The following is a 144,179-nucleotide window of genomic DNA, read 5'->3' as shown; positions in this document are numbered from 1 at the left end:
TCGCGCGCGTTGACGATAATTAATACAAACGTATTCGCGCATCGATTGTGTACCAGCTTGCATCGAGTCGTATCGGTCCGGCTGCATGCGAGACGAGAAAAATCTAATGACTTTATTCAACGTCACCGGGCCTGTAATTACCCGCAGACTGCTACGCGGGAGGAACCGGCAACCCTCTGGCGATTAGCAGCCCCTCGGTGATTAGCCTAAATAGGGTATAGTGTTTAGGGAGAGTCTACGCGGACCCAATGCTAATCGACGCCGGTACTTACATATGAACACAAATAGCTGCGTGTGCGGAGGAGACGCGTGGCGTTTCTTGAGAAAAATTTTTGCGGAAAGTAAGATGGATTATGATACGTTATTTCTCAACTTTTCTGTAAAATATGTATTTTTTGAAAATAATAATATTAGAAAAATGTATAAAATTGTTAATAATTAACATTAATATAAAAATTAATAATTTAACTTATACAAGTCGAACATTTTAAAGTTCTCCTATTAAATCGGAGCCTTTATAAGACTATATGTATAGTTTAGTTATAATATTCATTCGCATAAACTAAAAGAAAATCTGAGAAAATCTAAGATCAGTGTATATCATTTTCCTCAAAGCACTATTAAATTTGTCCAATTAAAATTATTACAATTTAATCTCCAAAAAATTCCATATATATAATTAAATTTATGTAAATTTAGAATAAAATTTATGCAATTTTCAAGTTATTGGCAAATCATATTCTTATCATTTTCAAGTCATCGAAATCCGAGCGCCGGTTATCAAACAATTTGTCAACGCGCCGAGGTCGACGTAGCAGGATCTGGAGAAAAAAAAGAAGAGAAGGACGGGGAGCAAGAAGAGATCGGAGCATTCTCTCTGGCCGTCTTGATATCCGCTCCGAAATTCCGTTCACGTGCAAGATGGCGGCTGTAGCTTACCCCCGGCATCTCTCGTTTCACTCTCTCGACCCGTTCACCGTCGCCCGCAGCCACCCTCTCGCTTTCGTCTCGCCCTTGCCCTTTAACTGCCGCGCCGCCGCCGACGACGACGACGACGACAGCGGTGGCGATGTCGCCCGAGGGTTGCGTCGACGTCGGTTTAGGCGTCCCAACAGTTTGACGACATGCCCATTACATTGCTCGTTGCACCCCGCTACCGTCACGTTCGGCACGACGATGTCGCCCTCGCGAAGTGGCGAGCGCATGTGAGGGCGCGAGGCCCGTTTCCCCTCTCACTCCGTTTCTCTCTCGTTCTTGCTCCGGAATCCTCATCCTCTCCTCGAGCAGGGTGGAACGACGGTAGAGCTCTATTTGCCCGTCTTTGTAAAATAAACGCTCGCGGATACGTCCCTGAATACTAATTTCGCACCGCAGATGCTGCCGAGCCTCCCCCTCTGAGCCACCCCGCGCTTTTCTCCTCTCCAGCCGATTATCGAAGCTGAGACCGCGAATACTCGACTCGATTTTCACCGAAGGAAACTTCTGTTCGTTGGGCGCGTTCTTCCTCGCGAAATGATGGAAACAAGAGAAGTCAAAGACATAGAGATCGAAAGTAAATCAGCAAGTGCGTATTGGAATTTTACTTGGTGATTTATATAAAATGATTCAGTTTTTTATATGTAATACTTCTTTCCGATTTTGCTACAAGTTGTTTCGATTTTTAGTTGTCATTTAGAAGAATAACATATATTGATATATTATATTTTTACAGCGTTAGTTGTATATGTTATGAATACAAGAATATGCAATAAAAAAATAAAATTTGAATTTGAAATATTTTTTATAATCCCATTTTTTTTTATTCCACGACATTAAAAAAAAGATAAAAAGCGAAGTAGCTTATTTCTACAAATAAAAGATTTTAGGATGTAACAATTATAAAAGAAGATAAATGCAGTGAAACTACATTTAAGGATGTATTGGACGGACCGTCTGTCTCAAAAGTTAATCCAAAGTATCAAAAAATTAAAGTTGGGCAGAATACGAATTCTAATTGATCATAAATTTTTTAAAAATCACGAAATCATACTTTAAAGTATTCTTTAATATAAATAGATCTTAATTTCCAAGAAAATGTTGCCACGTTTTATCATCAATATTGCGTCAAACCGATAATCACAGTTATTTTTTAATAATAATTTCAAAACGAGCAAGTAAATCGTTTTAAAACTTTGTGGGAACATTTTTACATGTATGAAGAATATAATATTACAAAATGAAATTTTTATCATTGTTTTTTTATAGTTTGTGAATAATTTATTACCTGTCCCTTGAACGTTTACATAAGATCCCATGTTAAAATCGCAAAATTAAAAAATTAATAACTTCAAATTAATAACTTTTAAAGGAGCAAGTAAAAAAATTTGAAATAATTCATGACGATTTAGAATGTTATTAAGAATGTTAAATTAAAAATTCACGGCGATCTCATTGATTGTAATATATCTCCAATACGTCCTTAACTAAACACATAAAATGCATTTACGTTGTTCCTAAAAAAATAAAAACACAATTAGCTTAAAATTGCTATATAATCACCAAGTGACTCGGGATTTATCGATTTTACTGATAATTGTGAATTATTTCATCCAGAAATTGCAGGTGTCAATTAAATTCTCGTCTGGAGATCTCGTCGGAGATCTCTATATCGAGAACGCAGCGAGCAAGAAGCGGCTAAACGAAGATCTCGCGTCGGTTGTCGTCGAGGCGGGTGTCGTGTTTGCTCAAAACTTTAGGTCATCGCTTTGCCGGAGAGACCGATATATATGTATTCTAAGAGCCCGACAAATAGTACTCGAGTGAACCACGAAAGGAGGCTGCTCTCTCGTATCGAGAGATCGCGGCCGCCGTCTCGAGAGGACACCAAAAAACGTACGCGCAAACTTCTCTCCCCCCCCCCTCTTCACTCAGTTATTTCTCTCCCTCTTTCTCTCTCTCTCTCTCTCTCTCTCCTCCAATTTGTTCTCTTTTTCTCCTCTGGATCATCATCGTTTCACGACGAAGGTCGGGCTCTCGTTCACTCTCTCGTCTTTCCTTTTCTCGAGGTGACGTCGTGAAAAGTGGAGGCAGAGATTAGAGGCATCTCTCGTGCGCATTTCCGCCAAAGAGGGATCAACATTGATGGAACTAACAGTCATAAGGATCTTTAGAAAGATCTCGCACGGATCAAAACTAATCCACGCCCAAAAGAATTACAAGAAATAAAGCGAGATAAAAATGTCGAGCCCCTGCTACGCTACAAATTGTATAAACCGAATTTCGCGTTTTCTGTCATAATAGCCCATTCAGAGATTTCGAAAAATGCATGAATGGCGATGAACATGTTAACATTGGAGCAGCCAAAGAATGCCTATAGAGAAGAATGTTTCCTGTTAGATGTAAAAAAGAAAGTAATTGTAGAGATGTAAATTATTATTACAAGATTTCTAATATTATAAATATTAAATGTTATAATTACTATAAAATTTATATGCTCGAAATTAAGATTAAGATTCTCGCAATGTAATGAAAAATTAAAAGTAATTAAATTGAGTTAATTTTTGTCAAGACTATAATTATAGTTTGATTCATAGGATTATGGGATTATCTGCATATTATAATATCAATTATACACATGATATATATACATTTTTTATTTATATATTATATTTATATATTATTAATTTTATATATTATATTTTATTTATATATTATAATATATTTTAATATAATATTATAATATATTAATATTAATATTATAATATATTTTATATTATAAATATATTAATAAATAATATCGTGATACTATGATATACAGATAATTCCTTGAGCCAAAAATTGTAATTGTAATCTTGAAAAAAAATTAATTCAATTTAATCGCTCTCAATTTTTCACTACATCGCAAGATAATCTTACAAATTCGAGTCAAGAACAAGGCGTTCGATGTTTGTATTCGCACAGTTCGTGGATGGAGAGGATGCTGCGAATAATCGAAACGAGACTCGCTGCCATCTCGTCGTCAGCCGCGATCCAACGCCGATTCGCGATCTCTCTCCGGTTGTACAATGCGATAATAATCGCTCGCGCGCGCGCGCGCGCACGATGATGCCACGCGATGAACAGGTATGCGTTCGCGTTGTGCTTAGTTAGTTAAATAAACACCGAATGCCGGATGACTCTCATGACCCACAGTGAAGCCTTTGTGCGCGGCCAGTCTGCTCTCCCTAGTGGCTACGAAGCGCCAGAAACACTTTAGCGCCTGCCGATCATTGTTCTTCGCGCTGCCCGATGTAGAGATTTGTAGATAAAGATCGAGGGAAGATATCGCAAGCGATCGATCGACGTTGCACGGGCCGAAAGGGACGGTCAGAGAAGGAATTTTGGAAGACATGGGTCTAAGGCTCATTTTAACTTTGCGCCCATCCACATATATATACATATTAATTAAAAAAATACTAATAAATATATTTTGTTATGGAAAAAAAGTAAAAAAATATAATTTAATTGTAGTAAAAAACATCTACGACTGAAAAGAATCTATATGTATATAATATTAAATTAAATTTTATATGATTCATTTTATATATATTTTTACAAAAGTTGAGATATAAATGAACTGCACAATAACTTCCTCCTATAGAAATTATTATTATTTTAAGTAATATATAAGTATTGTATAATATTTAAGTAATATATATAAATATATAAGTTAAAAATAAGCTTGAAAACATAATAAATAATTATTTTACAGTTAATAACAATTATTATTATAGCAAACAGCGACGATATTAAAACCCATTGTAATTTCTTCTAAAAATAAGATGCGCCCAGCATATCCATAATGGGTTTGTTTAAACAACAAGAATTCTATTCTGATTTTTTTTTTTTTGGTACCGCTTTGGTGCCTTTTTCGCGCGTTCTTTTTGTAACGTTCTCGAGCCGGCCTTATATCGATGTCAGATCGAGAACCGCTACAATAGGACGAGAAGAAAATTCCAACTAATTCGAACGAGATAGAACCTACTCGACCGGGTAATTTTGCGCGATGAGTCGGGAGGTTTTAACTTCAGTTTCGAAACGGTACTCCAGCCGCCTCTGCCTGTTTCTTCGAGACGAGTTGTTCCCGACTGCTCCGAAATGCCGCGCGTCCCGAAGCTTTCTAAACGTCGTAAACACCACTCGAGGTGGTTTTCCAGATTCCATAGACCCTCTCTCGAAGATGACTCCACTCGAAATGTTCGGCTAACAACGAATTAATCGATAAATCCGTATCACTGGTCTATAAATCTATTTACTTAAGTGTCAATAATTATGCAATATATATATATATATATATATATATATATATATATATATATATACTTCAAATTGTCGAAAACACCTTGTCGTTGCTATTTAATTTAAATTTGCAATAAAAATAAAATTTTTAAAGAAGTCTAACAAATTAAATTTATATGTGATGATAAATAAAAAATATATTTATAAAAGTGAATTATCTTCTTATTAAAACAAATTAATTTTTATTTAATGGCAATCCTTTTTTAATAATATTTAATTTTCTAAGGATAATTTAGAGTATTTTAAGCACTACCTTTAACACTACCTTTCTTAGCTTTCTTTGCCGACTTTTAATAACATAAAGAAAACAAAAAAGATTGCAAGAAGAATTATAAATGTTACTCGCAAGCTAGACGTTTACTCTATGTACTTAAATATATTTTGAGAGCTGCAAAATTCTTGTCAGCCTTGTATCATAACGTAGCTATATGATAAAGAAGAAACATGATGCGAACACATATATACATATGCTTAGGTCATCCGAGAAGTACGATGAGACGCCACGTTTGCAGACAGGTACGCTCTACTACAGTATGGACACAATGTGAGCCCACAGACCAGGGGCATCTCATTGTCCATTGTGGCGGCTAAGCTGTCTTAGTCACAATAGCACGTGGTAATTCAATTAGTCCTTTTAGTCCGAACAGTATTTTTCCGCGCAGGGAGTTATCGGTAATCTCGTCGTCGCTCTATCGCGCATGATAGAGGAGAAGTGCGGAGATACAAAATTTCCACGCAAAAATTCAATCGCGACAAAACGTTCTTTCATCTGCGTAATATTCGCGCAATCCGTTTATTTCGATATTCATCCTTACGATCATTTCTCTCGCAAGCGTATCTATTCTTGATAACCGCCTCCTCAAGTACTTATCATTCGGGATATTATTCATCTTCGATTATTCGTCTCGAGAAGCTTTGTTTCTTTTTTCTTGATTAGAAAATATCCCGTTTTTCAACTTTTGTCTTTAATAAATATCTTATATAATTTTTATCTTTAATAATATAATAAAAATAAAACATAATAAAATATAATAATAAAATAAAATATATCTTACATAATTTTTTAAGACGAATAAATTTCATAATTCTGTTCGACTATTCGGACTATTCTCCTCGAGATAATGTCTGATTTTGATATTCTCTGTCCCTCGATTATCCGTCTGCTCTCAATATATCGAAACAATATATCACTTGGACATTTGTCCTTAACAATCCACTTCCTCCGAGTGATATACCGCTTCGATATATTCTCTTGACTGTTCGAATGTTACGCTTCATCGATATTCATCCTCGATTATGTGCTTCTCTCGATTTAGATTGCTTTAGATTCGTCGTATTCTGAATTTGCTACGTCGCGATAAATGCGATATTTAAAGACGTGCAATGTTCGTTGAAATTATTGAAGGCATAGTGGCCACAAAACGAAAACGCTGTCGCTCGCCATATTCGGGATTTTTTCATAAAAATGCGCGGCATCGTCGAGAATCATACGTCGAACGTTGTGCTGTCGATAATTCCCATCCGTTCGATAATAAAGGCAGTTAAGACCACGGAGAGCACGTGCGCATTAAATTATTAGCCTTTATGCATGAAGAATGATGCGTTCGATTATAATGGCGACTGCACTCTCAGGTATTTGTCATTCCGTTTCTTCTGACTGCGTTAAAAAAAAAAAGAATCGCGACTCTACATCCATACACACGCGCGCGCGCGCGCGCGCACACACACACACACACACACACACACACACACACACATATATATATATATAATTCCATGTACATACACACATATGTGAATAGAAAAAAAGAGAGAGATGTACGTGTGTGTGTATGTGTGTGTTGTGACATATCGAGGAGAACGAGCACCGCCTGTAAATCCACTGTTCGTTGAATGCAGCCATACGTCGTCGCGGTTTTAATCAACGCCGTTGCAAATCCCCTCGGCGTCGGCTCTTTCATTCCTCTTTTTTGGTCGTCGTCCATCGAGAGATCTCCTCTCTCTCTTTTTTTTTTTTTTTAATTTCATTAGCGAACAGCAGTCGGATTACGCGGACCCGGCAGAATCCCTCTTTGGGATTACGAAAGCTCGGAAAAACTGCAGAAAATGTGGAAAATAGCGCGGGGGCGTCGCGACGGTCCAAAATGCGTCGCGCTCGCCGGACGCGACACCATTTTTTTCATATCTGTAAACAAGTCGAAAGACGCGAGACAGATCAGTCGATGAAAGTAACAAAATTCACCGTGAAAAGACGCGGGAACAACCAAGTTCTTTAGAGAGAGAGATTTAAAAAAATTGATTAAATTATTTATACCTTGTATCTAAAATTTTTTTTGTATAAATTTATAAATTTTATTACCTATTATTAATATGGAACTTAAATTTGATGATGTATGGCAAATGAAATATGTAATTAAATTTCATCATTTTTGAAAACAGAACATTTAAATTAAGACAAAAATCAAAGAAATTAAATACATATATAATTATAATTTAGCAAAAAATTGTAAGAAAAAAATATTTGTTACCGACAAGATAAATATAATTTTGTTTCTTAATCGGAATTTTTAAAAAATTTTAGATATTTTTAAAAAATCTATCTTGTAAAAATTTAATTAAATATTTCTTATTTAGCTCGATAGATAAAATTCTGGATTTAACCGCATTTAACAGTATATATAATAGAACTAAAGAACTATACGTAGGTGCGATTTAGAAAAAAGAAAGTCAAAGTACGCAGGGTTGTGCAAAAGCTCCGCTTACAATGGGCGCTTTTTGCGAGAACGGCACCTCGCGCTTGTAGGATTACAGTGATTACGCTTGCTGTAAAGAAGCAAGAAGAGAAGGGCATACAGCAAACTCACTCTGAAAATTAGCACGTTTTCCCAAGCGCGCTCCTGCTCTAAATAACAGCACGCTCTCGCCATTAGTCGCAAATAGAAGACATGACTTTAATAGCACTCGCGTGCTAACCTTTTCTATGAAAGCTCATGCTCGATTTTAAGCTATAAAAAGAGCAGGTTGCGTATCGTGAATTATCAAATTGTTTTTTTTTTTATATTTTACATAATTATAGTCTATGCGAAGAAAGTCTAGAATAAGAACGTTACAAAACGAAATCAAGATCAAAATAATTATTGCAAATTTATTTTTCGATGGCGGCTTAATTCTTTTTATTGAAATATACAATATATAATAAATAAATAATATAAATAAAAAAATATATAAAATGTATATATTAGGTTAATTATATGTTTCGTTTCTTTTACCGCGTGAATAAAATTCTTTTCCATGCTTCAGCTTCAACGTTATTTCTGTATATTCATTATTGATTATTTTTTTACATCTTTGTATAATGTATAATTATCCAATTATCATTCATTACAGTCTACGTTATAATTCTAGCATGAAATTCTGATTTCGTAATCTCTGGATACGCAAAATCACATAGACGCATTTTGTATCGAGTCCCAAGACTTTGATTAGTCGCGCATCCGGATGTATCTCTCGCGATCGCAAACGCACCGGCTCGGGCTTTATCAGAGACGCGAAGACGGGGGAGATAAGGCCATCGTATAGAGAGAGAGAGAGCGCGAGGCGAAACGGCGCATCTCGCGATTTCCCGGACTTTTTTCCGCTTCCCACTCGCGACAGAGAGACGTAAATATGGCGGGCGAGGTTTCATCCCCCGGTGCGCGCCAGCGGCAGCGGCAGCCCCGCCCAGCCTGGTATTCCACCCCCCTCGGCAAAAATAAAGGAACAAACGCCGCGGCATACAATCGTCGAAACATTTTTGACGCTCGCTCTCGCGCGCGCAGGATCGACAGGGAGGTAAAAGAGAACAGCGCGGACGATGGCGATAGATGCTGCGGGACGGAGGAATAAAGCGCGGAGACGAGGAGAGACGGAAGGGGGGGGTGGAGGAGAAAAAGCGAAGAAAAGAGGAGAAATAGGGAGGAGAGGATGATCGAGAAAAAGAGGGACGAGAGAAGAAAGAGAGAGAAGGAGAGACGCGAGCTTGGGATCGGAGGAAGTCGACGAGAGCAGGCGACGGTGCTGCTGGGTAGAAGGGGGCGGACGGGGGTGAGAGGGAGGGAGCTGGATGTTCGAACGAACGCAATTTGCATGATTTTGCATGTTTTAGCGCGCCCCGGCGCTGCGCCCATCGGGTTTCAGCTGTCTGCCTACGTTTTCTGCTTGCTTTTCTGGCTACGGCATGGCCGGCACGCGGGTGCTAGAATCGGAAAGCGGGGGGTGCTGGGGGAGGGCAACGAAGAGGAGCGGAACGAGGGGGGAAAGAGGGAGGGAGAGAGAGAGGTTGCCGATGGAGGTAGCAGCGTCGACTCGACGCGAAAGGAAATTATTTTGCTTGGTTTTTCTCGACGCGCGAAGACGCTCGTTGACAGAGAAAGGGTGGGAGAGAGAGAAAGCTGTCGGATTATTAACGGGCAGCTCCTTCCCCGGCGATGCAAAACAAAATAAAATATTTTCAACTCGTTGAATAAAAAAAAGATAAATAACCGAGAGGCATACGCGTACTCTTTAGCGCCGATATCTCGTCGCAACACCCGCGATCAATGCGAATCAATATCGCAATCAATATCGCGACGCGATCCTATTGTAACGCGGCTGCGTCTTTACGCATGCATATGACAATCACCGAGGAACTGTAAGAGAGAGAGAGAGAGAGAGGGATGCTCGAATGTGTGAATGACATTTTAACCGCGCCTTTTATCAGTCAACGAGCTGCGGTGCGAAACGTACGGAATATGCACATATGGTGTGTCCCGACATCGCCGGCGGCGCCGATCGAAAAAGGACGAGTCACCACCCCCGCTGCGGTGTACGACCCGGTATCATTCCTCGCCGCACTCGGTAAGGCCCGTTCCGGCTCTCTCTCACCGGCAACAATGGGCCAATAGCGAGCCGATAATGAGCGACCATTGTCACATCCCTGAACCCACACACGCGGATCGCGCACGACCGCGATCGGACAAGGAGAGCGCGGGAGGAGGCGGGGGGAGGGGGGGGAAGGACGGAGAGCGCTGGGCAAAGGGGACGGTGGTGTTGGTGGCGGCGGAATGTCATTACAGGTAATCGCGCAAATCACGATCCGCAAGCGCGATCCGTCCTATTCCGCGATCCAGAAAATCGACCCTCGGTCCTTCCCGGTCGCCGCCCCGACTCCTTCCGGTCTCTTCTCCTCTCGGTCTCGTTTTCGCTGCTCTCTTCGTCCCTCCTAAAGAATTGGCCGCGCGATCCAGCACCCCGCCCCGATAAGCTGTATCTCGATTAACGATTCGATCGTGCTCAAGACCGTGAACAATCAATTATTGTAAATCTATTTACGCACGTTATCTTTGATCTTGATCATATTAACGTTTAAAAAAATCGAATAGAACCCCGTAGTAGTCTTAAATAAGTTTTGTATTGATTATATTTTAATATTATATTATAATTAATTATGCATTTTGCAACAGGTTATACAAGTGAACTTTCGAAAATGGAATTTTTTTGCAAAAGTTTAATTAAAAGCGCATTTCTTGCAGTTCTTACGAAATCACAATGTTAAATAATTTGACAATTAATAGAATATTGACAATATCTATTGTTAAAACTAAGCAGTATATTTGACGTAGTTTCACTTGTCTGGCTTTATTATATTTAAACAAGTAAAAACCTCCTTAGCTATTGTACTTTAAGGAACTAGCTTTTAGTAGTTTTGATTCTTTCGAATTTCCTTTTTTTTCCTTTTTCGACAAACAAATTATTATTTTACACAAAACCGATTTATGAAATATTTAAGGTAGATTTAGATTTCGAAGAAATGAAAGAGCAGATTAGGTTAAATCAGATATGAATAGGTCTGGTACTAGAAATATTATCCTAGATTTTAGCGCAAAACAAATATCTTGACGTTTATCCCAAATTTCTTTTATTTGCACAGGAAACCTTTGGCGAGGAATCTTTAGCAAAATAACAGATTAAAATAATAATAACAATAGATTAAGAAGAGCATTTTCGCAGGAAAACTTTTTTTAGCTCCGTCTGAAAAAAACTTATTATTATATTCTATTGTTATATTCTATTGTATAAACAGAAATAAATACAACAGTTATTTTACTCTTTATATTTTATGTTTTATGCATTACTTAACATTATTATCTTTAAGGGCGTACGTTCAGTTTTTTATTAGAAGAAGTAATGAGTTTGGAAAACAATAATGTTATTATTTTAGGGGATTATTTATGGGGTTATTTAGGAGGTTATTTTTGGAAAATAATAATGTTGTTATTTTAGGGGAGCTATCTTTTTCACATTTTGATATATAATAAAATATGTTTAATACTTTCTTTTTTCGGATTTCATCTCTCTTTCTTTCAGTGAACAGATTACCATTAGGTGCTTACATTTTTCAATTGTTCGAGATTATTTCCTAAAGTTTGGCGCCATAAAAATATTTATGTTACACTTTCCAATATTTTGACACATTATCAAGATCGCATGTTTAAAATTTGTACGATTTGCGTAGCGAAGGAGAACCTGTTCTATTTTTAATACAATTTAAAGATATGTATATCATCGAAAAGAGACATTCACTTGAATTTAAATTACAAGAATTATTCGAGTCCATTTTTCCTTTTTTGACGTCATAATCCAAAGTGACAAAAGTACAATGTATCTCTCGATATTTCAATCTATTTTGATAATAGGATCGACATTTTGCGACGGAAGATTTTCGCAATACTCTGATTCAAGTAGAAGGCGGATCTTCCGGGTTATATCGTAGATCGTTAGTGAAATCGCTCTCGCGATTGAGATACATTCATCGTTCGCGATTAGTCGGTGCGTTGTTAGACAGCAAATAACGAGCATGCAGCCAATCATTAGATCTCTTATACCGTGCCGCAGGCGAATGGTGAACGCTCATTCCGAAAGGTCATGGAAAATTGAATGACCGCGAGCAAGAATTATAAGCGAAATCGCTGATTAATGCAACTGAAATATGATTCAAAGCGCGGATAAAAATTAAAAAATTAATAAAAATAAAGGGAAATGTCTCACGTATTTCATTTTAAAATAAAATAACATGAAATAAATTATATTATACGTACAATATTGTGCGTATAATATAAATACTTGTAATATATTTTTGATTAAGGATGTTTTGTATGTACAATCCTAGTAAAAAGTAGCTAAAAATCAATATTGACGAATATATTCACTTTTGATGTATTTTGAGTCTGAGAAATTGTGGAATATTACAATTTGATCTTAGCTACCATTTTTTAATATTTATTGCGTTTTTATTGAAATATTCCGAATTTTGTGTTTAATCAAAATGATTAACTTTTGGCAGAGAATTTGGCCTTGTGACAGATACATGGCTAACTTTATTGAAGTATATTTAATATTTTTTTAATCAGTTAGCACTTGTATAATATTATTTGACCAAATATTTCCTCTGTATCTAAACTTTTGCAAATTTTAAACAAATTCTGAATATTATTTCCATGTGTCTTTGTCATTTGAATCGACGTGATTATACGTTTCCCATAAGAACACATGTTAATTCGGTGCAAATTAAAATCCTTACAACTTGTGAATCGATTTAAAAATTGTACTGAAGATTCTGAAACATATGTAAGGACATTCTGTACGATTTTCATTAAATTCTCAATATTTTGAAAATAGGTACAAAACATCCTTAATAATTTAACGAATAATTATACATAAGTCTCTTTCATATGAGACGCTTAGAAAGACAAAAGGAAATTACTCTCGTGTTTTCCTGCGTCCCCTGATTTGACGACTTCGCTCGCCTCTGTGATCATTATCGGAGACGTATATGTCCGAGAAAGGGTTAATGACGAGCGCGCGAGGAAGGTGGCCGTGATCCTGTACCCGCGGCACTCCCTGCCTCCCTTTTTGCTCGCACACCACGACTCGCCTCATCGTATCTCCGCGCTCCGAAACAGAGGATGACTTGCGTCCACGAGGAGCGGCGAAATAGAGGTGTCTGAGATGAGAGGGCGGCGCGCCGCGTTTATTTATCCTGCCCGCTCTCCGAGAGCTGCGCTCCTCCTCCCTCCGTCCATCTTCCTTGATCTTCTCCTCCTCGTCCTCCCTCTCTTCACGTCTTCCTTGCCTTTTTTTTCTTTCGCCACTGACATCCTCTCGCTCGAGCTCGCTTCATCTCTACTGTTTCTCTTTCTCTCTCTCTCTCTCTTCTCTCGCTCTTCTGTCTTCTTCCCTCGTCCTTTCCTGGTGTCTCTCGTGTCTTGACAGAAAACTCCTGAAGTATAAATCCCTCGCTTTTCCAGCACGTAGATAGTAGATACACTCGCTCCTCTCTCTCTCTCTCTCTCTCTCCTTCTCCTCGACCACCCTCTCGTTTATATCACACGGACGCGCGCGCGGTCATTTTTCACCCTCTCCAATTTCATCCTCTTGCGAGCGTTGTTCCTTCCTTATCTGTCCGTTCTCTCGCTCTCTCGTTTCTCGCAGAGTTTCGATACGTCTACCCTCTTCCTTGCCTGCCTGCCACATTCGTCTCACTCGACGCGGCGAGTTTCTTTCTTCCGCGGCAGGCTTTTTGATCGGCCGCTATCGTGAGAGTGCGGATGCCTTCATCGCCGAGCTTCTTTTCTTCTCGCATCTCCCGATCGAGCTTTCGACCTTGCGACTCGCCTGTCGAGTCGCGGCCTATAATCACCGACCGATGCCGCCGTCACCGTAAAACCCATGGCCCGCTGCGCGGCTTCCGATCACCGCCAATAGTAACGGCAGCGATAGCGATGACACTGGCATTCTCGCAGACGATATTTTAATGTTTAAAGCCGTGTGTTCGATGCCAAGAATGTAAAATTGTAATTATCAATTATGTTTATTAATATTGCTACAGGAACAAAGTAAATATCGTCGTTTACGGATGCTTTGTACCTATTTTCAAAATATTAAGAATTTAATGAAAATTGTACAGAAAATTATACAGAATCCTTACATATGTTTAGAATCTTTAGTACAACTTTTAAATCGATTCACTAAAGCGTTTACAAGTTATAAGGATTTTAATTTGCACCGAATTAACATGTGTTCTTATGGGAAACGTATAATCACGTCGATTCAAATGACAAAAATACATGGAAATAATTCAGAATTTGTTTAAAATTTGCACTAAAGAGGATATTCGTTAATATTGATTTTCAGCTTTTTTACAGATTTTTACTTTTTGCTGGATTTGTACATACAAAAATTTTCATTAAATTCTCAATATTTTGGAAATAGGTACGAAACATCTTTAAGTCATATTATAATTATTCTTATTAATCTTCTTAAGGATATTTTGTACCTATTTCCAAAATATTGAGAATTTAATGAAAATTGTACAGAATGTTCTTACGTATATTTAGAATCTTCAGTACAATTTTTAAATCGATTCACTAAAGCGTTCACAACTTATAAGGACTTTATTTTGTACCGAATTAACATGTGTTCTTATGGGAAACGTATAACCACGTCGATTCAAATGACAAAAACACATGGAAATAATATTCAGAAATTGTTTAAAATTTGCAAAAGTTTAGATACAAAGAAAATATTTGGTCCAATAATATTATACAAGTACTAACTGGTTAAAAAGATATTAAATTCAATAAAGTTAGCCATGTATCTGTCACAAGGCCAAATTCTCTGCCAAAAGTTTTGATTAAACACAAAATTCGGAATATTTCAGTAAAAACGCAATAAATATTAAAAAATACATTTTTGCACTGTAGCTAAAATCAAATTGTGTCCACACAATTTCTCATACTCAAAATACATCAAAAGTGGATATATTCGTGAATATTGATTTTCAGCTACTTTTTGCTGGGATTGTACACACAAAACATCCTTAATCGCGTACAATAATTATATTGAAATAATCAAAGAAGATAAATGAAGTTCTTGCAAGTTCTTTATCAACAATTTTTAGTTAGATACAAATAAATTTTTTTAAATTTAATATCTATTACTTCGAAATTGCGGCTATTAATTATGGCGAGATGACTATCTGAATGTACGGTATCTTCTTTGCAACACGACTCGAGATGAAGTCGAGCTTCGAACACGTACGACACTTGATATCCTCGACAACCGGCCGATGAAAAATCAAGATGCGAGGGAGTTCCGAGGGAGATTCAAGCGTCTCGACTTTCGTATCTCAACGTGATAAAGATACTTGGACGTCCGGAGTATAAACTGACTTTGTAAGGATGTCTATCTAAGATCCTTTCCAAGTCAGGAAAGCTTTCAAGAACATGTTTTATTATCGTCCTTAATAACGAATAGAAATTTTAAAGATGAAAAAGCACAAACTTTTGTTCGCGCATCCTTAAAGTCTCCAATAAAATATATTTTTATATCATAATATCGATAATTTAACAACATTTAATTTATTGATAAATTCGCTGTGATAAATTGTCTCCTTTAATTCAGATAAGGAAAAATGTTGCTTCTGAAAAAATTAATCGCGCGCAACGAGAAATAACTATAATTCACTTTCGATTCATACCTATTCGCAGCCTATTCGATAGATAAGGTCGCCAGAAAGACTGCGTGTTGCGCGAACATCTCTCTCGTTCTCTCTTTTGAATCGGGACGAAAAATTGACGCGATGCGCCAACTGTGGTCCGGTTGCTTTTAATTAAAACATTCCCTGGTTGCGGTACCGCGGAGAAGCTTTGGGAAAAATGAGCGAAGAGAATATAGCGGGGGGTAGAACGGTTTAGGGAAGAGAGCAGGGTGGAGATCGCCAACCAATTATCTGCTCCGATATGATCTTCCGCGTCTTTGCTCTCTCGTTCGAGTCGGATGGGCGACGACTGGTTAAGCTCCCGCGGGGGCCCCCGGGGGAAATAAAGCTCGCCCGGGTTTCCTCTCGTTATTATACACACGCACCCGCCGCGGAACTGCGGCTATCTCTACGATCTTCGGTCCTTTGAGGACCGGCCCGCCCTTCGCGTAATACCTAAGGAAACCGGTGCGGCTTTGCTAAATTAATTCCACGAGCTTGGCAACGCGCGCTCTCCTTGGACTCTCGAGAGCTGCTCGCAATCGCGAAGTACGAGTAAATACGTTTCGTAGCCTGCGAGAGATAAGAAAGGATCGATGTATTGGTGTGGTTAATGATGATTTTTCTCGAAATAATTTTTTGCGCGAAGAGAGGGTTACTCGTAAAATATAACAGATTTTATAAATTGTAAGGAAAAATGTCTCAGAGTGTATCTTTTATTAAAATGAAATTTTCAAAAAAAAATTCTGAACCCTTGTTTCGGTTAAATGGATATTATTCAAATCTATTATATTTTTTATTGTAACTTTGAAATGCGGAGAAAGAAAATTTAAGCTGTAATTAAACAGTTTTCACAATGTTAAAATATTACAGAAATGTGTAATCATGTTTATAGAACAGACTTTTTCACAATTGTAACATTTCAATATTCTTACAATAAATAATTATAATTTTTTATTCTCTTTTTAAATCTAATATCAAGATTAATTATTTTTAAATCCAATACCTCGTATTTAATGTGTCAAAAATAATTGTAACCTTCTCAATTCAAAAAGGAAATCATTCCTCGACGGGATTTTCGCAAAATAATTAGCTCTTCGCATTATTAACAATTGTGCGAACTTATGATTCGCGACTTCGATAATTTCAATAAAAGTAATCGAGGCTCTACTTATACAAAATTACAATTAGTTATAAAGGGCTTGTAGAGCAAGAAAATAAGTATATTACAAAAGTTTAATTATGTCAAGATGTACATCAAAATTTCGGTATTATTGTAATGTCACCGTCGACATAGACTTATTTTGATGTACATCTTGACATAATTAAACTTTTGTAATATACTTATTTTCTTGCTCTACAAGCCCTTTATAACTAATTGTAATTCGATAATTTCATTCTTTCGAAGCGGGCGTAGTCGATCACGTTTATATATCGGGTGACAGCGGGGTCAGGGACGCGCTTGTGCGTGGTTATATCCAGAAACGCGCCTGCCTATCGGGGGAAAAGGGGGACAGCGTAAAGACTCGTGAAAGCTTCCGGAGAGACAAATTGGCGTGAAAACGCATTTCGGGGGCAGAAACGTTGGCGCGGAATTTACGGGAGGGAGGATTGCCGAGAAAGGGGGGTCTCTTCCCCCGCGCCGACGTTCGGTAATGTCAAACATTTAGGTCGAACTCCGGGGTGTTCGGCTAAATACATTCACTCGTCCTGGTCCTATCATTCCGCGCGACCGCTCGCGAAGAATAGCGTGATAATGAGAGGGACATAATATATTTTATAGGGCACCTCTATATACACGGCAACGATCGACGATTCTGGCCTTGGTGACGCGAACTACTTCTTTTTCTCCCTTTCCCTCGTTTTCCTCGGTTGCGGAAATGCAAAGTAGGTTCGGTCCTATTGCGATTGGAACATAATTCTCTAAGTGGACGCAGTTATACGATTATTATCAGTTTTTACATTTGCATTGGATTTTTCTTCGAATATTGTAGCCGAATGTATATGTTTAATTTTGAGAATTGCAGGGTTGGTTTTGTCTCGTTTAATTAAGTGCTTCCGTTAATGCTGTATCGATGAGTTAAGCTTTTCTTAAAATTTCCAATCCCTCGGTTAAGTTTTGTTTCTTGCTTATAATGCCAAGCTATAGGATTTATGCTCTTGCAATTTCTATCTTTCAAGGAAATCTCAAGAAAGCATCTCCCGAAGCGCGCGATTACCCTCCATAATTTCCTCAATAATATCGCGCGCTATATTGATTCTCGCAATTTCTATCTAATTTGGCAGCAACCTCGAAACTGCAACTCGACGTGATTATTTCTTATCGTTCTTAGAATCAGAATGCATCTATAATCCGCGCTGCTTTTTATCATTAATTTTTAAAATCACATTTCTTATAACAAAGCGTTTTCAAAAATAAATCTTTTGACAGATTCGGAGGCTAAGTGCACGATCAAAATTATATTTGCTCGTATTAAAAATCAATTGTATTTAATTAACTAATTTTTAATTTAATTTAAAAATTAAAATACATTAATTTATTTAAATTTGTCTACGCTCTCAACGATGCTACCAAAAACATCTATCATTTTATTTCCTTGAAGCGGTTAATTATATCCACAGATATACTTCAATTACTCGAATGAATATCGCGCCCGAATCATATTTCTTTTCGGAGCGTTTCAATTACTCGAATCGAGGTATCAACTTATTCGGCGAGCAGCGTATCTTTTATTCGGCAGGTAGACAGATATGGACCAAGTCGAGCCGAGTCGAGCCGAATCGTATCGAGTCGCGTCAAGTTGCGAGGTACGAGCTGCGATGTCGGGTACGCCAGCAGCTCGGGGCATTCGTCCGGGTCGGGTCCGACTACCTCTCGCAGCAGCCATTAGTCGCACCCTGCAAATTGAGTGGCGCCTGCTAGATACGCGCCTGATTCCATTAAAGACATCAAACGGGCAAAAATTACATCAGCAGCCACCCTCCATTCTAGCGCCGCTGTATTAACCTGCCTGCCATGCAGGCGTCCCCGGCGTACATGCACCCACACACATGCACGCGTACGCGCGCACACCGACGCACGTTTGTCCTCTGTCCTCACCCTCGTGGCACTCGCTAGCTTGCACCAGTTCTCTCTCCTCTCTCTCTCGTTCTCTCTCATCTCGCGAAACTAGCGCGAAGCGCGCTTAACGCACCGGAGGTGGCAATTTTTACCCTTTTTCCATGGGGTATTGCTCGGTGACTGTGCAAGCGCAAGCGGTGATGAAAAATCTTGCCAACAACGGCCGATCGCCTCTGAAGTAGCGCGGGGCTAGCGTTAAAACCTTTTGCGGTATAGCGATCGCGGTGATTGAGACCGCCGTCGAGTCACGCGCTTTTAGACTTTGTTGAATACCGATATGCATTTTGCAAGTTATGCATCGATTGCAATGAAAGATTAAGGATGTTTTGTATCTATTTTCAAAATATTGAGAATTTAATGAAAATTCTACAGAATGTCCTTACATATGTTTAGAATCTTCAGTACAATTTTTAAATCGATTCACTAAAGTCGTTCACAAGTTGTAAGGATTTTAATTTGCACCGAATTAACATGTGTTCTTATGAGAAACGTATAATCACGTCGATTTAAATGACAAAGACACATGGAAATAATATTCAGAATTTGTTTCAAATTTACAAAAGTTTAGATACAGAGGAAACATTTGATCAAATAATATTATACAAGTACTGACTGGTTAAAAAGATATTAAATATAATTTAATGAAGTTACACAGAGAAAAATGTATACTGTATTGAAGTAAATATTATTTATTTTAAGTATATCATAAGTTTGTATATCCGCAAATATATTATAAGTTTACCACAAGCATTAAATTTAATTGAATATATTCTGAATTTTAGTAAGTGCAGTATTTTAGTCAAGAATATTAAATTAAAACAAAAATTTTATTTGCTTGCTACAAGAGTTGACGTAAAGAAAGTTTAATTTTTCTTTGATACAACTTTACAATATTCTTGAAGGAAAAATAAATTCTTCTTTTAAATACATGATAACTAGATTTTCTACTATTTGTGATGAGTATATTTTAAGATTTTTATCAAGAATATATTCTTTGTTGAAGAAAACTATTACTTAAAAAAAGAAAAGTAAACTGAGTAATCGCTTTCCTTGACAGTAGAATGATATTTTTCTCTGTGTAGCCATGTATCTGTCACAAGGCGAAATTCTCTGCCAAAAGTTAATCATTTGGATTAATAAAATTCGGAATATTTCAACAGTAAAAATGCAATAAATATTAAAAAATGGTAGCTAAGATCAAATTGTAATATTCCACACAATTTTTCTTACTCAAAATACACCAAAAGTGGATATATTCGTCAATATTGATTTTCAGCTACTTTTTGCTGGAATTGTACATACAAAACATCCTTAAACAATAAAATTTGAATAAAATTATTCGAATAATAATTAGCACATCACTCGACATATGTGAATATCTAGCGTTAGATGTAGTCATTTAATTCTATTTTTTTAAATTTAGTATATTTAATTAACTCGATTTTTAAAGTGCTTTCGTTTAATTTAGAAAAATGTAAAGATATATGACACACAAGATCTCTCAGATATTCTCTCAGATATATTAAACGGTAGATGTAAAAATGCATTGTAATCAACGATTTCACTTTCTGCATAGTAAAAGGGATAAACGGAAGATCTCTCTTATATAAATCGTCAATGCATTATGGCGAGCCGATGAAACCACTCGTCATATTAACGAGCGACTCAATATTTCAGTCTGGCGCTGCGGTAATTAAAAAATCTTTTTTACGAATAATAAGGCAATCATGGTTAGGGAGGCAGAATTAACAGAGAGATAGACGTAAGCTCTTTCGTTAATTTTTATCAGAGTAACCCTACCGAGACACATGTATTTTAACTGTTCAATGTCTGATCAAAACTCACGCAATATGCCGAATGCAAGTCCAATTTATGATGCTACAATTGATTAACAGAGAAAGAGAGAGAGAGAAAAGAAAAAAAATAGAATAATTTGGAATATTCACAAAAAATTTAAATTTATATAAAATATTAAAATTTAAAATAATAATAAAAATCCTTAATATACTTCGATAAAAAGTATCGAGAAGTTATAAGCAATTTTAAATTTATAAGTAATAGTAAATTCAAAAAATTTTATCATGTACTATCGCTTTTAAAGAAAATGAAGGGAATGAGATAATCATATAAAATAATGAAATTTAATAATTGACAATAAAAACAACTTTTATACGTGAAGTTATAAATATATACCTTTTTCTATACGAAATGTGATATTTTGGGAAAATTATTAAATGTATAATCTATGTAAGACCTAGGAAACCCACAAAGAAAATCACTAGTCGATAGGTTTGCAGCGGTACGCATTTATGCAACCGCATACTGTGGACGAACGTTTTTTTTTTTTTTTCAACGAAATTTTTTCTACACGGAACAACCGGGCCGTCGCGCCGCTGCGCGGAGAAAGAGCCTGCCAAATCTAATTCCCGCCTCGCTTTATTTGATCATATTTTACATCGGCTTTTGACGCCGCCCTCGAAAGGCACGCTTTTAAAATACATTACACGTTGCATCGCGCGTTGGCGCGCTCCGCTACACGATAAATACGCTCTACGTTTGAGCAATCATTCTCGCGGCTCTCCCATTAGTCGCGCCCTAACGATATTATCACCGTGCGCCCCTTGCAGCATGCCGCGTACAACGTGAAAATCTTAGGGGTGAATTAGCAACTGATTGGCCATCGATGCAACGATTATGGGACAATGACATCGGAATTTCGGCTCGACTTTATATATTCCATCTTGCAAAATCAAATAAATGTTAGATAATTGCGGAAATATTTAATTGAATACGTCAGCAAGTCTGTCAGTAAAAAAATGATTTTAAAATTTGTCATCTTTGCGAAAAAGAAATTAATAATATTATACTAATAATAAAATTTTGAAGACAATTGATAATAGAAACGCATTACAATTGCAAATGTTAATGCGAGAAAAGGCACAAGAATAAAAGTTGAAACAACTTTTGCTTTTTAATATCTACGATAAGAAGTGAAATTTCGCAAGATTTAGAATTGGTCAACATAATGTTGCCTCTTTCTCTTTGTTTTACCTAGGTATACATTAGAATATTTACGTAATATTAAAACATTATAGAAAAAGTCAATATGTTTTTTCAATTGAGTACATAGTGATAAATAGCTGTGTACTTTGTTCTCTTGCGAAGAATGAGAGAGCTAGAGAGATATTTAAATTACAAAGTTTTTAAACTCTCAATACTTTTCAACTTAATTTTAAATTAAATTTTTGACAGTCTTGACACTTTTGTGGCAAAACTTAAATTTTTGTTTATAATTAGAGTGTTTCATAACAGCTAGAGTGATAATGACATTTAGTTTCTATCCAACGAAGAGAAATTATAAATGAAGTGCATATACGCGTTCCCTTTTGATTACAAAAAAAAATTAAAAAAATTCTGATTTTAGAATTAACAATAATTAATCAATTAATATTAATTTTAATTGTTTACTAAATATAATAATTACAACACTTCGGCATTCTGTTTCGTTGGATACCAACCGGTCTCACCAAACTCTCTCTATTTCCCGAATCTTTTCGCGGCATCCCAGCACGACCTAACGCTCGTCGAGAAGTTGCATTTTGTGGCGCGAGGCGAGGTGAAAATAATATTTTATTCATACGCCGTCGAGAGAGAGAGACGCGACTTTCCTTGCTTCCTGGCGCCTCGAGCGAAATAATACCTAGGGACCGACCGACCAACCGGTCGTTGCACAACGTCGAGGAACGAGAGGGGGTGGTCGATGGGGGGTTGCGACGCGGCCTCTTCTATCCCGTGTTTCCCTTTTCTTCCGGAGAACGAGTGTACGCGTGTGTGTGCGTAGGTATACGTGTTGCGTAAACGCGCCCGGGAGAAAGCCCGCGGGATGCCAGAGGACCGCATGCGAGAGGAAAGGAGACAGAGCGAGAGATATGTATAAGCGCAGGAACAACGGGCTGCAAAATGCTCCCGTCGCTTTGTACACATTTGCATACCGCGTTCCCCACAGTATGTGCGTGGCGACGTGCGAGAGAAATCCAAAGCCCCCCACGTTCCTTCCTTCCTTCCTTCCTCCCTTCCTCCCTTCCATCCTCGGGCGTGCACCGTTCGCGATGCGCCGCTTTTCGGCCGAACCTCGCTTAAGTTTGCGCGCGAGCCGAATAAGTTACCCTTATTCAAGAGACGCGCTCGCCGAGCGACTGGAGTTAAAAATAGGAAATATTATATACCTTGATTTATATCGTTATGTGTATAAGATGCTAATCAAATGTTGGAGAAAGAGATAAATTCGTCTTGGAATTCCTTGATGCTGATTTTTTTGTTAATTTCAATTACTTATCAGAAATACGCATTTTGTAATTCGCAATGTGCATCTCGCAAGGGATTCTGGATACAAGAAAAGTGTAAAATTAAATGCGTCTTTTCTTAGCAAGTACAAAGGGAATTTTTAAGTTCGCCAAGAGTTTCGTCTGCCTCTTTAGTAAAGACGGTATTCTCCGCAAGCACGAAGGTTTGAAAAGACTTGGAAAGTATCCTCCTTTTTTTCGGAAACATTTATGAAAACTTCTTTTCACTATTAATCATTGTATACAAAAAGGGAAAAAATTGATTAAAAAAACAGAATTTTATAGATTGAGAATTTTAGAAAATAAAAGCGTTCTATACTAATTGAAAGATAAGAATTACAAGATGCATCAAACGAGTTAAAGTCTAACATTATGCAATTTAACAGCCTCTCTTAATGCACATGAGAACGAAAAAGCAATGAAAAATAGTGTGATTAAGATCTATGTTAAGTAGGGCTGGCTGTTCCGCTTTATAATAACCGTTTACAAGCAGAAGAACAACGGTCCATAAAATGTTCCCGGGCGTTTTGTACATATTTGCATACCGCGCTCCGCTGTGCGTGACGACATGTGAAATTCGACCTCGTTCTACTTTCAGCATCGGGTCCATTTAAGCCGCACGGTTAAATGTACCAATATAATCTTTCGAATAATTGCTAAAAACTCGAGGTTTTGAGAAAAATCTACATAATTCGGAAAGAAGTAAGAAACTTGTGCGTACACTGAGAAAAAAAATCTAGTTGCATTAATTAGAATTCTGGTAGATTCAACCAATATGTTGGAAAATGGACGAACCAGAATTCTTGTAGGAATTACCAGATGAATCTGATTAATTTCTTCCTGTTAAATTTACCAAATTTCTTGTTAATAATACTTAATTCACCAGCACCAAGTCGTTTAAGATTTTTTCCATTCAATCTCAAAAGTCTGTTTAATATTCTGAATGCCAACACGATTATTGCATAAATTCATTCCAGATTATCGAATAAATTATTTTAATTTCAGTTTGTTAGAAATTAAACTGATAAACAGTGATGCGAGAAGAGGATGCAGCTCAAACACACACAATCAGAGAGCTAGCGTCCTCTTTCTGGCACTACTGCTCGTAAGAGAAAAAAAATATACTTTGGATTTAATGTTAATACTAGTTCTTTATATACATTTCATAGCAAATATTGAATACGAGTTAAGTTAAGAGAGTAAGCAAAGAAATTAATGTAACAAGAAATTTTATAGATCCAACCAGAAAATACTAACCAAATCCTTATAGTAAAATCTATTAAACGTTCTAATTATAAAAAATCAAGTCTTATCATGATAACTAGAAATTCTTGTTTGATTTAATCAAAAATTGTCTTCAATCATATACGTCTTGTTGTACAATCAAACGATTTTTCTCAGTGTATGCAGCTCTTTATAATTTTTAAATATATCATAACTCTCACTCTGCAAGAAATAATTAAAATAAAAACAACAACGAGCATTTATACATATTTTGTGAAATATGACCTCTTAATTCGCGCAATCGACAGGTAAGTTTTTACGCTGTAGTAGTAATTTAAGGATACTTTAATTTCATTTAATTCCTCTTAATTCATATCAATTTCTGCAGAAAATTGCAGTTATTTAACTCAATCTTTACAGTTGCGTCAACCAATCGCGATCCGGATTACAGCTTGCCGCGTCGTTAACGCGATCCATGTGGATTCTTGCGCGAAATAAGTAAATTAAATCGTTTCGGACCGATGACGCGGCCACGCGCAACTCTGATGGCGAATGGAGAGGCCGAGGGGAGAGAGGAGAGACGTTGCTCTGCAACGTCGACGTCTTCCGGTTCCGAGAGAGGAACTCGCTAACGAGCGGGGAGGAGACAGCTTAGAGAGACGCTCCGCAGGAACGAAAACGACGGCGGACAGGAGCGGAAACAATTAAATGCTCCTGCCCGAGTGGTCGCATTGTTCCGCTCGTAGCGGGGTCCGCGATTCGTGGCTCTCCTTCATCCCTCCCCCTCGTATCGAGTCGATTCGCGCTCGCACGAAATACACTGTGTTGACTCCCGGGGCCCGCTTTATTGGACCGATGCGCAGCTTTGCGAGGGTGCCGCCCGCCTCGTTGCACGCGCGAGACTAATTTGTCCGCTGCGTCGCGTGAGAGCTTGATTCGAGAGCTCCAGGTGAATAAGTATACCCTTTGACTACTCTTGATATAGATAGCGGAATATCCTACATTTCTAATATAAAATTCTCTAATTGCTACTCTCAAATTTTCAGCAGTTAAGTTTCTCCTTTTTTATGAGAAATAAATTTATAATTACTCGCCTCGCGTTGAAATTTAAATGATAAGACACGATAATGGAATTGTATGTATACGTGAACTTTGCGCTTGATCGTGATTAAAATAAAAGATAAATTAATCACTCACCAATCCGATGCAGAACAATAGAGTACATGTATATATCATAATATATCAATATATATAATATTGATTTGTAAAACAGAAAAGTATTCAAATTTTTGAACAATGTTTGAAATAATTAATATTTTAAAATATAATTATTACACTATTATGCAATAATTATTATGCATTTTTTTCGTTTTTTTTCTTTAAATAAACATTAAATAAAAAAGATTACGTAATTTCTGTAAAAATCCTTTTCCGACACATAAACTCTTATAAAATATCACAAATAAGAACACTTAAATAATTTATTTAAATAATGTAAATAATTATAAAACTCAAACATTGTTAAAATATTTTATGTTATTAATTATATTTTTTCCATAAAAAATTAATTTCATTATACACATACATAATTTATGTATTTTAGAGCTTGATTCGAGAGCTCGAGGTGAATAAGTATACCCTTTGATTACTTGATACAGGTAGCGGAATATCCTACATTTCTAATATAAGATTCTCTAATTGCTACTCTCAAATTTTCAGCAGTTAAGTTTCTCCTTTTTTATGAGAAATAAATTTATAATTACTCGCCTCGCGTTGAATTTTAAATGATAAGACACGATAATGGAATTGTATATATACGTGAACTTTGCGCTTGATCGTGATTCTTGCTCGAGATTAAAATAAAAGATAAATTAATCACTCACCAATCAGATACGGAACAATGGAGTATACGTATATATCAATATATATAATATATCAATATATATATAATATTGATTTGTAAAACAGAAATATATTCAAATTTTTGAACAATGTTTGAAATAATTAATATTTTAAAATATAATTATTACACTATTATGCAATAATTGTTATGCATTTTTTTTTCTTTAAATAAACATTAAATAAAAAAGATTATGTAATTTCCGAAAAAATCCTTTTCCGATAAACTCTTATAAAATGTCATAAATAAGAACACTTAATAATTTATTTAAATAATTATTAAAATAATTATTTAAATAATGTAAATAATTATAAAACTCAAACATTGTTAAAATATTTTATGTTATTAATTATATTTTTTTCCATAAGAAATTAATTCCATTATACACATACATAATTTATGTATTTTAGAGCTTGATTCGAGAGCTCGAGGTGAATAAGTATACCCTTTGACTACTTGATACAGGTAGCGGAATAATCTACATTTCTAATATAAGATTCTCTAATTGCTACTCTTAAATTTTCAGCAGTTAAGTTTCTCCTTTTTTATGAGAAATAAATTTATAATTACTTGCCTCGCGTTGAATTTTAAATGATAAGACACGATAATGGAATTGTATGTACACGTGAACTTTGCGCTTGATCGTGATTCTTGCTCGAGATTAAAATAAAAGATAAATTAATCACTCACCAATCCGATGCGGAACAATGGAGTACACGTATATATCAATATATATAATATATCACTATATATATAATATTGATTTGTAAAACAGAAATGTATTCAAATTTTTGAACAATGTTTGAAATAATTAATATTTTAAAATATAATTATTACACTATTATGCAATAATTGTTATGTATTTTTGTTCATTTTTTTTCTTTAAATAAACATTAAATAAAAAAGATTATGTAATTTCCGAAAAAATCTTTTTCCAACATAAACTTATAAAATATCATAAATAAGAACTCTTAAATAATTTATTTAAATAATGTAAATAATTATAAAACTCAAACATTGTTAAAGTATTTTATGTTATTAATTATATTTTTTCCATAAGAAATTAATTTCATTATACACATACATAATTTATGTATTTTAAATAAATTATAGGATATTTTTTTATGTATTACACAATGAAAAATATAAAAATGACGAGTAATTACCGCGCAGATTAGCGAGCAATTAATTTTACAAGTAAGAAATAATGAATAAATAAGTCATTGCTTACCCTGTATTTGCTCCGCCTGATACCTCCGAGGATCCTCTCTCGTTCATCCTTTGCTGCTCCTTCATAGCACTTACTCGCGAAAACACGGTTAATCACATTCGGGCACGCACTAATCAACAAAATAGGACGATCGCGCGACACTTTGCACGGCACTCCCGCACACGCGACCGATACTTTATTACATTTCGATGGGAGAACCACGATATGATATACTCGAAATTGTGCGTAGCCGGATTCACGCGCCATTCACCGCAGCAGTGCTAAACATACACAAATAGTATACGTGTTTTATAACATAAATATACGTATACAATACATATTTGAATAAAAAATTGGTCACAAATTTTTTATATTGTTGAATTTATGCGCGATATAAATATTAAAATAAAGGATTAATAAAGATTATATTTGTTAAAATAATATAAAAATTCATTTTTTATCTACAAAATTTTGATAATATGAAAAACACGCCAAAATAAATCGATGATACCCTCTCTCTTTCTCTCTCTTTCTCTCATTCTTTTTCTCTCTTTAATTCCGCGCAATGATAATTAAGAGGTGATTAAAATTACCCGAAAGTATATAATCAAAATTCAGTATTACACGCACGATACATTTCGAATATGTACATGAAGTCGTACAAAATATACATCACGATATTATTACTTTCTCGATCTGAAAATGTGTGCGTAAATTATATTTAAAACGAAAATAAAAAAATTTTCACAACACGATACAAGATATATTCGTATTCGAGCATTAAGGAAATAATTATTGAAGCAAAACAATAATTTATAATCGTCATCCTATATCGCTTTGATTCCCGAATAAATCGTGCGCGAGATACCTGCTGCGATAAATAGTTATTCTTTCGACACTTGTAAATAGTGAACTATTAATTGTAATAATCGTAAAGGGAATGATTGTAAAAGGAATTGCGTTTAGAAAGATAATCTGACGACGTACGGATTCATACTACATCACTCTTCGAGTCGCGCCACGCGAATGACAACAAAGGCGATCGCGTCGTACAATAATAATACACGCTATACGTCACACAACACGAAGGCCAAACATCGAATAAGAGTCGTTTTTATTGCTGCTACGAAATATTTAACTCATGTAAGATAAATTCATGCGAAATATTATTTGAATTTCAATCTCTCTTTCTAATTGATATAAATAATCTAATTGATATAAATATAATATATGATTAATGTATCAATACTTTTTTTCTTTATTAAACTCGCGCGATCCTGTGTGATTTATTTGTATTATTAACATAAGCTCTCCGGATCCGACAATAATTAGCAAAATTACATTTCAATCGTTGGAAAAAATTCGAAATGCGATGAGATGCTCGAATCTAATTATGATAAGGAAACAATTGTCACCTAAAAAACAATTTGCTATAAAATAATTTATATAATTCCTATTTTCTATTATAATTCTTATTTATAAGATTATGTGAATTATCTATTTTGAAAATTATTATATTAAAATTATTATATTAAAATAATTGACTTATGAGTCATCGATCGCGATAATTAATTAGGCTCTAATTATCCATTAACAAATAATTATTTCGAAAGATATACATATTATATTTTAATAATAATGTTATTAGAAATAATTATAAGATATTATAATTATTAGAAATAATTATAAAATATTATAATTATTAGAAATAATTAATAATAATGTTATTAAACAAATAATTGCTCTCTATTCGTATTATTTATCTGGCTTTTTCGGAAAATAAAAATATTTCTTGATAATAATGGAAATAAGCATAACGATCATGTATGTCGCTATCCCACGCAAGACTTAATAGAGCAGATTTTTATCTAGATTTCGAAGGGTAATCGCGGACCTTGACGAATGACGTTAGATCGCATCGGGGATCAAGATTTCGAGTATTACAAACGCCACGTGCTGTTACGCTCGAGAAATTGTACGTATTCATCTCACGTGTGCTTGCGTAGGTAATTTATCCGTATGTGAATAAATAATTTATATGAAGAACGCGAGTAAACAAACATGTAACTATTCATTGGCATTATAATCTCTTCGTTAAATAAAAAAGATTGAAAAATTAATTAAGACATTATATATTATAGATATTCTTATTGTATAAAATTTCAAAAATTAAAAAGAAACTCTTACTCTTAGAAACTCTTAGAAACTTGGGAATGAAACAATGAATCAAAATATACCGATTTGATTTCCTTTTCGGCGACGACGAAACTGAGAGTCAGACTCTCCCATGAATTCTCGAGTTTGTTCTTATAATTGACGTAACTGAGTGTATACACACTTGCATGACGGGTTATAATTCATAAGATAAAAATCGATATTTATGATAATAAAATTACATGAATTATATGAAAAAAAAATTGATAACAGTAATACAAATAAATATATATCTGTTTCAGAAGAGAAAGAGACAGGCATCGAGAAGAGCCAGTATAAAATTTTTCTGAGTAGTTTTAGCGCTACTGGTTATAAATTTCGTTAAAAAAATGTAACCAACGTACTTTTTCCATTTTACACAACTTCCACTTGAAACATTTTTGTTAGAAGATACTTGTAGAAAAAATAATCTGTCATCCAACCTAATCTTAACGCAGTTCTCTCTGCCTCTTTACGTGCTTCAGTCTTATACGTACTATTTGCAATATAGAATATCAGAGCTTTCGGATTATGTCGCACTTAGGGCCTCAATATGTCTCAATCCGCCAGTGCATACACGATCGAGCGGTCCTTATATCTGGCAGACTATGCGCAACTGGTGATCCGCTGGTCTATTCTGCGCCATGAGACATGGCTTCGTGTAGTATCAGTAATACATCTCGATCCGCGTAATGCGGATCGACGTGTGTCGATGGTTCTCAATTTTTGTTTCCTGGCGATGCGATATCTCTCGCGACAAATCACATCTCGAACGTTCAACTATAATATATAAATATTATATTTATTTTTTATATTATATATTTAAAAATTATATATTGCTTTTGAAATATCACATTTAATTCTACGAATGTAAACAAAACTTTCCAAGAAGCTTACATAAGATTTCTTGTCGCGATTGATTTTTCTGCATTTGAGGAAAAAAGGATCGCGGCGCATTCTTTGAGAATCACTGATAATATACACGAATCCGCGTGAAAAGGAAGACCCTGTCTGCCTGCGACGAGCGTCGGTTTGCGTCGCGGCGACCGCCGAATCGGAGGATATCTCGAGGCTGAATAGAGGCCGCGGGGCGGATCAACGTCCTCGGAGAATTCGTCGAGTCGATAGCGGCTGTCGCGCCGACGGATTTTCCCGTTCCCGATCCCCTTGATCTCTTAATAAAAAGTCGCGATACGGTCCCTCTCCCGATGTGGGACGGCGGGGGATGATTAGACGACTACGTCGGTCGGTTTTAGGCGGGGTGAGATTGCACCGATATAGCTTCGCGCGGGAAAAAGAATGCGGAAACTATCCGTATCGCGTTTAAAGAGAGGTACAACAAGTTATAGTAAAAATTTTTCGTATAAAAAAATATATAAATATATAATAAAAAAATATATAATTAAATAAATATATAATTTTTCCTCAAATAATTATTTGATATATTATTTTTTATTAAAAATCCCCGATATAATAATTTTCAACATATTTTGTGGGAAGCGAGAATTAAGGTTACTTAGGTTAATTTAACGCGTACAATATGTATATGAATAAATACTCGATAAAATCTATACATCTCTCGTTCTCCTTATTCAGGATTTTCTAACGAAAATATTCTTTTCATATCTCCTTGTTATAATTCAACGTCTCTAAAAATTCGTTAAACGAATCGTTACTAAGAATTATCATTTTTAAAAACGACGAACTTCCCACCGCATCGAGTTCAAGGAAACTCCCGTTTCCCGAGCGAGAAAATATTTTAAACGTCAAACGTACCGTTAAAGAGATGCAGAGCATTTCTCCTGGACTCCGGTTACTCTCGTATCGTCGAGGTATCGATGTATACCAGCCGCTTTTATCCATCGAAGCAAGAGGAGCCGCTTTCAACGCCGTCTTCGTAATAGCTTAATAACCCGCTTTTCTGCGACGCGGTGCTGCAAACGCGGCAAAAAAGAACTAGAACGAGCGCTAGGGGAAAGAAGAAGAGAGAGAGAAAGAGAGAGAGAGAGAGAGAAAAGGGAGGGAGATTCGAAAGAGGAATTCCTCTTCGGAGTCGATCGCAGTCCGGGCTCTGTTTGCCGGGTATTTGTCGGACGCGGGTTATCCGAGCGCGGCATCTCTCTTTTTCTCGATGCTGTCGGCATCGATATCGACCGCGGAATGTAACACGCGGCCTCGAAACAACATGGCCGGCGGGTGGATCTCCATAACGAGCGCGGTGACTTGCACATCCGACCCAGAACGCATTAGCCGTATTTGCATTTAATTGCCGGTTGTTTGTTTGACGTCCGCGCAACCGGCGGAATTAGGAACAGTCCGCCGGAGAAGGGGGGGGGGAGCGAGGGGGAGGGAGAGGGCCGGGGGTGGATCCTGCAGGGCGCATCCTGCGTTCTGTGATCTGTGCGAACCGTCCACGTTCTTCTTCCCGCGTTATCCGCGTATTCCGGATTTCAATGATCTAACTTTTGCGTGCGTAAAGAAATTATCGTTGATATGATATACAGTCGATAGTATACAAGCTTTTAAATATAAATACATGTGTGCGTACAACAATGCGATGACAAGATTATTAGTTCCGAGATACAAAGATGTAATTGCCAAGTAAAATTGAATATTTAGATAAATATCTAGAAAACGTGATATCTTACTATATTTGTAATAATAATTATACTTATGAAAAATAAATTATATAACATAAACTTTGAATTATAAATAATAATATAAAATTGCTAATTTATATTTAACAAAAAGTCGTAAAAAGAAAATTAGAGAAGATGTAAAAAAAAGACTTAGAAAATCGAGAGAAATATCTTACATATATATTCTTTATAATTTAATTATTCCTCCGTTTCAATAATAAATAAATTGTGACAAATAATTCATAGTTAGCGCAGAATGCATTTATGATCGTACTATAAATGCCTTACAATTAGTATAATAATTATACTTATGAAAAATAAATATATATAACATAAACTTTGAATTATAAATAATAATATAAAATTGCTAATTTATATTTAACAAAAAAGTCGTAAAAAGAAAATTAGAGAAAATGTAAAAAAAAAGATTTAGAAAATCGAGAGAGATATCTTACATATATATTCTTTATAATTTAATTATTCCTCCGTTTGAATAATAAATAAATTGTGACAAATAATTCATAGTTAGCGCAGAATGCATTTATGACGGTACGATAAATGCCCTGGTATTATTTCGGGGCATCTAAAAGTCGAGTTGAAGGATAATAGAAAACGATGCAACTATTATTAGTCGCGTTTTCCGCGTTATCAGAGCCGATAGTCTTTGCCGCTTTCCCCGAGGTACCCGGGGATCGCTTACGATTACGGGGACGCACGTAGCTTGTCGGACGTATAACGGTGGATCGGGTATATAGAATCCTAACTGAATCTCTTCTCTCGGAGGATCTCTTCCGCGCCTCGCTCCCCTTCCCACCTCGACCTACACTCGGCGAATGCTTCTCCTTCTCTCCTTCCGGCGCGCCTCTCTTTTCTACTAAGGAGGACTATCTTCGGCTCCCTTTCTCTTCGTTCCCCTCTTCTTGTCTGTCTCCTCGGTCCGTCTCCCACTTCCGGCGGCCCCACCCGTCGTCCCTTCGGGCAACCAATCCCGAGTAAAGTTTGTTACACAACTCGGCGAACTTTCGAAAATGGTCTGCCTCCGCCAAGTAAGCTGTTCTTGGCTCCCTCGTTAGCTAGACTTTCCTCTTTGGCACGATGCTCTCTCCGCCACCAGAGAAACCGCGGCGGATGCGACGCGCGCTTCACAGTTCTCTCCATCTCCCTCTCTCTTTCTCTATGTCACGCAGTTCCTAGCAAAATAGCATCTTCGACTTCGCCTTCATCTTCGTCTTTAGTGTCGAGTTCCGTGTGTTCGTTCCAGATGACGAAAAATTTCTGCGCCACCGATGAACGGCAGTTCAGACTGGCTTATTGAAAGCCGACCAACAGTGTATCTCCCATCACTGAAAAAAAAAAAACATGGAATGTAAAATTAAAATATTTAAAAAATGAGAAATATTTATACAAAAATAAAAATTATCAATTTTATCCCGACGCTAAATTTTTCTTTTCATTCTATTTCAATTTCGCAAAGAGATTAAATATAATCTCTCAAATATAATATTTTGTGTAAAATTATAAGACGTTTTGTTTATAAAATCGTGTATTCGAAAGGGTATATGATCAAATTGGTGCAATCGGAATAACTCTCAGGATAGTAGCCACATCGCGACGCAAGAGTAGTCGCTAAAGTCTCCAGCTATTTTATCGAGATCGCCCCGGCTCACTTAACCAGTTCCTCGAGTAACGCATTCATTAACGCAAATATCCGTCGGATGCATTAAGTTGCACGTAGTTGTCGTAATGTGCTCGTCGTATCGCGGAAATTGCGCGTCGACGCAAATGTAAATTGCTCGTCCTTCGTTCACGTGCGCCGAGTGCGCGCCTCTCAAGCTTATCACTTCTCACTGATTAGCTCTCTCGTCTGTCACCGATTCCTCATCATTTTTTAACAATTAAAAACAAAATATGCAGCCACTTAATATATACTTAATATATACTTAATAAGTCTTCTAATATTTTTCAAGATGCATTTCTTTATCTCCTTGTCTATTTTTTACTTTATGTAATATATCAATGCTTTGCTTCATTTAATCTGAAAAATAATTATTTATTAATAAATATTATCTTTTTTTTCTAATATAGAATATTGAAATAATGAAGGAAAAATTGTATACATATTTTGAAAGTTTATTTAACAAATAGATTAAGCTATAGTTAGATTAGAAAGTATTTGAGAAAAAAAATTGCGCTTACGTAACCGAAGTTATTTTGCCGCTTATAATCTCCAAAATATCATTGTCACCATCCATTGAAATAAAAATTTAAATAAGTTGACTTGCAAGATATTTGACATGACTAAAAAAGGCATAATTATTATAGATATATGTGGACATTATCTGTGAATACTAACTTTGCATTTTAAACAAAATATGTACATAAATGTTGGACAAATTTTTGTTTCCCACGAATATAAAATATAAAATTATGAAATGTATAGAGAACTTTGTCATAGATATATTTTCTAAATAATATTGTTATAGATTATTTCATAAATAATTGTAAAATATTTTATTTAATTTGATAATGTTATTTCCCATTATGTACACGTTACTGCGCATTCGCTATCTAATCGAGTTATAGAAATTATTCTTATGTTTTTATACGACAAAAGTGAAATCTGTCATAATAATAATAATATATGCATTTTGTAAGCTAGTTAATTATTATTTAAATAGAAAACTTTTAAATAATAACATATGGAAACGATATGAAAAGCGATGACATCGCGATTCCAAGCATTCCCGAAATAAGGACTATCAGTCCTTTATCTACGCCGAGAGGTATTAAAATTATTTTTCTAAATATTATATAAAATTTCTGCATTTTGCACTTTATCTTTCTTTAGAAATTGTGTGCGAAATTAGAAACGTTTGTATGAAATGTATGCGAAAGTAAATACATTTAAAATTATCATATATGTATGTTATATATTGTCGAACTCTATTGAATATATATAACCTGTACTGTTTTATCCACAATGTAATAATACTTATTTTCAAAATTCAATATCTCATGAAACAATTTCTATATCGTAATAATCACATTATATCTAAAAAACTTATTTATTTAATTTATAATATAATGAAAGATTACGATAATCTTATATAATCATCTTACTCAACATTTCGTGAAATAAATATATAACACTTTTCTTTATAATTTAGAAAACTAAAAAATTTTTTAAATTATTAACTAATGTTATACATAAAATTCAAAATTTAAATCGACTTTAAAAATTTTGATATTCTTTAGAGTATTATTTCGATTGAATTTTACGATATCAAATGATAATTAACACTTACCGAATGTTACAGATCAAACAATAACTACATCGGAAGATCGAGCATCCAACTCCAGTAGTTCCAGCGATAGTTCGCTGTCCGACCTGAAAAGGCGTCTTGAAGATTTGCCGTCGCCAAACGAATTCAGTCTTCTGGCCGATCGCATGGCCGCTCTCGGTCGACGAATTGGTCGCAAACGCGAGCTCTTTCTACGTTTGCACGGAGTGGCAAATCGAATCGAGGAGAACGACGAGTGGGAGGAGGGGGAACAAAGGGCAGAACCTTGGAAAACTTCCTCGGGAGCGTCCAGATCGAAAGACGCCCGAGCTCGAAGAAGGGCGCGAGTTCGCCTGGAAAGTTCACCCCGTCGCGACGATAAAGAGATGGTGATTTCGCAAGCTGGCGACCCTATCAGTCCTTCCGAAATCACCGACGATGACAAATCAAATCTCGCCGAATCTTCTGTGAATCGATCGGCGCGAGATGGCGATTGTTTGCGGCTGCCCGCGATTGCCTTCGAAGGACCTCGAAGACAATCCCGAACCTCCTCCTTGTCCGAACCACCTTCCACTCGTTATTCCTATCACAATAATGGCGCGATATCAACCTTCCATAGCTATCGAGGCTTTACGCCTCGCGAGAGCGCGTCAAAATCGACCGATCTTCCATCGGTTTCGCCGTTTTCCCTCAACAGCATTCGACCGAAAAAGTTTGGAGGATATCGCCCATCTTCCGGCGTGGTTTTGAAAAATCTGAGCTCCGGCAGCGAATCGGAATCCGTGAATGAAGCGAATCGCGGACTCTCATCTTCCCGAAAAATCGATAATTCGATCGTGACGTTGGAATTATCCTCGCCCGAGTCCAAGGTCGCTGCTATTAAGGGACCCCTTAAAAAGATGCCGATCATGTCCGCGAGGAATGATATTACCGGGTCGATACTTCCAAATCTTTTGCCCTCGTCACGATCGCTCGGCGACGACAATCTCGATCGCCAGATCTCTCAAGATACTTTGCGAAGTTGCGTCATTGGACAAATAAACCGTGATGACGTTGTGTTTAACGAACGAGCAGAACGCGATGAAATTGTAACGAAAACTTGCAACGAAATCGAACCAAAACATAAAGATACGCAGGACGAAAGAAAAGAGATGCCACAAAATATATTGACTTTCTCCGCGAGAAGTTTCCCGTCAGAGTCAGCGGAACTTGTAACAAACATTTGCAACGAACGGATTCACGATGATCCTATAATGAAGACCTATAACGAATTTAAACAGATCGAGTCGGACTTGGAGGATAAACGCGATCAGAAAGAAGAGACGGAAAGTTATCGATGTATCGCGTCGAAAATACATCGCGATGGCATTGAAGATCAATTTATCTTCGATTGTCCGATGAATCGGTCAAAGTTTCAGATAAACTCTTCAGGAAACGTTGACAGAGATGTTCTCGATACTTCAGGATTGAATCGATTAACGAATCTCCGTACACAGGAAGTCGTCGAGACACCACACTTAGCCGAAAAGATTCAAAGCGACACTTTCGAAGAGGCTTTATCGTCTCGAGCTTCAGGAGCATTCGAGAGCGAAGGTCACAGTCGGTCATCTTGTACGGGAAAAATATATTTGCAAAAAGAAGCGCTCTCGAGTAGAGGCTCCCCAAATAATGACGTCGATACCTCGGATAATTGCGACCAAGAAATCATAACAAAAGTCCCCGCACTCGCGTTAAATTCGCAAGATATTTCGTACTCGACGTCAGCAGGCAGCCAAGAATATTCCGCAACGCGACCTCTCGATCCCCACGCGTTGATCAGAGCTTTATCCGACGTATCTTTAAAGAGAAAAAGACAGGGGGAGAATGATACGATCGATGCCTTGATCAGGACTTCGGATTTTCCCGCGAAAGGCGAAACGTGGCGCGTACCAAGATCCTCGCCTAGAAAATCGCTATCGCGCGTCCCTTCCAGGATACCCATCAGAATTGATAATAAGACTACATCGACCTCCAGTGCCAATAAACTTTCGGAATATTATAAATATCCAGAGAATTATGAAGAAGTCAAATTTATCCATGACAATGGTGTTCGGAGCGAGGTAAACGAAAGCGTCGTCGGTCGACGATCAAACATGGACCCATCGCCCTGTCAAGTTCGCGAACAGGATTCTTCGCTGAAATCGAGAAAGATGGATGACGAAGATATCGAGATTAAATCAGGCACGTTTGCATCATATCAAGCCAACAATCATGAGTTTATAATGTCCTCGAATCCTCAAAGCACTCCGTTTGGCGATTATGTTTACGATAGAACGCGTTTCCTGGAGGCTAGATCCGGCGGGAAAATTTACTCGCCTGTGCTCTTTAATAAAGCGGCTTATTCCGGCGATCGCGATTACGCAAAGATCGATGATGATGTGCGATCCAGATCAGATCGCAGCGTGTCTCGGAAGAGCGCGGATACCGTGGACGTCACAAGCGCCACTGAATCGCCATTTAAGTTTAAAAACAAGAGGAGTGAATCGTTCAGGAATGCAGAGGAGAATGTCACTTGGAGAACGGAGGACGACTGCGCGTCTATTAACGATGAAGAAAATGCCGAAGACGTGAAAGACAAAGATTACTATAACGCGAATGCCGAAAAGTCCAAGGAATTATACTCGCGGACGAAAGAGCACTTGAAATTAGCGATGGAGAGAACGTGCGATCCATCCTTCCCGTTTACAATTCAACACCTTCAGTTGAATCCGTCATCAGAAATGGAGACAAGCGCTAGAAAGCAACAAGCTGGCGATGATCTTGAATTAACCGGCGATCAGTTGAACCTTGATTCGAATCTGAAACTCAGGAAAGTCGCGCAATCTGAAAATTTGACGTTTCAGATACGAAAGAAGCAGGAGCCGTCTAGGATGTCTTTGTCGGCATTTAACTTGAACTGCGAGTTGAAGAGGAACAAGAAGAGCCAAGAACGTTTCCCCTTTACGATTTCCGAAGCATCGGCAGCGCTTTCAAGCAAACATCAAGATACGAGTGATTATCCGTTGCCCGATAAGAATCTTGATTGCACGGAAGAAACGAACGATCAGTTGAAGGAGAAGATCGTGGAGTCATTGCATCAGTTGCAAATGCATCCCAGTATAACGAGACTGGCTACTTCGGGTCTGGAAGATACTATGGAGGATATCCTATGCTGCGTTGCGCAGGAACAAAAGGAGGCTGAATCGTCCTCGAAATCCCGATTGAAGGCGTTCGTGCGAATATTTTCTTCGAAACTGAGAAAAGCCTCAAAGCAATCAAATGATAATAAAACTTTGGAACCGGCCAAGGTCATTTACGAAAATCGCGCTTGTCAAGTGGATTCCAAAGCGACCAGCTGTTCAGGTGACTCATTAACGGGGGAAGCTCATGGAAACCTTGATCAATCTTGGAGCAATCGTAGGATTGATTGTCGTGTTGCGAGGTCCTCGTCCACCCTTGTTCCCTCCGGAAATGCCCTGAAAAAGACAGAGAACCTTCAAGCTATCACTCGGAAACATCCTTATAGGCGATACGATCGGGATAATGTGTGGATTCAAGATATTAAGGATCTTTCTTCCGATACTAAGAATGATAATGACACATCGCAAAAGAAAAATGAAACAGACAACTCGAAGGAAAATTCTTCGCAAGATCCATATTCGATTTTTCTCGCAAAGAACTTTCAATCCGATAAATTATCGGAGTCAAAAGTCGATCATAGTTATTTTCCGAAACAGCAAGACGATGTATTGATTTCCGATTACGTAGCACCGTCAGATGAGCAAGGTAAACAGAGTATCGACCAAAAGATTCCCTCAATTGCCATACCTGAAGATACAGAAGACCCGATCGGTTGTCTCTGCTGGAGACTTTGTCGTATAATCGCACCATCCAAGTATCGCTCGTCAATAAGGGAGCAAGTTCCGTCTTCGAAAACGAAGAGATCCGGTTTCCTGCTGTGGAAAAGAAAGAAATGAATTTTTGCAATTTTGTAGAAATAATCAAAGGTATCGACAACTGATATTTCCACTCAGGTGTGTATTCTCCAGTTCTAGTGCTTTTGAGAAAGACACCAGATGGCAACGATACTCGCGGCTTCGTTGTCGACCGAGAGGAAGTATCGGCTATCGATATTTGAAAGTATTCACATTCGACAATCTCGCTACGATTTTCACATGCAGTAATATTTAATATTTTTTTTTTTAAATTTTGTGTACATATAGCATTAGTCGGAATTAAAATATAATACTTAGATCTTATAACGCATTTTATATAGCACTTTACGTATAATTTTAAATAGTTTTAATTTAAAATAATTTTAAATAGTTTTAATTTAAAATAATTTTAATTTAAAATAATTTTAAATAGTTTTAATTTAAAATAATTTAAAATAATTTTAATTTAAAATAATTTTAAAATAGTTAACAAAAGTATTATTTCAACTTTGAAATCCACTCATTACATGTGCGACTGATAAAAAGGAAAAATAGTCGATCAATATTCCAAATGAATAAACAGAAAGCGCACAAGAAATGTATGAATGTAAAAATCGAAAAATATTTAGGATATCAAATATTGAGGATTGATAATCGGAGAGAGCTTCGGTAACACATAATCGAAGCGTATCATCGATTCATGTGTTTTCTTTATTTATTCGCCGTTCGTACATATTTCACTTGTTCTCAATAATATTGTTGCTGCACGCTTACTTCTGTACGTCATATTCATACACGAGGAGTAAGTCTTTGCCAAAGATGCGCAGTTATCGCAGTTTATCGCCTTAATAAAACGTTTCTTCGCTACGCATTAACTTATTATTATTATCGTTATCATTATAGAAAAAATAAGTCTTTAAATAATCACATAATAGTCGTTCGAGAGCCTTTCGTGAGAGGAAGAGGAATCGAGGAGCGGGGAAGGGGAAAGGATAAAAGGACCTGGACGCGTGACATTCATGCATGTACACGTATGTACACGTGCATCAACACATATACGTTGCGCGTGTGTATGCGTGCGTGAGTATATATGGGATGTACAACGCATGTACGACGAAGGAACGCAGAGAGGAACGAGACACGGATCTGGGAGACGGGAAAGGGAGAATAGAAGGAGGCTGTCGCTTGAGAAGTAACGCTGTGTTGGCCCTATACGGTATTTGCTTCATCAGCTCCCTCGAAACAACGATGCCGCGTGCGCTAAGCCTAGAAAAAGATCTATCTACCGAGAAGACCAGTCGTTTTCGCGTTTTAGAAACTACACACGAGGAACGCGATTATTCCGCTATCGAGGAGGGCTTTAATCGATCCGACCAAGGATAGGGGCGGGGGGAGGGGGAGGGGGAAGGGCGGTTTGACGGCCGCCGCCGCGTAAGAGCGTAAAGTAAGAAAATCGACGCTAAAGGCAATGCGTTTCCGCGATTCACCTCGAGCGCTGCCATCCATCTTTCCTTCTTTTCCTCTCTCCGTCTGTCTTTCTTTCTCTTTTCTTCTTCCTTCAGCCATTACCGAGAAAGGAAGAGAAGCTTCGCCCGCCAGCACACGCTTCGCATACAATCGCGCACCTCCACGTACACGTGTGACCGCATGCGTGCTACGTACATTGACACGATACGCATGCGTGTCCGGCATCAATCATACATCGTAACGCTCGCTCTCGCCTTTTCGCCTTCTCCGCATCTTGCTTTTTTTAACGAGTAACTTGTATAGTACGATTCGATGCTCATTCAAGTGCGTCAAGTAAATGAACTTTAGATAAAAATAAATAAGTTCGCAAAAGCACGAGAGCTTTTTACATTGGAATTTCAATATGAAAACATTTTTCTATCACTTGATCACTTTATTGAGAAACGAAAAAAATGCAATCTGAAAAAAAGAAAATTGCTCTATTCCTCTAAAACGATGGAATAGAAAGGCCATAGTACTTTCGATAACAAAAAAAGAAACAAATGTGATGGGAAAGATTGCAAGAATAATCTGTGACGCGATACGTACACTTGCATACTGACAATCTTTTTCGCAGACATTCGAGAGTTGCGCGAATTATCTTTATCACGTCTGATAAAGCATAAGGAGGAACGCGATGCGTTCAAGCGACTTATGTGCGGAGCGATTATTATTTATAACCGGTTATCCTAATCGCGTCTCAAAGGTCGTTGTTTGTCAAGACGCGATAACGAACGCAGACGAATTACGCTTTCAACGAGATTGTACGATTTGGCAACGATGAGCAATCATTAATATATGCGATAAGCGGACGAATCTTCGTCTTTCGATCTCGAGGCGCTCGAGGAGCGATACGGTGATCTCTTGTTCTTTCCGCTTGCTTGTTCGCGAGATTCGCAAGGAACGTTCGCTCAGTCCTCTTTCGTTCGCTCCACGTCCACATCATCGTCATCGTCGTCGAGGCTCGCACTGCCAGGACGGGGCTTCTTGTCGGAGAAACGACGTCACAATGGGGGCGGAATGGAGAACTCTCTCCGCACGTAGAACAGAATGTAAGGCTTACATTTAGCGACAGCATCGGTAGTCGCCGGACGTACGGAGCTGTCGTTGAAATGGAACCACTGACCGTCATGCACAGCAAAGGCAGTGTAATGTCCAGTACCGGCACTGTAACACAAGTTTTAATATCAAATTCTCCGCGTCACATTTTTATCAAACTCTTTTCCTTAAAGCTATGGAAATTTTTATGACACATGTATCTAAAGATTAAAATATCTATAATATAACATACAATTGCGTGATGTAATGATTGGTGAAATAGCGCAATGTAAACTTAAATATACACTTGAAGGATTTCTCGATTTTCTTTAAAAATTAAAAATGCGCTCACAAATATCAATACAATTAGCAATTATTGAGAAACGCTGGAGATATTATTTCCAAGTGTAGATTATAAACGTAACGAACAATGCAGTATTATCTTATCAAATATCGGTATCGCACAATAGTTGCTACTGAGAAAAATTCCCATACATGTTCTCCTCGTAAAATAATTTATTTTAATTAAGAGCATGTATTTAAGGGAGAGCATACCCAGAACCATGGTGCACGATAACGGCAGCCAAGTCGTAGAGATGACTATTCTGAGCGCCCAATCTCGTCCCGGTCATGCCGCGCACTGTGAACGCAGACATATCGAGAGACTCCATCGGGAAATCCACCTGCGTGTCCACCTTCGAGCGATAGGAATTGCACCACCTAAATCTTTTAATGTGAAGGCACAACACCTGGAAAGAGCGAGCGTAAATAACATGAGCATCGATCGCTGTTCGTCCTATGTTCGGATGTGTATTTCTCTATTCAAAGTTCGCTTTTGAGGTCACCCTTGTTCGTGCAAACTATATCGACCGAGACACGCATGTCTACGAATGCATTGCCGTGCAGTAAAATTAGAACAATATCAAAAAATCGATACATCAGAGAAAATGGTAGAAGAATATAAGGTGTAAAAATATAAAATATATAAATTGAATATAAAAAAAATTTTAGCTCGAATAAATACATAATTTCTAAATCTTGATTCTAAATTTCTAAAAAGAAAATTTGAAATGACACTTTCTCATGAAATTCTATTCTTACTGAATGGCACAATAATTCTCCCTCAAAAACACGAGAGTGATACTCACGTTAGGCAGCCTGTGTATCCAGAACCTCTTGGTAGACCTCTGCTTGCCCATGCAATTGTCGCAGAAGTAGAGCTCGCTGTCGGCCAACTCCTCCACCTTGAAGAATTTTGTCAAACTGTAAGTCAGACTGCATACTTCCTCCTGCTCCTTCGTCCTACTCCTCTGTAGCCTGTCCGGTATGTCCAGCGAGAGGTCCTGGAAGGGCTCGTGCGTCTTCGAGTCCGTACGACAGTTCATACAGTGAACCTGCGCGAGGAAACGCGATCCATAATTCGTCCGCGCTTCTCCCAAGAAGAAAACGAAGAAGAACGTGACTTTGACAAGCGACATCGGTTTCTCGAGAGCGCAGAAATTCCCTCCTGCCAAATAGGCTGCAAGGACGGCACGTTTCGCGCGCAATCGAGGCTCTCTGTCTAGGGTCGAGCTGAGTCAACTTACCACGCTGAGAAGAGTGCCTCCAAACACAGCAGTGACGATGCTTTGTTTGCCGCGCAATCCCAAAGGCTCGTGTCCCAGCCTCGGCAGCAGCTGCAACAGTTCGGTATGGAGTCGGTCGAGCATGTAGGTGAGAAATTCGTGGGCGTCCTGCTGCTGGTAGCCCCGAAATCTCGGCACGACCTTCCAAATGGCCAGAAACAGGCACTCGGGCGATATGGCCTGGCCATTGGAGCCACCCAGGCTCAATCCGAGCAGCACTTTTCGGAGTTCCTCGGCAAGTAAGGCGTCGCTCATGGACATCTCCTTGGCACGACCCGGCGTAACGATTCGACCGCGATGCGTGGGTGGTCCCGTGGACTCGTCGAACGCGATGCCCTCGAGACACGGCATCTGCGTGAGGTACTCGCAGAAGTGGCTAATGTTGTTGAAGGACTGCAGCACCACGTTCATGAAACAGGTGTTACCGAGATTTCTCAGCCCGACGACCTTCTTCTCTTTGGTACTCTTGGAGCTACGGCGTTTGGCTGGCCGATTGTCCGCACTGCTGGCGTCCAGCGAGTGTAGCCTCTTGCGCGCCGTCCTCGGCCGCAGGTTTCTCACGACCACTTCCGCTTTCCACAGGGCGTCCGGATCGTTGTCATGATCGCCCCCGTTGTCGCGCGTCCGCGAGGACGGCGGTGTCGCGGGTGGCGACGTGCTCCAGCTCTCGTCATTTTCTTTATGCTCGTCTTTGCGGAAGGTGACGCGACGTATCTTCTCGATCTGCCCGCTCGTGGTGTCGTTCACCACGTACTCGTCGCAGGTGTAACTACAAGAAACGAGGTACAATGTAGCATTTCCGGTAAGAATCGATATAACATCGGCGAGCTCTTTCAATAATACACGGTGTACGAAATTTAAAAAAAAAGACATCATCTACGCTTCAGTAACAATGAATAGATTTATTCGTTGACATGATATGAAAGCACGCACAGAAAAAAAGGACATTCTTGTCTTGAAAATATATTTAGTTTTAACATGGAAATCTTGAAATGAGATTATATCGCGTTAATTTAAGGAAAATATAATTGCTTGAATAACTGCTTACTTAAATAAAGCCATTTTATATAGTTCAATCGAGAATAATATATCCTCATGATTTAAAATTTATTTTCTTGAATGGAAAAGAAACAATGTTGGATGGAAAATAATATTTTTAAATCAAAGATTATAATTTTCTTAAAGTAGAATTAAATAATTATATATTCTTGAGGTGACAATTATAATATTAAAATAAAACGATAATATTGTTGAAATTTAAAATAATTGAATTCTTCTAAGAAGATTATAAATTATTGCGTATACAGGGTGTATCTTAAAAAGCTCCCACTAAGCAAATAGCGTTATTCTTGATTAAAAACCGAGTCGAAAAGTCCTGAATCATTTTTTTCATAATGCTTAATAAAGCAGTAATTAATGAGTAAAGTCGCGCCAATAAAAAGAACAAACTTCCTCGTTATCAACATATGAAGATTTAGATAAGCAAAAAAATAAACTGTTTTGTGTTAATTTTTAAACAATTCATCTTTTCAGAAATCTTTTTAATACTTAAATCTGATTAATTATTTAATGAATCTTGGAAAAAAGAATGGTTCAGGACTTTTCGACTCTGTTTTTAATCAGAAATAACGCTATTTGCCTAGTGGGAACTTTTTAAGATACACCCAGTGTACGAAACAATGAACACGTTAGTTTAAGTATTTAAGATTTGACACTTATTTTTTTTTCTGTGCGACGATACACTGATGTGAGGCATATTTTCGCGTGTCTCGTTTCGAGAATTTAGCTCGCCGAAATTATACCGGCTTATACACAAAGTATACGGGGGAGAGGAAGGGGGAAGGGATGTACGCGCAGACAGTAGCACACGCGAGGGCGGTGAAAGCGAAGGGGGAGAAGGAGGAGGGAGGGCGCACTCACCAGAATACTGCCAGGCTCTCACAGTCTATGCACACGCAGTGTTGAGTATTAGTCTCGTAGTGTTGCAACGCATGGCCCGCCACGTATCGGCCGCAATGCACGGTCCCGCAGTGCAGACAGAGCCAGGGACTCTTCTCGGTGCCGCACACTGTGCACGATAATAACACGATACGTTAATGACAATAGTAACGGAATAAGCTCGACGAACTGTGTTATTAGCAATAAAAGTATCGACAAGTATCGCGTTCGAGAAAGAAACTTATCAAGCTTTAATTTAAAAATGTTTCAAGATGTATATAAATATAGATGTAAATATTATTAAAAATATAAGAAAAATATATAAATATAATTTAAAAAATATTGTATATAAATATAATTTTAATTATAAATATAGTAATAAATATAGTTAAATATAATTAAATATAATATAATATAAATATATAATTAAATATAATATAATATAAATATAATTAAAAATATAATAAAAATATGTAAATATAATTTAAAAAATATAGTAATAAATATACTATATAAATATAATTTTAATGTAAAAGAGAGAAAAGAGTATATATATTATATACTGTGAGATGATATACATATATGTATATTCTTATTCATTCGCTACCAAATAAATTCACATATTTTGTTCATATATCTAAAAAAAAAGTATAGTTGTTTCTTTCCTGGATGATAAAAGAACGTGGCCTTTTAAAAAGATTATTGATAAGAATATAAATGGAAATATATATACAGATTCGATTAATTTACAATAATTTATTCGATATTAATATGTTTATGTGCACTGGCAATGACATTCCACGCAAGATTAAAAAAAAAACATGCAGGAAAAATATTAATATCAATTATGGTCATATTCGATTCTTGTCATCAGTCACATCAATTTGTATTCATATCGCACATCTTTAACATTAAATACAGTTATATTATATTTTTATTCCTTCATACAATTCGATTCTTTGCAGAATCTATCGCAATAGACAGCTTTAATATTAAGTGGGCTGTGCAATAATGATGCATATGCGGATGATACCGACTTCCAATGCACGATATATTTTTTTTCTCAGAGTGATTTTCGACAATCTGGCACGAACCAATCGACAACCATCCAGTCGCAGGGTATAATATATCTGGCGGTTGCGAAATTACGAGTCGGCCCCGCCGCGTTTCGGCTCGTCTCAGCTTACGTAATTCTCGAGAGAGCGCGTAAAAGAGGGGTGCGGTGGCGAGTGGGGGTTCGACACACCCCCTTCGCAGTCGATCGATCGCGAAATGTCTCGGAATTCCATCGGGCTTCGGATTCCCGGCGATTCTTTTTTTCTTTTTTCTTTTTCTTTTTTTTCGACCACTCGAAATCCTCTCACAGAAAACATGGTGTTAATCAAGGCGCCAAAAGCGACAGGGGACGAGAAACTTTGAATTATTGAATTTTACACAAGCTTGATGAAAGAGATTCGAGTGCGAGAATTGAAAATAAATAATTTCAAGATTTAAAGATAAGCTTGTCCATTCCTTTCGATAAACATTCCGTAAGAAAAGAATTTGCATTAGAGTTGAATAAAAAAACGATATAAATAATTAACGAAAATATAAATAATTAATGATATAATTATCACATGTACAATAAAATGATTAACGAGAGGAATACATCCATAGCTACATAGCTTGAATCAACTGATGGGAAAGAGTAAATTCGTCATCGGTTTACAAATATGCAAAGCATATACAGACGAATTCACGAATTCGTGTCGAAAACTATATAATAGGCACGTGATATCTCTCTCTCTCTCTCCCTCTCTCTCCTCCTTTCTCTCTCTCTCTCTCTCTCTCTCTCTCTCTCTCTCTCTCTCCCCTATTCTTCTCAAGGCGACCGATTATCCAGCATTCGCGAACAACGGCGTAATCTTATACGGCATGGAGACCGAGAGAAGGGGGACATTTCTAGATGAAGGTTAAAAAACGCGAACACGTGAAAAGTGAAACGGCCAAAAGTCCGTGCACGGAAATCCGATCTCGTCGAAGGTCGTTCCTATCTGAGACGTCGTGTTCGTTTTCGGCGTGCCGATGTAAGGAAGCCTTAAAACACACCTAGTGCTCTATCGGCATGTTTTAATCAGTGACTCGTTGCCATGAGAATCTCCTGGCAAAAAGTAGGAAAGAATGTCTGAGAGTTTTTAGTTCACGTAAATTTTTCTTAGAGATTGGTAGAAAAAAAGGTTCTTTTTTTCATCGCTATATATTTATTTGTCAATATAAAAACATAATAAAAACGATAAATAGCGTCTTTATAAAACAGTTTTATACTTTTCGACAAATTAGTAAACTTATAAAATTTTCATTATTCAAACGTTCACTTTTAAAATATGCTGTTACAAAAAAATGTATAATAACTTAAAATCATTCTCTTAGGATTATATCAAAAACGAAAAGCGGATTCTTATAAGTTAATAGTGCATTGACGAAGCTGTTTAATATGACAAACTTACATTAATGCAGTAAATTATATAGCTAAGCATAGATGCAAACATTTCTATCAAATCTTTAATATTCATTGTGCAACATTAATGATGTAATCCAACATATATTGATATATGTTAATTTTAAATTTTCTTTATATCTAAACTGTCTTTATTATCTTGTAAATTATAAAAATAAAAAAAAAATATATATATATATATATATTTTTTTAAATATATTTTTTATATATTTTTTTTTAATATTTATATATATATATAATATACATAAGAGAGAGAGAGAGAGAAGAGTAAATAAAATGTAAACAAAATAAAAATAAAATAAAACTGCAGTTCGCTGAGTAAAATCAATTAATCGAGCAATATATGAATTAATAAATATCGAAATGTATAATATCAAAATTTAACATTACATGTGAGAATAAACTAAGAAAAAAAGTTTGTTTAGCACTATTAACATTGTTTACTATTTTAAGATACATGAAATATACTAACGCGAGTTGGAAACAACTTTGAATATTTAATTTTCTTTCGCAAGATAATGCATATACGTCACAAGGAATCGGTCGAAAAATACATAAATTTTCACAGCCAATCGTATACATGACGTTCGTACAACGGCATTTGTTCATTCATTCAATGTCCGCCTGCTCAATGAAACGGTCTAGTAGATTCTCGAGTACGCGGATGTTCCTCGTGGATCGTCAGAATAACAGTTATTACGATGATAATGTTTGTCGCAATATAACGACATCGAATACAAGAGGGAAGTGATTAAATAATGTCTTATTACTTATTTAGCTTTAAATTGACATTATTTCTTCACATTATTTTCGAAAGTTGCGAACAAATATATTAAAAATATTATATATTAAAAAAAATACAATAAAAGTACATGTGGTATATTTTCCTGAAGTATTTTTTTAAAAAAATGATAAATTCGATAAAAAATCTTTCTTTAAAGAAAAATTCAATCTGAGATATACTGTATGCATACGTAAAAACATTCTATTGAACGATCGAAGTTAAATAAAAATTTTTCATTCCTCCTATATGTATATTTTCAAAAAACTTAAATTTATTAAATTTAAAATTCATATTAAATTAAAATTTCTAAATTTTTTTTCAATAACATAACAAAAAACAAAAAATACATAACAAAAAATTTTTCGCGATAAACTCTTTCGAGAATCATTTATAACTTTATGAATATATACGAGGAAAGGTAAGGTCTCTGTAAGGAAAGAGCCGAAGATGGAAATATGATATACGCCGAGGAGAGACGACATACGTGTCGCAAACACATATTCTGCGTCTTTTTTTGTTCTCAAATCACCGATGACGATCTTCAAGAGAGACGCTGATTAAGTTTCAAGCTTATGTATTTTCAGGAATGTTACATCAGCGCGCGAAATTAAAGGAACGTGCATCGGCGATGATGAACCAGGAAAACGAGAATTGCAGGAGAATATGTTTTAATAGTCGCGAAATACCGTTAAAGTATAAGCAGGAGGAAATATTCATGCGTGCTCGAAGGAACGAGTATATCAAGCAAATTTTTTCCTCGTCTTGTTTCTTCGACTCGCTCGATTCTGCCTACATCAACGATGTCATCACCGCTATCACCCGAAATCGACGATATTATCTCGTCGACGATCAGAAAAGTGGTGTCGCGAGTGATGATTAAGAGAGTGAAAAGGAGAAAACTTTGCTGATGATGGCATGATAATTTAGAGTCAGGTATCGATACCCCAATTTATTGTCAAAAATTGCCCATTCAAATTCTAGTTGCTTCTGTAAATGTTTAAAGAGGAAATTAAGTAAAATTTTCAAAAATTTTATGAAGCAATTTTACGAAGAGGCAATTATATAATGCTAGTATGCAATTAATATCCTTATGACTGAATTATTTTTCCTTATTTTTATTTTAAGGATGTTTTGTAGCTATTTTCAAAATATTGAGAATTTAATGAAAATTGTAAAGAATGTCCTTACATATGTTTAGAATCTTCAGTATAATTTTTAAATCGATTCACTAAAGCGTTCACAAGGATTTTAATTTGCACCGAATTAACATGTGTTCTTATGGGAAATGTATAACCACGTCGATTCAAATGACAAAAACACGTGGAAATAATATTCAGAGTTTGTTTAAAATTTGCGAAAGTTTAGATACAGAGGAAATATTTGATCAAATAATATTATATAACTATACTGACTGGTTAAAAAGATATTAAATATAATTTAATGAAGTTACACAAAGAAAAATGTATACTGTATTGAAGTAAATATTATTTATTTTAAGTATATCATAAGTTTGTATATCCGCAAATATATTATAAGTTTACCACAAGCATTAAATTTAATTGAATATATTCTGAATTTTAGTAAGTGCAGTATTTTAGTCAAGAATATTAAATTAAAAATTAAATTAAAAAACAAAAATTTGATTTGCTTGCTACAAGAGTTGACGTAAAGAAAGTTTAATTTTTCTTTGATACAACTTTACAATATTCTTGAAGAGAAAATAAATTCTTCTTTGAAATACATGATAACTAGATTTTCTAATATTTGTGATGAATATATTTTAAGATTGTTATCAAGAATATATTCTTTGTTGAAGAAAACTATTACTTAAAAAAAGAAAAGTAAACTGAGTAATCGCTTTCCTTGACAGTAGAATGATATTTTTCTCTGTGTAGCCATGTATCTGTCACAAGGCGAAATTCTCTGCCAAAAGTTAATCATTTCGATTAATAAAATTCGGAATGTTTCAACAGTAAAAATGCAATAAATATTAAAAAATGCTCAAGATCAAATTGTAATATTCCACACAATTTCTCATACTCAAAATATACCAAAAGTGGATATATTCGTCAATATTGATTTTCAGCTACTTTTTGCTGGGATTGTACATACAAAACATCCTTAAGATAATTTTAAGTAAAATGATATAAATCTTTAAATATTCCCTTATACATTAAATGCATAAGTTATTAAAAATTATCGTGGCTGAAATAAACCATGACATTTCCCTCTGAAGATTTTATAGCTGCGTGAGAGAGAGTACAAGTCACAATTTCATGTATACAAAATCTTATCGCATATTTCTTTCCGCGTCATGCAAAAATGTTATCTCGAAAGAATTATTAATATTTTTTAACACACCTACGCGTACCATCCGATAGGCTAGAAGGCTTATCAACGCCAATATATCCGTCATAAAAAAGACAAGCTGTCAATGTCAAAGAGGTGTTCGATATCACGAGCAAAGTATCCGCGCTAGGAGAACGGTATCGAAGTAATAAGCGTCCCCGCTCTCTCGCAACGAGCTATCGGATTAGCAACGGCGCGATTATCGATTTTGCAATGCCGTAGTCGAAGGCATGCAGCCAGCACTAGCAACAGCAGCCGGCGCAGCAACAGCAGCGGAGCGCAGGAAAAGCGGCGGCGGAAGAGGGGCGGCGGCGCGGACGCGAGGGTCCTTTTATAGTGCGTAAGGGGCGATACTTTTCTCTCTCTCTCTCTCCATTTCTATCTCTCTCTCTCTCTCGCTCTCTCACTCGCGCTCAGCCGGCGCGGGGAGCGCACACCTCCGCGACGCGATTTCGCCGAGGTATTTAAATCGATCCGCCGCCGGATACGTCGCGATTCGCCGAGCATGAACCGCTCTCTCGCCCGGCTTCTCGCGACGCTAATCAACGCTAATCGTGACGCGATGTCCTCGTTGACGTGTCTTCTCGAGATGAGATACGATGAGGAAATTTCTCAAAAGCTCTCGATGCTTTTTGCTCATCGAAATTCATAATCTTTGACGTTACAACGAATAAATGTTTGCTATTAAGCGATATTAGTGAATTTATATAATTGGAAATGAAGATAAATATTGCATCGTCAAAAAATATAAATCACGATACGATATCGAAAGTTTTGTATACTGAGGAAAAAATTATCTTGAAATAAAAAAATTTTAGTTAACTCAAGAAAGCTACTTAAGCTATTTGCTACTTTGCTTAAGTTAAGTATTTATTTATATATGTTTATAAATATATATATGCTTAAGAAAATATAATTTTTAATTAAGTATTTTTATATTTTAATTTTACAAAATATTTATTAAGACATTTTTTATTTCCAAAAATTTTACATTTTTTAATTTAAAAAAATAATATATTTAATTTAATAAATTATGGTATATATTTTACGAAAATAGTATTTAAATATAAAAAATATATAAATGAAAATAATGTACTTAATATAGCATACATATTTAATTAAAATTAAATGCTTTTGCTTAAATGAAATAAACAATTCCTTCCATTTAGAGCAAAAGTTTCAAGAAAACAAATTTATTTGATTCAAAAAAATTTTTTCCTCAGTGTAGGGATGAATAGAAATCACACATGAAAGATGGAAATCTGAAATATTACGCGAATCATTTTTACGATAAAATTGTGAGAATAGAAATTAAAAATAATAACACACACATTTCTGATAATTATTAATAAAAATTAAAATTTGTATCATTATTCTTTGAATAATTTCACAGATGTAGGTGCAACTTCAAGGAATTTGCAAATCCCTACATTAAAGGTGAAATAAAAAGAACTTGATTTTGGAATCAATACTTTTTTTATATCTACGTGTCGATGGCCATCCTTGGCAGATGGCCATGGCAACAGATCGCCGAAAGCATTACAGATACAGCGACTATCGCCGATAGCATCGTGTTGAGTAATCAAATATTCGCGAAGAGGAAAGTACACGTTCGTCCATCCATCCATCCATCCGTCCGTCCGTCCATCCATCCATTCGTCGGGATACTGAGTCATTGCCAGTGACGTATCCCTCTCCTCTATTATTTGTATTATATATATGTGTTATTTATTGTGTCTATCAGATATTAAATATCTCTAAAGTTTTGATAAATCTCCACAATATACTAGTTCCTCGTATCAGGATTTAAAATATCAACAATGAACAGCTATTCTTCATTCATCTGATAAACATAATAATAGACGAGCATCTTCCTTCCTTCAAAGTTACTGATGTAGGAAAAAATCGGTATGAATAAGAGAACGTGAGACTATTGTTGATGCATGTAACCGGACATTTGGGAGTTCATTTCTCCTCTCTCGCTTTCTCTCTATTTTTCCATTAACTAATAGATAACTGTTCCCATTTAAGATAAAACTTGATTGGTATTTGTTACGCATCGTCGATTTATCATGGTTACATTAATCGAAGTTGCAGCATTTTTTTATTGAACAATGATAAAATACTCGCATATTAGTTCTTTAATTTTTGTCTATTTCAATATAATGCTGTTCCTTTTATTATGATAATTTACGAAAAAAAGGAATAATCGTATTTGCAATTTATACCTATCTACGAATAAATCGAAAAGACTTTTTTTATATCGTTCGAGAAATATCGAAGCTCACACGAAGCTCGACGGAAATATACCACAGATTTTTGATACAACGTTTAATCCTTACTGTTTCACATTTGCATTGCGCTGCAATTTTTCGGTGTGTGCAATTTGCACACTGAAAAATATTTCAAAAGCTGATTTAAACGTAATTAAAAATGGTACGGTTAATTGTCAAAATGCTAAAAGTTGGACGTTAACCAGAAAACTTGCTCTGATGTCATCGGACTCTGCAGAGTCGTTTCTCGATCTACGTTTCTCTTCGTTGCCCACGCCCGAAATTGATGGCAGCCTGTTTCTTTTGCGCCGACTGTTACGCTTCCTACCGATTCCCCCTCCCTGCCATTTCGCGGCGAGAAGAAAGACGATGGCACCACGACTCGTAACGAGCGACTGGCTTGAGAATTGCAACCGTGGTACGAAAGCCGGTCGCGAATTAAATAGCCAGTTATGTATTACTTGTCCATTTCTGGTCCTATTTCCGTTGAAAAAGTTGTAATAATCGACTCGACGAGATCGATCGCGCGTAATAAATGAGAAAGATTCGATCGAAACTGATTACGTTTGCTTTAGACTGATTATCTTAATACGGAAAAGTATATAAGATTATATAAATTTTTTTATGATTATATTTTGTATTTTTTTTTATGGTCGAGAAATAAGCTAGTATTTTTATTATTTCTTTACTTGAGCTTTGATTAATCAGAGATACAGTCATCATTTTTTCTGATTTAAAAAATAAGCAAATAATTCGTCCTTAGCAACTGTAATCAATCAAATTTCTTGTCTGCGTCTAATTAGACGGGAGATCTGAGGTAGAAAAAAATGAAAAAAAAAAAAGGAAAGAGAGGGAAAAATAATATTTCACTCTAAGAGCAGACATCGCAAACGATGCCAGGTATCGACTTACATAAGATATCGACGGTATCACGAAGGCAAGAGGCGCGAATCATCGAACGGAATTAGCTTACTCGGATGGAGTCGTTGGCGTACTTTGCTTTCGATCACGCCGATCTATGGGGGTTTCAGGACAAAGAGGGGAGTAGGCGCAGGGGATAGGAGGTAGGAGAGCGGTAAATGCGTAAGGGAAGAAAAAACACGTACGTTTCGGATAAATATAGTCCCGAGGTCGCGTAAAGAGAAAGGAAGGAGCTCCGACGCGAGAGAGAAGCGCGGAGAGGATTGCACCAGGATTCGGGGAATAACGAGCCCTCCTCTGTCTCTCTTTGTCTCTCTTTTTCTCTCTCGTCGGTCGTGGCCATCACCGTGGATTTCACGGCCTCCGAGGGCGGCTTGCTCTTCTCGAACGATCGCCGTCGTCCGTCTGCTCTCCTTTCTCCCCCACCCCTCTTCCAGTCTCCGTCGAGTCGTGCATTGTCTCGTAAAAGCCGTCACTTTAACGCGGACTCGCGCGGTCAGCGATAACACTTATCCGCTGCTCCGAGTTCTGTAATCTAGAAACTGACTGACTGCCTGCGATGATAACGCGAGTTATTGTGTTTTCGGCTCCGCTGAATCATTGTTTCGCAATGTCGTCTAATGCTAATGACACTTTGACGCACTGAAAAGAAATCTGGTTGCATTCATTAGAATTCTGATAGATTCGACCAGTATGTCTGTTGGAAAATGGACGAATCAGAATTCTTGTAGGAATTATCAGATGAATCTGATTAATTTCTTCCTGTGAAATTTACCAAATTTTCTGGTCAATAATACTAAACTCACCAGCACCAAGTCGTCTAAAATTGTTTCCATCTAATCGCAAAAATCTGTTTAATATTCTGAATTCCAACACGATTATTGGATAAATTTAATTCAGATTATTGAATAAATTATTTTAAATTCAGTTTGTTAGAAATCAAACTGACAGTGCACTGAGAAAAAAATCTGGTTACATTAATTAGAATTTTGGATTCAACCAGTACGTCTGTTGGAAAATGGACGAACCAGAATTCTTGTAGGAATTACCAGATGAATCTGATTAATTTCTTTCTGTAAAATTTACCAAATTTTCTGGTTAATAATACTAAACTCACCAGCACCAAGTCGTCTAAAATTTTTTCCATTTAATCGCAAAAATCTATTTAATATTCTGAATTCCAACACGATTATTGGATAAATTTAATTCAGATTATTGAATAAATTATTTTAAATGCAGTTTGTTAGAAATTAAACTGATAAACAGTGCACTGAGAAAAAAATCTGGTTGCATTAATTAGAATTTTGGATTCAACCAGTATGTCTATTGGAAAATGGACGAACCAGAATTCTTGTAGGAATTACCAGATGAATCTGATTAATTTCTTTTTGTAAAATTTACCAAATTTTCTGGTTAATAATACTAAACTCGCCAATACCAAGTCGTCTAAAATTTTGTCCATCTAATCTCAAAAGTCTGTTTAATATTTTGAATTCCAGCAAAGAAGTTAATGCAACAAGAAATTGTATTGATTCAACCAGAAAATACTAATCAAATCCTTATAATAAAATCTATTAAATGTTCTAGTTATAAAAAATCGAGTCTTATCATGAAAACTAGAAATTCTTGTTTGATTTAACCAAAATGCCTTCAATCATATACGTCTTGGTACAATCCAACGATTTTTCTCAGTGCGACTCCCTGTTTTTCCGCTAAACAATATTTGAAAAAATCCACTAGAGAGATAGAGAGAGGGAGGTCGATTGAAACTCGATTAATTTTAATCTTATTTATTTTAGTCTTATCATGATAACTAGAAATTCTTGTTTGATTTAACCAAAATGCTTTCAATCATATACAATCCAACAATTTTTCTCAGCGCAACTCCCTGTTTTTCCGCTAAACAATACTTGAAAAAATCCACTGGAGAGATATAGAGAGGGGGTCGATTAAAACTCGATTCATTTTAATCTTATTTATTTTAGTCTTATCATGAAAACTAGAAATTCTTGTTTGATTTAACCAAAATGCCTTCAATCATATACAATCCAACGATTTTTCTCAGCGCAACTCCCTGTTTTTCCGCTAAACAATACTTGAAAAAATCCACTGGAGAGATATAGAGAGGGGATCGATTGAAACTCGATTAATTTTAATCAATGTTTATGGCAACGGACCCCGTGTCTCTATAGTATCCCCCTGTAATGACCGTTGCCCGTGTATCTTTAAATCGATAACTCGCAGCGAGCACGACCAATGTCACTGTCTGACTCGAAGGACGAGAATCCTATATCCGTCACCGGCAGCCCCTTCTTTTCTCCAGACCGCAAAATCGACATCGATGTTTCGATCGGTCCAAGCTCTTTCCCTATTTTACGATATATTTTCGTATTTCCGATCTTCTCGGCGTCGCGAAATTCAGACGAGGAACCGTCTCGCGGGAGGAAGAGAAGAGAGGATCGCAAGAGTCGTCTCGAAGAGGATTGAAGACGACGGAGCGTCAGTTCGCCGGCGAATTCTAATGACAATGTATTTTAGGGCCAGCTGATTAGTGCTGTCTGGTATTGATTTTCCAATGACGGCCGCGCGTCGCATACTGAGAACTCCCAGCAGGACAACGACGACGATGCACACGCGCACACCACCATCACCATCACTACCGTCACCACCACCACCATCACCGCTGCCACCTCCACCACCTCTACCACCGCCAACCACGCCGCCGTCGCGCTCTCGCGCGCGGAACGAGCCATGGGACCGCGAACATGCTGTACGAGACAGGCGCACACACATACACACACACACACACACACACACACATATATATATATATATGTATACGAACGTACACCTACGAGATGACGTTATATCACTTGCACGCTCGCTCGCATCTCACGCGTGCACATCGCTCGGAAAGAGAGCGAGGGAGAAAGAGAGCGTACGCGTGACGGTGTGCGTGTGAACGCGCGCACACACACGCTCACGCGTAGCCGCGCGATGAGTTCGATCCGCGATACCGTCGGTCGTTCGTTGCGTCAGACGGAGAATAGCGGACGATAGCGGCGTCGAGAAAATATGCATGCGACCTGTCTGCGCTTTTCCCGAGGGAAACAGCGCCGAGATTCGCACCATCTCGTCTCGACTACGACGGCTCAAGGCCGTGAGAGGAACGGCCGGGGCCTGGGTCACGAGAGAGAGAGAGAGAAGAGGAGAGAGAGGAGAAAGAAAGAGAGAGAGAGAGAAGAGGAGAGAGAGGAGAAAGAAAGAGAGAGAGAGAGAGATGGAACGTAGGCGAGGAGCGGAGCACGAGAGACGGCGTGCGAGAGAAAGAGACGGGGGGGAGGGAGGGAGGGAGGGAGGGAGGGGGAGAGAGAGAGAGAGCTGCGGGCGTGTACATGTGTGAGCGTTCCGTGTAATCGCGAAAGGAAGAGAGGAGAGTAAAGCGGAGCAAGAGACAGAGCCGAGCGAAAGAAAGGAGAGGAGAGGAGAGGAGAGGAGAGGAGAGGAGAGGAGAGGAGAGGAGAGGAGAGAGGAGAGACGAGCCGGCTCCCTGCACCTATCTATCTACCTATCTATCCATCCGTCTCTTTCTCCATCGCGCAAACATTTTTTTTTCTTCTGCCCATCTCGCTCGAGCTGGCTTAGAATCGGTAAAAGGCTCTCTTTCTCTCTCTCCTTGGGCTTTGTACGAGTCCCTACCTGCGCAGACGAACGGCAAATCCTTGGCGGCACAGCTCGATCCCTCGACATTGTCATCACCAAATTGCACGCCTTGAGCGAGGTGCGGGCACTCCATGTTTCCTCCAGGCACGTTTTTCCACGAGGCCCTCGTGGCCGCCTCGCCGTTTTCGTCGTCGTCGTCGTCGTCGTACGAGTGTTCACGAGGCGGTTCGTCTTTCTCTTTTTCCACGGGGCGCTGGACAAAGATCGCTCAGGCGGGGAAGGGCGGAGGGAGGGGGACGGGGGGAGAGGAGATGGAGGAGGGAGGCGGGGTGTAAGGTAGGCAGATAGGTAGACGTTTCGGGTAAAGGGTGAGAGGGATCGGAGCAGTGCCAACGGGGTAGATCCAGGGAGACGGATACGTAGAGGAGGCGGGGTACACACTACGGTGCCCCGTGATATCCGTCACATAGCGCGATGGTAGCGAGGACACTGTTACGTCGCCTTTAATCAAAAGAAAAAAAGAAATGAAAACGGGCGAAACACAAACCGGAGGAGAGAGAGAGAGAGACGGAGATAGCGCGCGAGCGTCGTTCCCGTTGCGCGGTTTACGACGTACTGACGAGAGGCGCGACGTAAGAGAGAGAGCGAGCGAGCCAACGGGCCGACGAATAAACACGAAGGGAACGGCGGTGCCGCCGACTGGGCCCGACTGCCGACCGAGCGCGACCGAGCTGCGTCGAGCTCGGGTCTGCGGTGGCCGGCCCACCTCCAAAGGCAGAGACCACTAATAGTCGACTGACTCTCGCTGGTCGTGTACGAGCCCTCGTCCCTGTCCCCCGAGCCGCCGCTCGCTGTCCTCCTCTCTTTCTCTCTCACGTCGCGCCCTTTCTTCCGCTAGCACCCTCTCGCTTCCTCCGACGAGGTTGCGCTAGGTCGCTCCTAGCCTTGGAGCGCGCTAGGTCGCGCGCAGCCTCGCGACCATCAGGGCCGACCCTCGTCGAGGACGCGAGCTATCGGGTTTGCGCAGAGCGAATTTATCGAGCGAATTTACATTGGTAGGACGCCGCTGATTCGCGTGAAGGAGTATGACGAAAGGCGTCTAGTTTGATGACGCTCTCCGTTGGACGGAGATACATGCATTCGACGAGCGATAAATCTGTAGAGAGAGCGGTCTCTCTATCTCGATGTCGCATCGTATCCCTTCTTTCCGCTCGTAGAGAGGGTGGCATTGTCGGATAATCGGAGCCTCGGGAGAGAGAGAGAGACGCACGCTCGGGTACCGAGAAACACTCGAGCTGCACCTGGTTGATGCGGGGCGTCAGGGATGTAGCTCTTCTATGTCTTTCCTCGGTACGTCATCGCGCTCGACGTTGTAAGAAACATCGCGAGCCGGCAGGACCAGTTCTCTGAAACGGCAACGTAATCCTCCGGCGACGATACCAAAGGCTAGGACGGTCGCAAAGCATTAAGCCGGAGCTGCAAAATGGCAAAAAGAACGAAACACGATTTCGATCAATTGACGCGATGCAACCAACGATGGTTCTGATGATCGCGCACATGTGCGACAAATGATACGTCTGTGTGTGACGCGAATCTATGAAATGTAGTCTTGTATGCCGATGATTACGCCTCGCATAGCGATCGAACGATTAAGGACGATTAGTTTTTGTCGGAAACGTAATACTTTGGTTTAACGATTGTCGCAAGTTTCCAGCGCGATTAAAATGGCGGACTGAGCGCACGCGCATCGCCGACTCTCAGCTGTTCCTCCTTTTTTTACATTCCTTTTTTGTATTTGTAAATCGTATCATTTCCAACTTTCTTTTCGATATTTCGCATCGAAATTATACAGATAAATTGAAAAAATTTTAAATTTCTACAATCAAAACTATATCCAGATGAATGAACATCTTTTAATGACTTGAAAAAAAAACAGTGTTATAGTTACTAATTATTAAAATTAGGAATTATTAATGATTAAGGTTCATAAAAGACTTTATGTTGTGGAAAAGATAAGTAGTACAATAGTGAGTGTTGGTTTGCAATTTTATTTAAAAAATGCAGGACCAACCATTTTGTTTATAGCGTAAGGTGAAAGGGAGTGAACTTTAAGTCCGTCTGCTGAATTGTGGAACAGGCTGCGTTAGTTGGAGTCCAGTGATGTTGTTGAACTCTAACATCTTCAACATTTCCTTGGTCTCGGGATCGACTTCAATAATGTCGTGCTCCAAAGCAGAGACCTCGGGAACATAGTTGTCTCTGCGTTCCCTCTCTTCCTCCTGAAGCTTGATGGAGATACCACGTACCTGACTGTGTCTAAGCCTCTTCATCAGGTGAGTGACAAATCTAATGGCATAATAAAAATATATAGTACTTACTTATATTATTATTATTGAAAATTTGTTTAGTCTTTTAAAAAGAAGCGTTTATAAAATAATCAATGAAACTGTGACAGCTGTATTATCATATTATATAAAATATATCGATGCTACTATTGCGCTATTTATAACAGTTATTATACTATTATTATTGAGAATCCTAAGATTGCTTAATGGAGAACATATAAAATTATAGGAATAAGAATTAAAGGAATTAATTTATGTGAAAATATGGTAATTATTCTACCTATTATGCTAAATATTAAAATGATAAATAATTATCCTATTTTCTTTATTAAAGCTATTATACAAATTCGGTTATTGGCTACTTGATGAAATAATATAAGTTTCTGTGAAATGGAATCATCATGTACTTACCCGGCAATTTTATTGCGCAAAGATTTGCTGGGAATGATAGCAATTTCCTCGCATATCCTCTTATTCGTGTGAAAGTCCAAAGTAAGACGTGGATAATATTTCTCGATAATGAGCTTCGCGGCCTTTTTGACCGTCTTCGTTCTGACACGACTCTATAAATTATGAAAAAAACAACATGAATTAATTATATGATGCACAATCGCACGGTTTATGCACTATTGTTGTGAATCGCTCGAGCGAAATTCTAACATAACCTAAATTTACAATCGCGAGCCCTCGTATTGTTACAACAGTTCTCAATCGATTAATATTTGCATTTTCGGCTCAAGTAAATAATACATGAAACGAGCGTGTGTTAATTTTTAGCGAGCTTTCGCGGATTGTCGCAACGTTTACGGATTAATATTAGAATATATTGCATTATCATACGCACCATGTTGGCTTGTGTATCGGAAGGAACACGAAACGCGAAATGAAAGAAAGTCACTAACCTAGATTCTCGATGCTGTCGCCGACAAGCGGACAAGTCGCGAACTAATCTAGAGACTTGCGAGAAGAATAAAGTTGCATCCGATTGGATGTTACTAGTGATCGAAACATCTGACCAATCAAGACAAAGAAATCTTTGTCTCTTTTGTCTCGATTGGTCAAATGCTTTGTGGCTCTAAAATTACTTTCCGAAACATCTACTCTAAAGAAAATTTTGTACTCGATGACTGTTCCGAAACCTTCAGATCGTTCCTGATTGGTTCCGAGTCGGTCGTCGAGCAAAATTTCCTTGGAGAAGACGTTTTGAAATGTACCTCGGATAATCAAAGTAAGTAAGAATAATAACAGAAAGATATCAATGCGCAAAAAAAAGAACCTACATGCTCATGAAGTATAATTAAATCTTCTATAATAAATAATTAATTGAGCATGTTAAGATAATCTTATTATCTACTTTGTATTTGTGTTAAAATATTACTTTGTTTCCCTTTTCTCGAAGATATTTTATTTATATCTAGTGTTGGAAAATTTGTAAATTATATATATTATGCGATTAATTTATTATCTTTTCTTCTCGATGTATATTTTTGATATTTAAAGAAAATATCTCTAGAAAAAAAATATCAGAATATTATAATGTGAAGTTAAACGAATAAGGACTCGTTCCAATATTTCAAAGCAGTATTACCACTATTAAGTAGATTTAGTAGATTTTCGTCGCAATTAATTGTGGATACGCGACGGGTGGATCGCTTCGTATTTTTCGGGATTGTGTTGTAAAAATTAATCTCTCGCGTGAAAAATCATCGTCATAAAATAAGGTATTAATCTGTGTAATACAAATGTTATTATATTTCAATACGACGATTTTGATATATCGATCATTTGCCTGTAAAATTCCATCTCGTGACTTATATATTTTACGCCATCTTTTTCTCGTCAAAGTATAACGGAAGTGAAATGTAGTGCACTAGATATGCTATATATATTTAACTCCATCAAGCCTTAATTACATTTTATCATTCTTATTAATAAACCAAGCTCTTTGAATCGCCATTAATTATTTTATATATTATTCTAACAAGCAATACAAGAATAAAGGCAAATTTTTAAAATCATTCTTTTTTATTTTTATATATATATAAAGCATAATGATGTCTCAAATCACAATATATATCTTTTTAACTCTCCCTCGTGTTGCTTCTGTCAAGTAATGATATATAATTACGCTTGTTAGCATAAAATTCTCAATATTTTACATAGAGCTAAATCTGTCGGTATACCTTTTTTTTACAATATTACCAACAATAGGTCGAGAATACTAACGCGGACGATAATATTTCGATACAGTGCATAAAGCGTAGGTGGATATATTAATGACAGACGGGAAACATAGATCGCAGCAGCGTTTCGGTAGCGGCTGGCGGGCGACGGAGTGGGGGGGAGATGCGTGCGCAGGCCAAGGTAAAGACGGCGGAGCGCGCGCGACGTCAGTGCGAGGAGGACCGTCGACGTGTGGGGTGCGCGTGAGTGCGAGCGAGAGTGATCGTGCGGGTAGAGCGGGGAGATCGGGACGAGGGCGAGCGTGCGCAGAGTCGCGGCGTGGTAGAGGAAAGGCGGTGAGTTTGTTTATCGCCTTGGTGAACGGTGAGAACAGTCAGTGTGCGATGCTACGCTCGGTGCGCTACACCCAGTGGTAGCGGGACGCGCGCGCGATCGGGTTCGCTATCGGGTAGGAAATTCGGGTCGCGTCTCTCTCTCTTCTCATCTACTTCCTCCTCTCTTTTTCTCTTCTCCGTTTTTTCGGATAATAAGCGCGAGTGCGAACTATATCGTTTTTCTTTTTGTCCGTCCTCTCGTCATCGGTAGCCTGATCGGTCCCTTCGTCAAGAGGCTTTCCAAGTCGATCGTGTGTCGCCGGAAGAGAAACATGTCACAGTGCAAACAGATAGAAGCCTCTTCCGTGATACGTCGTGCTTCGATCTGGTGACATTGCCGTGTCCTCTCGAGAGCTTGCGACGCATAACCTCTCCTTCCCCTGCGAGTCTGTCATCGACTGCGGAAGAACGGGCGTCTGTTACATCGGGTAAGTCTTGTATCTTGTGCATAGTCATCCCATGTTCGTGGAATCACCGGACGTGACATTAGTCGTTGTCCGATAATTCCTCTTTTAACTCTGTTTCTCGGAGCATTGAGCGTTTCATATGTCTAACATTATCGACGTATATTTAATATGCATCAGAAACAGCCACGCGTTCGATCAAGGACACTTTGGATATACCTTACGCAATTGGAGAGTTATATTTAAATTACACTTAAACTTTTTTGAATGTTTATATATTATTTTTTTCTTACACTTTTTTGAATATTTAAATAATCGTTTTTTAAATACGAGAAACGATAGATATATGTAAAGGAAAAAAGGAAATGTTTCTCGTTACTTCCGGTTTGTGATCGGGATATTATCTTAATCGCGACGTGTCACAATATCTGTCGACGTATCGTTGCTTCGTGTCTTCGTTTTCGTCAGCTGACACTCGACGCGTACTCCAACTACTCTGTCAAGACTTTCACCTCTACGCGCGCGCGCACGTGTTCGTCCTTCGCGATTTCTTGCCGCAGGAATCGTGCATATAGGACTCGAGGCAAATAAACGTTTTTAATCGGCGATCGCGTGTGTTCGTTCGAAATTTCTCTGCTCCGAAAGGTCATGAATAATGTACGTCTCTCATCTCTTTTGCTTTCGTTGAAAAGTCCAAGTCGACCTTGATCACGCTTTTAAGAATACGATGGTGAAATTCTGGCTCGCATTAATGCGGAGTTAATCACTCTTTCATTTTGGCGTAGCATCTCTTGTGAAATATATTTTTATTATTCTGTCATATATTTATTATCCTGTCATCATTTTTTATATAGAATTGCTTTTATTACAAAGAATAAATATTTTTAACTGCCATCTTTACATATATTACTTCAAAATTTCTCCTTCGTTTTAATATAATGTTGATTTCGATTAGTCAAACATTTTTTTGAAAACAATTAGAATAAAAAAAGAAAGTATATACATTTCGTAAACGTCATGTGGTATTTCTAACATTTGTTTAAAATTAGACGATACTTTACGTGATATAAATAAACTAATTTTTCTTTTAGTTTTCGCATATTTAGGGTTATATAAATGAAGGAATTATTTATATTATACTCGCGCTTCGCGATAGATTTCCTCGCGTGCGATAACATGTACATAATTATGTACATAAATTAAGATTCGACCGCGATGAACGTAACCTAATACACCATATATTATAAATTGAAACTGTAACAAATATTATATATACAAGATTATGCGCCTTGTAGCTATCTTGAACGTATTTTGACTATGGGATTTGATAAATTTACTAATTGATAAATTATCGCAAATAAAAATAATTAATGAACGTCGGCAATTTTTAGACGATATAATGATGGATTTTGCGCGTTCGTGGTGAGAAAAAACGCAAAAAAGGTTTTATTTACAAAGATTTCAATAATCTTTTTTCATCTTTTATAATAAATGCACGAAATGCAAGTACATCAATCCGTCAGTGAAGCAGCGAGAAAGCCACACCGCTGAAAAATCGTCATCGATGCCGTATGCATGAAACGTCGCGCACGAGAAATATCGCGCGTAGCGCGAGTTGAGTCACTGTCTCTCCACGCGACGTGTCGCGAAATATGCGGGCATTAGAGGAGTCGGCGAGCGAGCGCCCTTCTTTTCTCGGGTCTCTTAAGCCCGTTTTATACGATTCGCTGCAGAATTCACCGCGAATTTCTACTGAAACTTCATTCAAAAGATATTTTTATAAAAAAAAATTCCCTCTTTCTTTTTTTCTCTTCCATTGTTTGCGATTATATAAGCCATCAACAGGTGCAATAATACAATTATGTAAAATCTGTTCTCAATCTATTTTAAGGATGTTTTGATATGTATAATTCCAGCAAAGCTGAAAATCAATATTGACAAATATATCCACTTTTGTATTTTGAGCAAGAAATTGTGTGGAATATTATAATTTGATCTTGGCTACAGTGCAGAGATATATTTTTTAATATTTATTGCGTTTTTACTGAAATATTCCGAATTTTGTTAATCGAAATGATTAACTTTTGGCAGAGAATTTCCCCTTGTGACAGATACATGGCTAACTTTATTGAATTATATTTAATATCTTTTTAATCAGTTAGTACTTGTATAATATTATTTGACCAAATATTTCCTCTGTATCTAAACTTTTGCAATTTTTAAACAAATTCTGAATATTATTTTCATGTGTCTTTGTCATTTGAATCGACATGATTATGTTTCCCATAAGAACACATGTTAATTCGGTGCAAATTAAAATTCTTATAACTTGTGAACACTTTAGTGAATCGATTTAAAAATTGTACTGAAGATTCTAAACATATGTAAGGACATTCTGTACAATTTTCATTAAATTCTCAATATTTTGAAAATAGGTACAAAATATCCTTAAGAACATTAATAAGAATAATTATAATATGACTTAAGGATGTTTCGTACCTATTTCCAAAATATTGAGAATTTAATGAAAATTTTTGTATGTACAAATCCAGCAAAAAGTAGCTGAAAATCAATATTGACGAATATTCTCTTTGGTGCAAATTTTAAACAAATTCTGAATTATTTCCATGTGTTTTTGTCATTTGAATCGACGTGTTTCCCATAAGAACACATATCAATTCGACGCAAATTAAAATTCTTATAACTTGTGAACGCTTTAGTGAATCGATTTAAAAATTGTACTGAAGATTCTAAACATATGTAAGAACATTCTGTACAATTTTCATTAAATTCTCAATATTTTGAAAATAGGTACAAAATATCTTTAAGAAGATTAATAAGAATAATTATAATATGACTTAAGGTTAAGATGTTTCGTACCTATTTCCAAAATATTGAGAATTTAATGAAAATTTTTGTATGTACAAATCCAGCAAAAAGTAGCTGAAAATCAATATTGACGAATATCCTCTTTGGTGCAAATTTTAAACAAATTCTGAATTATTTCCATGTGTTTTTGTCATTTGAATCGACGTGTTTCCCATAAGAACACATGTCAATTCGGCGCAAATTAAAATTCTTATAACTTGTGAATGCTTTAGTGAATTGATTTAAAAATTGTACTAAAGATTCTAAACTATTCTATGTAAGGACATTCTGTACAATTTTCAATTCTCAATATTTTAAAAATATATACAAAACATCCTTAAAGATAAAATTTCTGAAAATAAAGATCTGATTTTTCTCTTGCGACTTTGAATCTGGAGAAATATAATTATTTCGAAAATTTTTCCGTCGCGCAAATACGGTTGCAAATTATTGCTCGTGTGAAAGAGGGTTTTCTATCTCGGTCGGCGGCGTCGTAAAGCCAGTCGCACGAATGAATTTGCAGCTCCGCTTTAATTCCGTCTTCTTAATTCGCGTGCGCGCGCCACGTACAACACGAACCGCGTTAACGTAACATCCCCGTCGTAACGCCGCTCGTAATACTGCGTAATTACGGCGCACGACAGAGTACACTCTCGCGCGATCCAACTCCTTCGTGATGTACACTCCGTTCCTTCCATCTTGACGCAACCGGGTCGCCACCACTCCCTCTCTTTTCTCTCATCTTTTTTTCACGGGGTTTTTTCACCGTACCCGGACGACTGTAACTTCAGTGGAAAATTGCGCGTGAGTGTCGAGAACAGTGAACACTCTTTTGCGTCTAATGTATCAAATAACCGCGAACAAAAATTTGCTCCGCGTTTTAATATTAAAAAAAATAGAATCTTAAAGTAGGGTTTTATTGAACGTGACTGAAATTTCCGTAACCGGAGGAAAATTCATTGTGAATATGAATTGTTGTTAAAAGCAAAAAATTATTAAAAATAAATGTGTATGTCTTAAATTCCTGGTTTTAAAAATAATGTTTTTTATATTATTTTTTGTTTAATTTTTACACGAAATGATTTTATCTTTAATATAGAAAATTTTAACAATTTAAAATTAGAGAGAATAGGTATTATCTTCTTGAAACATAACCAGTCACGCAAAATGATAACTCGCTACCAACCAATTTTCCAGCGCGATTGATTGTTCCAATTATTATTCAATATCGTTGCTTTAGATTGCGTGCAAAAATTGCGTTTCTGCGCCATAATTACATTGCTGTTTAGGCGAGCCATTAATTTATCTCTCTAGTGCGCGATATATATAAGTACCTGTTCGTTTCATCTGTGATTATAAACCAGAATCGGCACAAAGCATAGGCACATAGCGATCGATATACAATGCAATATTATAAGTGATAATCCGTGATAATCCTTTGAATCAATAGGACAATCCCTCGAACTATATCTGTTTGTAGCATATTTTTTTTAAAAACAGTGTGTGCGATTTATCTCAATTTTTTATATCTGATATGTGTAGAAATGCACACATGAAATAAATAAAATGTACAAAAAATTCCGTGACATATATAAAATATAAAATTTGAGGTAAACCGTATATATGACACTTTTATTTTTGAATAAATCGTATATTATAGATTTATGAAACATATATATGATATATCGATGCAAGTCAGCGTGGAAACATTAATTTATTATCATTAATTTATATAACTCGAATATGTTATTAAGATTTGTGATAGTGGTATAATTTATAATTTATCCCACAAAGGCTATTCTCATTTCTCATTAAACATTACATTAAAATATTTCTTCCTGCATTTAAAAATTTTTTTTATTCTACTTTTTATTATAAGCTAAGGAAATTTTTGTGTGTTTAATTTCAGCATAAGATTTAAATCCAACTACATTTAGCTCTAGTCAAGAAAAATATGATATCTTATTTTTAACATTGTATAAAAAGATTTTATTACAATTTAAAAATAATAAAATAAAGTATAAATAAAATATAAAATATATTATATTTATATTCATAAAATATACATATATAGTATAAAAAATAAAATGCGTATATAAATACAGAACGCGAATATCAACGTTGCATATATTATCATTTTACCGAGCAACTCAGAACACGCAATGTTAAAAATTGACATGTTTCTATGTAAAAATCGTTACACATGAAATAACACGAAAAAAAGAATCTGCTTTTTACGTCAGTCTATAATTACGTAATAATACACATTATATGCTAGGCCTTGTTCACATAGAACATGAACTCTCTTACATATTGCTAAAAGTTGCCAACTGGCAGAGATTTTATTTAATCGATATATGATATATTTACATAATCTGGAGAATATGGAGAATATCTATATAAAGTATACATAAAAATATATAATTTATAAAAAAAGTGTCTTTATACATGTTTATTATATTGTAAATATGCTGATTTATTCGAATTTTGATTACATTTTTAGAACGATGAATAAATTTTCTCTCATCTACATATGATCATTAATTTAATACATTGTATTAATTTTACATAAATTTTGAAAACATTTAAAACCGATATCTAATTCATATTTTACATTTATATTTTATATGCACACTGAGACTCTCAGTTGAAACTGTGAATGAATTTCAAGAGAAAAATATAGAGTTCAGTATCAGGCGAAGTAGTAAAATTTATTGCTGAAAGTGGAATATGAGTACGTACCTTTATGTCACATGCTATGACGGTTAGTTGCAATTAATTGTCTTATGCATGCACGATGCATTTCGCCACCTGTTTTCGAAAGCGTTTTTCAAAAAAAAAAAGCGGATACAAATTCATCTCGGACGAAATTCATTTTTACGCGGAAACGCGTATGTGAATGCACTCGTAATAGTTTTTGCATTTTTTTCCCTGAGTTCACCCTCAATTTTCCATGATTGGGCCCCATCCCATACGCGGTTATGCATATCGTTTGCGGCGAAATATTTATTCTGAAGTGCGCATTTTTGAGGGAATAAAAAATGCATCGCGAAAATACTGATATGCATGGATGATCTTAAACTATAAAATAATTATAAAATTTTTCTACACGATATAGAAAGTACGATATTATTATGTATAAAAAAGGCTGATTTCAACAAAGACAAACAAAAAAACCTCTATTAAGCTAGCAGGACCAAATTAGCAAAATCAAATCAAACCTATCAGATTATTTAGTACCTATTTTGTACTAATTTGTACCACTAATAATAATTTTGTACTCTGTGCAGTTTCAAAAAAAACCGTGACACTGCCACCTTAATATTAAGTCAGCAGGGCCACAATAAAAAAAAATTAAAAAATAAAATTAAGTACCGAATTATAACAGGCTGAATTTGTACTAATTTGTACCACTAATAATAATTTTGTATCTTGCGAAATTTCGAAAAAAACCGTGACACTGCTAGCTTAATATTAAGCCAGCAGAACCACAATATGAAAAAAAAAAACAAAAAAAGAAAATCAAGTACAGAAATATAGCAGACTGAATTTGTACTAATTTGTACCATCAAAAAAAACTTAATATATTCATCCCTTCGGCTTCAAACAACCTCCAATTGAAGTTCGCCTTATCAGTCTCAAGAATAAAGTACTCTACCCCATCGGCAGAATCAATCGCTACTTACACACTCGACGCGGCATAATTTGTACCACCAAAATATAAAATTTCAGATTTTGTACCCCAGCCGATTACTCAAAAATTACCCCCGACCCCGATCAGTCTCAAGAAATTGTGATAGAGTTAAGATTCTTTTCTCATGTCTTTCAATAAATTTAATTTGTTTCTAATATAAAAATTCGAAATTGTTGTTTTTACATTCCTAACCATTACTGTTATAATTTTATTGAGAAGTTAATATATGGGGTAACTGTATTTTAACGTGGATATTAATATGGTTCTTAGTTTCACGCATACATATATATGTTTAATTGATATTTGTATATATAGAATCATAAAAAAGAATAAATTCTCTTCCTAAATGTAATTTTAAAAAAGAACAGTTTAGTACAAAAAATGGAACTTTATATTTTTATAAAAATTGAAACTTTATATAGAGGTCGAAAATAGTTTTTGAGTAATCGGCTGGGGTACAAAATCTGAAATTTTATATTTTGGTGGTACAAATTATGCCGCGTCGAGCGTACAAGTAGCGATTGATTCTGCCGATGGGGTAGAGTACTTTATTCTTGAGACTGATCGGGGTCAAGGGTAGTTTTTGAGTAATCGGCTGGGGTACAAAATCTGAAATTTTATATTTTGGTGGTACAAATTATGCCGCGTCGAGTGTGTAAGTAGCGATTGATTCTGCCGATGGGGTAGAGTACTTTATTCTTGAGACTGATAAGGCGAACTTCAATTGGGGGTTGTTTGAAGCCGAAGGGATGAATATATTAAGTTTTTTTTGATGGTACAAATTAGTACAAATTCAGTCTGCTATATTTCTGTACTTGATTTTCTTTTTTTGTTTTTTTTTTTCATATTGTGGTTCTGCTGGCTTAATATTAAGCTAGCAGTGTCACGGTTTTTTTCGAAATTTCGCAAGATACAAAATTATTATTAGTGGTACAAATTAGTACAAATTCAGCCTGTTATAATTCGGTACTTGATTTTATTTTTTAATTTTTTTTTTATTGTGGCCCTGCTGACTTAATATTAAGGTGGCAGTGTCACGGTTTTTTTTGAAACTGCACAGAGTACAAAATTATTATTAGTGGTACAAATTAGTACAAAATAGGTACTAAATAATCTGATAGGTTTGATTTGATTTTGCTAATTTGGTCCTGCTAGCTTAATAAAGGTAACAAAAAAGAAGCATCGTTCTTCGAAATACAAAAGCAGAATTTTGCAATTTGCAATTTAGAAATTTGTATGTGGAAGAAAACCCAACATCTAATATGTATTAAAATATTTAAAAAATATGTAAACAATATTTTTATATTAATTTCTGTCTAATATGCTTAAACGAGTTTATACGATAGTCTTATCATTGTATTCTTATCATTGCGCGGCTTAACACAAATCTATGAAATATTAGACAGTAAATGATTCAGCCATCTGATTGTGGAAATGTAATATTAAGTATAATTTATCATAAGCACAATACATGCGGTCCACGAATTAATCACGAAAAATTTCATTTGATATCGCAAATATCGTTTAATATCACTGAATTGAAGTCTGGCTCGCGTGCCATTTATTTTCAGGAAACCGCACGCGACTCTTAACCTCTGCCATGAAAATGTCAATTACCATTATGTGCAGCTTGAACATCTCTGAAAAGATAATTCTAAAAAGAAAAACTTAACAGAAGATAATTCTAAAAAGAAAAACAGAAGATAATTCTAAAAAGAAAAACTTAACAGAAAAATAGAATACATTGAAAAATACATGTCTAAAAGTTTAAATATTATGCGCTAAAAATATATATTATAAACCATACATATATAATATAATCTATAATACAATATAAAAAAAATTGTAAGAATATAAAATTAAAGAAAAAAAGGGAGAAAAGTAAAATTGTAACCTTTATGTAACGGTTTATATAACTTTTAATTTTTATTCGAGAAATTATATAACGAGATATATATAAATTAAAAAAAAAATTCTATAAACAATATTGGAAATGATATTAAAAGTAGAAAAATAAAATTGCATAATTCATATATTTCATACGTTTGTTTTTCGATACGATTTTAATCACGATCTTTCTTAAATCCTTCATTGGACGCATAGAATTTCTTTGCATCCTGTTATTCATTTAATCCGCGCAGATCATCGGTAATTCTTTTTGCAGACGGACACGCATTCACGAATGGCAAAATTTCGCGACGAAAGAAATGCATACATCCGGATTTTATATATAACATTGCACTTGATATTCGTATCGCGGTTTCAGTCTTTGTGGCTTTTATCCCACACGGGTTACGTACGTGCGATACGATCCTTTTCGGTCGTTGCTCGTTTAAAGGGGGACGTTATTATATCGAGAAGCATAAAGATAAGAAGAGGGACGAAGGGGGCAACAATTGTATTATCCTTTTTTAACCTTCGACATTGTCGCCCGGAGAAATCCGGCCGGCGAGTTTTTACGAGCGACTTGAGAGAGTCGGAACGCTGAGAGATTACGAACGCTTAATTGTTGGAAAGCATTCTCCAACATTGTCGTTCGTCTCGACTTCCGTGGAATCCGAAGATGCAAGCGCGAAGACGCCTCTTTTAACTCTTTGTGCTCGACGAATAATTGTTGTAGCCCGATAATTAAATCCGGCTTTATTCTCAGCTTCGAAATAAATTTAAATATTACGAATAAAATACGAATTTTCCAAGATTTTTAATTAATTTCTTTTTTTTTTTTTTTTGGTACGTAATATTTCATTTCTACGGACATCAATTTACATTATAATATAATATATCGTACCTTTCTTATGTATTATTATTGATATAATTACATAATAAATTAAAAAATTATGTAACAATAAAATAATAATAAAAATAATAATAAAAAATTATATAATAACAAATAAATTAATTATATGTATAATAACATATTTCCCCCATATTTGCTATATTTTAATAACTTAATAAATATATTATAAATATTTAATAAATATAATATAAATAATAAATATTAATAAATATATTATAACTATATTATACTTAATAAATATATTATAAATATATTATAAATATTTTAATAACTTAAATAAATTAATTATATGTATAATAACATATTTCCCCCATATTTGCCATATTTTAATAACTTAAAATTATTTTACAATGTATAATATATGTTTAAATGATAAGCCAAGAAATATCGAACGCAAATACACATGATGTGCAATCTGTTTATTTCACTGCATTAAGTTTCAACTTTCCAGAGATTTTTAATTAATCGTTACTTAGTGTGCGCAAGAATTACATATTTCTTATTACATCGCGTATACGTGAAATGGAGCGATATCGCGAGAGGCGTTAACAGCTGAGCGATCCTGTTTTCGGGCGAGAAACTCCGTGTCGGTCTTGCTGACCGTATTTTCCCTGGTAAACGCAGCTATCCTTGCCTAGGAGCGCTTTATTGCTGACCTGTATTCACTCGGGATTTAACTTTTGCGAACATTAACACGGAAGCGAGCGCTCCAAAGTTTCATTGGGACGAGTTTATATTCTTCGTCGGCCTTCTCAAAGTACGCGGTCTTCGTAATTGCGGATGATAGTGTCGCGCAAGTGGTTTTCGCAATTTAAGTAGTACACGACAGAAGATATTGTCGTTTTCCTTTTGTGAATCGCGCTCAACTCGACCCAATTCTTCGTGTTTAATAAGGATATATACATATAAATATATCTGCGACATATTTAATCGCGAATTTTTTCCGCGCAGAATTTTTTTTCCCTCTTCAAGTACCGGCTGACGTTTGTAGAACACTCGATGTACTTAGTTCTTTATTTCTTTCAACTACGAAACTAAGAAACTAGATTTAATTTTATCCGTAAAGTTTTTTTTTTTAAATCTAACAATTAAACTTTTTATTAGTTTAAAAATCCGGGAGATAAACTGGAGTTTTTAATGAATTATCCGTACAATTTCAATAATCAAGTTGTCGATTATGTCGAAATTCTTCGAGCAAGTTTCACTTCTTTTCTTCACTTGTGATACATGAGTGATAGAAAGCGATCAAAAATACGCAGCTGCTAATTTATTTCGTTTTAACACCTACTTGATACGATTTAATATATAGAAGATATGAACGATTCAAAGAAGCAGATTTCTTGAAGCAGTTTTTCGTGTGCTAAAAATAGTACAGAGAATCTTGACGTCATCAAAGTTGGTCGCTACTTGTCGTTCAAACATCACGTGTTACGATCAGCTACTCGACATTGTCGTTTTTAAATGAATAGATTCATCTTGAAAGCATTTGAATCTTAAAATTCGACCTGTCAGAGTTTGCGAAAGTTTTGTCGAGTTCGCATTATCGAACAACGAATCATATAAAAATGGCATACATCGTGAGCGCCATAAATAGCAAGTCAGCGCTGTTATGTAAACTTAATGGAAATTCCTCTACTGAAAATATGCCAATTCCACAAATTTTTTTAAATATTAATATTTCATATGTGTGTTTTATATATATATATATATATATATATATATATATATATATAATTGAACAAGTAAAAATAAAATAATTAAAATAAAAATAATAAAATAAAACAAAAGTACAATATATTGAATAATAAAATTATAAAAAATAATAAAATAAAATACGAAACAAAAAATTTGTTAAAAAGTTTACATAGCTGTACAAATATAATATTTTTCTTTATATTTCATAAAATTTAAAATTTCCTTATATACTTGTTATACTTTTAAATTTATATAAAAATTTTTCGCGCATTTTGTTAAGGTTTATAAGAGAAAAATGATGAGAAAATTCTGCAATAATAAATAAAATTCAAAAGAGATTTTGCAATCAATTCAGCCTTTTGTGTTTGACTTATTTTTTTGCGTTGATAATGAAAATTGGTATTCGACGAACGCCTTCATTCATTGTTTATTTAAAATCAACGTCGAATAATGCATCTATTTGATATTCACTCATCTGGATGGTCCATAAATTGAAGCGGACGGCAAACGAATTTTTGCGCGATGAATTTTATTACGTTGACGTATGAAATTTTCATCTTGATATGTTCGCACGGTACTGCTCCGGGTGAATTATTCGTCAAGCATAAGGTCAAAAAATTCGTATATTAAATAAACTAGCTTCGTAATTTCTCCGATGTTCGGGATGACAGTTAATTTGATACCCGATTTTCTTTGGCGCAGCGAATTTACCAGTTCCAGTAGCATTTCATTTATTATCAAAGCGAGCTATCTGACATGGCTCGCATCAAAGGCGTCTCATTTTACGTTTGGGTCTTAATGAGTTAAGGTGAACGGACGTATACATGTAATGTTCGTGTTCATTCGCTGTATCTCGCTATACTCACTTTGAGAATATTCACTACTCGCTGAGAATAGACAGTAAATGATAAGATCGACGCACAAGATGCGACGGTGTAACGCGTTATTATTACTCTAAACAAGTAAAGAACCGATCTGAGAGATGAATTTTCCCTAAATAATTTGGTCTACATCTCCGAGATGTTTTAGCTCGCCGCTAAGAGAGTTTGCATTTTTCCGGCATTAATCATTGATCCTCGTTTTCGCGAATTTGCATTCGACGAAACTTGCAGTAGATGAAATGCAGTAAACGAAATTCGAAGTTTTTACCTAATTTCCGGATTTACAATCACTACTCGATTAATTAGCATTTGATCCGCTGTTAAATTTAAATCACACATTTGATTGATGCTATTACGAGCAAATAAATGCAAATCATTGTAATTTTTTCTGCAAACTGCAATCTTTTCTTATGATTGTAATTGTTTCGAGTAAATAATGATTAGTGAATAGAGAATAATTAATAAAAGTAGATGACGTTAACTAATTAGAATTAGACACTAGGGCAATTGCGAACGAGGATTTTTAAATGATTAATAAATTAATATTTATCGCATAATTGTGTATTATATCGATTTTCACGATAACAATGTTTATATTTGACTGAAGATATAATACATGATTAATATTTAATTTACATAATGCAAGATTTTTTACCTCACAAAATTGGTTGCATCTCATTTATTTGCAACAGTGAAATTTGTTACTCGATAATTGTGTCAATTTGGATCAAATTGTATGGTTTAAATATTTTTAAAGCATTTTTTATTTCTTAAATTATAACGCACATAAATCATATCCGCTAAGTGTTTCAGCTTATTTCTCGATTAACTATTACAAGCGGTAACGGTTTCGTGAGAGAGTCCGATTAACTTTAAACTCGACTCATGTTCGGCTTTTCGCTCATTTCGTCTTAACTATCGACAGTGCCTTGGAAACAAACTTCTCTTTTTGCCTTACTAGTCTACCAGTTACTTATCGAACTTCAGCTACTATAAACTATATAGCTTACAATCGAATTTTGATCGGAACATTTTGCCACGCGTTTCACCAAGTTCCGTTTTAATTTTTCCCCTTACTCTTGACGATTTCAATTCGATAACAGCCGTTACGAATTCGAAATTATTCTTAGTTTATACACTGATAAAAAATTATAATTGAAATTATAGTTAAATTTTACAGTAAAATGCACACTATTATATATGCTTGGCGCCTTAAGATACTAATAATAATATACTAATAATATACTAATAAATCATAGAATAAGATACTAATAATATATTAATATGTTAATAATATACTAATAAATCATAGAATAAGATACTAATAATAATATACTAATAATATACTAATAAATCATAATTTCATTATTATTCATAGTATCTTAAGGCGCCAAGCATATATAATAGTGCATTTTACTGTAAAAAATATAGTTGATATAACATGAAAATACAGTTCGTAAAGTCATAATATCCATTTCATGTAATCATATGGTTATGCTATACGTAGTGTTCCGAAATTCACTATCAGTATTGAAAATCTGTAATACATGTTAGATATATTACAGATTTTTAATATGCGTAGCACCAAGTCGTTTAAAAGTTTTTTCGCGTCTATAATTTCAAATAATCTGTTTAATATTCTGAATCCTAACAAGAAATCCAGATTATTAAATAAATTATTTTAAATTCAGTTTGTCTGAAATTAAACTGATAAACAGTGACATGTCAGAAAGAGGATCCTCACATGCATACAATCCGAGAACCTGGCGTGTGAGTAGCATCCTCTTTCTTGCACTACTGCCAAGAGGAAAAAAATATACTTTATATCTTACGCGTTTAATACTAGTCCTTTATATACTTTTTATGATAAATATTGAATACGAGAAAAGTTAAGAGTAGTGCGCGTAACGGCAAGCGAAGAAACATGTGCCACATACAATCATTCCAAATAATAAGTTTGATGTTGTTAAATGTGCTATTCATCAGGTTCCACGTACTATTTCGATATAGCTGTTATTATATTTTTTTTCATTTATTACTACTATATTAATATCTAAACGAAAGATAATAATATAGTAATATTTATCATTATTAATGTTACAACGACTATATGAATAGTAAAATTATATGTATCATTCCTTTCTTTCATTTTTTACTTATATGATATTTGAAATTATTATAAATTATAGTAAAAAGTTTGATTGTTTCTCGGTACCATATATAGTTTATATTACCAATATTATAGTAAAATTTAACTACAAAAATGAGTATCCGAACTATAATTTTTTTACCATGCAATTATAATCAATTTTATCATCGATTTTTTTATCAGTCTAATTTCGTCCAAAATTATAGCACAAACTTTCTTTATAAATTCCGCGAGCTTCTCCCTGAAACGGGAAAGAACATAATCACCCCTCTGCTTGTCGTTACGTCACCTCGAATGAAATATCCAAAATGGATGTATGAAACTTTATTAATTTACCACAAATAGGGAAAATGAACGATAGAATCCGTCATTGTAATGACATTTATTAGGCGGTTAACCGAGGATCACCGGGAACGCGCGTATGCAAGTTTAATTGCGTTGTGTTATGCGACGGTCGCATCCGCACCGTCATAATCATTTTATCACGTCGATACATTTTGTTACAATATAATACGTTTATTTGTACGCGTCGCGCTAAATGAATAAGTATGCCGCACTCGGCTATTTGCAAAACAATTGCGTCACCGTACGCCGTCGTTTCGCAAAAACAAAGGATTCGGTTATTAAATAACACGCGGGTTTTTGGTTTCCTACCTCTTCCTTTCTCTCGCTCGAGGAACGAGAGAGAATGAGAATACTTTTAACAACGCGCGCGAAGAAGAGGAAGAGGGAGGGAGTTTGCAAACATTCGCGTGCACGCCCATGGCGAAACATTGTGATGCAAATCCGTGGAGCGCACGTCAAGAAGCAGGAAAAACGAACCTATCCCCCCCCCCACCTCGTCCCCTCCTCCCCCGCTTCTCGGTGACAATTAATATCGCACAACGCTCGGCGCCCGCAAGAATTCCCACCGCGTCCTTCCGACTTGGCGCGCGTGACGCGAATACACACCGGCTATAACCTGTGGTTTTCCTCGTCTTTGTGTTGCAGGATAAGAGGATAAGACTAGCCCCGGCACCGCCGTCTCGCTGACAACGAGGACGACGACGAGCGAAACTTGCAGCACCGTCTTCATCCCGTGACACGACTTCATCCGTCAGCCCTCGTCGCGTTCGTCTTTCCCCGAGGCCGGCGAATCCTCGCGGAAATAAAGTGCGCGCATCCGATGCGAGACTCGCGAGTTGCGTCGAGAAACGTGATCGATCGATCGCGTGAGATCGCCCGCTCGATCGTAAATTAAATCGCGAGATTCGTTGTACGCGCGACACGTGCTTTCTAACGTCCCGAAACGTCAGTCGCGACGTCACGCGCTCCATCAGTGTCGGATAATATCGTCCGCGACGATTATAGGACCCGTCGTCGTCACTCGTCGTCGACGACATGATCTTCAGGGTGACGTTGTTGATTGTGTGCGCGCTGCTGGCCGGCGCGAGATCCGAACCGAGACCACGGCAGCGACCAGTGCCAATCTATTCGAATCAGTTCGCCGTTTACGTGCCCAGCGGACCGGAGACTGCGGATGAGATCGCTCAGGAGCACGGATTCGACAACCATGGACAGGTAAGTGGGCCACTTTTTTCGTACCAAGAGAGCGAAATCGAGAACGTCGAGCTCTAAAGAAAGTTTTTCTATATATATATATATATATATATATATATATATATATATATATATATATAATATATAGATAATATCTAATATATATATATATATATATATATATATATATATATATATATATATATTAGAGGGAGAAGATTGTTACAAATCTAATGATAATTTTGTCATCAAATTTTCATATAAAATTCAAGGTCCTTTCCTTTTCTTCAAAATGGAAAATAATTTATGCATCATGGTTTAGAAAAAAATTAGTCGACAAAAGTTATATAACATTTATCAAGTACACTGAGAAAAAAATCTGGTTGGATTAATTAGAATTCTGGTAGATTTAACCAGTATGTTTGTTGAAAAATGGACGAACCAAAATTCTTGTAGGAATTACCAGATGAATCTGATTAATTTCTTCCTGTTAAATTTACCAAATTTCTTGTTAATAATACTAAATTCACCAGCACTAAATCGTTTAAAATTTTTTCCATCTGATTTCAAAAGTCTGTTTAATATTCTGAATTCCAACAAGATTATTGCATAAATTCAATCCAGATTATTGAATAAATTATTTTAAATTCAGTTTGTTAGAAATTAAACTGCTAAACAGTGCACTGAGAAAAAAATCTGGTATTAATTAGAATTCTGGTAGATTTAAGTTCTGGTAGATTCTAGTATGTCTGTTGGAAAATGGACGAACCAAAATTCTTGTAGGAATTATCAGATGATTCTGATTAATTTCTTCCTCTTGAATTTATCAAATTTTCTGGTTAATAATACTAAACTCGCCAGCACCAAGTCGTCTAAAATTTTGTTCATCTAATCTCAAAAATCTGTTGAATATTTTGAATTCCAGCAAAGAAGCTAATGCAACAATGCTAATGCAAGTTAATGCAACAAGAAATTTTATAGATTAAATAAAAAAACATTAACCAAATTCTTATAATAAAATCTATTAAACGTTTTAGTTATAAAAAATCGAGTCTGATCATGATAACTAGAAATTCTTGTTTGATTTAACCATAAGGTCTTTAATCATATACGTCTTGTTGGTACACTCAAACGATTTTTCTCAGTGCACAATAATCAGTAAAGGCATTTTTTATCAACTTTTAATTATCTCAATACTATATTATGGAATCTATATGAAATGATATAATTCTGTGTGTATGCTATATTTAATTTCTTGAGAAATTTATAAAATTAGAAACTGATATAAAAAAATGAAATCAAAAAAGTGAAGACAGAATTTTAATAAACAGATTAAATAAAAGTGAAAATCGTTTAACTTAATTAAAGTTAACAATAAAGTTAAACGAGGTAAAAAGTATAACAGCTTTCTTTGCTGCATAATATCCAGAAAATACTAACCAAATCCTTATAGTAAAATCTATGAAACATTCTAGTTATAAAAAATCGAATTTTATCGTGATAACTAGAAATTCTTGTTTGATTTAACCAAAATGCCTTCACTCATATACGTCTTGTTGGTACAATCAAATGATTTTTCTCAGTGTACTTTTAAATGTTTAAGATTCTTAAGAAATGCAAGAATTTATCGGTCAAAAAGAGAGAGTGTATTGTCGAAATTTTCAAACTTCTTGAAAGACAAAATTGTCTATAGAGCGACGAGCTTCTCAAGTGCAATTTGAGATTTCTCGAGTATTCTTGCACTTTGCAAGATTACTAGGACTAGCTTCTGACAACGCATGTTCGTCCCTTACGTCGAATCAGATATTGACGTTTACCCGTACCGTCGTCGATGATGAGATTAGATGCTCCGTTACGGTCGATGCTGCACCGTCGTGCTGCGAGGTCAAGGGACGGGGAAAGGGTGTCGATCATGTCGAACGGGTTAGAGGAAGGAGGCAGGCAGGGAATGCGATCTAACGAGACAGATTGGATGGAGCTATTGCCGGAGGGTTCTCTAACGCGGTTTATACTAGAAATGGCTATGCGATGTAGAATGTTCCTCGCAGATCGTTTAAGGTGACGATAATATAACATGCCAAACAATCATGAATTGAGATTAATTCACGAGACAATTGTTAATTTATTTTCATTCACACATTTTACGCTACCGTCATTTACTAGGAATGACTAGTTAAAATGGATTAACGCCAGTTATTTCATATATATTTAGATAAATTATCCTTTTTACATCCTTTTACTAGCTTTTTAATGAAAATTAATATTAATGATATTTTGAAATGCCATGATGCTACTATTAAAATTTCATAAATTATACCGAAAACTGCTAGATTTTCCGAGTATAAAAAATGATTGAAATTAAATAGATTGATCAAAGTTTAAAATATGCGAAAAAGAAGATCATTATAATCTTTAGATATTTATCGCGCGATAAGATCGATTTTAAATTGAACCAGATCACGTGGGCGAAACTTTGATTGGTAGAGTGTTTGGAAACACTATATATATATGATACATTTGCCTCGCGTGTCGACAACGGCGTGTCGATTGGTGCCTAACGAATGCGACTCCGATTACAACATGAGAGACAGAGACAGAGAGAGAGAGAGTGAGATTGTTAGCGCGTTTCGTTTCGCACAACTGGAATATCCCGTTGTCTATCGGAGGATACGGGAAGTATGCCCGGTTCATTGCTTGATAAGGCGCTTGATAAATATCGTACCGTCATTCCCAAAGTCGTATATCGCGGTCAGGCAACGGTGTATGCGCGACAGAAACATCGCACGCTAAATACTCATTTATACAGCCCGATTGCACGCTAAGCACTCGTTCATATTGCTCGATATATTACCGCAAGGACGGAAATATATGACCGATATATACGGAGTGTTTCGAAATTTCTGCGCATAATCAAGCTTATTTGATGCGATTTTTTCTCAACCAAAAAATTTCTTTTTCTTCCATAATTTCACAATATTCTTATTACTTTAATAATAAAGAACCTTAAATTAAAGAGAAAACTTTAAGAGAAACTTTAAATTAAGAGAAAAAAGACGATGAAAATCAAGAAACGCTTTTTATTTTTTTAATTTTTAATATCTTGCAAAATTATTACTGAGATTTTATGCGTTTATGTCGAGAAAAGAAATTTCCTTGATCAGAAATCTTGTTATATTGAAGATGAATTCAAATGTCGAATCATCCGCGTGTATTGAAATATGCACATTGTTTTTGTGTGATGCAACGTTTCGGTTATGTCACATTTAAAATGCAAAAACGCAATCGTTATCCACGTTTTTTAAAATATCATGCAAATCACGTAATTGTGTGTCCACGTCGGGATCAACGCAGCGCGATATAAAATATTTCCTATGCGAAATGCTATAGCCACACAGGTTTTCTCGTCAAAACCAGATCTCCATCAAGATTTTCGATATTCAAGTGATTTGTAGCTACTTGATAGAATATTGGTTACGGCATTAATTAACGATCAAATAATTATATAATTATTCGCGCTGCAATAAAAATTATACAATAAAAACAATATTCTTAATAGTAAATATTTTAATTATGCAATTAATACGACAAATTTATAATAATAAATATAATATATTATTATCGAAAATTTTTCTTTTGTATCGAAAGCGATTATTTCTGGAAATAACAATTTTAATTATATTTATGTTATAAAGTATTTCAGTTTTTTAATGCTTTTTATCAAAAGATTAATCGCAATAAAAATTATCTAATAAAAACAATATTTTTAATAGTAAATATTTTATTTATGCAATTAATGTGTAATTAATATGATTAATATGATAAATTTATATAAATATAATGTAAATATAATATATAAATATAATATATTATTATCGAAAATTTTCTCTTTGTATCGAAAGCGACTATTTCTTATTCTGGAAATAACAATTTTAATTATATTTATGTTATAAAGCATTTTAATTTTTTAATGCTTTTTATCAAGAGGTTAATCGCGACAAAAATTTGTACGATCTAATTTAACCGTCGATGTTCAATTGCAAATACATGTAAATTATCACAGTCATTTTTTCCTTTTATATATTCACGCTTTCTCGCGTTTTCCTAGTTACGAATAATAAAGCTTTTACTTCCGTTTGTGTCAAAAGAATCGAGAGATTACGCTTCGCTGTCTTTGCGCTTTAACATACTGGTGTAACGAAGATCTTTGATAGATTTCACAACGTGCTTGTAAAATTTAATTTCTTCCAGTGAAGGCGCGAATAATTGAACCGAGTCAAATGTCGTTTGCAAAAGGGAGCAAGTTTCGTTACAGGAACAATTATGCCGATCCTTTTAATGATATTCCCGCTCTCGATAAACGACAAAGAGCGAGTGTCCTTATGTCGAATACATATCTGAACGAATACCTCTGGATGTGAAATTTTTCGGATTGCGATAATGTGAAAGTTACGAGAGAAGGAATTTAAGTTCTAAAAATACAAAGATGAAATACAGAGTAGTAGAACGCATCTTTTCGTCACAGCTTATCGCATCTGTAGACGACAGAGAATTATACAATCTTCGTGCAACCGGTTTTTGTGAGGAAAACTATTTGGATGTTAAAACAAATAATGACTAAACAGTGGAAAAATTTGCCTTTGCTAATTAATGTAGGGAAATGTCAGGAATATATAAAGATTGAGTTTCTAATCAAATACTTTTTGTGATAATTTATTGCGAAACGATCATATATATTTAAGATTGCAAATCTTTTCGACATTTAACGTCCAGCATATTAACATATATCTTGTTAGTCGACGAGCACCATGTCAGTTTGTAAAACAGGTTTCAGAAATACTGCTCGTCTCGAAAAATTAGAAGACTCGTCAGAGAGTGGTAAAAATGTTGTCACAAGCAGAAGAGACAGCGCTTTACAAAAGCATTTTTCAGATTTTTGCAAACACTTTGCGCATAGCTCTTTAAATTACTTCTTTCTAATACGGTACGAAAATAATTATCCCAGACTCTCAGACGTGTAAAGTCTCGTAAGCGACATTGTTCTTCCGTGTAATCTTATTTACGCAGCACAAGCAAACGCATATCTCTCTTGTTGGTTCCACCTGGAGCACCATTCACGCGACATACACGTCCAGGGTGCTGTTACTATCCGTAGATAACGGTCGACGTTTCATATCTCCCCCCTTTCCCTTCCCTCTTACTTCCTCCGATATTCGTGCACTGAGGAAAAAATGATCTTGAAATAAAAAAATTTTAGTTAACTCAAGAAAGCTATTTATTCGATGGGTACTAATCACGTATTTACTTGTGTTCAAAACGTCTGTTTGCTTAAGTTAAATATTTATTTACATATGCTTAAAAAAATATAATTTTTAATTAAATATTTTTATATTTTAATTTTACAAAATATTTATTAAAATGCATGTTTTATTCGCAGAAATTTTAAATTTTTTAATTAAAAAAAAATAATATATTTAACTAAATAAATTATAGTATATATTTTACGAAAATAGTATTTGAATATAAAAAATATATAAATGAAAATAATGTACTTAATGTAACGTGCATATTTAATTAAAATTAAATATTTTTGCTTATGAAATAAACGATTTCTTGCATTTAAAAGTTTTAAGAAAACAAATTTATATGATTTAAAAAAATTTTTTCCTCAGTATAGTAACTTTAGGGGGCGACGAGAAGCGAGGGTTGAAAAAGACGGGAAGCAGAGGAGACGGAGACAAGAGGAATGACGGAACGATCGTTATGCATCCAGTGTGCATCGGTGAATGGCTCTGCGCGAGACTCCGGTAATAAACTTTTATCTCACGACACGTATACATATTCGCGTTCTCCTATTTCTTTCTTTTTTTTTTTTATTCCACTTGCGCCCCCTCATCGCCCTGGAACGCGAAACCGACCGGTTGGATTGGCGCAGGGGGGTTGATAGCAGAGGGGGAGGGAGGGTGGAAGCGCGTCGCGCGCGAGCGAGCGAGCGGTGAAAAGAGGGGCTTCGCCATCCCGTACGTCATTCCCCGACGAGATAAAAACTTTAGCGCTCGTTGTTGGAAAAATGTGGCCACCGCGCGCACAGGTAGGTGGGAGAGGGGGGGCGACGGGTGGAAAAGCCGCGGTGGAAAATCGCTGTGGAAACTACCACGGCTCCGAAAACGGACGTGTCGTGTGTCGCGCGGCGGAAGCGGCGCGTTTCGCGCACAGAGCGACTCTTTTTTTTTTTCTTTTTTCTTTTTTTTAATGTCACATTAGAGCGCAGCCATTATGACTTACGGTTGAGTTTCTCGGACGATTTCTTGGAAGGAGCGGAAAATGCGCGGAAGGTCTGAATTTCCGACGAGATATTATAAATTGTTGCGAGAAAGCGTTAAATTCCGAATAGCAGGAATAAGTAATTCGACGATATTCGATTTAATTGTAATATAATTAATTGAATATTAATGAAGAGTTTTCGTATTGGTTCTGCATTGAAATACCTAATAATCAATTTATTTAAAAATGTATAAATTTAATTAGTTAAATGAAAATTGTTGAAAATTGTTTTAATCAATTTTTTGCATTAAAAAGTCTACAATTAATTTAAAAACTGAATGAACAACTATTCAACTTGTCGTATAATGGACATTTACATTACTTTTGTGTTTTTTGAGGGAAAAGTCACTCTTGATGAAGAATATTATTTTTATTGTAGCTTATTTATATTCATTAAAATTATTTGTAATATTTAGACGATCTGGTCCTTGATATTATTAATTATGAATACGAGAAAACAAGCTGATTAATCGATTTTTTTTTTAGAAACTCGCTTTAAACTTTAGCACTCTAAAATATTATTTGTCACGCGATGTAAGACTGAATAAAGAAAGTACCTAGTCAAAGTATTTTAACTTGGTGACGCGTCATTTGAGTTAACAAGCAGAAAGAAATTTACCGAACTATGCCGCTATTGTGTGACAAAATGTTAAACTCGCGTTCGACGATCGCTTCGCGTAGTCTCATAATATTCGCCGCGTTTGACAAGGGTAGTAGGGCAAGAGGGGTAAGTATGCAAATTCGCGAAATCCGGCCATTATGTAAAGCGAGGAGAGGTTGGTGGGTTATTTTACGGAACGTATCGGGGAGACGTTGAAAAATCACGCAAATATACTGCGCTAAATATCTAGCTAAAATAATTAATTGACGGGAAAATAATTCAAATCCTACCTTTCTCCGCACGAAAAGTATAAAGTTCTTTTTTTTTTTTCAAAAATGCAGCTATTCTTCTATTATAATTCTTTGCTATACGGCAACTGTAATGAGAGAAGAGCGAAAATATCGAAAAACCGAGAAATCTCGAATTTTTCAATTTTTTAAGATCATTAGTGTCAGGAGTTATTGCTGGGTGGAATGCGTGAGATTCTACCGGATTGGCACGATTTCGCAGACAAATAAGTTTATAACAACGAACTCGATAAATTGGAGTCCGTGAAATTTCGCGCATAAGAGCGTTAACAAAGTTACGCCTCGTTTCCTACTTCGGTAATAAGTTTCGTCCAACTCAGTCAAATCGCGTGTTCTATATAATGTATACAGGGTAGGTCATTTTAATCTACGCATTGAAATATCCATGAAATATCTCAAAATCCATGAGTTTAAGACAAAAATGTTTCAGACAAAAGTTGTACGGCTTGAAGGGGGACGTAAGATGGTGCCATTAGTTTGAGCTTGAAGAGACATCTGAAGATCACGTGAAAGTCTTCTCCAATTTTTTAAACGGGACACCCTACATACTTTTACATATTCGTGTAGCTTGCCTCAAGAGCTTTCCAAAACACTATAATAAAGTATTTTTTCATTGAGTGCTTTCCGAGTTATGAGGCTTGAAATAATTTTTCAATTTTACATGAACTATAAAATATCTAGTAAAATATTCATTTTTTTATTATCTTACCTTAATACTTTTATGTACGAAATAATGAGAAGAATCAATTGGTGTAAAGAAAATACACAGTTTTAAGAAAAATATGTAATTGTTAATTGCAAATTACATATTTCTTCTTCGGAACAATTATGTGTTTTCTTTACACCGATTGATTCCTCTCATTATTTTGTACATAAAAGTATTAAGGTAATCGAAAAATGAATATTTTACTAAATATTTTATAGTTTATGTAAAATTAAGATATTATTTTAAGCCTCATAACTCGAAAAGTACTCAATGAAAAAATACCTTATTATAGTGTTTTAGAAAGGTCTTGAGGAAAGCTACAAGAATATGCAAAAGTATATAGGGTGTCTCATTTAAAAAGTTGGAGGGGATCTTCACGTGACTTTCAGGTGACTCTTTAAAGTCAAACTAATGGCACCATTTTACGTCCCCCTTCAAGCCATACAACTTTTATCTGAAACATTTTTGTCTTAAACTCATGGATTTTGAGATATTTCGGTGCGTAAATTGAAATGGCCTACCCTGTATATGCCTCTCTCTCTCTCTCTCTCTCTCTCTCTCTCTCTCTCTCTCTCTCTCTCTCTCTCGAGTTATCTGTCAGATACACACACAGACGAGTTATCTGCAACTCGGACATTACGATGAAGGGATGCGAGGCCCGGCGGGGGTGGCCTGAAATTAAAACGAAATCGATTCGATCGACGCGAATGTTACAAGTCGAATGTGCGGGGATCGAGTTTGACGTGGCGCTCGAATTAAGCCAATTGATTATCCTTCCGCTGCGGGCGGACCTTCTAGTCTCTGTAATCGCGGCTATCAAATTTCCCGCTATATACGTTACGTTACGTTGCGTTACGTTTTGCAAGCGAGCGAGAGCGAGAGCGCGCGCGTGCTCAGGGATTTCACCGGAATTTACGGCGGGTTAGTAACGCGATTACTCTTCCCTGTTCTGCGGCTAGCATATCACGAGCGTCCAACTCTCCCTCTTCCTCCCTCTCTCTTTCTCCCCCCTCCCTTCCGCCCCCTCCTCCCCTCCCCCTAAAAATTAAGCACAGTACCTGAATCTTGTATTGCGATTTTCTGTCAACCGTGAATTTCCTCGCTACCATCGTCACGTTCAATGTCAAAGTTGCGTATTTTTCTATTTGCTCGTTTTATGAAAATTTGTATGAAGAGTTTGTAGAAAAATCCTTTGTAGAAAAACTTGATTTCCCATCGCAATTGGATAAATTGCTCTCTCGAGTCGAGGAGTGCGTGAAAACAATAATAAATGTATTTCAATCGCATTTCATGCTGTTCCGAATTAATATCTATGCGAATAATACTAAGTATTTATTTGACATAATTTTTAATTAATTTATTAATCTTTATTTTTTTTTTTTTTTTAATAATTGTAACATAGCGTCACAATTAATTTTGGAACTTTAATTCTCTACTTTTGTTTCTTCCTCGAATTAACAGAAATTATGCGATTTCATTCTATAATGTAACAAAAATTTATATGTTCCACTGTGTAAGATGTGTACTCACGTTCTCAACTGCTGACACTTAATTAGAAAGTAAGCTTCCGGCCCTTATTTGACAAAAAAAGTCCTCGCATTAGATTCTCTAGAGGAAAATGGAACACGCGACTCGCGCGAGAAATGGGGCCACGCCATTGACACGCGTTATTATATAATCGCGATATCAAATTGCCAGTGGTATCAATCGTTTCGCAAGACAGGCAATTAAGCTTGTCAGAATTGACTGTCGATCGGTAACGCGATTATTTTCTTTTGCTCTCTTGCAATCCACGTCTCTCTTGAGCGTATCACGATCACATGATGCTATAAGCGATACGACGGTTATGATCTTAATATATATATACGATTTTCCGATCGACGACGGTAGATATATCGCGCAAAGGCAGCCGCACTCGTCTGCTCGAGAAATGTTCGCTGCGGCATTAAAGGTGATGCCATTTACGGCGAAAGGATTTCGCATACGCCCGAGATTTTCCCACGTGTATAATTGTACTAGAAACATATATGTCAGTTCACGGAACGCTTCACGATGCTCCTGTCACGTTTGTTTTTACACATTTCTAATTATAGTAACAAAAACAACATACGAAAGATTATATAAAAATTAATTGATATGGAAAATATGTTTGTTAACATTTATTTAATAAATTCCTACCTTAAAATTTAGAGCAAAAGAAAAGAAAAATTGGGAGAAAAGGCGTTTTAATTTTATTGCATATAATAATTTAATTTTTTTATATAATAATTTAATTTTTTTTTATATAATAATTTAATTTTTTTTATATAATAATTTAATTTTTTTTATATAACATTTCTAGAGGTGTGATAAATCCTTTCTTATAACATTTCGAGCAGAAATGATCAAATTTGTCTTAAACTTGACTTCCCTCTATGTCCGTGTAAAGTTTTATTATCTAAGTTTCAATTACTTGATGAGATGCTGAAATACAGTTATAATTTTCTCCCAAGATACGTAGCTCAGAATATAAAGTTGAGTTAGTTGAGACTTGTTACAATGCACGCTGTAGTCATGTAATATTAAGGTTGCGCATAACCGAGCCATTTCACGTGAAACGTTCTATACTTATTCTTCGTCTATATTTCCACGCCCACATTATGATACTACACATTTGTTTATGGTATATATACATACCTTTGCGAGTTATATTTTATATATTTTTCACCGACAACGGCAGGTTGCTACGATGTTATTTTCCTTTCTCTCTGGGAAAGACACTTTACGATTATTCTTGCGATAAAACACGCTCTCACACTAAAATGAGATTGCTAGATTTTCCAAGATTAAAATTACGAGAATATTTGGAGACGTGATTTAAAAGAATACCGAGTGTATTTTTAAATGTCGTCTGTTAAATAAAAAATTTTTTTTTTTTGCTAAAGCGAATATTTATCAAGTAAAAATTTTTTTTTTGCTAAAGCGAACATTTATCAAGTAAAATTTATATAATAATAGCGATAATGAAATATCCTTGTATCAATGTGATTAGTTAATTGTGTTAATGCGGTTCAGTCAAGCGTACAGCGTCTGCTTTTGGTTGCGAGGGTGGTCGACGCATAAGGAGGGTGGACGCTCGAATTACCTGAAAAGGGTTGGGGAAAAAATTAATTTTCTACGAGATGAGAAATATCTTCCAGCCAATGGCTTTGCGAAGGATCACTCGGCGGGGTTTAAAAATAAATATTTTTACACCCCAGGAGCACGAGGGCGGGAAAGAAAGATCGGGTGGTTCGTTTCGAGGGTGTGCTTCTCAGTCCCAGATGCGCCGTGACGCATGATGGAGACTACCGTTGTCGGCTTTATACCATGCTGCCACAATTTCCGCGAATCGTTTCACCCCGACGGACCGTGGAAAATCAGTTTCCTTCCGCGTCGCTCACTCTTATCTATTTTTCGCCCTGATACCGTTGGACGTTTGCGCGCGAAAATCTCCCGATTTCCAGTGCGGTTGGTATTTTTCCAACTTCCTCCACTTATACTCTCATTTCCTCCCGATTTACTTTCGATACGAGCATCTATGATTTCATTGAGCATTCATATAGAGCGGAATAAATTATCATTGTTTAGTTATATCGTTGAAAAAAATCGATAAATAGCGGATTCGAGCGAAATTTGATTGAAGATTTTAGCTTTATCGATTTGCAAATTTTGTGTAATTAAAGACCCGGCGAAAAAATAATATTTTTCAGTTTTAAATAATTTTTTTTTAGATTATGTAAAAGTGAGGAAAATAATTTAATAAAGGTAAAGGAAATCAAAACAACTATAAAGAGAGCATAAATTTATAAATTTATGTTATAAATATAAATAAAAAAAGTATATATACTCAAATATATTTTTATGTGTGCATTTCTCTGTGCGCATTCATCTTTTTGCTTGTCTATATTTCTGAATATAGTTGTGTTTTTATTTTAACATATCTATTTATGTCATTGTTTTTTTAGGATGCAGGACAATCCTTTCTTTGTTTAGTTTCGGATTTATAAAACAGGTTGTTGTGCGTCGCATCGCCTGGAATATTTTTTCAAAGGAAAACGCTAATAACGAGTCACAAGACGTAACGTAAGCCGCTTACGCAGGAATCTTCACTTGTGCTCGAGGCAACCAGGTATTAAGATGCAAAACGAGTTCTCCCTTCAACTATAGAGATATGCCACTTGTCTTATATTTTCTTTCGAGTTACGTATTCCTCGATAAATTTGAAATTGACATTCTTTTAACGATTATCTAGTCTACATTATTGGGAATCTATTTCTCTCGATTTTTAAATCTTCAAGATTTAATTTGGCGACTCGATCTCGAAAGACTTTATTTAAAATTAAATAAAAAATATCAATATCATTCGAAGAATAGTTTTAGTTTAATTTAAGTTTAATTTAAAAAGAATTAAAATAAGAATAAAGAATAGTTTTAGTTTAGTTTAAGTTTAAAAAGGATTAAAATTTTTTAAAGTCAATTAAAATTTAATTGTATAAGGAAAATCTTTTTTCTCAATATTCAATAATTTCAATTTTTAACGTTAACAAATTTAATATTTCAAATTTTTTTATTGACAAGAGATATTTAATATTAGAAAAATCACAAGATTAGATAAATTTTTCATCGATAATTACAAAAGGAAACGAAAAATAAATTTCGAAAGTTCATAGAACAAACAGTTGAGAGATTGTACAGTATCTCTACGACACTTGTTAATAGTTGAAATACGCGGATAATAAATGAATTATGATTTCGCGAGAGTGCGATTAAGAAAGAATCAAAATTTAGACCCCGATTCGATTCAGAATATTTATCGAATATTATTTTATAACGATTCTATCCTATATCACGATCGAATTTTATGCGGCTCGTTGTTTCGTAGTTTCCGAAACGTCAGAGTGTGTTCTTAGTACAAAGAACGCAGTTTCGCAGCTAATTCGCAAGGGAAATCGTGCTTCTGATGCAAATTCGCGAATGCAAATTGCGCGCGAAAGTGTCAAAGTCTCTCCGAAAGTATAACTTACCTTACGTCCAAAATCACGTAGTTCATGTATATTTAAAAGCTTGCGGCGTACGCTGAATTATGCATTTCGATATTTTTCGCATAACACTCTTCCTTGGATCGTCTCCGATAAACAAATCAGCTGTAAAGTACATCGAACGCGATTAACTGTTTAAATCGGGAAATAATTAAATATTAAATGCCTATTTCAAATCTATTTGATACGCATGCGCTTCATTGCTCTGTTCTCATGATGAATTATTTGTTTAGTTTGTTTATTTATCAGCCGAACGTTTGATTGTTAATTGTATAATTAATTTATTGTGTATTTAATAGTGAAGTGTTTGTGTTAAGCTTTAAGCGCACATTTTTAGTTAAAATAGGATACGATATATATTCAATGAATTTACTCGAAATTTAAACGAACATTGCTTTAATTGTTAAAATAGATAGTAAACAATTGAATTTAAAATAGATAGTAAACAATTGAATTTATTTGTTTTTTTTTTACATTGACCGATTGATTTAATTAATTGATCAATCTTATCGCGTAATTTTCTACATTAAATACAATTTTCATTAAGCAACTAATTAACAGTATAAATTCACGCGAAAATAGATCGATTTCAAATATTCGTCGACTCGTTTGAAATTGAATGGCAATTTTACAAAATACACATTGCACGTGTCTCTAAATATTACCATTATAGCATGCCATTATAGTGTGCTCGGTATTAAGAACGCTCCCCGTTTTCGCGATGATCGACGAGGGTGAACGTGTCACCTTGTTTGCCTAATTGACGCGTGATTTGGCCGCGACGATGCCTGCGCACGTATAATGCGGAAATGCGTTCTGACGCATCTAAACAATTAATTATGATGCACCTATCGGTGATCGATCAAGTTGACTCGCAGATCGTGTAAGCTTCGGAAAACTTTATCATTAATATCAGAAATGCCGAGGCATCTCCCCATCCATAGCGATATTCGGTCTTTCGAAAAGATTGATTATACAAAATATTAAAATACGAACGGACGCGATTGGGGTAATTATTGAGATGAAAAATGAAATCTGATTCATATCTTTTTCCATATTTATTTTCTACATTTTATATTTATAATTATATAATTATATAATTATATTTTATATTTATTTTTATTCATTTTTATTCATTTTATATTTATAATTATACTTTAATTATATTCATTTTATGTTTATAATTATATGCTATTATAAAAAAATAAATAATATAAATAATATAAAATAATATGAAATAAGAAATAATATAAATAATATAAAATATAAATAATATAAATAATATAAAAAAATAATTATATGCTATTATAAAAAAATAAATAAAAATGTCTAATTATTTACATAGAAAAAATTAGATATTTTTATGTAATTCGTGAAAGAGCTGTCTGTGCGTAAATAAAAATATATAATTTTTTAGGATGCATTTTTGGAAGTTTCCATCTTAGGAGCTAGTGTTCTAATGTTAAACAGCAATTATTTGCATTCTCTGTACAAATACGCGTATTCTTTCGCGAATGCATTTTGCGCTCTTGCTGAAATTTGGATCGGAAATTACGCACAGTTGCGTATCGCGACCGCAACATCCGCGTTGCATAAATCAAGCTGCGTATATCGAGCATGTGTGCCCCCACCCAGCAACGATGTTGTGTACATATATGTCTGTTTGAAGTATCTTTTCTACCGCGAACCATTCCGGGGGACCTGGGTTTCGCGAGACTGGGCCCTACGCCTCTGCGTTCCCATATAAGGGGAAACCGGTACTTCATGGGGAACGCGGCAGACTCGTCGTTTAACGGAGTAATTGTACCGTTGTCGAGAACCAGATGTAACTCTCGGTATTAAGCGTTGCCTCTCCCCTGCCCCCTTTCTCAGAGGACAGAAATAAAAGGAAAATCACCAACGGGAGGACCCGCCCCCGGTCTCTATCTTATATCAATCATTCTCTCCTTATTTCTTCGTCTCTTTATCTCTTTTATAGCTCTCATTCGAGTATCTGCGGGGTTCTTTTAACTTTTTCTTTGCGCAGACACACGGACGTAAAACACTCATTCATTTCGCTTTCTTTCTCTATCCGCGCGTACGCTCATTCACTTTTTCGCTCTCTATTTTTCACACACGCCTTCACCTACACATACACACACACACATACACACACATATATGTCGTTCTCGCTATCTCGTCTGGCCGGTTCTTTTGACGTGGTTCCTGGTAGTGTCGTAACCAGACGTTCGTCTCGCCGAGAACACATCCGCGTGTTCTCGATGAAAATAAACGTGCGCAATTTCAAGAAATATCGCACGTACTCGTACATTTACCGTCTTCATTTACCTGGGACGATATCGCGCCGTTGCTATGCGCAGACCGCATTTTACGATCTTCGTGTACGCATGTCGTCTTCCATTTCCGACGGAAATTCCGGAAATTCTCCCAACACCCCCTCCCTTTTCTCGTTACGCTTTGCAGTGGCATGTATGCAGTTAGATTGTAAATATACTCGATAGGGAAAACGAGACGCTGTCATAAGAAATCGACAATGATAAAAATTGTTTGCCAGTGAAACCTCGGAGATTTTTTTTGCTGTTCAAGTTTTATGCATCATCGCGATAACGCGATGATAAATTTAGACGAGCAGTGTTAATTTTTGTGTTAATTCTATTTTAAAGAGGACAATTTATTGTGTCTCATCAATTGAAATGAATTAATAATTTCTTATAAAATAATCATAATAATGTTCTTATTTCTAATAAATTTTAACGATCAATTAATTAATTAATCATATTTAATCAATAATTAATTAGTCATTATTAAGAATGTTTTGTATGTACAATCTCAGCAAAAAGTAGCTGAAAATCAATATTGACGAATATATCTATTTTTGGTGTATTTTGAGAAGAAATTGTGTGGAATATTAAAATTTGATCTTAGCTACCATTTCTTAATATTTATTGCATTTTTACTGAAATATTCCGAATTTTGTTAATCGAAATGATTAACTTTTGGCAGAGAATTTCGCCTTGTGATAGATACATAGCTAACTTTATTGAATTGTATTTAATATTTTTTTAACCAGTCGGTACTTGTATAATATTATTTGACCAAATATTTCTTCTGTATCTAAACTTTTGCAAATTTTAAACAAATTCTGAATATTATTTCCATGTGTTTTTGTCATTTGAATCGATTATACGTTTCCCGTAAAAACACATGTCAATTCGGTGCAAATTAAAATTCTTATAACTTACTTGTGAACGTTTTAGTGAATCGATTTAAAAATTATACTGAAGATTTTAAACATATGTAAGGACATTCGGTACAATTTTCATTAAATTCTCAATATTTTAAAAATAGGTACAAAACATCTTTAATAATTGTTCGAAATTTTCAATTATTATTTCAAATTATTTTTTATTAATTTTCAAATATCAGGATATATATTATAGAAAGCAAAATAATCAGTAAAGGCATTTTTTATTAAATTTTAATTATATTAATATTATATTATGGAATCTATATGAAATGATATAATTCTGTGTGTATGCTATATTTAATTTTTTGAGAAATTTATAAAATTAGAAATTGATATAAAAAAATGAAATGAAAAAAGTGAAGACAGAATTTTAATAAACAGATTAAATAAAAGTGAAGATCGTTTAACTTAATTGAAAATAACAATGAAGTTAAACGAGGTAAAAAGTATAACAGCTTTCTTTGCTGCATAATATCGCTATCGGTATCTTTTTGCTCATTAATGAAAAAAAAGTAGAACCGACAACTCGAATGAGTGAAAGTATCCGGACTTTCGAGTGAATTCGTTCGTTCGTGATATTCGGCGTTCTTTGGAAATATTTCATCAAACGACGAAATGTCACGAGACATCGTGCAACATTTTGCCGTTCGATTACCTGACCGCTACAAGCAACAACCGTCATCGTGCAATAGTTTCGAAAGCGACTTTACGCGCCGTGTTTCTACGAGCATTTTATTATTCCGTCCAAATATACCGCGTGTCGAGTAAACGTACAACGGAACCGAGCTGCTCTATTTCTGGCTGACGTTCTCCCGATCTTAAATTTACGTTTACGATAGTTGTTGGATAGTCGTGCGATATATATGATATCGTGGAAAGAGCCGATGTACACAACAACCGGTAAGACACTTCGAGAATTCGGCTCACCGCACGATTACAAAGTTTACGATCGATATATATTTTCTATTACGAAGCTCTTCCGGTGTGTCTCAAGGATAACCGGTATCGCTCAAAGAATGGCATTTATTAAATATCGATATCGTGATTGTGCTGCAGGATACATAATGGCTGCTGAATCTGATTGGTGTTCTTAGATGCAGCCAAAATTAAGAGCACACAAGCCTCACGAATTTTGCAAAGCAGCTTTTTTAATGAACGCAGTCAATGAAATTATCCATTTTTGCATTTTTTCTATATAATGTATAAAGAAACTCTAAATATATAGACACCTGTAATATGTAGTTTCGATAATTTCAACATTCCTCATGTGAATTTTTAATTAATATTGTTTTATTATTATTATATTAATATGTCAATATTAATGTACATATATTTTTAGATATACTGACAATGAGAGTCGTATTTTGTTGAATAAAATAAAATTTAGTGGACTTAAATCTCTTGTTTGAATATGGGCAAACAAATTCTTTAGTTAATACAACAAACAACTTTATGTAAAATGGACTTTTAATGTAACATTTAATTTCTTTCCAGTGACATTATTATCATGAAATAAAACTAAATTACATATTGAGTAAGCAAAACGGTTCGATCAAATATTTTCGTTTTATTTAACAAAATGATCTTTTATTGTCATTTGCAGTATACATAAATAAGAATTAATATTATTAATTATAATTATTAATAATATTGATATTTATAATTACTTATTTAGTAATTAATATTATTAAACAAGATAATATTATTAAAGATATTAATTTTTAAATAAGATTAATTATTAAATAAGATATCAATTTTAAGTTTAATAATTGCTTTATTAAGCATAATATTATATTTTGAGATAAAAAAAGCGCGCGCGCGTCGATTATTCTTATATAAAAATATCCTATAATTCCGCAAAAAAAAAAAAAAAAAAAAACAATATCGACATTCGAGATACATGTCTATCCGCGACAAATTCGCTTATTAGTTGCAAGAATAATTTTCGAAAAGACCGTTTTATGGAACGGGTACTAAATTCGATTACGTTCGCTGCTGCATTCGCGCATGCGAAACCCTCCACGTACTTAACCGTGTATTTCGAGCGTACATTATAGCTAGTTTATTTATTAAACTAGTATTACTCTTCATTATTCCTGTGTGTAACGCACGTTGCACCGAGATAAATACAGAAAATTATGATCAGAGAGGACGCGCAAAATTCCTCCACTTTCTTATGCACGTTTTCTCCGTGTTATTGCGCGCATTATCAGCAATAATGGAATTAACACGTAGAAGATTTCTGTCGCGAAACTCTCGCGTTCGCTTCATTGAACTCGTGAAAGTGTCGAGAAACATCGATGTTTGACATTTGACATTTGACTCGTATCGATTAAAGGACCACAGATTGCACAAACTACGTGTCAATTTTTGAAATTCGATAGATGAGTGGTAGAATGCAAAATCAAAATAATTTCGACATTGACCGATGTCTAAATTTAAATCTCATATCAATACTGCTTCCCGAAATTGTACTTTACATTAAAAATAATAGAAAATGTAAATTTTACAAATGTTTGCACAATTTTTTGCATTTAAAATAATAAATATTTTTTCTGAAATATTACAAGAAGAAAATGCATCGTAGTTTCTTTCATTTTACATTTCAAATCTTTCATTTTACTTTTCAATTCTCGCATAGCGTTGTTTAAAAGACTCAGCGCCGGGAATGAGAGTCCGGAAGTGTGAAATTTCGGTCAAAGGTTTGATAACAGGGGAAAATGATTAGAAGTCTACTTTAGAAGTATAGTCTTTGCCCTCTTTACTTTACGATATATTATCTTTTACGGGTTCGCTTGAAATTCAAGGCGCATCGAATGAATGTCCGTGTCTTTGACTGCAAGTACATCTTTTAATTATACTTGGTATTTAAAGCATTTAGCCTAATTATAGCACTTGCTCGCCGTCATTATTACTGTCTCGCAATTTATTTTTTCTTACAAGTGTCTTATGACGATGGCGCATTTGTGAAAAAAAATTAGCAAAAACATTTTCTATAGTTGTTAAAAAAATCTATTGTTTAAAAATTTTTGTTGTGATTTACGTCAAAATTATATCATAGATTTAATGATATTAAACTTCGTTGATTACCGATACTTTTATTCCTTCAGCGATATTCTGCATTAATAATTGTTGATATTTTAATTATTAAATAATATTACTTGCGAGAGATATAATGAGAATAGCAAGTTAATGCAATTTTGTTTATCATTCAGGATATTCGGAAAATATTCGATTGTATGAATTTGCTATATGCGCTTGTTATTTGTTTGTAATAATTAACAGCGATGATAATAACGATGTTCTTCATTCAATTGAGAATGCCAACAAATGTCAACAAGATATGACAAAAATAACGTATTAACTCATCATTTATGATATGGATAATATATCTGCTTTACGATACATTGAATCACAAAATGTCGACACTTTATCACGCAAATATGTTACAATATTTCCCCGAATTAAAAATCTACTGAAATCATGTGCAAAATTCCGTTATTCGGTTACAAAAGCGTATTCGATATTCCGAACAAACTAGGTTTCCTTTTGTTCCGCGATCGTAAATCGCCGAGTATTAAGTACGATTTTAGATCTACAATTAGTGCATATCTCGCCATGACCTACAATCGTGGTTGTGCGTTTTTCCGGTCGAGCCGGTCGAGATTGAGAGAGAATCGACCGGGAGTTCGTCCGATTCGAGAGTGAACGTGTAACGTGACTCCCACAAAATGACTTTCACCTCGTTCTCTCGCGGCAACGCGACCAATTCGTTCGCGTTTCGGCATTTCGCTCGCTTTCGACGAGTCTTTCCGACAACATGGCACGGTACATACACTGAGAAAAAATCTGGTTGCATTAATTAAAATTGTGATAGATTCAACCAGTACGTCTGATGGAAAATGGACGAACCAGAATTCTTGTAGGAATTACCAGATGAATCTGATTAATTTTTTCCTGTTAAATTTACCAAATTTTCTCGTTAATAATACTAAACTCACCAAGTCGTCTAAAATGTTTTCCATCTAATCTCAAAAGTCTGTTTAATATTTTGAATTCCAACAAGATTATTGGATAAATTCAATCCAGATTACTGAATAAATTATTTTAAATTCAGTTTCTTAGAAATTAAACTGATAAACAGTGCAGTGAGAAAAAAATCTGGTTGCATTAATTAGAATTCTGGTAGATTCAACCAGTATGTCTGATGGAAAATGGACGAACCAGAATTCTTGTAGGAATTACCAGATGAATCTGATTAATTTTTTCCTGTTAAATTTACCAAATTTTCTCGTTAATAATACTAAACTCACCAAGTCTAAAATGTTTTCCATCTAATTTCAAAAGTCTGTTTAATATTTTGAATTCCAACAAGATTATTGGATAAATTCAATCCAGATTATTGAATAAATTATTTTAAATTCAGTTTGTTAGAAATTAAACTGATAAACAGTGCACTGAGAAAAAATCTGGTTGCATTAATTAGAATTCTGGTAGATTCAACCAGTATGTCTGTTGGAAAATGGACGAACCATAATTCTAGTAGGAATTACCAGATGAATCTGATTAATTTCTTCCTGTTAAATTTACCAAATTTCTTGTTAATAATACTAAACTCGCCAGCACCAAGTCGTCTAAAATGTTTTCCATCTAATCTCAAAAGTCTGTTTAATATTTTGAATTCCAATCAAAGAAATAACGTCCTCTTTCTGGCACTACTGCTCGTAAGAGAAAAAAAATATACTTTGAATTTAACGTTACTACTAGTTCTTTATATACATTTCATGGCAAATATTGAATACGAGTTAAGTTAAAAGTGGCTCGCCGAGCGGCGAGTAAAGAAATTAATGTAACAAGAAATTTTATAGATTCAACCAGAAAATATTAACCAAATCCTTATAGTAAAATCTATTAAACGTTCTAGTTATAAAAAATCAAGTCTTATCATGATAACTAGAAATTCTTGTTTGATTTAACCAAAATGCCTTCAATACGTCTTGTTGGTATAATCAAACGATTTTTCGCAGTGCAAGGTTTGCCGTATGTACACTGAGAAAAATTCAATATTTGCCATAAAATGTATATAAAGAACTAGTATTAACGTTAAATCCAAAGTATATTTTTTTTCTCTTACGAGCAGTAGTGCCAGAAAGAGAACGCTAGCTCTCTGATTGTGTGTGTTTGAGCTGCATCCTCTTCTTGCATCACTGTTTATCAGTTTAATTTCTAACAAACTGAACTTAAAATAATTTATTCAATAATCTGGATTGAATTTATGCAATAATCGTGTTGGAATTCAGAATATTAAACAGACTTTTGAGATTAGATGGAAAAAATTTTAGACGACTTAGTGCTGGGGAGTTTAGTATTATTAACGAGAAAATTTGATAAATTTGACAGGAAGAAATTAATCAGATTCATCTGATAATTCTTACAAGAATTCTGATTCGTCCATGTTCCAACAGACATACTGGTTGAATCTACCAAAATTCTAATTAATGTAACCAGATTTTTTTCTCAGTGTGCTCTTTCACTTTCCTGCGCTGCGTTTTCTCGTCCTATCGAGGCATTCTCTCGCGAAAGTATCGAGTCCTTTCTTCCTGCTGCGCGAAGAAATAAATCTTGTTGCATTTTTTTAACACGAGACCGAGAGCCTTCGTTTCATTTTCCGCATGTGGAATCGATCACGAAAATTCGTGCCTCGTCTGTTTACGAGTCGGATAAAAAGACAATTGCTGGATAAATAATTCAGGTTGCGGATAACCGGAATAAAAGCAGATTGCATTCTCGAAATTACAGTTTCATTGCGGATTGTTGCGTTTACAAGAATTGCAATTTCAATTGTTTCAATTGTTTCAATTGTTCTCCTCTTCGTTTGAAATACTTATCAAGCAGAAGGTAAACAGAGATCGATGACTCGATCGCATGTCCGCGAATGCATCATGTTGAGATATCGTTAGGATTAAGGAGAAGGGAAATTTACATGCTCCGTGACACACGATCAATCTTCGCGAAATTAAATTAGCACCTCATGGTGTTATTATTGTTTATACTAAATTGCTGGTACACACATTTTAATTGGATAGTTATTATCTCATTTTTAATTATAGAGATATGCAAGTTTAAAATGAAAAAATTTGTTACCAAAGTAGTTTTCATTTATGTAATCAAAAATTGATTAATGAAAAATGAATAGTAATTAAAATTTAGTAAAATTAAAACCATTTATTTAGGTTGAAGAGTAAAATTAGATAATAAAATTTGATAATAAAATCTGCTTTAGTTAATACGGAGATATTTTTATATAGGGAAAGTTTAATATTATCTCTCTCTAATTGAAATATCAGATAATTTGGAAAATTGTAAATAATAATTTTTTTAGTTTGAAAGTGATTTTTTAGTAAATTTTTATTGTGGAACAAGATTTGACAGATCAATTAAGTAAGTACATGAATTATATCTCGATCTCACATAAATATATTTATGTCTCTCTTTCTCTCTCTCTCTCTCATTCTTTAAGACATTACTAATCATTCTTTAAGACATTACTAATCATTCTTAAAAAATGGTTTATGAAAAATATAATTATCAAATTTAAATATGAGTAAAAAATGGGCGAAAAATTTATTTTAGTTTATTGAAAGTTATTTAGGTAAGTAATACATAAGTTTTCTTGAATTTGATAAAAGCAGTCGCTCATTGTGCACTTGCCAATCTTATGACTCATTAAGCACATACTCGCGCAGAAAAGTGGTAATTGCAATGGCTCTACGCTCCTGCCATTATTTCTCTCTCTCTTTCTCTCTTTTTTCTTTGTTTCCCTTTCGAACTCTGGTATGTAATTCCGCCACCAAACTCGGCGACCTGGTTGACTCACCTGCATTGCTTTCACGTGAATGGTCGAGCTTACTAGCTACTGCATTGTATGTAATCCCTTATTTATTCTTCCCTATTTTTATTATTTATTGTCAATGATTATTTTTTTTTATAATAATAACTCAATCTTTTTTTGTCATTTTATTTTATATAAACAATCTAAAATCAGCGTTAAGATTGTACAGCCGTTTGGGTATTAGTTAAAATAAACTCAGATTTAAAATATTTTTTAGAAAATATTTTAAATCTGAGTTTATTTTATTCTCATTAAAAATATATTTTCTAGAAAAGTGTATCATATATATTTAATTTCCATTTGTAATTAATTTCCATGATTATTTAATAGGACTTGTCAACACGTATAATGAATAATAATTAATAAATATTTTGATGAGTTTTTATGATATAAAATATATTTATATTTACATTTAATACTATTACCATGTTTTTTTATATTTGTACATATTGTAAAAAGCTACCAAAATATCTATAAATCGATCAATAAGATCGGTAAGTGCTATTAAATGATTGTGAAAATTAATTAGGAATCAAAATTAAAAATAATTCAGTTTTCTAGAAAAGATAGTCTATCGATAGATTCTGTCAATGAATTAAAATCTGACTTAATTTTAATTATTACCTGGAAGTGACCGTATATAATTTTGACGTCAGTTTTAGTCTGGCTATGACAATTTAATAGATTCTAAATTGAGACATATCGTCCTAGAGTGTCTATATTTTATCATTCGATGTGCCGTAAAATAGGAACATTTTGTGACTTTGATGCTTTTTACTAGAGTCGTAAAATGTGGCTTTTATATGATCACGTTATTATTTTGCGACAGTTTTATTTTTGAAAGACAAAGTTGAATATAGTATATTGATGCACAACGCATTAATAAGGAATTTCAGCTACGAGAAAAGTTATACATTACTTATATCGACCATAGAATGGATTTTATCGCACAGCTTCTGCTGTGAAAAATTGCTGCGTTCCATCCTCTTTCTCACAAAGAAAATGGTTTCTTAAAAGTTAACTCTTTACTTTCCCAATCTTCTACTTTTCTGAGGATTACCAACTTTGATAATCCTTTACTAACCTAACAACCTGTTCCTGGAAAACTGTATTCCCATTTTTTATAGAAAACAATACCTGAACTTTTTTTTATGTAACATTGTATTAATATAAAAAAAATATTAACGATTTAATAACGTTATAAGAATATATATCGATTTTATAAAAGCATTGAAATATCGAAATCAAATACCGTTTTTCATTTAAAAATGCATTTTTAAAAATATTATATTACTAGTACATTAATCCAGATATTGATATTGATTAAAAGTGAGTATTACATATTGAATATAAGTGAGTATTACATATTGAAATAATAAAAAATTAAGATTATATTATGAAAAAATCATACACTATCTTATATTTATAAAAATTAAAATTTCAAAGTTTAAAATTTTCTCTTATTCTTTTTTTATTCATTTTTTTATTCTCTCTCTTTTTTTCTCTCTTTTTCACCTTTCATAGTTTAATAAATGAATATATTGTATTAATGTTAACTATATTTTAGATTTTAAGTAGACGAGATAAAAAAGCGAAAAGAAATACAAAATGTTGAATTAAAATATTCAATAGTTAACGCACTTCTTTTCCTTAATTTAAAGAGAAAAAAACGAATTTAAATTTAAATTTCTTAGATTTTAAAAAAATCTACTTTTTAATTAAAATTATTTATTTATGATCTTCAGAAATTTAAAGAGAAAATTAATTTCGAAAATTCAACTTAAGTTAAAAAACCTTTTTTAAAAATTCAACTTAAATTAAAAAATCTTTTTTAAAAATTCAATTTAAATTTAAAAACCTTTTTTTGGAAATTTTCATGGAATCATTCAATTCATTTAATAAAATATCGCGGGGTATATTGTCGATTTTGATTGTATATATAAAGATGCGATTATCTGGCAAGATCAAGAGACAATATGTATTCTAAACAAATGTTAACGATTTTAATTGCGCACTGAATTTGAAGAAAGTTTTATACACATAAGCACAATATAGTCTCATCTCAATAATTTTGTTCGGTGATTATCAAGTGCGTTCGTATATTGTGGTCACACCGATGAGCGTTATCAATGAAAGTTCAAGGAAACGTGTCCTCGTTAATTGACACGAGATTTACAAATCGCGATGCAACGATAGGCATGAAAAACAAGTCGGCTCGTAGATAATAATCGAGATTAAATTGCGCCCGTTCGCTCATGTAACTGAACACGATGCATTGTGATCCGGATTTGTCGAGCGGAAATGCGTTAATCCAGTAGATTACGATCTATTTTATTTCATTTTATTACATGGCAGAACGAAGCATCATGCCATGGATGACAAAGCGTTGCCAATACGATTGGAAAAGTTAATTTACAGGCGATATTTTTTTCTTTCTTTTTACGAAAGTACGCGTGTTGCACGCAAATCAGTTCAAGTTGCATTTGTTTCTGCGTTTTCCGTATACAAATTTTGTGGCTATAGTAATTTTAAAAAATTAAGGATTTTAATATATATGCGAAATTTAATATTTATGACATTTAAAAAAAGTTAACGTATATAAAATAAATATAATGAATATATATCATAATTTATCGTTTTATTTATTTATTTTTTTGCTTTTGAATTATGTAAAAAATCTAATCCAATGTTTTAAACATAGGCACACAGTTTATTATTTTTGTTTACAATTTAGAAAATACATAAGAATAAAAGCTCATGCTTGATTTTTATTCCTACGATTCATTGTCCAGAAATGGGACATCTGGTCACTTAATCCATAACGCATTAGCATTGTGTCTACAAAGATGAAGGTTTAACGAGTCTGGCAATAAAACGTGCATTGTAAACTTACTGGTTTATCTAAAGCACGATCATAAATCTCTACGATCAGAGGAACACAAGCGCGCTGTTGCAAACAGATGCGTGGAATTTACAACAAGCTATAAAGAGCTATATAGTAAAATTGCTAACGAATGATTCGCTATTCGATGATCATGGAAACAATATCGCGAACATCTCAATTTTTTTAGCTCAGACACGTGGTCGTTGATATCTTAAGCACTTTAATGGATATTTTTATGTTCTATTTTAATTTTAGTAATACATAACTTTCATTGATAGACTATAATTTATAAAACTTAAAAAAAAAGAAATTTGAGAGTTATATAGAAATATATTAATAGCTCTCTCTCTGTAAAAATTATTTTACAGTGAATGATAAATATTAATGAATAATAAATGTAAATTATAATAGTACTAAATTTTATTTATTTATTTATTTTTTGATAAAATATTTTCTTTTTTCTGTTTTTAAATTTTCAAATCTGGATGTACATGTATATATATTTTTTCCTGTATTAATATTCAACATATTTCATCATAATATTCAACATATTTTATCATATAATATTCAACATATTTTTTTCTGCCCGTATATTTTATTTGTTATTCAAGAGGAATTAAAAAGGAATTAATCTGTGATAGACACTGACATGTAGAAGCAAATGTACCGAATTAGATTGGAGAAAATTTAAGGTTGGAAGTTCAAGAAGTATGTTCTTGAGGATCCGTCAATAACCCTAACTTTCTGCTTGAAAGCTTCGTGCCCTAAGTTCACCGCAGTCTTATAGCTACGAACAAATACGGGCACGAGAGTCGGCATCTTCTCTCATCAAAGTATCAGATGCAATTAGCAATCCCGCCGCATTGGCAGAGTGAAACTCCTGCCCAACTCCACTCGATGGCGAAACAAGTTTCTTCATAGATATTAACTCGGAAATCATTCAATCGACATTGAAATACCGGCATTTGCGAATTGCATCACGATTCGATACTAAACTTGGAAATACAATTGAGCTTTGAAGTATAATTAAGCGCCCCTCGTGCGTGCTGCATCGCGAGAAAATAACGAAGTAGTTATTGCAACAATATAGTACTCTAATTTTCTGATGCGTACAATATTCAGTACTCTCTTTAAGTGAATCAGCGTATTATCACTGTAAAATAGTAAATAATCATTGATTACAGCAGTTATAAGTACAGCACTGTAAATCAGTGATATTTTATTGAAAGAATCAGTTAATAAGTTTGACTGTTTCAATCAGTAATATTTTTCAATATCAGTAATATTTCTTTTGTTATTGTCAGTAATATTAAATTACAATTCATCTCTCTATCTATTTCACATAAAATTAAAAATTTTATTTATATTTACTAAATAATTATTATATTAAAAATTTTATTTTATTTATATTATATGCATATTGAACTTGTTATTTTAAATAGATAACGAACGAATAATTTTCATTAAGTCGCCAGACATTTATTTGTCCGATTTATAAGATTGGTTTAATATCTGAAGCCTCTGTATTAAGATTGTATCAGAAATTAAATCGAAATAATACTTTTAATTTTATCTGTCACTCTTTGCAAACTTTATATAATTCTTGACTAAAACTAAATACGAGAGAGATAACGATCGTAGCAATAAATGAACGAACTAGCGATTACTGATTTTACAGTGAATTTTATTTTAACTGACTATAATCAGTGAGATATAAGATAAAATAACAAAAAAATAAGCATTTCCAAAGTCAGTAAAATACTCACTGATTCTCAGTCAAAATTTTTACTGTTTAAATTAGCGATATTTTCATTGATTCACTTTTAGAGAGTAGTTAACAAGTAAGAAAACAAGTCGTAATTTTCAGAAATACATATATTATTTAGTAGTTATTTAATATTTATTTTTCAATATATAATATGATTACTTTTAATATTTATTTTTCAATATATAATATGATTACTTTTAATATTTATTTTTCAATATATAATATGATTACTTTTAAGAAAGGAGTTATAAAAATTGAAAGCCATGTAAAGATACATACACGAGAAAGATGAAATTATGTAAAGTTTCGGATCGTTTTGTGCAATATTGCGACACAATCGGTATGCTTGAACAGTCACGGAACGGCTATTATTATGCAACGTTACACAACGTGTATTGAGCGACAATCGTGGTCGATAGACCACTCATAATACAACGGACTCATCAAATCGCGCGTAATGGCGTAAGCATCGCCACGACGAATCGTATTTATTCGCAGTCAAACTGATTTTACCGATACGCAATCCGTTGAAAAGTCGAGAAACGACGAGCATTTTCGTCTCCATTTCACGTTCCGTTATCGGTTTATCGGTCGCTCTTTCTCCTCGAATTGCGCTACCATCCACACAGTTCGCACACGTGAAATTACGCGTTTTATATTATCGTCGATGAAGCGTAAATCGCTGTCTCCCGTCGCGATAAAATCGCGATTAGATCGCTCATCATTTTTCTGGACGAAACGAGATATTTGACTATGGCTGACTATATCTGAAAGGACTAACGATAAGTTTTATGTAGGACATCGATAGTTCTACCATTGTCTTCGCAATAGGTTTCAATCATTAGCGCTTGAATCATTGTTATATGGACGATAAAATCATTAATCAACAGACACGACAGACTAGCTTTGCTCATAATTTATGTATCCTATAAGTTCTAATTTGACATATGTTTATTGAAAATCGAATCACGTAAATTTTTTATGCACACAAATAAAGAATTTAGCAACAGAATAAAATTAAATTTAAAAGTACCAGCATTTTTATATGCTTTTCGAATACTTCACGAGCGCAATAAATGATAAAAAATATATAAATAATAAATAAAAAATATAAATAGTTTCTGTGAAATCTTTATTAATAAAAGTGACTCTAGCAATTGTACATATAATTATTTTAGATATAAATTTGTTTGTAAATATGACATATGAGTATTGCAAAAACATTGCGAGAAAAATTGATCAAATATAAACGTTCAATGTTATTTCGTATTTATGAATTCGAAGATTTTATGGTTTATTTTAACAGATTTCTTTCCTTATACATGTAAATTTTCAGATTTACGAATTATATATTATTGTTATCGCAACATATTAATAATTTTGAATTATTTTACTTTTCTTTGCGTTTGCATAATTAAATTTTATTAATAGATTTCACAAAAACTATTATTTTTTTTACCATTTATTGCGCTCGTGAAGTATTCGAGGAGTGCATAAAAGTGCTAGACTTCTAAATATAATTTTATTCTATTGCCAAATTCTTTATTTGTGTGCATAAAGAATTTACGTGATTCGATTATCAATAAACATAATGCGACTTACTACTGCTCATATGTCACGGTGTATATACGTCATGTAATACTTACTACCTACGGATATTAATTAACTACAGATTACGATTATAGCATTTTATCCGCGATAACGTCGAATATTGCGACAGTATCGAGACACTCTAATTGCAGTCGGTAATCAAAGCATTATTTGCCACGCGATCGCTGCGACGAATGCGATCAAACGCTTCTCCGACGAGGCAAATGTGGAACGGAACGTCGATGCTTGACGATGTCACGCAAATCTCATTGACATACAAACGGTTAATTAGCATATCGAGATGTCCGGACAAATTGGAGCATCGTCGTTACGGAAGGATGTGAGCATATAACGACGTGCCTGATCTTCCCTGCAAAGTACACGTTGTGCGATACGATAACTTTCTGTCAAATAGTCAAATAGGCACTTTGGCGATAACGTTAGCCCGCCCACGCTCGAGCTGTCGTGTATCTCTCATTAATTACCCCGGCAATTAACATCGCAGATGTTAGATCGGAATACAGAAAGCCTTGACTGGTCGTTCCATGGTACGAGGTCGCTATTTTTTGCGACGCAATCGTTCCTCATTATCGGCTACATTTTCGATAATTAGCGAGAAACAGGGTCATTCTGAATAGATCAAATAAGACAAAGCCATTTCTTCCCTCATCAACTCTAGTAATTATATATAATTGTATGTAATTAATAACTTAGAATAACTTAAAAAAAATTTAAAGGTAAAATGAAACGTTGGAAAATTATATATATCGTAGGAGGGGAAAAAGAGAGAAAGTAATTTATTACTACTTCTATTATAGATATTTTAGAATAATGATTCCCTCAGGATTGTAATTGTACGGAACAATAGAGAAAAATGAATGCAATTTTGCAAGATAATGCAAGATAACAGGAAATTAATGGGACAGATAATAATCGAGGGTGTAAGTTGTAATCGATGGGAGTTGCTAGATACACGTATACATAGAGTGAGCTAAACATTTAATGAATTAAAAATTATGTCTGCGGAACAACCGATGAAAAACGGCCGTTGTGTGTATAGGAAGATAAATTCGCAGCGCACGACTTTGCTTGCAGATAACTAAGTAGATAATTAAAGCGAACGATATATCGATCTTCCTCGAGTATCCTTTGTGTCGTCAGTTTGAGGATCTCGTTGCCATGCATACAATCGCTCTCTGTTATCTCATTACCGCCACGAGCGTGTCAAAATCTTCGTGTCTTTCATGAATATATAATACAAAGTATCATTTTTTATACTACAAATATTTGCAATCAACATTGGAATCAGAATTTGCCGAGAATTAAATTAGGGTTCCTCGTACATGGACTAAGAAAAATCCTTTGATTGTATCAACAAGACGTATATGATTGAAGGCCTTTTGATTAAACAAGAATTTCTAGTTATCATGATAAGACTCGATTTTTTATAACTAGAACGTTTAATAGATTTTACTATAAGGATTTGATTAATATTTTCTGGATATTATGCAGCAAAGAAAGCTGTTATACTTTTTACCTCGTTTAACTTTATTGTTAACTTCAATTAAGTTAAACGATCTTCACTTTTATTTAATCTGTTCATTAAAATTCTGTCTTCACTTTTTTGATTTAATTTTTTTATATCAATTTCTAATTTTATAAATTTCTCAAGAAATTAAATATAGCATACACACAAAATTATATCATTTCATATAGATTCTATAATATAGTATTGATATAATTAAAATTTGATAAAAAATTACTGATTATTGTGCACAGAGAAAAATCGTTTGATTGTACCAACAAGACGTATATGATTGAAGGCCTTTTGGTTCAATCAAACAAGAATTTCTAGTTATCATGATAAGACTCGATTTTTTATAATTAGAACGTTTAATAGATTTTACTATAAGGATTTGATTAGTATTTTCTGAATATTATGCAGCAAAGAAAGCTGTTATACTTTTTACCTCGTTTAACTTTATTGTTAACTTCAATTAAGTTAAACGATCTTCACTTTTATTTAATCTGTTTATTAAAATTCTGTCTTCACTTTTTTGATTTAATTTTTTTATATCAATTTCTAATTTTATAAGTTTCTCAAGAAATTAAATATATCATACACACAGAATTATATTATTTCATATAGAGTCCATAATATAGTATTGATATAATTAAAATTGGATAAAAAATGCTTTTACTGATTATTGTGCACTGAGAAAAATCGTTTGATTGTACCAACAAGACGTATATGATTGAAGGCCTTTTGGTTCAATCAAACAAGAATTTCTAGTTATCATGATAAGACTCGATTTTTTATAACTAGAACGTTTAATAGATTTTACTATAAGGATTTGATTAATATTTTCTGGATATTATGCAGCAAAGAAAGCTGTTATACTTTTTACCTCGTTTAACTTTATTGTTAACTTCAATTAAGTTAAACGATCTTCACTTTTATTTAATCTGTTTATTAAAATTCCGTCTTCACTTTTTTCATTTAATTTTTTTATATCAATTTCTAATTTTATAAATTTCTCAAGAAATTAAATATAGCATACACACAAAAATATATCATTTCATATAGATTCTATAATATAGTATTGATATAATTAAAATTTGATAAAAAATTACTGATTATTGTGCACTGAGAAAAATCGTTTGATTGTACCAACAAGACGTATATGATTGAAGGCCTTTTGGTTCAATCAAACAAGAATTTCTAGTTATCATGATAAGACTCGATTTTTTATAACTAGAACGTTTAATAGATTTTACTATAAGGATTTGATTAATATTTTCTGGATATTATGCAGCAAAGAAAGCTGTTATACTTTTTACCTCGTTTAACTTTATTGTTAACTTCAATTAAGTTAAACGATCTTCACTTTTATTTAATCTGTTTATTAAAATTCTGTCTTCACTTTTTTGATTTAATTTTTTTATATCAATTTCTAATTTTATAAATTTCTCAAGAAATTAAATATAGCATACACACAAAATTATATCATTTCATATAGATTCTATAATATAGTATTGATATAATTAAAATTTGATAAAAAATTACTGATTATTGTGCACTGAGAAAAATCGTTTGATTGTACCAACAAGACGTATATGATTGAAGGCCTTTTGGTTCAATCAAACAAGAATTTCTAGTTATCATGATAAGACTCGATTTTTTATAACTAGAACGTTTAATAGATTTTACTATAAGAATTTGGTTAATATTTTTTTATTTAATCTATAAAATTTCTTGTTATATTAACTTCTTTGCCACTTTTAACTTAATTCGTATTCAATATTTGCCAGGAAATGTGTATAAAGAATTAATATTAACATTAAATCCAAAGTATATTTTTTTTCTCTTACGAGCAGTAGTGCCAGAAAGAGGACACTAGCTCTCTGATTGTGTGTGTTTGAGCTGCATCCTCTTCTTGCATCACTGTTTATCAGTTTAATTTCTAACAAATTGAGCTTAAAATAATTTATTCAATAATCTAGATTGAATTTATGCAATAATCTTGTTGGAATTCAGAATATTAAACAGACTTTTGAGATTAGATGGAAAAAATTTTAAACGACTTGGTGCTGGTGAGTTTAGCATTATTGACCAGAAAATTTGATAAATTTAACAGAGAGAAATTAATCAGATTCATCTGGTAATTCCCACAAGAATTCTGGTTCGTCCATTTTCCAACAGACATACTAATTGAATCTACCAAAATTCTAATTAATGCAACCAGATTTTTTTCTCAGTGTGTGTAAAAATGTCTTCTTTATTGATTCGCGCGAGTAATTAGCTTTGAAGTTATCCAAAAAATGTTCTACTTGGAATAAGAACAGACAGATGTTTTATGTAATGAATCTTCGAGGAAACATTTAGTCGACATTTTAGTTGTCGAGCGAATATGCAGACAGTTATGGAGTCGTTTGGATATCACGTCGCGATGTAATATCGGATCTGTGCAAAAAGTTTGACATAGGAGCAGTTTTCGCGAACTTTTGCATCGCATACTCCGGGACCAGCACTCACACGACCCGATCACCGATAACGATAAGCCGAATAGTATGTAACTGGTTATGATTTATTCCCGATCGCTCGTAAATCGAACGAGCGACATCGCGTTCCCGTATTCGTCGATTCCTTGTGTCAACCGTCCCGATGTAACGCCATGATTTTTCATCGTGTGATAAACTATTCGTGCGATGTGCTGATCCGATCTGCAAACTATTTGGTAAAAGTTTAGACCAAAAATTAAAAATTAAAGATTAAAGAGCGCGTTGTGTTTGTAAAGCTGTCTCATCAATCTGTCTTATCTTCGTGAGACTTTTATCGCTTATGGCCAGAGCTCAATAAATTATGAAAAATTGTAGCTGTTATGTGCTCCAGAAAAAGAGATTTTTAACAGCAAAAATTCCTAATATCTTTTCGTAAGAATGTTGCCGTAATATGTAATTTAATATCAATATTAATAAAAATAATTTTTTAATATCAATATTAATAAAAATAATTTTTTAATATCAATATTAATAAAAATAATTTTAAACAATATTAATAAAAACATTTTTCGATTTACATTTATTTGACATAAGACATTTAAAGAGATTTAAAAAAAAAATTTCAATAGGAATCATTCTTGACATTTATGAAAGACGTCACGAATTATTTTCAATCAAGATAGTTTCCTCCAATTATATCGTGATGAAGCCTAATGATTCGCAGATAAACTCGCATCATATGTTTGTATCTGCAGGAGAGAGCGAGATGGTAGTGAGAGGCGATTGGTTTGGGCGTGGAGGTCTGTTCTATGTCGATATAGCGCAATCTCTGGCTGGCTCTCGCGGCTCCTCGGAATCGGTGCCAAGGCTCGCATAAATTCCCAAGATGGAGAGGCTCTCGAAGAAGCTCGATTCCCCACCTCCCCAGACGCGTCCTGGACCTGCCTGTCTTTCCTTCTTTCCTTCCTTCCTTCCTTCCTTCATCGAATTTTCACCCATAGACCCGAATTCAACCCGTTGCGAGATTCGTTTTGCGGATAGAGATCTTGTTCAGTAGGCTTTTATTCCGAAGTTGGACATTTTATTTTCTCTGTCTTGGCGTACAAAACATGCGCTCTGTTTCCTTTTATCTTTCGTTTATCGTCCGTATTTGACCGATCAAGAACAGAGATTTACATTGCTCTGACTTGCAAGATATTGCGAATATTTAAATAAATATTGTTTTATTAATATAAAAGTCGAATCTCTCTTGGAGAAAAAAATATACACTTTTTAAAAATATTGATATATCAAGCTCATTTATTATTTATTAGAAGAAAAAATAAAAGCATCTGCGAACAAGTGAAAGTTTTCAAGAAGTCTGAAAACTGGTTTCAGAATTCTCGTTTTTTAAAGCGAGAAAGTAATCATATTAATATTAATGAAGGAGGCAGTGCAACTATTATCGGTTGCAAAGAAGGAAGTGAAGTATATCACAGAAACGTTGCCCGCAGCATTTACTTTATTGACGGAAGCTGCTTTCCCATCGCATTTACCTCCTACGAGAATAATTTAACCTACCCTCATGTTAATATCGGGAGTAGTCAAATGACTATCTGAAATTTGCAGCGTGCGTTATTTTTATGCGATTCGTAATAAAAATCTATTGTGAAATTTTTCAGCTTATTTTATGCTATCCGATTACATGAATCAATATAAAAAAAAACGACAGGTCATTAAGTGTAACGCTTCCGGCGGAGTTGTGTACATACGAGAGGTATCAGTCATTAATCCGATTTGTATGATAATATCGGATTTTCCGTTGTAAATTGACACAAATATCGTGACGCAGCTGCATTTTCGTTGAGCGCTGATATAGTAGATAAATTTAAATTTCCGCTGACTTGTATATTTTTTTCTCCGACTCCAAGATAACCTTTTTGTGCAAGCCTTATTTCAGACGATATATGTACTATATATATATATTGATAATATAATGTAACGATCAAAAGAAAAAATTAAGAAAATTAAGAAAAATTTAGAAAAATTTAGAAAAAATTAATTAATCTTTATATAAACATAATATGGATTTTTGAAATATTTGCTAGCTAGCGAAAGTTATTATAAAGCGATGAATAACCAATACTAGAAGACTGAAATAATTAAATAGCGCCTACGCCTTTAAAACATTTCAATTAAATTCACAATTACTGCACATTTTTAAAAACATTTTTTTATTTTTTTTTTATCTTTTGTTTATAAAATAGTTTATAATTTCGAATGTAAAATTTTACATTTGAAACCGGGAATAAAAATTATATGAGATGTATCAGGTATTCTTTGTTTAAAATTTGGTGGAGTATTAGTTCATTAAGTCCGTTATTTGATTACATGAAACTAACGATATGATCGCGCGTATAAAAACCACAATTAATTACTAAAAAACTTGATTTTCCGTGTTGAAAGCAAAGTTTTGTGGAGAGCTTGCAGAGCTTCTCATAATCATCGATACTGCTCTGCACTACCTTAATTACTCAAAGCTTCGTTCAGTTTATCAAAACGCCGAGTAGGTTGTCTAGAATACAAAGACAAAAATTCCGATCGCGTGGTCTTCACCCACTTCTCACTTAATCAGTCAAAGCAAGGCGAAAGGATACGAGGACACAATTAAAATCAGTTTGCATATCTTTTTTTTATAATCAATCTTAAATTGCTTTTTTAATTTTTTAATTTTTTATATGTTATGTTCGAAGTATATTTTATATTGGAACATCTCTTCATGTTTTCTTTACATCATTTATTTTATCTTTATTTTCATGTTAAACAATAAATGTTGACAATATGTATGTGTGTATACATATAATATAAAGATATAATATAAAGATAAAGATGAATTTAATAGTGCTAGAAATAGAAATTAAATCAATATATATTTCGATGCATAAAATAAAAAAAATTGAAATTATGAAAAGTTGATAAATTGTAAAATTGTAGACATATCAAAATAAAAAAAAATACACAAAAGGCACTTTTTAAAAATTTAACTTCTCCTAATTTTTATTTTGCTCATGATTATTTGATTTAATGGCAGATTTGAAAGGTTAGTGTAAGAAATAAATAATTATTAAAAATAAATTCTCTTTAAGAAAAATATGAAATATGAGACAAAGTAATTTCATTCATTTTTACAGTAGGTTCGTTCTCGGTTGAGAAAGTTGAAGAATCGATTTTATCTCGTACACTTTCGTCTGGCTCTTGAGATTACATACGTTTCGCGTTTAGAGATTTTTCTTGCTATCCTCGTTTCGTCTTTCGTCTATCGAGCGAGGACGAAGCATTCTCGTGACTTGACGAAGTAATTTTGTGTACTCGCACGCGCTGTTAATCCATTATATTACAATAAGATCTCGAAGCAATTAGCTTTGTCGTTGGCTTACCTGGGTTGGAATCGAGCGACTCTTTATTGCACAATCTTGACTTTCCTTCGCGACTGCACGCGTCGACTTGCATTATAGGAAGTCTTTCTTCTCTCTTTTCCTCTAATTTTGTCGATATATCTGATTTTTACTTTATTCTCCTCTCTCTCTCGCTCTTCCTCTCTCCCTTCCCGCTCTTGCTTATCCAACCTTCACGTCGTTTCCTGTTCGTTCGCTTCGATACCCCGCGCGAGACACATTTTACACGTTTATTGTTAGTCCATAGCCTTCACTACGCGAAAAACGACAGCTGCGAAAAAGAACGTTGCAGAAAGCATGTTACAAGCAGCTTCGTGTCGGATGCAACATAAAAGCACGTTTCCTCTCTATATACACGTACTTTTTCCTTTTTATTTATAGAAATACATGAGATACATAAAGTAGAAATACATAAGATACGAAAGCATGTGCAATCATCGCGATACAATTTAAATAATGAAATTGCTACAGTAAAATTAAATTTTAACACAGAAATGCTTTACATTTTTTACCGATTTATAACAATTAATTTATTATCTTTTTCTAAGTCTTGCGAATTATACACTGAGAAAAAAAATCTGGTTGGATTAATTAGAATTCTGGTGGATGCAACCAGTATGTCTGTTGGAAAATGGACGAATCAGAATTCTTGTAGGAATTACCAGATGAATCTGATTAATTTTTTCCTGTTCAATTTATCAAATTTTCTCGTTAATAATACTAAACTCACCAGCACCAAATTGTCTAAACTTTTTTTCATCTAATCTCAAAAATCTGTTTAATATTATAAATTCCAAGATTATTGAATAAATTCAATCCAGATTATTGAATAAATTATTTTAAGTTCAGTTTGTTAAAAATTAAACTGATAAACAGTGATACAAGAAGAGGATGCAGCTCAAACATACACAATCAGAGAGCTAGTGTCCTCTTTCTGACACTACTGCTCGTAAGAGAAAAAAAATATACTTTGGATTTAACGTTAATACTAGTTCTTTATACACATGTCATGGCAAATATCGAATACGAGTTAAGTTAAGAAGCAAGCAAAGAAATTAATGTAACAAGAAATTTTATACATTAAATCAAAAAACATTAATCAAATTCTTATAGTAAAATCTATTAAACGTTCTAATTATAAAAAATCGAGTCTTATCATGATAATTAAAAATTCTTGTTTGATTTAACCAAAATGCCTTCAATCATATACGTCTTGTTGGTCAAACGATTTTTCTTAATGTAGAATATATTTATTTGATAAAAAGAACAAAGTCCAAGAGAAATAAAATTTAAAATAAAAATTGCTCATTTTTATTTATGGTTAAAGATAATTTAAAAAAGTGTTCTTAATAATATCTAATAATATAATTTAAAATAAAAATAACTCTTAATAATATCTGTATTATCTAATAATAAAATTTAAAATAAAAATTGCTCATTTTTATTTATGGTTAAAGATAATTTAAAAAAGTGCTCTTAATAATCTCTAATAATATAATTTAAAATAAAAATATCTCTTAATAATATCTGTATTATTTAATAATAAAATTTAAAATAAAAATTGCTCATTTTTATTTATAGTTAAATATAATTAAAAAAGTGCTCTTAATAATATCTAATTTATAAGTGGTTCTCATACTTTTTTTTTTAGAAAAATTTAAAGCTAGAAATCAACGAAAATATTTGTAGACACGAATTTCGTCACCTAATGCCGCACTTGTATCTTTTATGAGTGCAGTGTACGGGACGGTTTACCTCGGTAATGTAACTTGTGCAGGACTGCTGGTGGATTTTTAGTGAATCGTAGAATGATTTTCGTGTAAGCGGCACTTCCAGGTTAGAGTAATAGTGGGCAAGTTAAATTGAACCGTTTCACGGACGGGTCTAACTGGGACGTCGACAGTAGGTTTACGCTTGTCGTCGCCTGCTGCCATTCGGGGAGAGAGAAACTTGGGTAATGTGTGCCTTCGCACTTAGGCGCGAGGACGTCAGTAACTGACGTAACTGCCTCGTCCTCGGCAATCAAGGCTTGCGCGCGATCGTTCGCGTACGCTTTGCGTGTATAACCGACGATACGTGGTATATCATCAAGACACCGGGATTAGAGAAAAGGAGGAGATAGTCAAAAAGAGAGAGAGAGAAAGAGAGAGAGAGAGAGAGACAGAAGGGAGATTTAATGCTAGATTCAGAAGCTAAAATCGTATCGAAACTCGTGGCTTTACGTGACGATCGTATCTAGAATCTTGTTCGTATCCCTTGGTAGGCTTTACGGTGAGCTTTCGTACCCTAAAACTGTCGCGCAAGCGATGACATAACTGGAGCAGCAGGATATAAAATTTTCACGACGATCGAATGGCTGAATTAACTCGAGACATAAACCTGAGCGGCGAGCAATTTTCATGCAAAATACTTTTTTTGCATTTCGGTCATCTATTGCTTCCATTTGAATTTTTGAATGCGTGAATCTATATGACGGATTTCGAGGGGAAAATTGACTTCAAAGCGGTGAACGAATATCCCACAATCGATCTCTCTACTGTCTACTGTCTATTTTTTTTTGCCGACGTCATTAATTATATAATCGATTAATTATATGATCGATTATTTTTTTTCAATTAACTGATTTATCTATTATCGGAAATTCGACACTTAATACATCATCTTTCAGGTTTATCACTTGAATCAGTTTCCACTTTGGCTTCTCGCTTAACACATACCCGGTCGTTTCTGTATCTATGTGTAACGTTCCATGAGCGAGATTGCTCTCAAAACACACAAGTGGCTCCGATTCTGTCGCACGATGCCGTGAGATCATTGCAAAATTCCGCAATGTCTCTCGCAATCCTCTCAGGACGGCAGTCGGGAACGAGCGAAGAATATGGATGAAGATGAGAAGTTTGACCCGATTCTCTCTCCCCAAAGTTTCGCGAAACGGTCCGATTTTATTTAACTTGTGCTTTTGATGAATACTTGATCTCGGTATATTAATTCAAAACTAATAGAGCAGCATGTAGGCGTATAAAAGATATAAACTAATTGAGCGGAATGAATATTTGAGGGATATGAAAGAGACAGACAGGCAAACAAACGGAGAGAGAGAGAGAGAAAGAGAGAGAGAGAGTGCATATAATTAGAGATAATTGGGACACAAGAGTAACTCCATAATCCCTCCATAATAATCCAATTCGCCACGTATAATATGATAACAAAATTACGCTTCCTTCCTTATCCTTATCTTACTCTTATCTCTTATTTCTCTGTTCCAAATATGAATGTACCATTAAGAAAAGATCTGAGATACCGTTTGTGCTGGTACGGCTTGTTATTAGCATTAAACATTTAATTATACTGTACTTTTTGTTTTTTTTTTTATGAATGAAAAATCCTCTGAAATAATGTTTTTAACATTTAGAATATTGATATAAAATCAATATTGTTAAAAAGATAACGTTACATAGTATTTTACTTGACAAAGTATATGTTGTTAATATAAGCATTTTATAATTTTTCATAAATTCTGCAATTTAATCAATTTAAATTTTATTAATTTAATTCAAATTCGTATTATATATCAACAGAATTACAGAATTATTTATTTTCCGTGATTTTGTAATAATTCCGTATTTATGTAGCTGTAAAATAAAAATTTTATATTTTTTGTCAAGAGTAAAATAGGTCCGGATGAAGATAATTCCTACGTTTTATGAGAAGAAAATTTCAGCTTTAAGGGAATTAAACCGGTATGTGATATGCGTTTTTACAAATTCGCAATAAACTTGTGCGTACGAGCGGATAAACTAACTTCATTTCTTTTCATTCTTTAGTGTGGTTGAATATGATCATTAAATTTATGAGCTATTTTCATAAATACAAAGAGAAATATAATTATATTTTTTTTTAAATGGAGAGAACCGCATATACATAATTCTATTAATTTTTAATTAGTATTTAGTAATAAATTATAAAATTATAAAATTTTTTATTTTTGAAATTACATTTAATTTTTATAGTTAACATAATTATTTATACTTTGTTTTCCTTGCATTATTTCCTTCTTTTATTTATTCATTTTAGGTAGTAAATTTTTTATTTAAAGTTAAAACACGGTCTTTTAACATTTTAAATATTTATATGGACATGTGTGATAAAAATAATATTTGTATTAGCCGAGATGTATGTTAAATTGCTGAACAAATACTATTTAACCATCTATGCCCATTACGTTTATTTAAATTTTTATCGAACAAATTTGTTTTTTGATAGACACGCAAACAAAACAAGCTGATAAATCAGAGCATCTCTGATCGTGTTGCTGTTTTAATAAATTATAAATTATAAAATTTTTTATTTTTGAAATTAACATTTAATTTTTAAGTTAACATAATTATTTATACTTTGTTTTCCTTGCATTATTTCCTTCTTTTATTTATTCATTTTAGGTAGTAAATTTTTTATTTAAAGTTAAAACACGGTCTTTTAACATTTTAAATATTTATATGGACATGTGTGATAAAAATAATATTTGTATTTAGCCGAGATGTATGTTAAATTGCTGAACAATACTATTTAACCATCTATCTCCATTACGTTTATTTAAATTTTTATCGAACAAATTTGTTTTTTGATAGACACGCAACAAAAACAAGCTGATAAATCAGAGCAATCTCTGATCGTGTTGCTGTTGTAACTAAATCCGTGCAGTTCTTTTTGCTTTTCCGATAAAGCAATTGTCTAGTCGCTACCGCAGCCAATCGTACGTACGTCAAACTATCTTAACATTTTTACGTACTTTAAAGATAGATTTACTACAGTTCCTCCAGTTTAGTTCCGATCCGCGAACGTGCAAAAACTAAAATACGAACTCTACCTGTCGTTATCTATTTATACTTTGATAGGTTAAAAATCTTGAAATCTTTCTATTCCATTTACTTTTTATTTTAGAAGCTATATATAGGGTGTATATATACGGGGTGTCCCATTTTAAAAGTTCCATCCTCATAACTTTTTTAATTTTGATTGTAGAAAAAAATGTTTCACACAAAAGTTGTATGGCTTGAAGGGGGACATAAGATGGTGTCATTAGTTTGACATTGAAGAGTCACCTGAAGCTCACGTGAAGATCACATCCAACTTTTTAAACGGTACACCCTATATGCTTTTGCATATTCTTATGGCTCATCGCGAGAGCTTTCCAAAACACTATAATTAAGTTAGTTTTCATTAAGTACTTTCCGAGTTATGAGGCTTGAAATCATTTCTTAATTTTACATAAAAATATATCCGCAAAATATCTAGTAAAATATTCATTTTTCGATTATCCTACTTTAATACTTTTATGTACAAAATAATGAGAGGAATCAATTGGTATAAAGAAAACACATAATTGTTTCGTAGAAAAAATATGTAATTGTTAATTGCAAATTAACGTGTATTAAATAGACGTGTATTATTTACGATATTTCTCTCATTGCCGTCTTAAAAAAGATTGCAAGGGGAAATAATTAATCACATCTGTGCATTTTATTTTTATTATATTTCTCAACATGTTATTTTTTCTTTAAACATCCCATTATGATTTGCAATGATTGCGAAAGTACATGATATTGCATTCGACGGACAAAAACTCGTGGAATTTGCAAGGATCAACGGAAATGGCAATTCTGTTAATAGCAGAAAGGTTTAAGGATTATGCGCGTCTCTCGCGAAGCGATAGAACGTCTTTTCGAGGCGGAAACCAGGTCGCGAGCTCTCGCTACTTCGTATCATCCGGGACACGACGCTTTCCGTCCCTTCGTCAGGAGAACGAACGTCTCGACGGTCACAACAAAAGGCGATGGTCACAACAGCAAGAAGCTCGAAAAAGTTGCTCGGCTTTTAGAATCAAGAAAATCGTGCAATCGAGAGTGCGGCTTGCTTTATATTGCTCTCTCTCTCTCTCTCTCTCTCTCTCTCTCTCTCTCTCTCTCTCTCTCTCTCTCTCTCTCTCTCTCTCTCTCTCTCTCTCTCTCTCCCCCTCTCTTTCTTTTTCCTTTCTTCCGTTTCTCGCCACATATTGTATCATATAAACACGCGTCAAGAGAGACGCGAGAGCAAGCGCACGATGAAGACAAACCTATCGATCGCCGATGAGACCCCTTTAACTGCCTGGCCTTCCTCTCGGTCGAACACCTCTTCCTTCCGCTCCCACTTCCGCTCCACTCTCTGTGCTGCTTCTTCCTCTTTTTTTTTTTCTTGTCTTCCACATCACGGAGGAGAGAAAGCCTCCGCGAGAAGATTGGGGTTTTATTCATTTACCGCATCGATACTTAATATTACTTTGGCTCCTTCTGTTCTTTACCCTTTCTTCCCGTTCTTCCCGTTCTTCTTCCTTCTTCCTCTCTCTCTCTCTCTCTCTCTCTCTCTTTGACGTGCCTTCGCACGTCGCCTCTTTATTTAGGCATTTTCTGGCCAGATTGCCGCATCACCGATCGTACAAGGCCGATGGATCGTGTCTAGTCACGCACCCCCCGCCGACCGCTTCGTTCATTCACGATTCATTAGTCATACTATATCTGCCATACTCGCAAACGCATTGTATGACGCTCGCTTCCTCGTACCAATTTAGCAGACGGTCATAAATCTTTTTGATGTATGAAATTGTACCGTTAGTCCGTGTAAATATTTCGTCTGGCAATTAATTAACGAAATAGTAACATACGGTAATAACTTAATTTATTGCGCAGACTATTTCGTTTGAAATTCCGAAATCACGCATATTCAAATATATAGAAAACAGTCATTTTATATTTCAAAAATATTGTATTAATCACTATTTTTGCATTTTAAGTTTTTCGATTCAAAGTGCATAGAGATATTATCGAAGTATATGTATATACATTTTTTATTGCGACGAACACACTTTCTTATACTTCTTTTCTTTTTATTTTCTTTTTTACGCCAGCGCTATTTTTCATCGATGAAATAAAATTTTCAGATGCATTTAAAATTTCTATTTTAGAATTTTTAATTATATTATTTTTTGTTATTATTTTATTTATTATATTTTTTATTTATTATTTTATTATTATTAATTTTATTATTTTATTATATTATTTTAATTATATTATTGTTTTTATTATTAATTATATTATTATTTGATTTTTTGGTGCTTTCGATATTATACATAACTTTACATTCCTACGGGAAACTAGATTCTGCAACATCCGCTTCAACTATTTTTCGATAAATATTCACGTCACGTTTTATATTCTAGCGCGTTCAAAAAGATGCGTACGTGTGTCGGATAATTTTGCGGGCGCGAAAAGAGTGTCGCGCAAAAAGAAATGAAGACACGGTGGTTTTTGCATGCAAAGGGCAGGATACTGAGCGTTGCAGATCGATTATGCTCCTTCCATTCTCGAATTACTTGATTTTCCCGTGAATCATACGTGACTCGCGGGAACGAAAGAATTGGATTGATATCGATACATGTAAATACATACGTACATGCACATTTTTTTACTGATTCTCTATTTTTTTTAACAATCCTTCACAGACGACACGAGGCAACTACTAAGTTGCTGTGCACGGCTGCACTTTAGTTCTCATGCAAATACGGGTACCTGTTCCTATGTTACTGACGGAACAATATAGGTAGGACCATGTGTGTTTTGGTATCACGTGTGCGAACGTGCAAAATTCACTTTTCGTAGAATATTGCAGTTGACGTTTTTGTTTTCTTGCATTTTTCTTCGTTTTGTATTGCGAATATTCAGACTTGTTGTACGAAACGAAAAATACTCGAGGAAGCAAGATATTTTTCAATAACAGTCGATATATTTTGTCCTCTTTGCATATAAATACTTTTTAATTTATAAATGTAACATATATAATATATTTAAATCATAGAATATTACTTAACAAATCGTGAATAATAAAAAGATATATTTTTTAAATTATAAAAAGATAAATTTATTTCTTTTTATATCTGAACAATATTCAAGGATGTTTTGTATGTACAATTCCAGCAAAAAATAGCTGAAAATCAATATTAACGAATATATCCACTTTTGGTGTATTTTGAGTATGAGAAATTGCATGAATATTACAATTTGATTTTAGCTACAGTGCAGAGATGTATTTTTTAATATTTATTGCGTTTTTAGTGAAAAATTCCGAATTTTGTTAATCGAAATAATTAACTTTTGGCAGAGAATTTCGTCTTGTGACAGATACATGGCTAACTTCATTGAATTATATTTAATATCTTTTTAACCAGTTAGTACTTGTATAATATTATTTGACCAAATATTTCCTCCGTATCTAAACTTTTGCAAATTTTAAACAAATTCTGAATATTATTTCCATGTGTTTTTGTCATTTGAATCGACGTAGTTATACGTTTCCCATAAGAACACATGTCAATTCGGTGCAAATTAAAATCCTTATAACTTGTGAACGCTTTAGTGAATCGATTTAAAAATTGTACCGGAGATTCTAAATATATGTAAGGACATTCGGTACAATTTTCATTAAATTCTCAATATTTTGAAAATAGGCACAAAACATCCTTAAATAATTTATATTACTTATATATTAATTGATGATATAATTTATTTCTTAATTTTTATGAAAGTCTATTTTAATTATTATTTTAAATACTCTTCATAAATACATAGAAATGTTAGAAACTACATGATTATGGCCCGATTGCACCAACGTTATTTTAGCTTTAAGCGAGACTTAAATATATATCTATCTTTATCTTTCTTTCTAATAAATAAAGACAAACATATATTTAAGTTTCGTTTAAAGCTAAAATAACGTTGGTGCAACCGGGCCTAAAACTTGAATTTTAAAAAGTTGATGCATTCGCAACATCTTGTATATCGAACAAATTTTTTCCCAATGTTTTAGAAAAAACTCTAACTTGTGAACGCTTTAGTGAATCGATTTAAAAATTGTACTGAAGATTCTAAAAATATGTAAGGACATTCTGTACAATTTTCATCAAATTCTCAATATTTTGAAAATAGGTACAAAACATCCTTAAATAATTTTTGTTACTTATATATTAATTGATGATATAATTTATTTCTTAATTTTTATGAAACTCTATTTTAGTTATTTTAAATACTCCTCATAAATACACAGAAATGTTAGAAACCACATGATTAAAACTTGAATTTTGAAAAGTTAATGCATTTGCAACATCTTGTATATCGAACAAAATTTTTCCCGTCGTTTTAGAAAAAACTTAATAAAGTTGAAACTAGCGCTACAAAGTTTAAACTAGCGTTACGAATGCTATCGAATAAACGGTATACGAAGGAAAAGACAACGTTGGCATCACGTTATCATCGTTCAATATCCTGCGATGTTATCTATAATAACAAGCGGAAACGATTACGAGATGTACGCGGAATTCTCTCGAGCGGAAGAATATCAAATAGGATGGCGCCTGCGCCGAAAGAAATACTAGTCCTTCTCGTATATATCGTTGTAACACGACTGAGGGATGAATACGAACGTTCGAATTTCTACATGTCGCATGCACGAACTCGCGAGTGCCGCGAGTTCGCAAATATATCGGACTGACGAGAGATGTGGAAGCGACTGGGCTTGAGTAGATGGGAGAATTTTAATAGGCTCGTAATTACTGATGCTACTCAGCAAGTACTCACCCGAATATTACTGGGCAAGCGAGCATCCCTCCTCAAACTTTGCGTGCACCCCCTCGCGAACCTCAACTCTCGTCACTAACTACGAGAGAGGGAGGGGGGAGAAATTATGCAATTTAAATTTAGATTTCCAAGAATCTTTGTAGCGTTTGATAGAAAAAGATGAAAAAATTGTTAAGAAAAATACTGATTTATAAAAGAGGATGCACTATAAAAAATAATTCAAAAATTATTTTGTTGGAATATTTTATTTAAAAAAACAGTTTATATATCTGTAATTATATGGTGAATAAATTCAATATAGTCCGTATTGTTATTTATTTTTAATTTAAATTATTTTAAGACAATTAAAATATAATCTTAATAATATTTTGTACATCGATTTATTTTATGTTAGTTACACCATTATCATGTAAATCCGTTTTATTTAATAACGTAAATTTCGAGCAACCTTTTTATTGCATTTTTTCTCAGTTTCTTCGAATTTTTCAGGAACGGAGTTAGGCCGATGACTCGTGGGGGCTAGGTTCGAACTTTTAATCCTACGTAGTTTTCGAAAGTAGGCCGAATCTGCGAGAGTGCCTGCATGAGTGCGCGTTTGTTTTTCGCCCGGATGGGCACGCGAGAGTCCGCGGGAGCGAATAATGCTCAGGTCGTGCCTTAATTCCGCAAAATCTCGAGTGCGGGGATGGAACTTCCGTAACAATGACTCGCGGCGTAATTTCGCGGCGTAAGTTAAACGTCAGCGTTGCTATATTTTTTTCTTCCTGAAATCATGAATGTCGTGTTTTGAGGAAATTTTCTAATTTAGCGCATTGTTCGCTCAAAATAAGACATCATCTTAAAGATTGCTATAAAGATTAAGCGTACATACAAGATGATATGTTACAAGGCCTATCTTATCGTCCTTTTTATCTTGAATATTCGACGAGAAATAATTAGGTTTTTCTTCATCGAAGAAAATCAATTTATTTCTTGCCGAATATTGAAAATAAAAAAAGCCCAAATATCTCAAAGTTAAGGAAAATTGAAGCATGAAATTACTGAAATTAAGTTGGCGTCACATTTTAAACTTGTGTACCGAAGTTTCTTCCAAGAATTCCATGGTAATTCGACAGAATTTACTTAACCAATGAGGTTGAAATAATAATTAGTTCGAAAGTATGCAGTGGATGGCCGTAACTTGTTACGATTAGTTCTGTATAAAACAGCTTTCAGTCAGATGTCACGGGCGATTTCTTTGGGGAAGGACAAGTTGTTGACTGGCGAGGTGCTCTCGAGAAAATTATCGCACGACCGTTAAGAACTTCAGGTATTCCTGATAAACTGACTCGCCCTTTTAAGCGCATCCTCCAATCTCGATGTCTTCCGGAGAGCGTCTGCGGAAACCTCTTCACCTGAGAAGCGGGAAAACACAGGCAGTTTGCTTCTCTTTCAAATAACTCTGGAAGAAAAGAGGTTCTTTATTACCTTCGATTCGCATATTGAAAGACACGCCTTTCTCTTGTCATCGTCGCAATCTTTTTCATTCACGATTCCTTCAAGGATGTATTGGAGATATATTATAATCAATGAGATCGCCGTGAATTTTTAATTTAACATTCTTAATAACGTTCTAAATCGTCATGAATTATTTCAATTTTTTTTTACTTGTTCCTTTAAAAGTTATTAATTTTTGAATTTTGCGATTTTAACATAGGATCTTATGTAAACGTTCAAGAGACAGGTAATAAATTATTCACAAACTATAAAGAAACAATGATAAAAATTTCATTTTGTAATATTATATTCTTCATACATGTAAAAATGTTCTCACAAAGTTTTAAAACGATTTACTTGCTCGTTTTGAAATTATTATTAAAAAATAACTGTGATTATCGATTTGACGTAACATTGATGATAAAACGTGGCAACATTTTCTTGGAAATTAAGACCTATTTATATTAAAGAATACTTTGAAGTATGATTTCGTGATTTTTAAAAAATTTTTCATCACTTAGAATTCATATTCTGCCCAACTTCAATTTTTTGGTACTTTGGATTAACTTTTGAGACAGACGGTCCGTCCAATACATCCTTAAACTGAGACAGTTATTTCCACTTAATTATTACTGTTTTTTTTTTTAACGAAACAAAGTAATAACACGTTCAATATTTATTTAATTTTAACATATATTTTAAAATATATCATTTTAAAAGATATCAGTAAAGAGAAAGCATTTCTATTTTATTTCAATTAGCTTTTAATAAACGTGTTTGCTACTGTCAAAAAATACATCCAAGGTTTTGTGTTTACTCGATGCAATCATCTATTATGCGAATATGCGTACAAAAGCCTTCGCGCTGCGGTTCCCCAAAACCGGGACCGTTTCTTCTTCGCAAAACAGTGAATTTTGCTTAACGAACGCCAGACACCGCCCGGTTAATTACTTGCCTCATTCGCGATCGTTACCTTGGCGTTGCCGCCGCCGACATCCTCGTCTATCCTTGAACGCTTTTCGACTTGCTTGCTCGCTACAGCGTCTATCGTCGACTTTGTTTTTCAATGGCGTTCATCCGTTACCAATTAGGATAATTATCCGCCCACCTTCCGTACCGTATCGTTCTGCGCGATGCATTTTGGTGGTTTGCCACCGTGCTCGACGAGCCCGAAAATCACGGTCGTTGAAATCATCGATCGACAGCAATGGCGCTTCGTAGCCGAGCGCTTCGTGTTCCCAGGTAAATGGATTAGGAAAACTTGGTCGGTTTGCACGATCGCGGAAGATGAAGCTTCGCGACCCGGCTACGGTGTTAGCAAAATATAACATCACTTTGGACAAGAGTCGAGGAAGATGAGCCGCTCTCTTTGCTATTGCTTCGAACACGATTAGCGAAAGTGCTTCGTAACGACATTTTTCATCGCAGAGAAAAAATACGACACGTGTGTGTACATACATTGAGAAAAAAATCTGGTTGCATTAATTAGAATTCTGGAAAAATGGACGAACCAGAATTCTTGTAGGAATTACCAGATTAATCTGATTAATTTCTTCTTGTTAAATTTATCAAATTTTCTGGTTAATAATATTAAACTCACCAGCACCAAGTCGTCTAAAATCTTTTCCATCTAATCTCAAAAATCTGTTTAATATTCTGAATTCCAATAAGATTATTGGATAAATTCAATCCAGATTATTGAATAAATTATTTTAAATTCAGTTTGTTAGAAATTAAACTGATAAATAGTGCACTGAGAAAAAAATCTGGTTGCATTAATTAAAATTCTGGTAGATTCAACCAGTATGTCTGTTGAAAAATGGACGAACCAGAATTCTTGTAGGAATAATCAGATGAATCTGATTAATTTCTTCCTTAAATTTACCAAATTTTCTCGTTAATAAAACTAAACTCACCAGCACCAAGTCGTTTAAAATTTTTTCCATTTAATCTCAAAAGTCTGTTTAATATTCCATTTCAAATTTCTATTTTAATATTCTATTTCAAAAGTCTGTTTAATATTCCAACACGATTATTGCATAAATTCAATTCACATTATTGAATAAATTATTTTAAGTTCAGTTTGTTAGAAATTAAACTGATAAACAGTGATGCAAGAAGAGGATGCAGCTCAAACACACACAATCAGAGAGCTAGTGTCCTCTTTCTGGCACTATTGCTCGTAAGAAGAAAAAAATATACTTTGGATTTAACGTTAATATTAGTTCTTTATTATACATTTCATGGCAAATATTGAATACGAGTTAAGTTAAGAGTGGCTCGCCGTCGAGCGGCAAGCAAAGAAATTAATGTAGCAAGAAATTTTATAGATCCAATCGGAAAATACTAACCAAATCCTTATAGTAAAATCTATGAAACGTTATAGTTAAAAAATCGAGTCTTATCATGATAACTAGAAATTCTTGTTTGATTTAACCAAAATGCCTTCAATCATATACGTCTTGTTGATACAATCAAACGATTTTTCTCAGTGTATATATATAAATATATATAAATTTTACATTAATATTAATTTTATATTAATATTAATTTTATATTAAATTAATTTCATATTAAATTGTACATTAATTCTGAATATAAAAAAAACACACATCGAAATGAATGAAATTATTAAAACTCAATCGATTTATTAACGCTCATAATAGAAGATAAAGATTTCGATTATATTACTTTGTAGTAGGTGGAGAATATTTTCAAGACTCGCTATTTCTTCCTCAACTTGTTGTAACGATATCTTTGTTTGAAGCAACATCCTGTGATACTAAACTGCATAAACTAAACTCGTGAAAATATATGTTATAATTAATGCAAGCTGCGTTCTCTATGTTGAATCTCTCTCGGCGCATTCAAAGAGGTTGCAACTTTGCGCTCCGGGCTAGAGAGATGCAGCTGCTCGACCGCGTTATTATCGCGATAAGCAGTCGCGGCGATATTTTCCCGCGTCGCGGTCGGTGGCCGTCGTCTCGCTCCCATTGCAACTGCCGAAGTTGCATCGTTGCAACCCGCCGGCGGGCTTCGTTAAATTTTCGCATCGGCCGTACGTTACATCCATTCGAAAGTCGTTCTGTTCACGGCGACCGATGGTCGCTGCGAAAGCGAACGAGGTACTAAAAGAGGATTTAATCTCCCAGTCTTGCATCGGCGTCCATACGTTTCACAATGTGACGCCGTATGCTGAATTTTACGAGTTTTCCTGAATCTTTCTCTCTTTCTTCTTCTCTCCTGGTGACGGCGATAATCGCGATAGAAATTTTCCAACGTTCGCGTTGTACGTACTGTGTACTTGGCCGAGTGTTTAGCATCGTTCACTCGCTCGCGAAAATAACGAGCGCCGGAGCCCGAGAACCGGAGTTTTCCCAAATACGTTATTATTGCGTGGTATTATTACACGAGAGAGGGCACGAGGGTACATGTTGAGAAAACGCGGCAGTACATCGTCGAACAAATATTTGGATAGCGAGCGATTGTTCGACCGCATTGTTTGCACTTTTTATACTTTATGATCTTTTTTATTTTTCTTTCTCCCATAATTCGTGCAATGTGTGTGTGCAATCCGTTTTTTTTCTATATTTCGCATATATCCAGTCGCATATATTCGCTCGCCAAATTGAAAAAGTTATAGAAACGTCAACAACTAAACATACATGGAATATTAAAAAAACATACGGTTATTCCCGATTATAATTGTTTCAATGAATTCGGATTCATGATCATTTTTCGAGCATTTTTCACTGTGTTCTAACATTTATTGTTATATGCATATTAAATTTTTAAAAATATTTATTTATCGGAATAATCGGAAAAGATTTTGTTATATTTTTAAAGCCGAATCTAAAATTACTTGAATTTAATAATCGATCGAAATACTTGCTATGCATTCTTTATTTTGTCTTTGTTCCCCAGAGATTCGTTATTGCCGTTTTGTATTTTTTTTTGCAACAGTGAGGTTTTCTTACGATTTTAAAAAATTATAGAAACGTCAACAACTAAACATATATGGAATATTAAAAAAACATACGATTATTCCCGATTATAATTGTTTCAATGAATTCGGATTCATGATCATTTTTCGAGTATTTTTCACTATGTTCTAACATTTATTGTTATATGCATATTAAATTTTTAAAAATATTTATTTATCGGAATAATCGGAAAAGATTTTGTTATATTTTTAAAGCCGAATCTAAAATTACTTGAATTTAATAATCGATCGAAATACTTGCTATGCATTCTTTATTTTGTCTTTGTTCCCCAGAGATTCGTTATTGCCGTTTTGTATTTTTTTTTGCAACAGTGAGGTTTTCTTACGATTTTAAAAAATTATAGAAACGTCAACAACTAAACATATATGGAATATTAAAAAAACATACGATTATTCCCGATTATAATTGTTTCAATGAATTCGGATTCATGATCATTTTTCGAGTATTTTTCACTATGTTCTAACATTTATTGTTATATGCATATTAAATTTTTAAAAATATTTATTTATCGGAATAATCGGAAAAGATTTTGTTATATTTTTAAAGCCGAATCTAAAATTACTTGAATTTAATAATCGATCGAAATACTTGCTATGCATTCTTTATTTTGTCTTTGTTCCCCAGAGATTCGTTATTGCCGTTTTGTATTTTTTTTTTGCAACAGTGAGGTTTTCTTGCGATTTTAAAAAATTATAGAAACGTCAACAACTAAACATATATGGAATATTAAAAAAATATACGATTATTCCCGATTATAATTGTTTCAATGAATTCGGATTCATGATCATTTTTCGAGCATTTTTCACTATGTTCTAACATTTATTGTTATATGCATATTAAATTTTTAAAAATATTTATTTATCGGAATAATCGGAAAAGATTTTGTTATATTTTTAAAGCCGAATCTAAAATTACTTGAATTTAATAATCGATCGAAATACTTGCTATGCATTCTTTATTTTGTCTTTGTTCCCCAGAGATTCGTTATTGCCGTTTTGTATTTTTTTTTGCAACAGTGAGGTTTTCTTACGATTTTAAAAAATTATAGAAACGTCAACAACTAAACATATATGGAATATTAAAAAAACATACGATTATTCCCGATTATAATTGTTTCAATGAATTCGGATTCATGATCATTTTTCGAGTATTTTTCACTATGTTCTAACATTTATTGTTATATGCATATTAAATTTTTAAAAATATTTATTTATCGGAATAATCGGAAAAGATTTTGTTATATTTTTAAAGCCGAATCTAAAATTACTTGAATTTAATAATCGATCGAAATACTTGCTATGCATTCTTTATTTTGTCTTTGTTCCCCAGAGATTCGTTATTGCCGTTTTGTACATTTTTTTTGCAACAGTGAGGTTTTGCTTGCGATTTAAAAATCGTCCGCGATGGGGAAATTCCCTTCCGTTATTGCCACCGAAATATTCCGGGGGCTCCGGGCGGTGTCTGAGTATCTACTTCCTATCCTCCTTATTACTACGATCCAACCCGTGTCCCATTCGGTGTTAAGAGACGTTCTTGCCCGCCGACCGTGGTTCCCCTTAATGACCCCGGCAAATGAAAATGACTGGCAGTTAAAGTACGATCGCCTAGTTTTATGGCGAAACGTGGCGTCGCACCGATAAGGGTATCGACCCTAATGCTAGAACAATTTCGGTAAAGATCCCTTTCCTAATGATACAACTTCCTTTTACAGTATACGTATCCTTCCTCAGGAAATACGATCGTATACCGTTTTTCAACTTTGATAATTTTATTTGAATCTGTCGAAGAATAAATTTTCTCCCAGATATTTTTCTCGTCTACATCTTTTCAGGGGGGTAAAGAGGGGTTTTTATAGAATTCTCAAAAATGAGAATCTATATCTTGGTAAATGCACCAAGTAAAATATATGCATATGCCTTGTGCATGTTTTAATTTTCGCGAATAATTAATTTTTAATAAAAATTTACGCACTACTCTTAATCGCTCTTTTCTTGTGTATCGTGTTGTTTAATACATAAAAGAGCTTTTCTTTATCAATTTATTAATTTAATAAATTTTCTTTTTTTTTTCTTTACAGTTACGATTCAATCTTTTCTTAAATTATTTTATCGGAGAAATATTCGTTAGATATAACATTTTATGTTGTATATAGATCTTAATAAAATAATGGTTTTGATGAACGAGAACATAAATAATTTATAGCACATTAAATATGATAATGTTGGATGGTTCAAAACATTTGTAGAGAAAAATAAGTACATTATGGAATAATTGAATTAATTACAATATTATTTAATTATAGAAATCGAGAGGTACTATTAATGTATGAAACGAGATGTATAAATATTTTCTTTTCCATCATGAACATTTTCTTTCGCACTTAATTACTCTTTGCATTGATATTCTGCATTCCCTACGTATAAATAAATAAATTTTCGTTCTCTTCAGAGAAATTTAGAAAAATTAAGAGGAAAATTGCAAGTGGGTTTCACTTAATAAAATGAGAAAATATTTTGTGCAAATATTTATTTCCTTGGATATATAAGAAAGGTACTCTTATATAAAATATTCCGTGAGCCTCTTCAAAGGGATAAGTAAATTTGTACAGCCGACTTTCGTGCTTTACTTTCAAAGTCGAAGTGCAGTAAGCCTGTATTTTGCTAAAGTTGCAACTGTAAAGTTGCGACCGTTTACTCGGAAGAAACGATGTTTCGAACTAGATATTCAAGCTATCGGCTCGTAAATCGGCGAATTTGATGAATGAATGATAAAAAAATAAATATTATCCTAAGTATGATCACGATGATAGAGGTGATTTCTACGTTATGTCGATGGAATTCAAAGATTTTTAATTTCTCTTTATCTGAAAACTAAATATTTCATGTGAAAAAATCTTATCTAATTATCGAATAATAATTGTAAATAAAAAGCAAGTAAAATTATTAGTAGAATAATATTTTAAAATAAATTAATGTCTAAATAATAGTGTAAATATTAATTTTGTAACTACGGATATAAGAAGAATAATATCGATATATTAGCCTTATTATCTTTTTAATTAATTAATATACAATATAATAGTGTTCTCTTCTATCGTTACACATTTTCAATAGTTTAATATTAAAAAGTATACTTTTTAAAATAATTATACATGTAATAAAACCTATATACATTTACATATTAATCTAAAAAATGCATCTTTGAAAGGATTAATTATCAAGGAATCTAGACACAATGTTATATTGTTATTCGTTGATTGACGCGTGCAAATCGACGACGATCGGGGAGTCGGTCGCGAATTACACAAGCAGGAATCGCTTTCACTTGGCACACGCTCGTGCAAGCGTTTATTTGTTGCCAGCTCCGCTATTTCGGCTTTCGTCGCTCGCCTATCGAGGTCGAGGCACACGCCGCACACGCTCTAATTTGACGTTCTAATTTCACGTAACCGCGTTAAAGCCAGTGCAACGAAGAGAGAACGGCAGCTTAAGGAACTCGTGCCGCCATCATGCGAATGATGAAACCAGCAGCGACAGCGAGAAAGAGAGAGAGAGAGAGCGACAGAGAGAATCCTTGCGAAGGGTACCCTGCGAAAGGGACCGCATTTGAGCGTAAAGCAGAGCAAATTTTAAGCTCTAACCGCTGTAGCTTAGTTGTCTAACTAAACCGCGCAGGGCGACGCGCGTGCAAAAGCCGGAAGCGAAAGCTCCAATCGACAATAAACGAATGTAGGTTTGTTGGACGGATCTTCTACGACGAATTGTCAGTCGGGGGGAAACGCTGATGAAGAGTTTTTCATGTCTTGAACATGCTTTTTATATTAAGAGAGACTACGGCTGCGTATTCTTCCAGCTTTTTTTCAGATAAAAGATGACATACTGAGACAAATTGTTTGATTGTACCATCAAGATTATGATTGAAGGCATTTTGGTTAAATCAAACAAGAATTTCTAGTTATCATGATAAGACTAGATTTTTTATAATTAGAACGTTTCATAGATTTTACTATGATGGTTTACTACTATTTTACTATATTTGGTTATTGAGGATTATTAATTATTGAGGATGTAATTGAATACATTGAATATGATATAATAATTTTTGATATTTAATTGCGATATTTCATTGAAAAATAAAACAGCGAAATAAATATTTTATAGAAAAGAAACAACTTTTTTTATTCAGCTAAAAATATAAAATTAACTTGTGATCCATTGAATAAATTTCTAATGACATTATATTTAGCGAATGCATGTTATGTTTTAATAATATTATGCGATCTCTGTATTTATTATATAAAGTTGTTTTACCGATAATTTGATTTATCTTATCAATGATATCATGAATAATGTGATTTTCAATATCTTTGCGATTTTTATAAAAGTAAAAAATACGAATAATTCAGAAAATCAGACATTCATCTAATAATGTCATTAATTATTTTATTCATTAATAAATAGTAAAAGATACATTTTCCATATAAGTTTGTCTTGTCCAAAGAAAATTAAATTTTTTTAATCATTTTAACTTTCAAAAATACAGATTGCAGATTATTGATATGTGCAAATACTTATTTTGTCAAATTTAAAAAATTTTTTGTAACGAAAAATTTTTCTGTCTATTTAGCGTTATTTATACACTGAGAAAAATCGTTTGATTGTACCAACAAGAAATATATGATTGAAGGCATTTTGGTTCAATCAAACAAGAATTTTTAGTTATCATGATAAGGCTCGATTTTTTATAACTAGAACATTTAATAGATTTTACTATAAGGATTTGGTTAATATTTTCTGGTTGGATCTATAAAATTTCTTGTTACATTAATTTCTTTGCTTGCCGCGGCGAGCCACTCTTAACTTAACTCGTATTCAATATTTGCCATGAAATGTATATAAAGAACTAGTATTAACATTAAATCCAAAGTATATTTTTTTTCTCTTATGAGCAGTAGTGCCAGAAAGGGGACGCTAGCTCTCTGATTGTGTGTGTTTGAGCTGCATCCTCTTCTTGCACTGTTTATCAGTTTAATTTCTAACAAACTGAACTTAAAATAATTTATTTAATAATTTGAATTGAATTTATCCAATAATCTTGTTGGAATTCAGAATATTAAACAGACTTTTGAGATTAGATGGAAAAAATTTTAGACTTGATGCTGGTGAGTTTAGTATTATTAACGAGAAAATTTGACAGGAAGAAATTAATCAGATTCATCTGGTAATTCCTACAAGAATTCTGGTTCGTCCATTTTCCAACAGACATACTGGTTGAATCTACCAGAATTCTAATTAATGCAACCAGATTTTTTTTCTCAGTGCAGTCTCTCTTTTAATCAATAAGGACGATGAGTTTAGAGAGTCTTAATAACTTGTACAGTAATAGTTATCCAAATACAATCGAAAGTTTATCACAACATATATATTAACTTATATAACTTTTAATGAAATCGATAGGAGTTCAATGCAGTTTTCAGACTTTCTCCTAGTCGCTATACCACCGACCGTAAGTGAAACTACTGCTCGTGTGTTTTTCTGGGCTGGGCTTTAAGGACCCGATGGAGCATTACGACTTAAACGCTCGATCTCGCGCTTTATTTCTCATGATCGAAGTGTTCAGTTTTCGCAAGTTCTCCGAGACTGCGATCTCAAATATTTGCGCGAGTTCGCCGCTTCACGATCGCAAGTCAACGCTAGTATTTTTCGTCTTTGTCGTTCAATTCCCTGGTCCGTCTATACCGCTCATTCTCGATTCCCCGCGCGCGATCGACTCACAGCTCGTCTCGTAAAGGCATTTTACGAACGGCCAATGGGTCGATCGTTTTCCGTCGTTACGAACGTCTCGCGTCGTTTCCGATACGCGAATCCCAATGAACGGATACGTGTTTTGCCGCCGGCAGAATTATTACTTTGGCATAAACGCGCGGACCCTTCGAATCTCTCGAGGGTGCTTCACGACTGAATACTTTCTTTTTTCTGAGAGATAAATTATCGATCGAAAGTTTGCGCACAGAAAGCCGCAGGGGGTTGTATATCAAAGTTAAGGATGCCATTTTATTGAGTTCGATACACATGATTAATGCACATGTAAGGTAATAAATTACGAAAGAAAACAGTTGTTACATAATTCGATTTATTATTTCACGAATTGCTAATTAAAAATCGTGCTCCACGAAGAATCATGTGGGAAAGTCTATTTTATATTATTTAATGTATTATTTAATTTTTATATAATTTTAATATGATTTAATATATTATTTAATATATAATTTTAATATGATTTAATATGTTATTTAATTTTTATATAATTTTAATAAGACGATATATATTTATAAAACAATTCTTCAGTCTTTGAGAAACGGGGGGAAGAATTAACGATGTAAATTGTACATTTCACATGTATTACCGATACATAGACGTGTTGTATAAATTATTTACGGAGTCAACATCGTCGATTGCAGAATTACTGCGCGACGCACGTACTAAGACGAACTGACATAAACAGTGCGTGGCTTGCGTAATCACGCGCATCGATAAGCGCGTATCATTGACGGAAGAGCGTGTCGATGACGGGCAATTCGGTGGAATTCAGGCGTTTAGTATACGAGCGATATTGCAATCTCTAGATGTCTCGACATTTCGATAACTTTAGGTATTTATCGGGAATGCACGGAACACGAATATCGGAGTAAACGCGCCGGTTATTTCGAAAATACAATTTCAATTTTGAAATACCTGTGATTTTTAATGATTCACGAGTATAAACTAACGTGATGTATTCGCTTTAGATAAATTTTTGAAATGTGCGTACGGCAAACATGCAAAGATAAACATGCGCGAAACAAATTTCGATTTTTTGCATAGATATGCAAATGCACGTGTGTATATGATAATAGATGATATTTTTTTCGTTATATTATACGCTGATTAAAACTTGAATCTTTCTACTTCCTGCGGAAATTTAATTTTTGACGCAGCTTGTAAGACTCCGGAAATTCTAGTTTACATATGTATAAGCTATAACTTGTACAAGATATAGCTTAAGACCTCACGCAAGATCTCAAATAAAAGTAGAAAAAAACTTTGTACCACTTAAGAAAAAAAAAAAAAAAAAGGAAAGACATTCTTTCTTTATTATTATTTAGCGAAGAAGGGCGCCGGAAGTGTCTCGTTCACGTCGCCATCATATTCAGAACAAGTTTAACATTTTTATAACCAGCGAGATCTCTCTTGCGACGCCGCTTACTTTTTTACACAGCCTCGTAAGTACATTGACAGTCGTAAGTCCCTCTTCAGCGCGACTACGAGTTCGTATTACTTTTTCTTTTCTCGTGACACGCGTTTCATCACCAAATTCCTTGCAAATTCCACCGGTCCTTCAGAGAGAGCATCTGTTTTATTATTCCTGTTTGCGAAAGGCGCACGAAACGTACGGCTTCGTGCCAATGATTCGGGGGGGGGGGGGGGAGAAATCAATTCGATTCACTATCAGGGAGCGTGCAAGCGGAAATCGCGTGGCATGCGCACTTTGCGAGGCACTCGTATTGGTACAACATGCGGCGCGTGCCAAACGTCTGCTCGCTCGAGTGCATAAATATTTACGCGCGATGGACGAACGAAATGCCACGAGGCGTCTACCTTTTTTCTCTTTATATCGTAATCATCTTAGCTTGTCGGCGCGCTACTGACCGTTCGCTATTTTCGAATTTCCGGTCTACTGGCGCTGGAAAGGTGCACGTGTGTTGACACAATTGTTGAAGATGATACTTTGTGATTTTAACATTTTCGGATGCCCCGCAGATGTATATTTTATCTCTTTATACACACAAGTTTTTTAATTGGTATATTTAATTTTTTATTACATTGTTTTTGTCAAAATATTTTCATTACATATTCTTCATTCTGCCTTTTGTTAGCTAATATTATGCATATTTTTATTGTGTAAAAAAATATACATTATAGATTTACTGATCTTATAGATTATAAAATGTACACTGAGAAAAAATCTGGTTGCGTTAATTAGAATTATAGTAAATTCAACCAGTATGTCTGTTGGAAAATGGACGAACCAGAATTCTTGTAGGAATTACCAGGTGAATCTGATTAATTTCTTCCTGTAAAATTTACCAAATTTTCTCTTTAATAATACTAAATTCACCAGCACGAAGTCGTATAAACTAACGTGATGTATTCGCCCTAAAATTTTTTCCATCTAATCTCAAAAGTCTGTTTAATATTCTGAATTCTAACACGATTATTGGATAAATTTAATACCGATTATTAAATAAATTATTTTAAGTTCAGTTTGTTAAAATTAAATGATAAACAGGCACTGAAAAAAATCTGGTTGATTAATTAAAATTAAAAAATATTTTAAAAAAAAATTCTTAATTAATAATCTGATTAATTTTTTTAAATTTACAATTTTCTTTAATAATACTAAATTCACCAGCACAAGTCGTCTAAAATTTTTCCATCTAATCTCAAAAGTCTGTTTAATATTCTGAATTCTAACACGATTATTGGATAAATTTAATACCGATTATTAAATAAATTATTTTAAGTTCAGTTTGTTAGAAATTAAATTGATAAACAGGGCACTGAGAAAAAAATCTGGTTGAATTAATTAAAATTCTAGTAAATTCAACCAGTATGTCTGTTGGAAAATGGACGAACCAGAATTCTTGTAGGAATTACCAGGTGAATCTGATTAATTTCTTCCTGTAAAATTTACCAAATTTTCTCGTTAATAACACTAAATTCGCCAGCACCAAGTCGTCTAAAATTTTTTTCATCTAATCTCAAAAGTCCGTTTAATATTCTGAATTCCAACACGATTATTGCATAAATTTAATTCAGATTATTGAATAAATTATTTTAAGTTCAGTTTGTTAGAAATTAAACTGATAAACAATAATGCAAGAAGAGGATGCAGCTCAAACACACACAATCTGAGAGCTAGCGTCCTCTTTCTGGCACTACTGCTCGTAAGAGAAAAAAAATATACTTTAAATTTAATGTTAATACTAGTCCTTTGTATACATTTCATGGCAAATATTGAATACGAGTTAAGTTAAAAGTGGCTCACCGCCTAGTGGCAAGCAATGAAGATAATGTAACAAGAAATTTTATAAATTCAATCAAAAAAATACTAATCAAATCATTATAGTAAAATTTATTAAATGTTCTAGTTATAAAAAATCGAGGCTTATCATGATAATTAAAAATTCTTGTTTGATTGAACCAAAATGCCTTCAATCATATACGTCTTGTTGATACAATCAAACGATTTTTCTCAGTGTAAAAGTTTTTTAATAGCTGCATTTAATTTTTTATTACTTTTTTTTTGTCAAATTTTCATTATATATTCTTCATTCAGTCTTTTGTTATAGCCTAATATTATGCACATTTTTATTATGTAAAAAAAATATACATGATAGATTTACTGATCTTATAAATTATAAAATATAGGAATTAGAATAAAAAAGTTTTCTTTCTCCAAGATGATAATTTTATGTATCAACAAAATTAAATTATGTTTGTCGATGCATCGATCGCTTGCGTAATCACGTGACATGGCTGATAATTAAATGATAGGTAATTAACAATGTTCGGAAATTACGCCGCGATTCGAAACTTATTATTACCGATTAATCCGGAGCTTCGGGTGATCGATTACGATCTTGTAAAATATCTCGGAGACTGACCCGTGTCGGAGTTCATCCAAGAAGTTTGTCTTCCATCCGTCGACTAGAGACTGAGCGAGCGACAACTTTGAAATTTCCAAACGGCGACAACTTCGATTTCGCTTATCTTCACGTTACACCAGGTCATAGTTCAGAATTTTACTTCCAGTTCCGAATAGCTGTTCGTCCGTGAAGTTCTCTTTTCGAACGTCTTGGAGCTCGATCGCGCGACTACTCTGCTCGTTATCGATTCGACAACCGTGTTGAGACGAGACCGATAGACGAGAAGACGTACGATACTTTTTTGACGTAATTTCGTAGAGCTGTCTGCTCCTCCGTGAAGAGGAGATCGTACGAGAAGTAACGAAAGTGCGGAGGAAGGAGGTGGACGAGATTACCCGAGGAAGGAGGTGGAAGTTTGAAAGCAGTTTGCATCTTAATTAAGTAATGATATCGTGGCCAGGACAGTTGATGAGGACGCGCGCTTTACCCTTTTAAGTTCTCTCTCTCTCTCTCTCTCTCTCTCTCTCTCTCTCTCTCGTTCTCTAAAGCCACAATATGTTCACGATATCAGGTGGCACACAAACTGCGACGCCTCTCATACGCGCTGCACATCCTTAAACGGTTTTGGAACTAATTTTCCTGGATTAGAATTAGGATAGGACGAGCGAGATACCTCAATGTACCAAGATATAGCTTAGAATTAAACCTTGTTAGGTCACTTTTTCTGCTCCATTCCTAGTCATATGAGTCACAATGTCTTGTCGCAGTTTTAGATGTTTCACGTATTTGAAAAAAATCTACAAAAATGTATATATATATAGGGTGTCCCAGTTATCTTCCGTTATCTTTCAAAGACAGATTCCTGGGATCAGACAGATTCCACATCCGAAAACGATTTTTCCTCAACGAAAATGTCGAGGCACTAATAATTTTCGAATTATAAGTGATTGGAAATAAGAGGTTTTTCGTAAACTAAGTTTTGTAGAAATAAAATATTAACAAAACCACATTCTTTGATTAATTTTAAATAGAGTTTACTTTAGGTGAGTTTTAATTTAAGACTTAATTGCAAAGATATATGACGATAAAAATCGGGAACTTGCAAAAAATGATGGCCTTCATTGACATTTTCGCTGAGGAAAAATCGTCTTCAAATGATCCCAGGAGTCTTTGAAAGATGACGGAAGATAACTGGGACACCCTGTATATATTTCTTGGCATCTGTAGAAAGTCATGTACAGTAAAAGTTAAAAAATAAATTTTAAACATTCTTTTTATTGATTAAGGTCTTCGGGATATTCTGTTAAAATATCGATAAGGTTAAAATGACTCATGTGACTTTTAAGGATTAAGATAGATTGTATTACGAGATCAATATCAGATAGATGGCTGATAGAGAGGAAGAGATACAGATAAAGGACAGACGTCGAAAGATCTGTGAGAGATCTCGAGACAAAGTCGATGAACTTGTACGTGCTTTGAATGAACGAGTATTCTAAGCATCTGGATGCTGCGGGTTTTTGTATCGCTTCGTGACACAAAAGTGCTATTGTCATATATTTCAAAATGCTTTCCGGAAATCCTGTGAGTTATATATTAGACATTTTTGATAAGCGCTTATAAGTAAAATTATCCTCACACACACAAACTATTTATGTTATTGTCTTATATTTCAAAATGCTTTCCGGAAATCCTATGAGTTATATATTAGACATTTTTGATAAGCGCTTATAAATAAATTATCGTCGCACACACAAACTATTTATCTCAAAAAAAAAAATATAAATATATATATTCATAAAAATAAAATAAATATACAGGGTGACCCATTTTAACTTAGGCAGCCAAATAACTCGAAAAATAAGCACACTACGAAAAAATGGTTAGAATCAAAATTTCGTCATTTCGAGGGGGACGTACAATGACGTTAAAATCAGCCCCCCCACCCCTCCCCCTGGGCGGTGAGGGGGGGCAAGTTTGAAATCTTAAATGGAACCCCCTATTTTTCATTGCATATTCTTGTAGCTTATCTCGAGAGCTTTCCAAAACACTATAATTAAGTACCTTTTTATTAAGTACTTTTTGAGTTATAAGGCTTGAAATAATTTCTTAATTTTACATAAACCATAAAATATCTAGTAAACCATTCATTTTTCGATTATCTTACCTTCATACTTTTATGTACAAAATAATGAGAGGAATCAATTGGTGTAAAGAAAACACAGTTGTTTTTAAGAAAAAATATGGAATTGTTAATTGCAAATTACATATTTTTTCTTAGAAACAACTATGTGTTTTCTTTACACCAATTGATTCCTCTCATTATTTTGTACATAAAAGTATGAAGGTAAGATAATCGAAAAATGAATGGTTTACTAGATATTTTATGGTTTATGTAAAATTAAGAAATTATTTCAAGCCTTATAACTCAAAAAGTACTTAATAAAAAGGTACTTAATTATAGTGTTTTGGAAAGCTCTCGAGATAAGCTACAAGAATATGCAATGAAAAATAGGGGGTTCCATTTAAGATTTCAAACTTGCCCCCCCTCACCGCCCAGGGGGAGGGGTGGGGGGGCTGATTTTAACGTCATTGTACGTCCCCCTCGAAATGACGAAATTTTGATTCTAACCATTTTTTCGTAGTGTGCTTATTTTTCGAGTTATTTGGCTGCCTAAGTTAAAATGGGTCATCCTGTATATGTTCAATTAAAATATATGGTTCTGGTAAAATTACTCTAAAGAGTAATTAAATATTTTGCGATTTTGAGTATGTAAAGCTAGAAACCCATTTGTTCGACTATAATATAGTCGAACAAATGGGATTGAAAAGTGAATTAAATTAAAATTTAAAAAATTTGTCAGAAAAATGTATACAATAAGGCGTTAAAAAAAAGTAAAAATGAAGAAAAATATAATTGTGAATATTTATTGATGTCTGAAGAAAGCGACATGACTAAATAATTGAATGAATTTTTAATTTAAAATCAATTTTATTTGTTATATATAAATATATAAGTATATCATAATAAATAAGAGAGATTTATTTTATTTTTAACATGTTTTTTATAATTTTCAGGTAAGATGCCTAAATCGATCATGTGAAAGTCATCGATAAACTACGTATGTATATCATTTACATTATTCATGAATATAATTAAAAAATAATTGTGTAAAATGAATCCATTTTTAATCAAAAGTATCCAAATAGAATTTTTTTGGAAAGAATTTAATTCTACGAATTATCATTTTTTTCATAATTCATGAACATAACTAAA

General features: G+C 34.3%; 2 protein-coding genes and 1 long non-coding RNA gene across 4 annotated transcripts; 1 reads left to right on the top strand and 2 right to left on the bottom strand.

Moving 5' to 3' along the window:
• Positions 1–42,200: 42,200 nt before the first annotated feature.
• Positions 42,201–59,842, bottom strand: LOC105257495 (ubiquitin carboxyl-terminal hydrolase 3). 2 transcript variants are annotated; one of them, XM_025412774.1, is made up of 7 exons: positions 59,631–59,842; positions 58,366–58,830; positions 45,825–45,972; positions 43,866–44,673; positions 43,428–43,673; positions 42,835–43,028; positions 42,201–42,408 (listed from the first exon to the last, which is right to left on the bottom strand). In XM_025412774.1, exons 2-7 carry the CDS (start codon positions 58,460–58,462, stop codon positions 42,246–42,248), a joined length of 1,656 nt encoding a protein of 551 aa, XP_025268559.1. In that variant the 5' UTR covers positions 58,463–58,830; positions 59,631–59,842; the 3' UTR covers positions 42,201–42,245. The 2 variants fall into 2 exon arrangements, with proteins under 2 accessions (XP_025268559.1, XP_011266452.1); XM_011268150.3 differs by lacking the exons at positions 58,366–58,830; positions 59,631–59,842 and adding an exon at positions 54,658–55,339.
• Positions 59,843–60,357: 515 nt separating this feature from the next.
• On the bottom strand, positions 60,358–61,587 carry LOC105257496 (40S ribosomal protein S17). The gene is made up of 3 exons (XM_011268151.3): positions 61,519–61,587; positions 61,086–61,237; positions 60,358–60,675 (listed from the first exon to the last, which is right to left on the bottom strand). The coding sequence occupies exons 1-3, from the start codon at positions 61,519–61,521 to the stop codon at positions 60,438–60,440; spliced, it is 393 nt and encodes a 130-aa protein (XP_011266453.1). The 5' UTR covers positions 61,522–61,587; the 3' UTR covers positions 60,358–60,437.
• Positions 61,588–62,301: 714 nt separating this feature from the next.
• On the top strand, positions 62,302–79,086 carry LOC105257497. The gene is made up of 3 exons (XR_889673.3): positions 62,302–62,395; positions 62,886–63,660; positions 78,711–79,086. It is a non-coding gene; the product is annotated as an uncharacterized LOC105257497 (long non-coding RNA).
• Positions 79,087–144,179: the final 65,093 nt, after the last annotated feature.

This window comes from Camponotus floridanus, unplaced genomic scaffold (genome assembly GCF_003227725.1).
Source record: "Camponotus floridanus strain SB8 unplaced genomic scaffold, Cflo_v7.5 scaffold56, whole genome shotgun sequence".
Taxonomy (NCBI): Eukaryota; Metazoa; Arthropoda; class Insecta; order Hymenoptera; family Formicidae; genus Camponotus; species Camponotus floridanus.
The sequence above is the reverse complement of the archived record's forward strand: the minus strand, read 5'-3'. Positions and strand labels throughout refer to the sequence as shown.

What these genes read in the sequence shown, in the direction of transcription:
- LOC105257495 (XM_025412774.1), bottom strand. Translation starts at nt 58,462, where the DNA reads ATGGAGTGCCCGCACCTCGCTCAAGGCGTGCAATTTGGTGATGACAAT. An exon ending in TTTGCCGTTCGTCTGCGCAG is followed by an intron (nt 45,973 to 58,365) that starts GTAGGGACTCGT and finishes TATCGTGCACAG; the next exon opens with TGTGCGGCACCGAGAAGAGT. An exon ending in GAGGCACTCTTCTCAGCGTG is followed by an intron (nt 43,674 to 43,865) that starts GTAAGTTGACTC and finishes TTCCTCGCGCAG; the next exon opens with GTTCACTGTATGAACTGTCG.
- LOC105257496 (XM_011268151.3), bottom strand. An exon ending in TTGCGCAATAAAATTGCCGG is followed by an intron (nt 60,676 to 61,085) that starts GTAAGTACATGA and finishes TTATGCCATTAG; the next exon opens with ATTTGTCACTCACCTGATGA.